The 143,556-nt window shown below is 42.8% G+C and overlaps 5 protein-coding genes and 1 long non-coding RNA gene across 15 annotated transcripts; 3 read left to right on the top strand and 3 right to left on the bottom strand.

Moving 5' to 3' along the window:
• Window positions 1–7,316: 7,316 nt before the first annotated feature.
• On the bottom strand, window positions 7,317–10,894 carry aar2 (AAR2 splicing factor). Of its 2 annotated transcripts, none has more exons than XM_070969600.1 (4): window positions 10,810–10,894; window positions 9,714–10,564; window positions 9,383–9,612; window positions 7,317–8,861 (listed from the first exon to the last, which is right to left on the bottom strand). In XM_070969600.1, the coding sequence occupies exons 2-4, from the start codon at window positions 10,480–10,482 to the stop codon at window positions 8,694–8,696; spliced, it is 1,167 nt and encodes a 388-aa protein (XP_070825701.1). In that variant the 5' UTR covers window positions 10,483–10,564; window positions 10,810–10,894; the 3' UTR covers window positions 7,317–8,693. The 2 variants fall into 2 exon arrangements, with proteins under 2 accessions (XP_070825701.1, XP_070825702.1); XM_070969601.1 differs by having other exon boundaries at window positions 10,763–10,885.
• A 402-nt stretch (window positions 10,895–11,296) lies between these two features.
• On the bottom strand, window positions 11,297–13,388 carry LOC139335566 (uncharacterized). Its single transcript, XR_011602425.1, has 5 exons — window positions 13,206–13,388; window positions 12,869–13,003; window positions 12,524–12,580; window positions 12,125–12,265; window positions 11,297–11,858 (listed from the first exon to the last, which is right to left on the bottom strand). It is a non-coding gene; the product is annotated as an uncharacterized lncRNA (long non-coding RNA).
• A 1,090-nt stretch (window positions 13,389–14,478) lies between these two features.
• prpf6 (PRP6 pre-mRNA processing factor 6 homolog (S. cerevisiae)) lies at window positions 14,479–25,399 on the bottom strand. The gene is made up of 21 exons (XM_070968725.1): window positions 25,170–25,399; window positions 24,495–24,657; window positions 24,211–24,329; window positions 23,984–24,062; window positions 23,391–23,567; window positions 23,097–23,225; window positions 22,888–22,982; window positions 22,644–22,800; window positions 22,288–22,450; window positions 20,407–20,525; window positions 20,083–20,301; window positions 18,989–19,111; window positions 18,738–18,859; window positions 18,396–18,534; window positions 18,154–18,273; window positions 17,065–17,241; window positions 16,795–16,928; window positions 16,507–16,598; window positions 16,299–16,413; window positions 16,004–16,130; window positions 14,479–15,629 (listed from the first exon to the last, which is right to left on the bottom strand). Exons 1-21 carry the CDS (start codon window positions 25,355–25,357, stop codon window positions 15,477–15,479), a joined length of 2,910 nt encoding a protein of 969 aa, XP_070824826.1. The 5' UTR covers window positions 25,358–25,399; the 3' UTR covers window positions 14,479–15,476.
• An 11,436-nt stretch (window positions 25,400–36,835) lies between these two features.
• On the top strand, window positions 36,836–84,080 carry samd10b (sterile alpha motif domain containing 10b). The gene is made up of 5 exons (XM_070968499.1): window positions 36,836–37,242; window positions 56,857–57,041; window positions 67,803–67,971; window positions 74,076–74,216; window positions 82,434–84,080. The coding sequence occupies exons 1-5, from the start codon at window positions 37,230–37,232 to the stop codon at window positions 82,454–82,456; spliced, it is 531 nt and encodes a 176-aa protein (XP_070824600.1). The 5' UTR covers window positions 36,836–37,229; the 3' UTR covers window positions 82,457–84,080.
• A 3,329-nt stretch (window positions 84,081–87,409) lies between these two features.
• znf512b (zinc finger protein 512B) lies at window positions 87,410–115,100 on the top strand. 6 transcript variants are annotated; one of them, XM_070967772.1, is made up of 18 exons: window positions 87,748–87,868; window positions 88,365–88,584; window positions 90,121–90,255; window positions 100,902–100,981; window positions 101,139–101,267; window positions 101,587–101,762; window positions 101,860–102,143; window positions 102,248–102,319; window positions 103,942–104,076; window positions 104,332–104,459; window positions 105,498–105,590; window positions 108,155–108,253; window positions 108,839–109,090; window positions 109,232–109,564; window positions 109,896–109,997; window positions 110,153–110,215; window positions 110,719–110,817; window positions 111,192–115,100. In XM_070967772.1, exons 3-18 carry the CDS (start codon window positions 90,123–90,125, stop codon window positions 111,531–111,533), a joined length of 2,520 nt encoding a protein of 839 aa, XP_070823873.1. In that variant the 5' UTR covers window positions 87,748–87,868; window positions 88,365–88,584; window positions 90,121–90,122; the 3' UTR covers window positions 111,534–115,100. The 6 variants fall into 6 exon arrangements, with proteins under 6 accessions (XP_070823874.1, XP_070823872.1, XP_070823873.1 ...); XM_070967774.1 differs by having other exon boundaries at window positions 87,807–87,868; window positions 108,941–109,090; XM_070967773.1 differs by having other exon boundaries at window positions 87,410–88,584; window positions 108,941–109,090.
• Window positions 115,101–115,848: 748 nt separating this feature from the next.
• On the top strand, window positions 115,849–133,995 carry uckl1b (uridine-cytidine kinase 1-like 1b). Of its 4 annotated transcripts, XM_070968068.1 has the most exons (16): window positions 115,908–115,963; window positions 118,913–118,982; window positions 121,984–122,177; window positions 123,468–123,574; window positions 124,990–125,160; window positions 125,528–125,599; window positions 126,751–126,940; window positions 127,157–127,218; window positions 129,712–129,731; window positions 130,435–130,533; window positions 130,661–130,754; window positions 131,248–131,310; window positions 131,464–131,586; window positions 131,886–131,993; window positions 132,078–132,234; window positions 132,353–133,995. In XM_070968068.1, exons 2-16 carry the CDS (start codon window positions 118,915–118,917, stop codon window positions 132,430–132,432), a joined length of 1,608 nt encoding a protein of 535 aa, XP_070824169.1. In that variant the 5' UTR covers window positions 115,908–115,963; window positions 118,913–118,914; the 3' UTR covers window positions 132,433–133,995. The 4 variants fall into 4 exon arrangements, with proteins under 4 accessions (XP_070824166.1, XP_070824167.1, XP_070824169.1 ...); XM_070968065.1 differs by lacking the exon at window positions 118,913–118,982 and having other exon boundaries at window positions 115,849–115,963; XM_070968066.1 differs by lacking the exons at window positions 118,913–118,982; window positions 129,712–129,731 and adding an exon at window positions 128,527–128,543 and having other exon boundaries at window positions 115,849–115,963.
• Window positions 133,996–143,556: the final 9,561 nt, after the last annotated feature.

The following is a 143,556-nucleotide window of genomic DNA, read 5'->3' as shown; positions in this document are numbered from 1 at the left end:
TCCTTGCTGGAGACTGGGGTCTCCCCCGGGCGTGTGAAATAATTGTGTGAAAAGCTGGACTCCAAATTGGTTGGGTGTGACGGCCACCGATTTGCCAATCATTCCATTGCTTTTATGGGAGTGACAGGGTTGCCAAAAGAAAAGAGGAGTGAAACACTGCCTTCAAATTAAACAAGATGAAAAAAGAAACAAATGCTTGCACACAAAGATAAAAGCAGTGGAAACAACCTGAAAAATAAAGCCTTTATTAAGAGAAAATGAGAGAAAGAGACTGTGCTGCAGTTGTTTCTATAAATCAGTGACTTGCCCGTTCTTTATTACCGTGCATGTTCTCCAAAACTCTCCAAGTGTAACAGATGTCGAAAGCTGTGTGACAATGTGTGTTTGTGTTTTATTCATTCACAACTGAAGGAGGAAAGAAACATGTTTTACAGAAGCAGAGACATCAGCTGATGAATCTCTGAGGCTTATTGTTTGTGTCATGTCACGTTATCCCTCATCTTTTCATAAAAGCCTGTAGATCGTTCCCGTTGCTATCAGTGGATGTGAGAGGCAGACATTTAAACATATGGATAAATCCCGTCTGCCTTTGAACATAAGAAGATAACCTGTCTCTCCTGTGAACAGTAAGCTGAATACCTCACAGAGACACTGATAGGACTGGTACCAGCATATGTTCAAATCGCAGTATGTAGAGAGTTAGGAACGTCTTTTTCTCTCTTTTCTTTTCTTTTCTTTTCTTTTCTTTTCTTTTCTTTTCTTTTCTTTTTACTATTTATTAACTATTTATTTGTTTACTAAATGAGGACGGTATAACCTTTTTTTGTCTCTTGTTTTTCATGTGGCAAAAAGATTGGAATGGGCCTGTGTAAATAAACGACAGCCACTGTGGCCACAAGTGACATTCAACTGGAAAATGGTAAAGCTAAAATATAGTTTAACAGTAGCACAAGGAGAGGTGAGCTATATAGTGGATAAAGTGACTCAGTATTTTCAGTCACACACCAAATGTTTGTGAACATTAGCCCCCATAAGCTACTGGTCATTCAAGACCAAGTAAGGTTGTAGCTGAAAACCCCCCTGAGTGTCCTGAATTGAGCTAAAGTATGTTTTACTGCTTATGAATTCAACTTTTTCATTTGAGGGAGGCAGAATGTGTTATTTTTTCTTTTCAAATTTACATAGTTTTATTTTGACTGTAATAAAAACATGACCATAACAGTAACTTAGGCGTGCCAACATGAGACGAGTATCAGCAAAGCCCAGGTTGGATGTGTGTGTGTACCCCACAGATTGTGGAGTGACAGCCTGCACCAATCTTCTGTATAAAAACACCCCTTTCCTTTCCCCTGTCTGACCATTAAATGCGACCAGATCGCCGCACGTGTTTCCGTCTCAGCGCAGGTCTTTGTTTGTCTACCTATGAATCTGGGCAGCTCTTGTGTTGGGGGTGCAGGAAGGGATGCAGACTGGACGCTGTGAGAGTAGAATATCATTAGCCATAAAGCAGATCTCAACTCTGCATCCCTGTACAGAAACTCAACATATGGCCTGGGCCGTCTTTACGGCAGAGCCAGCTGCATTTGACTGAGCAGGCTCCCAGATCAAATGTTTACTTTGGCCTGAACGTCTTCCCCTAAGAAACTACAAGAGCAAGACACCCCGATTCTGAACAGAGAGGTGGATACCCCTGTCAGGTTCTGACACCCCACCTGGCAAAACAGAGGAAATGGTTTTAGTGTGTGTCCCGATCACACATGCATATACACATACATACAAAATCGCCCAACACACAGCAAAGGCAATGTAATATGCACCCTGGGCTTCAGTGCTTAAATCAGCTGAAGACAGACCAGAACTGAGGCTGAAGATCTGGAGTGAGACATCATTGAACACTAATCTAATACTAATGTTTTTTTTCTATATAAAAACAGTATGTTAGCAAATGGATTGGCTAATATACTTTACAAAAAATATTTTGATTTTCTGAGCAAAATCATGTCCTGATGTTCACGTGTTCCATCCAGCCTTAAATTTTTATACTGTGATCTCCAGAATTGCTGGCATGTCCACAGTAGTAGTCCTCAGACTCCTCTTAGGACACACCAGTAGTTTGTGCAGGCCTTCTGTGGGCAGTTGGGGCCTGAATTTCATTAGCAAGTTGTGGTTCAGCAGTAATGCGTATATGGAGAGGGACCAGAGCATAAACATGGAGCTGCTCCAGGACCAGAGAGAGAGAATGAAGAGTGTTTGTGGAAACATCTGAATGATGCTCCGTCTTAGTTTTACTGCGGAGAGAGGGAGCTGTTTGCCAAAGTGTTTATAGTAGAAAAATGCTCTGTTGCAGCATCGTGCATCACGGCAGCAGAGTAGCTTCTGCAAGTTGTTAGGGATTTGGTTGGAGTGACTTAAGCCCCTTAATTATCTTTAAGCTGACATACCACATTTATACCACACCTAAGATGTTGCTGGATTGTTTCTGAAGCCAGAAGACTTTTTTTTAATCTAGATGATTTAATGCTTTCAGTTGTCTCTGTTTTGTTTTTGCTCCATGAACCCTATGCTTGAAACCTCTCCCATGTCAGCTTCATGACCCAACCTACTCATCAGAGACCCACTGAATTCTCAACTACAGCATATCTGTGTTTAACCATTAGGCCACATACCTCAGATCCAGGGCCATTATCTCTTCTTCGCAATTCCATTAACATCTTGGAAGACACTCAAACCGCTTTGGTCGTATCTGCATATGAGCTTTAGCCAGATTTCAAACTTACCGGCCAAACGTCCCATTCCTGGTGTTATCTAATGTCTTCCCATGCATGTGTTGCCAAGTGTTTGGCGTTGTATCAATCCTTGCGCTGTGTGCATCGCATGGCTGTGTTTATTGCCTGTGGTTTAACATCGATAGAAAAAAAATGACCTCCTGTGAGCCAAACACGTGGCCACCTGGCTCCAGCGAGCCTGCCCGCAACATGGATGCAGACACATATGCGCTCACACACACTGACAGAAGCCTGTCCTATTAGACAGACTTAATTGCAGTGGTGACAGCAGCAGGGTAAGACAGGAGACAGCTAGGGCTCAGATTGGGGACAATCAGCTGAGATGAGTCTGGGATCCTGGCCAGCAGCTCTGCAGGAGAGTTATAGCTGGAAAGAAGGTGGGAAAGACTTTAAAGAAAATGGTGATTAAGAGTTATTTACTTAATATCCCTAATAAACATACCCCAGTGAGAATTTCTTTTAGATCTGTGAATGATTAAGAGTGAATTTTGGGGAGCTGAGATTTCAGAGCAAACAGCACACAGACAGAACAGCAAACTAGGAAACGCTGACAACAGATCAGGCTCGACTCTCCCTGCTCTGCTTTTCTGGATGATTGTCCCATAACTCATCTTGAGCCTGGACGGGGGAAAGCAGAGGGCTGGAGGAAGTGGAATACGGTAGGAAAGAGAGGGATGGGAAAAAAGTACGCCAAGGCGACGGGAAGAGGAAGATTTACTGGTGTGTTAAAGAGATGCGAGAATAAAAACAGGGGAGGTGGGGATTTTTCTGAAGCTTTTTAAAAGCTCCCTGTGTCACAAAACAAATCCTGCACCTTTCAGAATGAGCTATGGCATGATTCATGAGGGAGGACAATACACACCTGCACTGAGAGAGGCAGGGGGGAGCTAAAAAGACATAACAAGAAAAACAGGAAAAGGTGACAATGAAGAGCTGAATGGAAAGTGGAATATCATCAAGCAGAGGGAGAGATTGGGTTTTTATCCATCGAGATCCACTAACTAGCCTTTTTCAGCGCTTTCAATCACATCTCACTGTCTTTATTGATGGGCGGAGTTTGAAAAATGAGTTTACTTGGATACTCAGGGATCCAATAACCAAAACCCAAAATACCAACAATCTGCTGACACCAAGCAAACTCCATTGGCCGATAAAGACATGTGGTTCCACAAAAAAAAAGTTCATAATTGCACCCTGAGTCAAGATTGTGAATGGTATGAAGGAACCCTCATGCTCACTGAAAACTGATTTCATCATGGTTTAAAGAGAAATGTGTCACTCAATAAGCTCAGAAAAAGAATTATTTCCTTGACCACTTTATACTTTCTGTGTCCATGTAAGATAAATGTACAGCATTCACAATAGAAAATCTATTGTACTAACTGCATAGGAAATAGATTTTAATACTATCTTTAGGAAATACCTCCTGGCATCATACATTACACCTGATTGGTCGAGGGCAAGGGAGGAAGCAGGTCGAGGGAGAATTTCATAGGGCGCAGACAAAGGAGATGTTTCTATATTTTAACATTAAAGGGAAAAAAAATCAAAGCAGACAAAAGCAGTGTGTGTGAGTGTGTGTGTTAGAGAGAGAGTAAAGCCTGAATAATACATCAGAAGTCTCTGAATTATTCACAAGGTGGAGGGTGTTAGTGCAGGCGGTGGAGGGTTAAGAGAAACGAGGCAAAGAGACAGCACAGAAAATTGACAGAGAGCAGAAAAAGGACGGAAGGAAACAGGAATGACTCGAATACCCAGTGGAAAACAGCGAGTGATGAATGTTTTCATCCTCCTCAGAGCGCCCTCTGAAAGGGCCAGTCTGCTCAGGGCTCCCCTGGTGCCCTTCCTCTCCATCCTGTAAGCATTCAGCGGGTTCCCCCCAGGGTGTGGGGCTACCAGGAGGGGTCTGCTTTCACCTCAAAACCCTCATACAAAGACACAAAACTGTGAAAGAAAAATAAGGGTAGGAAGAGAAAACGAGCAATGGCGAAAGGTTGTGTGTATTCGGGGGTGCAGCGGTATTCAAATCCTTTCTGCTGTGACAAGGTCTGCCAGAGTTCACGCTCTGAGTGCCACAGCCAAAGACAACACACACACACACACACACACACACACACACACACACTAAAAATGGAAGTCCGAGATCAGTCATCTGATGGGCAGGTGGGGGGGAGTGAAAGCTATCTGATGGACTGCGAACTGGGAATAAAGACCAGGAAAGGAGCTTTGCTGTGGTTTGTCTAAATTGTCCTTGATTCGAAATGACTCGTCCAACGTTTAGTTAATCTCTCAAGGATGATATAGAGCACAGGCGCAGACACTTTTATGAGCTCTGTGACAACAGCGAGACATGACAGCGGAGGTTATGTCTGTCTCTGTTGTGCTGCTGTGTCTGCGCTAATCACAGCATGTGCTTGTTTCACCTCTGCGACTTTGGTTAGTTAGCCTGGGACATTTACTGGCCAGCTGTCACGTCCTTAAGCTGTACATGATCACACAGACACTGACAGACACACATGCCTGCTGACCAGACCTCAAAGGTCCACCGCCTTGTTTTTAGCTCCTGCCTTTAATCACTTCAGCAGATCACTATAACAGAACATATTGTTCACACACTCACGCGCACACTCTCACTCTCTCCCCTGGTGTGTATGAAATTTCCAGGAGGGATTTTTAACTTTGTCCATCCCCACTTTTAGTACCCCCTCCCCGCCTTCCCACCATCCATATGTCTGGGCACCAGAGCTCCAAACGTGCACGCTCCCCACGCCGCGCACTCATACGCACGTCCTGGGAAAAGGTACACGTGCCTGCCTCACATTTGGGTCATGCGAGTCAGACATGTGAAGCCCCGCTGGTACCGCAGCAGAGAGGAGAATACGCAGCCTGGCCATGAACACACACACACACACACACACACACACACACACACACACACACACACACACACACACACACACACACACACACACACACACACACACACACACACACACACACACACACACACACACTCCTGGAGGCAGACACTGGAGGAAATCTCCAAGACGAAAAGGAAACCGATGTGTGTGGACAGGGAAGAGAATCTGCTCCTAACCTCTCAAGCCTATTTTGTTGAAGAGAACAATGATTCATCTGCTATCTGCTTTCACTTTTACACCTGAAAAGTGAGGGTTTGGACTCTTAATGTCACCACAACTAAAGCAAATGTTTGTAATTATACATTTGCCTTTGCAATCTGTACAAAAAAAGAGGTCAGAGAGGTCCTCTTCTGTACCAACGTCTTTCCCCACATGTAAGCTGTGGACACGGGTAATTACCAAACAGCCCACTTTTTGACAAGCTATTCATTATAATTATGCATCTTGCCATACATCAAAGCGACCTTAGAAAGAAACAGACTTCACTTCCATGGGTGAAAGACAGCAGGCAGAGAAATCTGTACGGAAAAAGGCATGAGAAACGAAAAGCTGTAATCAAAACTTCTGCAAAAATATAGCATTTGGAGAAATGTAGCGACACAGGGCGATGCAGCAGCAGCAGTTAGGAGGGGCAGAAGGTCTGGGTGCTGGCAGTCCTGTGCATCTCTCACTCCACTTTCCACTACGGCACAAAATAAAATCAATCTGATTTATCCTGGGGTCAATTAATAATTAAGTAATTCAATACACACATGATCAAACATGATTCGTTCAGTCGACAATTATTAATATTAAAGCAGAGTCAGCGCTCGGTCAAGAAGTCACGCTCACACACACACCCCAACATCCATCCTCCTTGCTGCCGTGAGGGGGGAGGAGAGCGGCTGGGAAAGAAACAGAGGGGCCTGTGTTTACACTGGCAGGGTGAGCAGCCCGTGAGCCCCGTGGAAATGGCCAGCTCACATCTAACGGAGAGAAAGCTCCACCATGACTGACAGGACCTGCTTGTCTTTGAGGTCCTTCACAATCAGCGTGGTCCGTATCCCAGAGTGCTTCGCTCCCCTGGGCGGCCTCACCAAACGAAACAAATAAGAGAGTTTAAAAAGGAAAATGGTTGCCATACCAGGACGAGGCAGGCGGGAGAGCGTTCACTGGGGGTGAAGGGGTGCGCAGAGAAGCCGGACACTTAATGAGTCGTCCGCTGACTTGCTGCACCCTGTAATTCCAGCACTAATGGAGGGGCTGAAATGCCAAAGACGTCCCTACAGTGTAATTTCTGGGCCTTGTCTTCATTGACAATGTACAGTATTTCATCCCCAGAGAGGAAAACGAATCTACAAATAATTGGCGTACATTTCCTTCCATGTTGTGCTGATATGTTTCCACCATGTGTTCCAAGCCATTTTCTCCATCTAATTGCATTCAAAAGGAAAGTAACAACCAGCGCAGGGCCCCAGTGGCCTCAGAGTGGACCACAAATACTGAACTGATCTTCTTTTAAGATGTGCATAAATTTTCAAAGAGAGACTTTTCATCATAAAGCCGAGCATTAACATTCATTTCACAATACCATCTGTCTTCTGGGAAGAGAATGGGTTTTATTTTTTTTGTATTGGCATTTGGACCTCCATCAGTAGACCCAGACTCTATTGATTCACATAACTGCATTAGATGGCTTTAGTCCTTTTCACAGCAGCTTTGTGGTTACAGATGGGTTCACGGACACGGGACATGTCAAAGCAGAGACGTCCAGCTGGAGAAGAAAAAAAGGTTCAGGCAGGGCAGAGGAGAAATTAACGAGTGAATGGATAGATGGATCAACCGCCTAAAGCAAGGCCTGTCCCATCCATCACTGTCACAGCAGGGACACATGCATACGCACACAGCTAATAAGTTGCATGTTCATTATGTTATCCAGTTGTTGTCTGTGCACCCCACGCTTATTCCTCCACCTGTTATTCTTCACAAATCAGCTTTGTTGAAATTAAGAGAAAGCTTATAGAGATGATTCCCACACAGACCGTCATGTTGTACCCACGGTCAACCAAGACTGGTTCTTCTCAGCTCTGAAATCAAGAGCTTTTCATTTGATGTGCATGCACATTTGGACATTTACAATGAGGATCCCTCGGAAGACCTCAAAGTTGTACATTAGCTTCACAAAAAGCCCATGAACGCCATCTAGTGGAGGAGAAAGAAACGACTCCAGACAGCCACTGACACATGCATTAACGTTCAATAGACGCATTGACAGGAGGCACTGCACGGCTGATTTATACCAGAAGTGTTGTTTTTATTACAGTGGAACTGGACGTAATAAATCATAGAAAAGTGAAAGGTTAAGAACATTTCTGAGGAAAACAGCTGAGGTCTTTATGTTTGACCAATTCACCATTACAAACGACTTCGTTATTTGCAAAGGGGATTTTTAATATATGAGGTACAGACCCGACAATCACACTTTCCCTCAATGAAATCCTGCGTAATTCTTACAAAATTAGGTGATATTAAGGTTGCACTTATTATCATACCCGTTAACTAATTGAGCAAAGTTTAAAATACTAGGGGGGTGATTTTGGTAATATGTGTGTGAATTTGGGGTCCTAAAACTTTCAGCAAGGCAAGACAACCTGCTTGCTGAGATTAGAGAAAACCACCACCAGAGGGCACTGCTGACATTTGGTTTCTGCAGCTCTACCTTGAATGAAAACAGGATTACTTGCAACATGTTTGCTTTCTTCATATCAAGGTACAAACTGTGTACTTACATAAGAAGATGTTGCACAGCCCATATGGAACAGTGTTGGAGAACTACTGGTGTTACTGAAGCTAAGAGTGTGTGTGGTCATTTAGAGGACTGCTGTGGCTGCAGTGGCTGTTTACATTTCCTCAAGTGTTCTTCAGAACTTTTGGATCTAGGCTTCACTGCCAGATGTTTTCAGTCCTCCTCCCCGCTTATGGAGTCCATTGAGTCCATAGTGCAGTCTCAGTCCACCGTAACACCTTCGGGCAGCTCCACCACCACAGGGGCGCAGTCGTCCAAGTCTGCATCAAAATCCCAGGAGAACTTCTTGGTCAGGTGAGCTTTGAACCTCTCCGCTCTCTTGCGCAGCATGCCGTCTACACCCGGACCGCTGGCAAACTGGAAAAAGTCCTGTGAGAAAATACATCAGAACAATGTAATTATTTGTAACTGAATACGTGAACATCCATGACAACAATAATAGCTCGATCCCTAGAGAAGCAGCACCTGCCCGTCCCTCATCCTTCACCACCTCCCCTGAAACTGTCTCAGCAAAGCTTCCCTGGCGCAGTGGTAGAGACTACAGTGCCCATAATGCAATGTGAGTAAATTCCAGGTAACCATATCATTTGCTACCTCCTGGGAACTCCTAACTGGGTCCAGGTCTCTCAAATCCTGGTGAAAATAAGATTACCTTCCAAAGTAAAGAAAGCTAATCCCAAAAAGTCGCTTGATAAATAAGAGCCCTGATCTTTGAAATACTAGATTGAGGTATGACAGTAAGTGCTAGAACATTATGAACTATATAAAAAATGCTGTCTGTGCATGCTGATAAAGCTTCCACTGACAGACGCTACACAGCTCTTTTTTCCTTTCATTTGTATCTACTTTAAGATCCCAGCATCGAAATGTATCTGAGGTCGTGCATCTACCTGCAGCGTGGAGGTGAGGAAGTTGTTCTGAGACACGATGTCGACAAAGAAGTCAGGCGGGATTTCTCCGAGCTGGTGGTACAGCACACCGATGAGCCCCAGGTAGAGCTCCTTACGTTTTCGTATCGTCTCCTCTGATCGACACAGAAGATTTAGGAGACACTTCCAGTGCTCAAAGCCCTCATATACGTTTCCAATGAGGAAACACACAAAGGCAAACTGCAGCTCACCTGAGAGGGGAGAGACGAAACTTAGGTAATTCTTTCATATATATATAAAATGTAATTGTGTGCTATTTAAATTATCTAATGTTAGTATATCTGACACATACCTAGCAGGTTGAGAGGCTGCAGCTTGTGGTGCTTCTCCAGCACAGTCTCCAGGGCATAGCTCAGGTCCAGGCTGCACTGGGTGATCTCGGCCGGCGTAGCCCCGGGAGGGTAGGTCTTCTTGGGGATTACAGAGAACCGCAATTCTGTCCCCTCCCTCAGCTTCATCTTGGGGAGCCTGTCGAGCCCCTCTTTCATGCTGTTACAGGCCGTGTCATTCCTCGGCTGGTCTGCTCTGTCTTTGGTGTGTCTGAACTGAATCTCGGGGATGACATCGCTGAAGGCACATATTCGACCCGAAAGAGGCTGTAAATTATTGGCCACCTCCTCACTCAGGCGGTCCGTGAGGGACACCCATTTCCTCATCACTTCGTACGGATAGGGCCCCAGGAAAGGATCCAGGTCTTGCAAGTTTGCCCTGATCCGGTTGATCTCCTCTTCGTTCTGGGAGGCTGAGAAGTCCAAATCTTCTATTTTGGGATCCCAGTTGGCCAACAGGATCTCTCTGGGTTTGAGACTGAGGAAGAGGCCTGTCTTCGGGCCAATTTCTCCCCCACAGCTGGACGGGTTGGCTGAGCAGTAGTGGAGGAAGTGCAGGCCTGGGGGGATCATCTTCACACCCTTGAACCGGGGACCAACCGTCCAACTCTTGCAGTCAATGCCCAGCTCTGTGCCTCGAGGAACACCCAGCAGCACGAGAAAAGCTCCCTCCTCAAACAGCCTCCGAGCGACATCTGGATCCATGTCTACCGCACTTCTGCTGCTGGCCATGTCAGCTCTGTCAAGGGCTACTTGACTTGAACTTACCGCTTCAAACACACCAGGCAACACGACAACTAAACTCCGCTTTCAGCTGTTAAAATGACAGTTTTTCATGTTCAGAACATTCATTGTGATTAACGCAAAACTGTAAACGTTACCTTTGACAGTTAACACGGTGATGTTGCTTTTTTTAACGTTTCGGATCGATACCATTAATTTGCTTCAGAAAAACTTAAGCGAAAAAATATAACGGAAATAAAACACTGAAATAAGACTGTTTTAAACGTACATTTGTGCAAAGGTGCCAGCAGTGATGCGAGTTTACCACAACGATACCTCGCGGGGCTGGTTGTTGATGTTTCCTAGCGTAAGGAAATCGTTCAGTCGAGGTCGTGCAACATATCTTCTGCTCCGTATGGAAACAGTGCCGCAGTAGAAGTGTTCCGCTGCCTCAGTAATAAGGGCTTTACCGAGGATGTCCACCGAGAGCACAGAGCTGGTGTTTACTTTGTGTGCGGCTGGCATGTCGCTCCAAAAGATGAACTTAATTATTATACTGGATAAATGCAAAATATAGTTGTCAAATTATCTTATTTCTTGAAAGCAGCAACCAGTGAAAAGTGTGACAAAGTCTTGTTCTATTAATTTGAACCAGTTCTTTATCTTTTATTATTATTTTACTTTCTTTTCGATGTGCATTATGTTAATGTAGATGCTTTTTAAAGGGTCTATTGTAGTTGATAATACACCTATACCATCATCATCACCATCAATAATAATAGTCATACTTATAATAGTAATAATAATCACAGTACCAAGACTTAATGCGAATAGAAATCAGACATTTTAAAAAGGTTGTTTGATTATATTGCATACACTCTAAAACACAACTGACAGAAGGACATTTCATGTGTACGATGACATATGGTTTACAAAGACAAACATGGTTGTTAGAAAGACCTTGGAAAATGTACTTGAATGCATTGTGGATATTTTAGCTTATCTGTGGTTACTATAAAACTATTCCATTAAACAAGGAGCGATGCTGACGTGTGAAGTCTGGTGTGGTTCTAGGACACAAAACACTGAGAACTTGACAGCAGTAAACATTCATGACAGTGCATTTGAAAAAAAGTCTAAATATAATCGGTCATTAGCCATACAGCATCTTCTGTGAACTGCCTGGAAATTCACCTGATGTCTGTCTGAGAAAGAAGAGGCTTACATGAACCAGGAAGACAAAACATTTTCTACTTTGAGAGCACAAAGACACTCTGAAGTTTCTGCCAACAAGTGATCAGTGCCTTGATAACTTTGATTAACCTGATCCTCTTTCTCTTCTTTCCTCGCACTTTCTGGACAGCTGAACAAGAGGCTTTCCTCCCCTGAAAGCATACAACCACAAGTATTGTTATGCAGCAAAATGTTGCTTTTTTTTGGCAGGGTCACATCATTAAGGATGTTTATTTATCCTTATATAGATCAGACTATCTGAAAACCATGTCCTCAACCCAACCTTAATTTGTTTCTTATTTTATGTATGAGATTTGTTAGAGGTGGTGGAGCAATTTGTGTTGCTGCTTGAAAATCACTAGATATATTCACTCAACAAAAATGCTAAAGCATAGCTCTCTACAGTCCTTCTCCTCACCAGATAATCAGGGCTACAGTTGTGAACAATGAGCTGCTCCATGCTCTCCAGTGGCTTTTCCAGGTCAGACTGTTGCTTGCCACTCCTCTGACATCGCGCCTGGTGCGTCATACCATAGATGGAAACCAGGATGCGACGTGCCTGCCATGAGACAGGATTTCAAACTGCTAAGAAAATGAATGTTGATGGCACTACACAACACATTTAGTTACACTTCATAATTCCCTCAGGGAGATTCTTCCTTTGCATTTCCCAAATCTTTAGTGTAAGGCAGCCACACGGGCAGATTACATGACAGATTCTTGTGAAAATATAACAGTATCAGGACAAATGAGGACAAACTGTTAGGAGCCATTATTACCCTGTCCATGGTGCTGAAAGTACTGTAGTGCCATTTACCTTTCCTGAGGGACAGGGGTCTCTCTCTTTGGGGGTATTAAATGGACCAGTCAAATTCTGCAGAACAATAACCAAATATGGATTTATTAAAGGGAATTAAAATCGTCTAACATTCAAAAGAGGAAAAAATAGCCATGTGCAATGTGGCAAGCACTGGAGAACTGCAGCCTGTCACAGAACACTGAAGCATTGCTCCCATATGTTTAATTAGAGCTGCAACTGACTGAATGAACGACCTGTTACATCGTGCCGGTTAATTGAGAGGATAAATCAATAAAATGGAACGTGTCTCTATAATAAAGTCACGCATAATCAATTAGAAACATCTGAAAAACGTTCTCATACCAGATTCTGCAGCTCAACGAAGACGACCTCTCTGTAGGAGCCCAGGATTTCCTTATAGTTGCATCTACGTTTACCACAGGAGCTGGCCAACAAGAGAACCACCAGGACACTACGGAGTAGAGCTCCGGTCAGACACTATGAAAGACAGAGGTTGTTATGTAAAGAGCGCACTCCAGGTCGACACAGACCGTGATCATTGTTCAGTTGGTGTGGACGCGCCGCGCGTTAAAGCATTGGTTAGTTTCCAGCCGTTTGCGCCACATGCCGTCTGCCACTGACTTTCTTTATCAGCTCATCTCTTGCGTAAATACGCACCAGATGCGAAAACCACACGTACCATTTATCATGTTCTGCTGCGGGATCCTCAGACGAGCAAGGCCATCTGTATCAGTGGCTGGGAGATCCACGGACCGACGTTCATCGCCTCCAAATGCTTTCCCCCCAGTATTGTCACACTTCCTCTGGCGGAGAAGTCAACGCGATGGCGGGGAGACTTCCGATTTGGTGCTCCGTGGTTTCTAACATCAGCAAAGGCACTGCTGCTCCAATTTCCTTCCCCGTCATGGATTGCTGACGATGATCTTACGATTTCACTAAACTCTAGTCCGATCAAGTCGAGGAAAACTTCTGCAATCAATCACTCGCCTTCATCCTTTCGGTTTTGTTGGGAAGACGTGATACGAAGGAGTGGTGTGAAGAGCGGGTGTCATTTGGTGAATGTTTATATTTCAAAGCGCCGTTTAGGTTTACTTTTTCAGAGTGGGTGGCTTCAGTGGGGATGGAATGACCAACAGAGAACCAGTGAATTAATGAAACGGTGCTTAATGGTTATGATGTTGGGAAAATGTGCATAATACTGTAATCTAAACGCATTTGAGCAAAAGAAAAGGGTAGAAAGTTACATAGAAATCCCCTGCAGGACAACCAAAACGCTGAGCGTGCATGGGATCTGCATGGGAGGATTAGTGTGGGTACAACTGTTGGACTGAAATGTCTGGGAAAACACATCTCACACAGAAAGTGGTTCATGATCTGACATTCAGTTCTCAACAAACCGTTTCATTGTACGACGTGTTTACCAGAAACTGTGAATGATGCAATTTACTGTGTTCTTTGTTTATTGGATGCCTGCAAAGAATTTAAACACATTTTGAGCGAAACTAAGTTAAAAAAAGCAGTTCATTAATACAACATGAGAAATCATGTCATTGCCCCTGACAAGGAGTTTATATACACTGCTAAACAGACACTGTCAAATCTGGACCTCTTTCAAGATAGACAAAGAAAATTTCTCAAAAATAAGATGAAGATGTTTTTTCTTTTTTTTACAATGATGATAATAACTGATCAGACAACAGAGAGAGTTCAGCCCAAACACACTATGAAGGTGGACTCAACATGTGTTTTGTACATTTCTTGGTTTCAGTGCTCGTTTTTAGTCGTCATTTTGCTTTTTCGTGTTTCGTTTTATTATTTTCACAACGGCTGCAGGGACTGAAATTAGAATCTTGACACCAATCAGCATGAAAATACTGTAAAAGAGAACCAAAATCAACAAATTTGTCCAAATTTAGTACAAAAGTGAAACAAAATAATGCCTTTCAGTTCCCTTTTATACGACACACTGACATCATTACTATTGCAGCCAATTATAAGAATTCACGTCATCTGTCGCATGGATACACAGAAGCACAAGCCGCTTACAGTGCATGTGCCTGAGTAGACAGCTTGTGCAGCAGTTTAACAAAACACTATGTGGGCCAACAGCAGAGACCTGTTAACACATGTATTCAACATGGGTCATCATGGCTGGGTTTACATAACAAATATGTCTGCCACCACCATGTTGGATGATGACATTAAAGCCAATTTACAGATTCGTGATCTGAATTAAACCAGCACTTCACTAGGATAGTTTTGCTTTAGTTCTTCAAACTCAAACAACTGTTGCCTGGGTGATTCACCAGGTGCAGCTTCATGGCAGTGTTGCAACCCTCATCTAACGTCTGAGCAAGTGTTTGTCAGAACGGAGACCAAAACACAGTGGAGGAAGGAAGGAAAATACAGTGAAATCCCAGAGGACGATCTGCAACAGTGTGCGAGCACACCTGGGAGAAAGTTTACCTCCCAGCATGACAAAGACTTCAAAAATAAAGCCACAGCTTCACAGCAGGAATGGCTTAAAGACAACAATACTAATGTCCTGGAGTGACCGAGTCAAAGTCCAGACCTCATTTTACAACTGCAGTTCACAGATATTCCCATTGCTACCTCACTGACATATGCACAAAAATCTCCTCCTGTTGCTACTACTTAATAACTTTAAGAGTGAAATCAGCGATTTGGAGTTTTGTATTGGTGCTTATTTTCAAATATGTGAAGATATGATTTCACTTTGACATCAATGCATCATTTTCTGTTGATAAGAACTGTCACACACTGTCGTTCAATTTTGTAAAACATGACATTGTAGAGCATGAAAAAAGGTACGTGTGAATACTTTGTATCTGCCACAGTTGAGCAAGTCCTGGTAGAGAACACGAGTTAGCATGTCCACAGCTGTTTCTTGCAGTCTTCCAGGTGTATTTAGTCCAAATTTCCCCCCACCTCAGAATGTATTTTTGATCTTCCTGGCTACCTCCGCTAGGATCTCTCCTGTCTTCTTCTGCCAGTTCAGGACGTGTTTGGACTCGGCACACCACAGCTCTCCATGGCGGGGCTCAGCGTTTTCACAGCGCTTTCTCACCTCTTCCTGCTGTTCCTGATGGATGCAGAACAGTGAGGTTACATACCCATAACACAATGCATGCACTGAAGAAGACAGACTGGAAAGAAAATGTGTTGCTCAAGGCTTATTTTTAGATGTACTCTGCCTAAACGGCTTTGTCTTTTGTCCATAATGGCCCTTAACGATGCACCATTTGTTTAATGGTAAATGATACAATGAGAGCATTAGATGTCCCCTACAGTCATAGCTGTTACTACTCTGATAAACCAAAGTTAGATTAAATGAACTTGCATCTGACTGCAGGAGGTACCCATCAAAAGTGAACCATATAAACTTGACAGGACTTAATCATCCCAATAAACCCCATTATACACAGATAAGGACAGATAACACAATAAGATCCTTACCTCTGTGCCGTGCTGCTGTTCAAACTTGTAGAAGAGAGCCCAAGCGTCTCCCAGGTCTGGCTCAATCTTTACTGTCCTTAAGAACCACTCTCTGGCTTTAGTGATCTTGCGCTCACTCCAGAACAACCTGAAATGTGTTGACAGCATTGCATTTGAAATGAATAATAATTCAAGTATCACGAAAAACTTCAGAGACAGAGAAAATTATAGTCAGTATGATTAATCTTTGCATTGAGAGCAGAGCTTATAACTGATATGGAGAGTAGAAAACAGTGGGAAAAAAATGCTGTCATACTTGGCTACAGCCAGCAAGACATGGGGATCATGTTCACACTTCTTCAAAGCATCAACACTTTTAGTCTTCCTCTGGGGCCTGGCCTCCAAAAACACTGCCTCAGCCCACAGGATACCTTGTAGGAAAGAAATGTGAACAGGGTAAGACAGAATTTGAGATTACAGACCCAACAATTTCCCCCAGCAGCAGGAATACAGTATATTCTCACCTGAATTGGGGCACTCTTGCAGGGCTTTGGCCATCAGCGTGTTGGAGATGTTCTTCAGTCCAGCCCGGAACTCCAGCCTGACCGACTCCAACCTGGTTAATGTGATAGCAAACACATCATTTTAAAAGTGACACATTTACACTTTTTTAATAAATGTGGTAAAACCACATTTAGGACTTGACTAGTTTTCAATGCTATATCTATACAGCTGAGACACGGTCATTTAAAGCTCTTCCTCAGAGAGTGTCCAATCACATTTTCTCTGATTATTGTTGGGTATTTTCTCACCATAGCTCAGGGCTCTGGGGGTTCTTGAGCCGCGCTTTCTCCAGGATTGCTCTAGCTCTGGTCAGCTGGCCCACTCTTTCTTCAAGGCGAGACATCAGCAACCACAGGGCCACGGAGTGGGGACACTTTTTCAACTACAGCAACAAACAAGTCATTGGCCACTTTTTAGAGTTATCAGGGAAACACATCAAAAACACATATGTCCAAGAAATGCAACTCCATTGGTCCTCTTGCCGCTGTGGTTAATGTCACACCCAAACAAAGCCTCACCCCTTGGCTGTAGGCTTCTCTGGCTTTATCCATGTTTTCACACTGCTCTTCTATCTGGCCTTTCATCATCCAAAGTTTTGGGAAGTCCTCGTAGTGTTTCAGGGCCTCTGTGCACAACTCCTGGGCAGCTTTTATGTTCCCCAACACCCACTCCAACTTCACTGACTTCATAAATACCTGTAGAGATTACAAAAACACCCACACATATTCACACTTCCAGCCAGAACATCTGTATGAACAGGAACCATGAACTCAAATTCCCCTGGGCTTGCCATATAATTGGCATATATTACTATTGTTGAAAAACAATTTGAAATGCGTGTCTTGCAACACCAATTTATGAAACGCTTTACCTGCTTTCAAATATCTCAAATACCAGGTTCCTAGGGCATAGCCTGCTGCTTCACTAACGCCATATAGTTGTCTTATCTGACAGAACAATCAGCCAACATCTTAGCAGGCTCTCTTATTCATATCTGTCAGCAAATACAATACAGACAACTGAAGGGAGGGTAGCCAGATCACCTGATAGAGTGATAGTTTAAGAGCACTCCTGACAGCATCTGTCAAACTAAGCACTGCTGACTGTTTTGAGGTGTAGAAACCTGGCAAGCCTGAACCTGAGAAAGACAGAATGTTTGTAGAAGACACCTCAAGTGCAATGCACTATTAACTTGCTATTAAAAACTAGTTAGAAATTGGAAAAGAAAAAAAGATGATCAAGCTGCCCCTAAACCACAGGTCAGAGCTCTATTCATATCAACATTTAACAATGACAAACAAGCTGTCTGTGCTGGTACACAGGGTCATGGAACGGCAATTAGAGAGTAAAAGGACAGGACAGTTCAAACACACAAGCAATCTTCCCCTGCGCAAATGAATAGCCAAAAAATGTGGGAAATGTGTGTTTATTCCATCAGTCTTTGTGGTTAACATCTCTTTTCTGTCTCTACCACAATCCACACACACACAGACACACACACACACACACACACACACACACACACACACACACACACACACACACACACACACACACACACACACACACACACACACACACACACACACACACACACACACACTCACCCTGGCTGTCGGGGCACTGCTGCGGGCCTTGGCCAGCAGTCGACGGGCTCTTTCATACTCATTATTCTCAGACTCCAGCTTGACAGCAGCCAGCCAGATTTCTTCACTGTTTGGATTAGCCTAGAGAGGAACATGAACATGAAGAGGAACACAGATAGAGTGTGAGACAGGACAGGGGAGAAAAGAGTTAGAAACAGGGATACTACACGAACAAGGCAAAGTTTGCATAACCTCATCATCACCTGGAAGGCCAGAGCGAGGATACTTCTGGCTGCAGGCACATCCTCAGCTAGCCACTTGGACTTGGCCCCCATCAGCCAAAGGACCTCTGCCTTGGGACAGTGAGCCACAGCCCTTTGGAGCAGGGCCTCTAAAGACTCCCTGAGAGATGCAATGAGGTGTGGAAGAGCAATGGACGGGACGAGCACAATGGCGGTTGATTAAGCAGATGGGAGGTAAAAGGAGAGAAAAACAGGATGTTTACGACAGACTCTTAAAGTGACCGATTAAAGCATTGGCAAATAAAGACGTGAAGTGAGGCATTTGAGTACTGTTTACTACGTTTAGAAACCAAATCTGGTTACCTGGTGCCATTATTTTTCTCAAAGTATGCAGCTCTAAGCCAGACGCTCTTTTTACTGGGGAACACCTGCAGAGCATGGGCATAGATGGCCCTGGCACACTCTAGCGCTCCGTGGGCCACACACTGAAAAATAACAAGCAAACACCTCAATTAAATTAAACGTTGACAGCAAATAAATATGTGAAAGACCCCTGTCAGGTTCTGGAGGAATTAATAAATAACCACATACATGCATACATATATGATACTCACACTATCTGCATCCTCCATCCAGGTGTGTTTGCGGTCCTCCTCCTCGATGCCGATCCCTATGACAGCCCTTATCACGGCCTGGCAGGTAGCCACACTGCCAGCTTTGTCACACTCCTCTGCATCCTACAGGGCAAGAATAAACATTTAGGAGGAAAGAGATTGTGGGAGGTACACTGAAGGGGAATGCAAGAGAGTTAAGGCATGAACTACTGACCCCAAAAGTATGGCAGTCAGTAAGTTCATTGGAATGATGGAGCCCTTTAAATGGGAATGAACAGAAACCTGAAACATAAAATCTTCTACCACTGAGACCACAAAGCCCTAAATGAAACTAGATTACTGATAGATGTTGAGTTTACACATAATCAGTAAGTTCTAAAAGGTCATGAGAGATGATTTTGGTGGGCAGAACAAAGGATCAACTCAGGGTCCCATTATAGACAAAAGGATTCTGCCAAGTCCATCATTTTAAAGTTCATCTGTTGTCGGTGTTAGGTTGAGCACAAGCCTAACACAAGAACCACATACTTTGCCAGAGGTAAAAAAAATCAGGCAGGAAAAAAAAGGCGGATTGCAGCGACGGCTTACGATTGCAAAAGAACTATGAAGTGCACTAAACAAAATGTCAGTCACAGTGCTGGCTTGTATTCTGTTGCACCCAGATGAAAGAGCAGAGACCAGCTTTGCCAAAGTATGCTGGCGTGATATCAAAGCTGCCAACCTCATGACGCAGTCTCTATTCCCTTGACACTGAAGTTTAAAGGCACAATTGTTCCTTGTTGGACCCTATAATGTAAAGTTTTGTTCAGATATGTAGTGTTTATGATCTAGATGAGAGATTAGAAACACCTCTCAATATAATGCAATCTAATCAAAACATGTTGTTACCTATAAAATATATGGCCTTTGCTGTTCAGAATAATGCTTCTGCCCCCTTTTACCTTGAAGAGTTCCTTAATATCATTCCCTGAAATTATATTAATGACTTACCACCTAAGGTAACACAATTATATATTCTGCAGAGGTAGTTTCCCTCGGCCATAAACAGCTGCAGGAAACGCTGCTCCCTCTCTCACAAAGCTGCAGGAACACACCTGTATCCACTGCTCTCTGTTGATCTCCACACCGTTGGCGCGCAGAGAAGTAATGGCTCTGTCAATGATCTTATCCACCATCTGAGTGTTACCATTGGCCTCCTCCAGCTTGGCAGCAGTGATCCAGATGTGGCGATCGGTGGGAATGTTCTCTCGAGCTTTGTTCAGGACACGACGGGCATTCTCGTAAGTCTCTAACCGGGCCAATGCCAGCCACAGCTAGAGGACAGACAGAGATAGTAAGATACAGGGGAAATTTCATAGGTTGCATTGCAGTGTGTGACATCCCGTTGGTCCAAAATGAATTAAATGACCTAAGCGTACCTCCACACTAGTGGGGCAACACTCCACAGCTCTGCTCAGCATGATCCTGGCATCCTCTGGCTCCTCCAGCTCAACGGCTGTCTTCCATAGTCGAACTGACTTGGACACGTTCTCCAGGGCTACATAAGGTAACAATTACAAGTGTTAAGACATTATATTGACAGCTTTCTTCTGTGTTTCTCAAGGCAAATAACTGTCCAAAGAAAGGAAAATCCTTGGATCTTGCTGTTAATCAACTGACAATTCCGGCACAATGGAAAAAGAAAAATACTGAAAATCCACCTAATTATATTTACACTGGCAACACATCATGTGCAGTGTCAAGAAAGGAAACGGAGACACTAGAGGTTTCAGTAAATACGCAATCAATAAAAACAAACAACCAATAGCATATCCTGCAATAGTAGTAAAGTTCAACAGCGTGTGTATGGGAAGGCAGAGTGTTGTGTAAGTAATTTAGAAAAGTAGAGCAGAGGCAACTGAACATGTAGAGGCAAAGAAAGCTCTTCCACAGAGGAAGCTCCCCATCCATCTCTGTCAATGGGGTATGTTGCTGGGAAATATTGGTGTGCGTGTATGTGCGTGTATGTGCGTGTGTGTGCGTGTGTGTGCGTGTGTGTGTGTGTGTGTGTGTGTGTGTGTGTGTGTGTGTGTGTGTGTGTGTGTGTGTGTGTGTGTGTGTGTTAGGACATTAACATGATGGTTCAAATAGGCCTTGACGAGAAGCCAGAACCACAGCTGCCAAATGTAACCTTTATGAAATCCTTTATGCAATCTTATGTGTGCAGGGAGTGAGTGGTTCTGTGCGGCTGCTTCTAAGAGACAATGGACAGATGGAGACTGGCTTTGAATTTCTGCCCAGTAGAAATTAGTGTCTTCCTTTTGGCAGGGAAATCGTGACGCATGTATGCACTGCTGAGAAGGCACATAAAACTCTTCTCGTACCAACATAAAAGAAACATGTCTCAAGCTGCAACGACTAATGGATTAAATCGACCATTGCGGTTTATGAAAATAGCTGTCAATAAATTTCATCATCTATTAGTGGGGTCTAGGTTATGATGCACTGTGAGAATATCTCCTAAGGTGGTGGGCATTACGCCAGGTAGTGCTGAGCATTGTGTAGCTCAGGTGATGAATTATGGGAAATGACACCATCTCCTTTGTCAGGTTTTAATACATAAACATAACGGACAGAAATGCCTTCTGTCTGCTTTCTCTGTTTCGTGGTGGATCAATCTGACCGGGCCCCTACTCAAGCTATTTTACAGTAAACACTTGATCAAACTAATGCTCCCTATAAAGCTTGATCCATCACAAACAGAAGAGAAGAGGATATTTCTGTCAGTTACTTTTGTAATTATTCTGTCGGTAGACGGAATACAGACGGTAATAGAGACACTGCAGTATACTGTAAGTTTTTTGAATATTTCATGTTATTCGTCAGAGACAGTCTAAAGTGAATCATTTATTTCTTCACTCGAATTCAATGGAAACTTGAGCAGTGCCTCATCAAATAGATATAAGTTACATTTCCTTTTTACTCTCAGTGCATGGCTGCATGCCCAATTTTCACTTATTCAATTTAATGTTTTTGTTGCAGTGGCCTGGTCTGTACTTGCCTTGCAAAGTTGTTTGAAAGAGTTTCTCAAATAAACAACAAAATTTGGCTGCAAAATAATAATCAAAGTAATAATCATTGATCAATGACTGAAATATTTGTTGTGTCCCTCAATGTGGCTTGTCAAAACATCAACTGTAGGTTTCAACCTCACAATATGTTTACACATACAGGAAAACAAGATAAAAGCATTACTTCAAGATGACGTTGTCATTTTTTTCCCATTTAGTGTTACAACTGATGTTATCTGGGAGCCTTACCTTTCCTGAGGACTCGTTTCTTGGCCCTCACGTCTGTCTCCAGCTCAGCAGCTCGGATGTAGATGCGGACGGACTGTGGCAGGTGGCGGACAGCCTGGGCTACCACGGCTTTGGCTGTGTCACCGGGCTGGAGCCTGGCTGCCTCTAGCCACACATCCTCACTCTGAAAAGAGACATGCTTCTATCAACTGTAGGGCAAACACCATTTTCCCCATTTCAACTAAGGTAGACAGTATTATGTCATTTAACATAACAGCTTAAGTGTATGACATCAACCAACAACAAATCAACAAACTTTACTCAAGCCGATGGTCCAGTTGAGCGAATGACACGTCCTAGTGTCCCTCGTCCTTTACCTTAACGCACATCTCAGTGCCTTTCATGATCAGGTTCCTGGCGACCTGCAGTTTGCCGGTCACCTCCTCCAGCCTGGCAGAGGCAATCCAGGCAGGTGGGTGATGAGGATTGGTCTCCCTCACTGATTTCAGTAGCAGACGAGCCTTTTTGATGTCACTGGACATGCAAAGCCAAAGATGTATAAGACACACTCATACAAGAAGATAATTAACATAAATACCCAACAGGCACTTGTGTCTCTACCTGATGTCTCCTCCATGCGTCGGGATCATGGAGTTGAGATCTGTCAGGTAACCCTTTGGATCCACAACTGTCTGTCCGCTCACTGAGTCAGACACCTGAAGATAAATAGAACGCAGAAACAGGTAAGAGAAAACAATTAATCCTGTGTATCAGAATGAAGACAGTGGAGTAGCAATGATAGAACAGGGTGAAGGATGATCATTACTTACCTGGCTGAGCCTCATATCCATGAGTGTGTTCCTGGCCTGACCGATTTTCCTCATGTCCAGCTCTCCTGTCCCTGGTGTCATCAGGCCAGGGGTCATGCTTCCTGGGTAAGGAGTGTTCAGACCTCCCAGCTAAAGAGAAGCATTTGTAAACTGCATTAACTGTACAGTTGCTCTTTTCCTGTGAGATATCCTGACTCCTGCTGGTGCAGACTGAAACTACACCATGTGTTTTTGGTGATGTATGTTTTGCTGTGGATGTCTGAGGTATGTGAATGTGTTTGTGTATATACCGACCCCTTGCAGAGGGTCAACAGTAGTGTGGTTCTCTCCAGTCTGCAGGTGTTTGGAAAAGAAGCTGTCGGGGACAGGGGTGAGTTTCTCATAGCGGGGATTTCTCTGGCGCTTGTTCCTGGCATCGCCCACCTCAGGGATGCTGAGCCACTCCTCCTCTGACACCTCTGCCAACTTCCTCTGTGAAGAGATAGAAAAGAGAGAATAAATAAGCATGCAAGAGAATTGTGAATCAACTTGGAGAGGCAGCATATGTTCACAGCACAAACTCATTTTAAGTGCTAAGATGCCCAGGTATGTTGAAAGTGTAAAGAAAATTGTGTTACTGTTGTCAGCATGCAGCTTTCCCCTCCCTTTTTTGATTCAGCAAAGAGATCTGTGGTTTCTTTGTAACAGACTTATGGCAGCATACTGTTGTTGTCTTGTGAAAACCTCTACATCCCAATTGCATTAGGTTGGGGAAATATGGATTTTGCACCAAATAGTGGCAGATATTTTATGTACAGGTGTAAGAGGAGGACAGTAGAAGATAAATCAATGTGATCACAGATGGAAAAGAAAGGCAATAGTTTGGCATGTCATGTGCAATTTTGTACCTTTAGATCTGAGAACTGCTGCTGGATTTTGGGCCGCTCCATACGGTATTTCTCGATTTCTTCCTTTTCTCTCAGCTCCCTGAAAATACACAGGAGAGCAGGCAAAATTACACTCACGTGCAGTATGAAGCACACAGGGTGTCAAACATGAATACACTGTGTAAAACTTGGGAGGGTGTGCTTGTTCTGTAAAACTGAGGTGGAAAAATAAGACTTTTTTTCGTAACCTTCTTTCTTTGCGTCTTTCATCCATCCTCTTATCCAGTGCTGCATATATAGCATCTGCTTCTTCATCATCCTTCTCATAGGGCCCACTGGAGAATAAGCTACCTGCGTATCCATTAAACTACAAGAAAACAAAGGCAGCATAATGTGTATAGCATAACTGAAGACATCTTATATCTTACAGGTAAATCATGTCCGGTCAACTTTAAATTTTGAGTGAATGAATTAAGCTCTTACAAACAAACAAACATCAAATAACAGCCAGACACAGTATAATCCTAGGCACCTCGTCATAGTTTGTGTCGTTCAGATCTTCATCGTCATCATCTTGGTTCTTTTTCATTTGGTCCCCAACCGTCCTCTTCCCTGGGGGTGCATGTCGGTCATCTACTGGATCGTTGGCATCACGAGCAGGACCAATATCAGATCGGGTGGTGAAACCAGTTGCACTAAAGAGGAGAAAGTCATTCAAATGTAAAACAAATCAACGCATGTAGACTTGTGATAAGCATGCACTAGGATGTTCGATGTATAACCAGCAGATGATGGTGAGTTGACAAGCTAATCTTGGCTTTCAGCAACGTTTTGAACATTCTTGTTGGTTGACTAATTAGTGGTAATTCATTTGCCTTGACCAGCGGAGGTTTTCACATAAAGCTCTATTTGCATCAAATTGTCAGCATGCAGCAAGTACGGTTAACAACTGGGATGCCTACAACTTTTTAGCTTAGCCTATTTGACAAATACAGACTATACCGAGCTAATCTTGGTTCACTTAACTAACTAGTTAATACGGGGTGTTACGGTGTCTTTTCCCTTGGGCTCAGTTCCCAGAATAAGGGTATTAGAACGCAGGATAGTTTGCTTAATCAACAACTTCATCTACAAGGTGTAGCTATCTTGCTAGCTACAGAGCTAACGTTGCTGGTAATTAGCATGATAGCTTGGTGTGCTAGCTTACCCTCTGCCCAGACCCGGAACGTAGCCCAGCGGAGCGGGCATCCCCAGAAACGGCTTCTTCTTTTTTCCCATCAGCGGAGAGGCGAGGGGCATTATCGGGGGCCCACCACCAGCCCCCGCCGCCCCAGTGCCTCCCGCATTTTGTTTAGAGACAATTTTCGGCGCTTGCTTTCCTCCACCGCTGGCCATCGTTGCAACGACGAGCAGACTCGCTACCGGATAAACAACAGTCGTACTTCCGTTACGGCAAACAGCGACCCGGTCCACTGCGACCCGTCGTTGATGTTTGTAGCAGCGCCCCTACAGGACAGGCGGACTTATGTTTTTTTTTTTCACTTCTCTTGAAATGTATTTTGAGTTCAAATGTTGATATGAATCATGTAACGTGGTCATGTTCCATCTCTGGCTCTGTGACTGTGTTGTGGGAGTGATTTCTTTAGAATATTTGTATATGTTTCATATTGATATATTGAATTCATAAATGCCACAGGAGGGCGCCACATCCTGAAAAATAATAGGCCCATTGAAACACTGCAATTAATCACATTCAAAGTAGGCCTGTGGGCTTTATAGATTACTATTCCTAAAAGTACTTTGCAGTGAGTTAATGTAATTCTTCATATTTTTAAAGTGTAATGCCTGAACTTCATCATATTTTTCACAATATGGAAGTAGCTTATTCCTAGAGAGTTCTTAGGTCAATCTTCATTTATGTTTGTGGATTTCTTTCTGTAATATTTATATTAATATTTATATATTTATTCTATTCCACTGTAATGTTCTCTATCTTAAGGACATTAATGCAAACTTCAAAGGCATATAAATAGGCCTGGTGTTTAGATTTTGCATTTTATTTCATTGCCTTGAGTGTCTTAAATGGTCGCGGTGACCCAAATCATGGCATGTATGACATAGCTGACATTTGTGTGAATAAAGAATCGGACCCTGAAGGTTGCCCTATTCAAATTAATTCGTTCCCACTCTTCATAATCTCAGGGCTTAACAGGGCTCCTGCATTTATAAAGATCAGTAGATGCTTCACAGTAAAGCCATTTTCATGGGATCCAAACTGAAGAAAATTCTGGTGCTCGGTAAAAGCAGTTAATAAAATACTGAAGTAGAATTCAGGGCATTTTCCTACACAGAATATTTAGATTTATAGAGCTGATTGAGCCATTCATTTCAAGTGATTTTAGAGTAATTCTGACAGACATGTTATGTGTTACGGAGTGATAACTTATCTTAGCAGCAAAAAATATTCATGTTTGGGAGTCTATATTTGAACATGAGAAAGGAGACTGCAATAAAGGTAATTACATTGTAACATGACATTTCTGGGTTTCATCCCTTGAGATGAAGTGAAGCCATACATCAATTAGTTTCAATCAGGTTTAACTTAACCCACAGTCTGATCCTCGGCCCATGCCTTTACATTTTTCTTCATTTACATCGCCTGGAGGGCAGACATTATTTCACCCATGGGAGGAGAATATTATGATGAAAATGGACTGTCAGACACATTAGAAAATATATAGCTCTCACAGCTGAGGGCCAATTTAAACATGAAGCTCAAGCCTTGATTTTATCTCTAACACACAGCCTCTTTTACTTTTACTCTGATTATTTCCATTATCGTTTCATTTTGGTTGAATGATTTTTGCGTTTATGTATAGAAACTGGCATAACGTGCAGCTTGAATTCACATCATAGGCTTTGTTCAATCAGGGCAAGACAGTTAACATCGCCGCAATCTGCATATCTGTGTGCTGATCATAGTGCTGACCCATGGCTGAGTGATCCAAGTCAGTCTCATTACAGATAAATAAATCATTAGTAATACTGGCCAGTATTAACAATGAGAGAGTCCCTCAGAGCCTGGTCCAACCATACATGTGGTCCCCTGCTTAATTTGCGCAGGAATGGGTCCATTTATCTCTGCTGTTGCTAATACATGAGTAGCAACTACAGTGTAAAACAGGAGTTCCACATTTCAGTATATTATATTTCAATAGCAAACGTGTGTTTTGATAAGTGTAGACACGTTCAGTGGGAATCCTCCACCACACAGATGCGCACACATTAAAATGTATCACTGTGGCGGCAGGGGCAGCAGGAGATGGATGATGTCTGCTTGATGGTCGTGAAGTCTGACAGAGAAGCCTACTGTAACTGTGCTCTTGCCAGAGTTCGTACTATTATCATTTCCTTTGATGTGCTGCCATAAAACGTTTGGCAATGCTTCCTGTAAATGCAGCTGTGAGCTGGAATGAGTGTAGAATGAAGATACTGTATGAAAAACATTTCTCCTTGTTCACCTGTATTATAGACAATCTGGTACCGTGACATAGAGGACTAAAAGGGACTGTTGTCAATGTCGAGGAGTTATTTATAATGTGTGACGCGTCTGATTTGCACTGAAATGACACTTTTTAGATATTTTTTTTTTTTCAAAATAAATACAGGAGATCTTGTTTTCTATTATGCTAAAGTCAAAAATCTAAAAAAAATTCTTGGTGTTAGAGTAAGCCTTGAGTGCGGTTTGTCTGCGAGCACAGCTGAAAGACAATTATTTAACGGCTAAGCCTATTTCTTTTTTAACAAAGACTAATCACTTCATTTGGAGAATTACACTTTGGATTAGGGAGATTCACAAAATAATATGCCTGATTTTTATGAATAATACTTTAATTTGTGATGTGGTGATAAACTGATGTGTGGGGAAATGTGTAATTGGTGAATTTGAATGTTCTATAAACAAGGCAAACTACAGCTGGGTTACTGTGTGTGTGATAGTGTGTGTATTTCCATGCTAGCAAAGAGTGATCTGCATGTTTATCCATTCATGTGTGTTCCAGTTTGCATGGATGCATGACTCCATGTAATCTGTTTATTCAGTGCATATGATACGAGATAGAGGACAGGACCACTGGACTATCTGTCCTATGTGTCACAGCAGATGTCCATAGTGTGATAACAAATGCAGACTGTAGTGAAGCTGCACGGATGCAGCGGAATATAGTAAGATACAAGAATTTAAAGCTGGAATATGGCAGCAAAGGTCCCATTTACGGCCCACTGAGCGAAAGCTGTTTGCAAGAAAGAACCACAGGAGGGGATGCGTCAAGATGACAGGTTAATTGATTCACTTTCATGCATCACACACCTACACACACAAAGAAACACAGACACATCATTCATATCGCCTGAGCTGCATTTTGAGTTAATTTTAGCTAATTATATTCAACAATGCAATGTTGGCAAAGAATAAAAAGCAAAATGGGACAGGGACATCATCATTTTTCACTATTACACACACACTAAACTCAATTACTCTGAGTTGAAAGCAGTCTACGTGCACAAAGCCTGACTTCGTACGTAGAAGGAAGTACTGAAAGGATTAATTTAATTTATTTAGAGCTGATTACTAACTGTGTGTTATTCTAAAACAAAGGGAAGTGTCCTTGGGAAAGGACAACAGTAAATTGCTATTAGGGCCTTCCTTTAGGAGTGGCCGACCAGAGTAGTTCTGGGCAACAGATGCTCAAATGGAATTTCATTGATCCGCTGAGCTTAGTCCGACAACAATGCTTTGAATGAGGACAGTCCGGTAATAAGTCTCAGGCAGGATCTGAGACACTCTACAAAGGAGAAAAAGGGGACAATCCTGGCAAGTGCATTGTGGGTCAACTGTATTGGAGATGATTCATCAGGATAATAATCTTAAGATGGAGAGGGTTTAACTTGAGTCTGAGGCAGAAGACTTGTACAGCAGAGACTTACAGACACGTGTAACGACAACATGATGATGAGGCACGGTGATGAGGAATGTTTGATGTGCTCTGCAGCTCCATAGCATGTCCTTTACTTTTCACTCGATGTCACAGCATCCCCCTGCTGCCATGTTACATTTCCCCTTACAAGGTGCGAGAGAAGACAGGAGAGCAAGTGGATGGTTTAGTCAGAGGTTTTCATATTTTTCACATTAGCAGTCTGACAGCCAGACGTGATCCAAAGTGGAGCTGATTTGTTTCCCCGATGGCTGAGGAGATAAATGAGATTATTGACTGCAGCTGTTCTCCTGACCTGCTGTTTGAGTGAGACTGGTATTTAGGTGGGTTATTTAGACACAGTGGATCAGACCAAGATGCATTCCCTGTTTTCTCTTTCCAGAGAGGAGAGGAGAGTACTCGCATGGATGGCAAAACACAGATTCATAAAGAGACAGAGACAAGAGACGGATATAAAACAAAGTACTCAGAAGTGTGAAGCTGAAATAAACCTGGATTCTCTCCAAACTGAATCTTCCCTGGAGACCCAACGCAAAGAGGTCTTTTATTTATTTATATGCAGATGAAGTGAATGTGGCACAGTCTTCTTGTCGTCTGTTTAATGCCAGATAATCTGTCTTTGTGTTGTCTTGATTCAGCTAAGGCACTCCGTACTGAGAGAATAATATTTTGATGAACTGTTCTGAAATCAGCCATCATCAGTGGCTGTGGATAACAGCTGAGATGCATTAAAACAAAAAGCTACGTTCCACCTGTGTTTTCTTTATGTATATTTATATCCTAAGCAGTAGTAGTAGTGTTACATAAATGGATGATATTTCTGTTGCACGTTTTTCAACAAGATTTATTAAAATGATTACTTTCACATAGAAAAAATGTAGTTTTACTGATTATTATTGTGTTCTTATTGTTTCAATCTGCACTGTTAAAGGGATCAAAAAGGATTCATTTGATATTATTGCAACAAAAGAAGAAACTGGGTGGCCAAGAAGAGAGTCCCATCTACATAAATCCAAACCTTATAAAGAGAAAATCCTTAGAAAAAGAAGGATAAATCACTCATAGTGAAGCAATCATGCTCAAAAGAAACCATCTCTGGCAAAAGACAAGAGTGACCACCAGAGTGAGTGGCACTGACTTTCAAAGATGAGACTCAAGATGAGAGTGGATGATGAGTGATGGTGCAAATCTTGTCTTTTTTCTCTTTGACTTGCAGGGTTTGCTATTTCCATTAGCTTGTGGTTTTTGCACAGTGTCTATGTCTTTAGGCTGGGCCAGCGCTTACTCCAAGCAAGCAATGAGTGCTTCACCAAAGGGGCTGATGAATACAAAAATCAGATTGACCACTTTACCTTTTTTTTCTCAGTCAGTGTAGAAAGAAGTTATTTGATTTAAAAGTCTGAACTGTTCATCCAGTCCAGCTTTGAGCTACATCCAAATGCAGAGATAGAGATGGGTTAAAATTAGAGCAATCTTTAATAAAGGAATGATTTTTCATGCGTCTTGTCTACTGGAGGAATGAAATGATATTTTTACAGAAGATATTTCCTCATTTGGTGTTTTGATGACGGTGGTGGAGAGCGATGGTCTAAAATCTCCCATAGCTGTTCAACTGTGATGAGTTGTAAAGAGTGCAAAGCCCATGGCACAAGATTCACATGATTTTTATACTCATCAATGTTCATACTGTGGATGGGGGCATTGTCATCCTGAAAGAGATCATTCTCATCAGCAGAGAAATGTTTCATCAGAGAATAAAGATAATCACTTGGAATAAATTTGTGTTGATTTGCAGTGACCTTTCCCTCCGTGGAGTGGACCCAATCCATGCCGAATCATTTTGAACCAAAATCAAAATCAACTGGGGGTTGAGAGCATGTTTGTGCAAGCCACAGACCATGACAGGATGTGAGTGCCTTCTTTCTATCACGCAGTACGCCGGCGTGGAAGCATCTGTATTTGTTTCTCTGTTCATTTATTCAGATTTTTACTTTGATATCTCTCCACTTGTATCGTATCTCTGTCACTCTTACTCTGTCTGTGCAAAGCATGCACACATAAACACACGTCTGGAGCATTTGGGTTTGTACCACAATATAAAAGGAATCAATGGCATTCAGCCACAGGCTCAGGATGACATTCTTCCTCGTTCAGTCAAGATGTTGTTTTACAGGGGAGGAAACAGGCAGGACATTAGGAAAATCGATAGATAGATAGATAGATAGATAGATAGATAGATAGATAGATAGATAGATAGATAGATAGATAGATAGATAGATAGATAGATAGATAGATAGATAGATAGATAGATAGATAGATAGATAGATAGATATGCTTGAACCAACATGCATTGTGTGTGTGTGTGTGTGTGTGTGTGTGTGTGTGTGTGTGTGTGTGTGTGTGTGTGCAGAGAGAGAGAGAGAGAATTTGTGTTTGTACCACAGTTGAGCTTCAGACACTGTCACACTGTGCATTTGCATAACAGTGAGGTCACCATCAGAGAGTGAGTGGAATGAGAATCACCTCCCTTTCCCATCCCTTCCTCCCTACACATACTGTATGCATACATGCACACGCACACACACACACACACACACACACACACACACACACACACACACACACACACAGGGCGCAGAGCAGGAGACAAGACCTGATGATCAGGGAGTGGCAAAGGGAATATATCTCTCAAATAGGCTCTGTCATCTTTTGCTCCACGCCCTGAATAAGTCCAGAGAGGGGACACTGCTTTTTCAAAGGAAACCTCTCTCCAATATGTGCAGAGAATTACAGAAAACTCCCCCAGGTCTCTGATTCGGAAAACAGCTCAGGGCCACAACTTAACACTATAAAGTGGAATCCTCTCTATCATCTGCGCTCATCTCTGTGGAGCAAATAGCTTCCTGTGGGAATTCATTAGATTGCTTTCACTTTCACCTGAAAGAGCCCTCTCTTTCACAGCAGATTAAGTACAGGCAGAAGAGAACGCTTATGTTCTATTGAAATCCAGCCTCTTTGAATCTTTTCTGTTTCTAAGCATTTAGATGCACCCAAGGTTGGGAGAGCAGTTGAGGAAAGACCAGAGTCTTTCCTCAACTGCTCTTTTCTTTCCATGTTTCTGTCCTATTTGGCACCATTATTTCTAACTGCCAGCTCAGGGACAGCCATTCACCATGACACCAGCTTTGGCAAGGCTGATGCCACACTCCAGTATCAATAGCTTCTCTATGTCTCTTGGGGAAGTGCTTGAGAGAGAGACAGAGAGGGAGAGAGAGAGCTCTTACACAAGCCCAAGACACTGCTTTTTATTGTATTATCAGCCACAATCTGGCTGTTTGCAGTGCAAACATACTGGATTTTTTTTTCTGTTACAGTTATAACCGTTTAAGTGGCGTGTGTTTGTGTGTGTTCATGCATTTTTCTATGCATGTATCACAGTGACAGAACAAAGGTCTCTTGGCACGAGGAGGACAGGCCATATGTGGTATTAACATTGACAATAAAAGTTTAATGGCGTCATCTGTTACTTCCAGGTTAGAATGTATAAGCCGTATGGAGAGACTATTACTCTTCCGCAGCTGCTTATCACCAAGACGCTTTAACCGAACTCTCAGTGGAAACACCTGACTACAGGGTAAAAAATGAAAACCTGCAGGGTAAAGAATGAATATAAACAGGAACATTTTTCTGTTCCCTTGAGCTTCTTTTCAGTCATGTTTATCTGTGCTGTGCCGCTGTACAAACATTTCTTTCCACAGGAGCTGCTTATGTTTTAGATGCTGCGTCTCTGCCACCTGACAACCAAAGGACCAGTGCACAGCAAGTCTTACCCCTTGATCTCTGCAGGTCCCGCTCTATTCATTATTCACTACGCTGACCGTCGTCTGAATTAAAGATACAAGCTTTAACTCACTTTTTTTACAAGACAAAATGTCCTTACAGGCACACAGTAGCACACTTCTAAATTAAGCAGAGTCTCTGAGAGTATAAAAGAGCACGTACGAGTGTGTGTGTTTGTGTGTCTCTCTGTGTGTGTGCATGTCTACGTCCATGGGTGCCTATTTCATTAAGGATAAGACAGCAGGCTAAAACATCAGGTAGAAATCTGTGTCAGTGAAAATGTGTCTTGTGTATGAAAGCTTGAGTGTGTTTGCTTTCACTCCCAGTCAGCATGTGTTCCAGTGAAGCCCGATGGACCAGCTAGTCCTTTGTTCCTCATCGTACACCCTTTGATGATCCACTGCCTGGCTTTGGGGAGGGCCCTCATCTTCCTACACTGACTGATGGACTGTCTTGAAGTCTTTTAGGGACATATCTTTCCTCTGTTCAAAAAAAGCGCCAGCGCCGAGCAGTAAGCATGCATCTGAATGCCAGCAGAATCAATTAGCTGGGTATGTTGTGAGATTACATTGACAAAGACGTGCTCACAACTTGCTCCCAAATTCTCTGCTTTGAAGTGAAGCTCGGCTGTTTGACGGGCAAATAGCAGCTGACGTGGGTGTCTACCAGGAGGACGGCTGTTTTCAGGCTTTTTGGCAAGCATCCAGTGGATCTCTTCCTTGTTTCTGTTTCTTGGTTCGTGCAAAGACCATGTGTTTGCATAGATGGCAGCCCACACATGCTCTTGACTTTCTCACTGATTCATTGAAGCCCAACACCTTAAAAAATAAGTTTCAATGCATGACTTTTGATTCCACATGGGACACAAACACCAGAAGTCCTGTGTTTATGTCAGGCATGTCCAAACTATTCCACAAAGGGCCATGTGGCTGCAGGTTTTTTCTCCAACCAATCAAGAGGAGGCAGTCTGACCAATCAGCTGTCTGAACACTCAGATCAACTGATGAAATGAGTCAAGTCTGGTGTGCTGCTGCTTGGTTGGAAAGAAAACCTTCAGCCACTCGGCCCTTTGTGGAACACTTTTGACGTGCCTGGTTTATGTGATCCATCCATCCATCCATCCATCCATCCATCCATCCATCCATCCATCCATCCATCCATCCATCCATCCATCCATCCATCCACCCCACATCTTCCATACTGTACGTGGACTTTCTTGCTCTTTATGCTACGTCGCCTGACGTGTTTTTTTCCCCGATGACATTCGCACCAACGGTGGCATGTGAAAGCATAATGCGGATGCTGTTATATCATGCGAAAAGCAACAGGTAAAATATTTAAGACACTGGCATGTTGGGCCATAAAGCCCAATCTGACATAACCTTTGTGACATCATCAGGGTTATCTCAGGTCAAGCTTGAGACATTTAAGCAGAGAACATTATGTACTGAGGGTTTGGAGTTTGGGTTTGGGTCGTCAGGGCCCCTGTCGACGACTGTCACCCATATCGCATAGCACCAGCCCCTTCTGATCCTTCCTGCGGGTGGTGGGCCTACGGTAAGGCGGGCCCACGTCGCTCCTTTGGGCTGCACCTGGCCAGGTCCCATGGGCAAAGACCCGGCCACCAGGCACTCGCCTGCAAGCCCCAACCCCAGGCCTGTCTCCAGGGTGGGGCCCCGGTGACGTCATCCCGGGTGGCGTACGCTTCCTTGATTTGCTCTTCATCATTGGGGGTTTTTGAACCGCTCTTAGCTTAGCTGAGCCAAAAGGCGAAGCTCTTGATTTACCGGTCAATCTACGTTCCTCACCTCACCTATGGTCATGAACTTTGGTTAATGACCAAAAGAACGAGGTCCCGGATACAAGCGGCTGAAATGAGTTTCCTCCGCAGGGTGCCAGGGTCCCTTAGAGATAGGGTGAGGAGCTCTGTCACCCGGGAGGAGCTCAGAGTAGAGTCGCTGCTCCTCCACATCGAGAGGAGTCAGCTGAGGTGGCTCGGGCATCTCTATCGGATGCCCCCTTGACGCCTCCCTAGGGAGGTGTTCCAGGCATGCCCCGAGGAAGACCCAGGACACGATGGGTGACTATGTCGCTCGGCTGGCCTGGGAACGCCTCGGGATCCCCCCGGAAGAGCTAGAGGAAGTGTCCCGGCAGAGGGAAGTTTGGGCGTCCCTGCTCAGACTGCTGCCCCCGCGACCCAGCCCCGGATGAAGCGGGAGAAGATGGATGGATGGATGGATGGATGGATGGATGGATGGATGGATGGATGGATGGATGGATGGATGGATGGATTTGGAGTTTGACAGATAAGGCACTAATAATAACTACCACCAGGCAGGAAAGGTCTAATGGAAGACATTTAGTTGTATTTTGGGAGTTATACAATAAATCCTCCAAATTGAAAGAGCCCTCTGAGATCTCTAAAATGACACTTTATTCTGATCTGATGCCTCGCTCAGCAGGACAATGTCATTTTATCTGTGTTTCATGATGTGACACAAGGTTTGGTTGTGTTTGGGCTCAAAAATGATGTGGTTAGGTTCAAGGAAAGATCGTGCTTTGGGTTAAAATGACTCCTTCGACTTCCTCCTTTTAGGACCCCCACTTGAATGTAAACATATGTTATTTTGGGCCACTTGCTGAAATGACTGATGCTGTTGTTCTTCTTGAGACGATCGTTTCAAATTGTAGGATACAGAGTTTTTGAAGCTTGTCTCTCTTTTTTTGTTTTCTTTGTCTCTTTCTTGTGAGACCCCCAACTTTATGGAGGTGCAATACAAAATTTGAGCAGAAAAATTAGAAACTTTTGGGTCAAGTAGTACAAGCTTAAAAAAATCAGCAGAACTCCTCTAACACTGAGTCTGACTGAAAGTAAACACAAAGAGCTGCAGAGCATAGCTGATCCATATTGTCAGCTTGCCGGCTGACTTATTTGCTGTATTCATGAATGTGTGCAGGTTTGTTTATGTTAGTCTGAGATGGGGGCTCACTTTTGATTTAGCTTGTTTGCATAGAGAAGTCATGGTGAATGCAAGACAAAGGCTTGTGTTGGCAAGTTTGCTACCTACAAAAATAAAATGACATAGTATACACAGAGCACTTTTCACAGTTCCCACTATACAATAAAGGGAGACCGCATGGAGGGTCCCCAGGGGACTACTTTCTGTGTTTTACTTTCAGCCAGGCTCAAAGGCATGTATTTCAGAAGATCTCTGTTACACTGACATTTTCTGGAAAACTTGGAGGCTTGTGCTCTTTGCCTGTTCTCACCACAGCCTGCAAACATAGAGGAGGATTACACCCAGTTCGACAAATGCAATCATTTAGTTTTGATCTTATATTTAGATTAGAATTCCCTTTTGATGACATTACTCTGCTATCAAACTTTGATTGTTTTTCAAGTGACTTTTGAATAAATCTTTACAATTCTTGACTTTTAACATTTCCTGGATTGTGTGATTTGATTCTGTACACAGCATTGGCTTACAGAGCATGTGTTTCATTGCGTCTGGCTTGGAAATGTGCAGCATTTCTGTTTGTAGCCATGCCCCCACAGGATGGACTTGACAGTTTATTCAATCACACACACCTTGATGACCCAACGATTTATTATTTATTTATTATTATTTATTTATTTATTTATTTATTTATTTATTTATTTATTTATTGTTTGGCTCAGCACCTGCATGAAATAAATGTGTGTGTGTGTGTGTGTCTGTGTGTGTGTGTGTGTGTGTGTGTGTGTGTGTGTGTGTGTGTGCAGGACAGAGTGTAATTTATGACAGCAGCTTTAATGTGAGGTGATGGTTGTTTGTGGTATTTTGTCAGCTCTGTGTCATTTCTCTAAATTTGTAATAAAAAATGTTTACTTTTCTGGAATAATAAGAAAAAAAGACTGCAGGTACAGCCTATATGGCTATAATGATAAAAATGGGGTGTGAGTGTGTGCCTGTTTGTGTGTGTGTGTGAGAGAGAGAGCGAGAGTAAGTGGGAGAGAGAGAGTAAGTGGGAGTGGGAGAGAGAGAGAGAGAGAGAGAGAGAGAGAGAGAGAGAGAGAGAGAGAGAGAGAGAGAGCAGTATGTCGTCTGTATCCAGTTAACAGCTGGTGTCGGGGCGTTATGACCTTTTGTCTCCCGGCCGCCGGTCAGGTACGGAGAGGGGGGCGGAGATTCACAAGGAGCCGCTTCATATCGGGCTAGTCCCGGCGTCCGGGACAACAAATGGCCGTGAACCGACAGAGAGGGAGAGTGTGATCCAGGTTTCTTCTTTCCCTCAGAGCGACTACAGTGAGAGCTGTCTCCATGCTCACATAGCAGGTTGGAGAGGGCAAGAGGCGCTCGTTATCCTCACCATCAGTCCATTTTATCCATCTGGCAGCAGAAGAATGGAAGAGTCCTGTTGACACCACGGAGAGATACACGCTGAGACCGACTATGGCTGTGGACGGTAAGAGCGCGCACTATTCCCATCACTATAATAAGCTCCACATATTCATAATGAGTTCACAGTGACCTGGCGGTACTTTGAGATTTTATGTCTCACATTAGACCTCAGCAGTATTCTCACAATCTTACCATGGGGACATGTGCGTTTTCTGAAATTTAATAATACTGCTTATGTAAAAAAAAAAAAAAAAAAAAATCGTATTACAAGATGAATTGTGGTTCAGCTAAAGCGTTACTCTAAGCTCTAGTAAGTGCAGCTGTATGGACACTGCATTTGTAATTTGCTTGATTTTGGATTGACCTGCTGGATCTTCATGATCCTGACCAGGATAAACTATCAAAGTTGTCTCAGACAGGATTACAGATGCTGTTAGGACACAGTTTATTTTCTGTCAGAGTGACTTCAATTTGGGATAATCCACTTTGAAACTTATGAATGCAGTCACAAAGCAGAGCTGAAAAGCTTTTACAGATAAGCGATTCAATGATGCAATGTTTGGGAATATTTTAATATTCATTGCAGTTCTTTGCTGTACTGGAACAAGAAGTTTTTGTGTTTGTAAGTGTTTGTCATGGTCTGTTTGCACTTGATATCATACTTGTGGGCCAGCACCTGCCTCACCTGGATAAATGACCAGCTCAGGAGCACAGCAGTGAGGCAGCAGTCTTTGTTCCTCACTCTTTTGTTTGACTTATAATGGAGACAAAATGCCGTTGAATGATTAGCCTCAGGACTTCACCAAGGAGAGTTTTTGTTTATTTTTCTTACAGTAATGTTAGAAAAAACATAACTTAACCATCATATAACCTTCAAACCTAGAGATGCTCAACTGAAAACAGAAAATTGAATTATTCCCATGTACAAATTGACTATGACAAAAAGTGGAAAATCTAGTTTCCACTTTAGTGTGTTTGTGTTCGGGCTGCAAGTACTGATTATTTACAGATTAATATGATGACTACCTTAAATGTCAGAAAAAAGTAAAAACTGCTGATCAAAATCCCGATCAAATCTCCAGATTGCTTACTTTGTCTGATCTGCAGTCCAAACCCCAAAGGTTTCATTAAATTCCAATATAAAACAGAAGAAAGCAGCAAATCGTCACCTACTAGAAGCTGGAAACAGAAACATGTTTTATAGTGTTTTGTGTGGAAAAATAAATGAAAGTATTTAGAATATCAGCATAGTTAGGAGAGAAATGTTAGAAATGAAAACATCTTTATTAGATGTGGTCACATTCATGCAGCCTCATCTTAAGAGAAATAGTACCCAGTTCTCCAGCTTCGGGGACAAAAGCTTGCAGTATTTTTGGATTGTTTGTGCTGCTGCTGTTGTTGTTGTTGTTGTTGTTGTTGTTGTTGTTGTTGTTGTTGTTGTTGTTGTTGTACAGCTCTCTCTTTCCTCCGCTAAGCTGGCTGGTGTTTCCTGCAGACTAACAAACTTAAGTGAAGCCTAATCAGAGTGTCTCTGAGCTTAAGGGCAGTAATGCGTGTGAGAGCATGTGTGTAGTGCCAAGTGTGTTTTCCATCTGTCCCATGTCTACTGAAGCAGGTTAGCTTTTCATTAGCATGGCTGCAGGTAGGACACTCAGATATGCATATATGCCGAGTGACACATTGGGCTATCTATAATTAATCCATAGTTTACTTTAGCATCATTAATTTAATCAGGGCCCGAGGCAGTGACGCCACCCTGACAGTGTGGTGTACCACTTACACTTTAGAGAGAGAGACTGTAGCGCTAATATACAAAGGCTTAACAGTCCTCATCCATAGATGCATGTGAGGGCACAGACTTATTAGAAATGTCAGACATTTCAAACTTTTCCAAATGTTTTACAGAACTAGATAAATGTTGACTGCTGCTGGGAAAGTAATCAAAAAAAAAAAAGAAAAAGAGACACACTCATCCTTCCTTCTATCATCAAAACGGAGAGACAGGAACATCAAACCTCTCCACATCGCACTGGGACATCCTGGACCCCAGTTTGTTTGGATGTTGTATGTGGGGTATGCACAGAATAATAGCTGAGCTGGTTGGAGATGTTCGCATTGATTCTCATTCGCCAGGAGGTTGCAGTTTCATTGTTAGGGGGGCCCACCATCTACAGGCCTGTAACACTATCAATTACAAGGGGTGATCTGCATTTTAAATGGTATAATAGACATTTTTTGTCTCATCTTCATGTAAATTGCTGAGAAAATTACATTTTCCCTCTTGCTGCCTGCCGCACAGTGAGTCATGCTATATAATTATGTTTCCTCCATGTTTGGCTATTCAGAGTGGATAAAATTCATCAGACGCTTGCTTAAATCGCCCAGGACATCTGGCTGTATTGTCATATCTGAGATAAGCAGCCATACAAATGATGCTACTGGGCCACTCTATTGTCCAGTGCACAACATCCAGGAGGGTTTTTTTTTCAGAGCAGGAAGAGAGAGAGCAGCATGGTCCGGCTTCTGTTCACATCAAGAATAGGCACGAGGGCATTCAAGTGTGCGTGTGTGTCCACTCCAAGAGGCAGGCCTGGCCAAGCTCAGCATGCAGGATATCCAAAGATTCGGGCTGGTGCAGAGAATTCCTGGGCGGTTTCCATCCATCCGTGTACTGCTAGACATATGTGCTCACCATCAACCTGACAGGCAAACAGGGAGACAAGCACACAGCTGGATCTGAATCCAAAAACAAGCTATTTATTTATCTCACCCCCTTGTCTCTCTGAGCGTGTGGGTGGATAGTCCGCTGTAGGAGTGTCGATGGTGTCTACATGATGGACATGTGCATAGGCAGGGGGCAAGCATGTGGAGAAATGTGGAAGATCATGTGTCCCAGTAAAAGACGATTCAATGGGATTTTGTTTCTTCTAAGAGTATGCTGAAATGACACAAAAATAAGAATCACAGATGCTTCCTCTAAGAAAGTATTAATGGATGAGAATATATGATGAACTTCTTGCATGTAGTCTTCTTCAAGATATCCTGCCTTCCTATTTAGAAATAATTACATCCTCAGTGTTAACCTAAGGATCTTTTTTGCTGTTAAGCCAAGAAAGTGCCAACCCGCTAGACTGTTGACCCTTTCCCCAAAACCCCCACAGCACACAAACGCACCCTTTCTTCATATCAGGCCACACAGTCACGTGCTCAGTCAACTGTGAAATAATTGCCCCTCTCCAGTGGGGTGCTCCTGCTATGCCACAGGATTCCAGTCTGTGTGCATGTGCATATGTTTTGGTCCGTGTGTGTGTTTATGTGTGTGTGTGTGAACATGCAGATGAAGAAGAAGAAGAAGGGGAGCCAGCGCCTCAGTGGGTGGGACGATGGGGGAGGCGGGGGTGTGGGTTGTTAGCTTTACACAGACAAATACACCCTTTGTTGTTTTTCTGGCATGTGTTACGTCGCCTGCTGGAGACCGCGTCCATTTGGTGCCATTGGTGTTGGAGCCAAATGTGTTTCTGGCCTCTGTCGTAAAGTAATACCGTGATAGTGTGTTAACCCTCTTGGTTGCAGCGACACAGTGGGATTATGTGGCGATCTTATGTGTGTATTTGCATGTGAGAGAGCATGCAAGCTGTTAACCTCTTTCCCCTGTCCATCATCATCCCCTACCTCCTCACAGCAGGAAGTGTGTCACTCAATATAATGCATGGGGAATCCTCTTGAACACACACGGACACACATCATCCTGTCATCCATCATCAGCTCTCTGATCCAGCTCAGCTCTGCAGCTGCACCTGGCCTGAGCTGGATTTTAGACTCGCAGAAAGAGGAGCAAAGACAAAACGGACTGAGGGAGAGGGGAGACAGACAGGGATGTGTTTGTATAATCTGGTGTCTGAAATTCTTTAGATGTCTTGACAAGAGCCTTGACTGGAAAAGTGCTCATAAATAGTTCCCTCGGTTGAGTGACATCTTGAAGGATTTGGTTTTGTATTACAACTTAGAAAGGAAAATTATGGGCTGGCATGACTGCACAAAGTTCAGTAGGTCAAAGCTGACAAAAGAAAATCAGTCTGCAAACTGTGATGGATAAAAATTTCACAATTTGTCTTTGTTTTCTTTTCCAAATATCTGGCTAAACTGAGACTTTTTTGCACCTTTTTATTCAGATACGATAAAGATGGTAGCCATACTACTGATAATGATGTGCAAAATGTGCAATGCAAATGTTTGCAAAAATGTGTGCCAAGGGTAAATGCAAATGTGCAAATGGGAAGTAAATAACAATAATTTAAGAGTAAAGCTAAAAATGCATAATATAGTAAAAAAAAAAAAAAAAGGAAAAAAAAGCACTGAACACCTATAACATTATCTCACTCGCGATGCATGGTGGTTGAAAACAAATTATATTGCCTTCTTTCATTCCACTCATTCTTGTCAAAGGAAAGCACAAGCATTATGCACAATGCAACTCCACTGCAACAGTTCGCCTGGACATTCATCTGTGCTATGCTGGTAGCGGCTAATGTAGCCTTGAGCCTCTAGCCACAGTCAGAGATCAGAAATGGGGTACAGAGGGCTGGTAAACCTACGTCTTTCTGACTTCACATCCGCAGATTTTTTTCCTCTTCAAATTTATAGTCTTCTGCCCCAACGACACTGCCTCAAGTGACGTCACTTGAGGAAGATGCAGCAGTACTCCCCGAGACCTGCAAACAGCCTTTGATGTGTAAAATTGGTGCAGTTCCCCTTTAAGGTTCTTGCCTTTTCTGATGCGTTTCCCAGATCACATCAATTAAATTGCAGAGCACATGGTAATTACTTTGGCCAAATGGAAATAATGAAAATAAGACCACAATTATAATAAACAGTAATTATCCTTAACGGAACCCATGTGGTAATGTGGTATCTCAGGACGAGGGCACTCGATAGTGCTCACAAGTAATACAATAATCAATTTCATTCAAAGTCAAATATCCATTAAAGAGCTGGTGAATATGGAGGACATATTCAGTAAGTTATTGATCTCATGGATTTGTCGCTGCGTCCTCTCAGACCGCCAACTGTTTTGACCTCTAAACCGGTGTGTATGGACAGAGGATGATTCAGTGGATAAACATTTACGCTCTGGTCCGACAGGCCTTTCTGAGATTGATGAAGTGGTAAAAGAGGAGCATCCGCTTCGGTATAAATCAGCAGTGGATTAACAGCACCAGAGTGTGGTAGATTTTGGATTCCGTTCTGAGGCGTCGCACTTCAACTGTCTCATCCAGTCTGCCCTCACTGCTAACCTTGCCATCCCTTTAATACCTCCAGAAATGACAAGGCTTCACCGTTCTGATCCACTGCCCTTGTCCCAGGTCCGACTCCCCCCCCCCCTTCCTCTCCCTGAATTAGAGTGCGCACAGGCCCATATCCAATTTCTCTCCTTTAATTAGCCTTCTGTGCAGGGAAAGGGATCAAGGGAGGAGAGCTGAAAGGGTGCACGGACGGATGAAAAAGAGAGATGTAATTTTTCTGAAGGATTGCACTAATTAGGTATAATTTCATACAGGGGTTGTATCCCTCATGTACCACACTGTTGTTACTTACTGACTTAATACACATTAACTCTTACTCCCTCTTCCTCTCGTTATGTTTCTCCCTCCTGCACATGCTCAATCAACTTAATCAGTGTGTTTGCGACTTTCAGATAAATTATTTGTGTACTGTTATTTTAGGCAATAATTGTGTTAGTGGAATCATAACCACTCAATTCACCATTCATGAATATTGTCTATTGTTGCTCCCCATCATTATCATCTGTCCTGGGAAAATGAGATGGCGCCAAACATGATAAGGCCGTGTTCCACTAATATCCTCACGTCCTCCGTCTCGTCCTTGGCCAGATGTCTTTCAGCCTGCAGTTTCAAGGAGAGCAGTCAACCTTTTCCCCCGCTCGCCATCCATCCCATTAGAGTCTGCTGAACAAACAGTCTAATTAAGTGTGGCCTCGTGTGATAGGGTAAGCTTGGAGCTTTTCACTCGTTGTTAATAGGTTGGCCTGCTCCTCTTACCAAGTGCCGGGGGTCAGTGGAGCCTGTGGTTCGGATTGCCCATTAAACCAAATGGCTAATGGCTGCAGCTAAGACATAACAAGGCAGACATCCTTGCGCACTCAGGAGCACAAGTCACGTTCATCCACTGCAAAAGCAATTACATTGCCACTTGCAATCTAGAAGCATGATCTGTGGATTTAGCTTCTATGCATATACAAAACTGTTTGTGTGTGTGACTTTGAAATTGAACATGTTTTAGACTCATTCTAGCATTGGTCATACCTCTTCCAAAAATAGAAATTAATTTTGCTTTCTGTCTTCCGCCCTTATCAGCTTTTTAGCCGTTCCGTTTCTCCCCGCTCCTCCCGCCTATATTTCACACGTTCTTAAAATCATCCTACCTCCATACGGCTCACCTCCTGCTGCATACTTCTTTGTGAACGTTCCACTGTCTCCCTCTCTCTCTCCTCTCCTCTCCTGCTGTGTCTCCTGATGTGTGTTGTAATAGTGTCCTGTGAATATACAGCTCTGACAGGGTCTATGGAGGCTGGCTGTCACAGTGCTGCTCAAATGGGCCCTCAATTTACCATGTCAATAGGCAGCCAAGTGTCAGTGTGTCAGCTCCACAGCTGAGTCGGGGAGAGAGAGAGTTGTTAAAATGTAGCTCAACTCTCTCTTTAACCTCTGGAATTAACATTCTCCCGAAACTGCTGCTTTTTTCACACATTTCCTGCATTTGTTGTCTATTTTTCTGGTTTCCTCTCAGCTGCACTTCATTCTCACGTCCATCTCATGCTCTTATTTTTTCTGCGACGTTACTCTCTCTCAGCTCTCTCTTGTATAGTATATCTCTATGGATTTACATTAAAAAAAAAAGCTCCCTAGTCCCACAATCCTTTGCATGCTCATTAAAAATGTGAGATTTTCACTTCACAGACTTTTCCCTTTCTCCCTCCCAAACTCACTGAGCCCAGGGGAAGCTCTGACTGAGCTATGCATGTAGCAGCCATATGGCGCTATCATGAAATGTCTCATGCCATGGCAAATATATATCGCAGAGATTTAGATCATGCTGAGACTATTTGGATATTTATGAGTAGTTTAATGTGACACGCGGGTTCCTGTTTGCATGCACATACAATCTGATTCTCTGCCTTTCAGCCACAAATGAGAACTGACTCTGATTTTCTTGATGTCACAGCCCCGAAAATGTCCTGGAGGCTGAGCAGAAGAGATCGCTTTTAGCCTAAATGTAACCCACTACCTCATGCTCCCCCCTCCTGACTTCCTATTAAATGATTCATTCTAAGAAAGATTTTGGGGCTAAGATGCCAGTCAGTCTCTTATACAACATCTACTGATCATATTTTACATATTTCCTAGCTTGGATCTCCAGACCCGTAACTTAAGCTAGAATTCTTCTTGATATCATTGTTTTCCCCTTTTCTTTTCTTTGGATTTGTGGATGCTTTAATCCTTAAATTTGGCCTTTAACTTCCTTTATCAAGTGTTGGGAAGATAGACTGTGACTCTGTGTGCTCTTTGTGTACAATAATGCTCTTTTTAGTGTCTGCACCCTTTTGACCTGATTTTGTTGAAATCCACTGAGACATGTGGCTGCGGTACCTTATCCGTAGATTAGGAGGGATTTGTCCCATATAAGTGGGAGATGGAGGCAGCGGGATGTGATTGCTTAAGTTCTGCATTGGTCACAAAGGCTGTAGGACTGAAAGACCTGAAAAGCTTGTAGTGATACATGTATATCCATGTACATTTTGACTCTGTACATGCACCTGGGGCACAGAAATAAACAGCCTGTCAGCATCTCAATATATTGCCCTAAAAGCAGCTATTTCTTCTCATTCCACTTCATGTAGTTTTATCTTGTCCTCCAGTCCTGTAAAGATGCTTTTATAGAACTTTGCCTCAGAAATAGTTGTTACATTGAGCTTGGAATGACAGACGTTAAAGTGGTAGCAAGTCCAAACTATTGTCGCGGGAGGCAGCCGAGGTTACAGGCCTGTCAGTCAGAGTTAGTGGGGGCGGGCTCTAAACTGTCATCCCAGCGTTTTGGTCTCGCCCTACATATCAGGTCACTGGTGCTCTGCAGGCTTTGGGCCTTGGCAGGAGCAAACACACGCACATACTTTTGCACACATAACTCAAGCTACATACATACATGCAGTCTGTGCACTCTGTGTACATGCGCACGCACAGCGGCACTTGCGGGCTGAGTCACTAACTGTGACACAGAGAAAGATTTTCAGCTAGCTGGGAATAAAAACTGACACAGCTCACGTATTGAGTATGCAAGAATCTCGACGTCGGGAATGAATGGAATGAAAAGCTTTTCAAAACGGATCCGCAGAGATGAGACAGATCTTTCGAAACTTTTTGAACTGGTTTAGAGGCCTCCGTAATTGGTGACAGCAAAGTGCAGTTACTGTACAGCAGGATATCAGGAAGGATGGGCTTGAGGTTCACCTAATTTGGCTGAAAGTGAAATAATTAAGGGTTGGATAATAAAGCCCTTCTCTCTTGTCTTCTCTCATCGAAAGTGAAAATGGCCCACAATCAGCCAGTGCATTAATATGAGCAGATGTAATGGCACAGACGTGTGTGTGTGTGTGTGTGTGTGTGTGTGTGTGTGTGTGTGTGTGTGTGTGTGTGTGTGTGTGTGTGTGTGTGTGTGTGTGAGACATAGAAAGAGAAAGACGGGGTTGCTCACGCATGTGCTATTAATGTCTCATTGTTAACATGATGTGTCTGTGGGATAATTGGAGTGTGTTTAAGTGTGTGTGTGTGTGTGTGTGTGTGTGTGTGTGTGTGTGTGTGTGTGTGTGTGTGTGTGTGTGTGTGTGTGTGTGTGTGTGTGTGTGAGACAGTCCGTACATGTGTGCAATTGTCTGTGACATCTGAGTAGCTGGGTGATAATAAGGACATGGTTCAGTGGAGTGGAAGAGAAAGTAGGAATGAGAGCTGGTTTGGCACCGCCGTGTTGGAACAGAACTGCTGAAATTGCCGCGGCACTCGCCATGAGAAGTGGCAATGTCAGCATTAACAAGCAAGTGCACGCACAGGTTGACATGGACGCACACACACTGAGGTTGATTAATTGATTGGTCTGTAAGAAGAGCCCAGAGCAGCCTCTACTTCACTGTGTTGTCTATGGAACATCTGGCGTCATTAGAAGTCAACATTAGGGGAGTTATCAATAGGGAGCTAATAGTGTTTGAAAACCTGACATTGATGGCCGCCGTGATGTATTTGCCACAGCAAATGGGTAAAGGAAGCCATTTCTAAATCACCTAATTACGTTGACTATTACTGTAACGAGTGTTTTCCAAGAGATTTACTGTTGTAGCTGTGGGTGTTTCAGTCACACTAATAAGTGTTAGGTGATGAAATTCACAGAGAAACAGAAAACATTTGACGCTGGCTCGATATGTAGAACAATATGAATGTTATTTGTGTGCATTGAATTGAATAATAAATAATTTCCATAATAAATTTATCTGTGACAGTTTTTTTTTTCCAATTAGTCAATCAGGCTTTTATTATAATTTTTAATATAGTACCAAAACAATTTTAACTGGCAGGTATTTTGCTGATTCTGCCAGAGGGAGTTAAAGAAACTTTAGTTTTTCTTGAACCAAAGTAGTGTCTGTTCACATGAGTATTAAAGGAATATTTCAACATTTTGGGAATACTCTTTGTTCACTTTCATACCACTCTCATGTCTGAAGGAAAAATATAAAGCTCCAGCCAGGGGATGGTTAGTTTAGCTTTGCATTAAGACTGGAAACAGAGGGAAAGCGATCGCCTGGCTCTGTCCAAAGATTTAAAAAATAATCCCACAAATTTGCAGGGCAAGTATCTCTAAAGCTCACTAATTAGCACATTATCTTCACCTGCTGGCTCTAAATTCACATTTAGTGCGCAGACATAAGAGTGGTGTCAATTTTCTCATAATTCCCCTCAAAGAAAGAAAGGGATTAACGGTATTTCCCAAAATGTTGAACTGTGCCTTTAAAGGGAAGTAAAGGTAGAGAAAACCATGAGGAAATCAGTAGAGAAGGCGTAAGAATAAGAGGAGATATGAAGACAGTGTGAAAGTGTTTAAAGTAAAGGATTAAGAGGGAAAGAGGATTAGAAAGCTTCCTTTGGGATCTTTCGGCCTGGACAAGAAGCTCCTGGTGGGACTTTATGTGTATTCATGTGTGTTTTTGTCTGCATGTGTGCATAAGGGCTACAAAGAGCTTTGATTTGCTTCCTGTTTCATCCCAAACTGCCCACTTTGTACCAGCTGCTGTCTGCTATGTTACCTGACAGCACAGCCTCAGGAAACCATGTGAGTGAGCAAGAACAAATGTGTGTGCAGAGGAGGGGTAATTGGCATGTCCATCTGACTGAAAGGCCCGAGCGAAGTGGCAGTGCAGGAGTGGAGCTGATAACATGGCAATTAAGCTGGGAGAGACAGACCCCCAATCAGCACAGCATGCTGCAGAGACCCGCGGAGACCCACAGAGACAGTGAGGGCTGCAGGGAGTGGATACAGACACAGGGAGAATGGGCGAGTGCCCCCAGGTGTGAGCTAATTTGTCTCGCTGTTAGACTGAAAACAAGGGAGCTCCTGAAGGGCTCGTACCAAACATGTCTGACTGTATTGCGCACACATACCATTCCCTCTCCCACCGAAGACACCTGCTGCTGCTGCTGCTGCTGCTGCTGCTGCTGCTGCTGCTGCTGCTGCTGCTGCTGCTGCTGCTGCTGAGAAAACCTTAGTTTTGTTGCATCTCTTTCAAAGTGCACACTTTAAAAGGAAGAAGAGTGCTGGCAAAGTTTCGGGTTTACATCTTCTGTTGCTTGTTGAAATAAGGAAATGGAGCAGAGTTGTTTTAAGTCGGTGTTGCAATGCTCCTCTCAGCTGTCTCAGTGGTATTGCCTAAGCCTTTCTGTGTGGCCCCCCGCCACAACCTTTGCATCTTCTACCCACCTTTCTTCTTTCTTTTTCTTCTCTCCCTCCCCTCCGGGAAGGATTAGAGGCAGCCTCCTGGATCACATCACATGGGAGCACAACAAACTTTCGAAACTTCAAACTGCTGAGAAATTTTTCATTTGGCTGACAGAAGCACCACCACCACCACCACCACCACCAATACCTCCAGCAGCGCAGCCGCCGCCATCGAGTTGCTGTTTCTAATCATTCATGCTGCATACGAATCTACAAACTTACTCCCTGTTTGCAATTTTCGCTCCCTCCCTGTCTATCTCAGCTTCCAATTCATTGGCACATTTCCCTTCTCTGTCCCCTGTGCTCTTCTCTCTCTCTCTCTCTCTGTTTACCTCTCAGCTTCTGTGGAGCATTAACTTTTATCTTTTTTTTCCACCAGCTCTCCGCCCATTCTATAAGCCTATTTCCTCCTCTTTTTCATCGCTCTTTATTTTCTTTTATCCCCTCATCCTGGTCTCTTTGTGTGCATGCAAGGATGGTGTAGAGCAGATTATCAACTAACTCTCACAACGGTCATTTATTCACTTCATTGTTTGCAAACCCCTCGGTGCTCAATAACCTTTGTGTTTGTTTGTGCAAGTGTGAGTGTGCATGTACTTTTTGTGCTATCGACTGGTTGTTATTTTTGACACGCTACATTGCTCAGACATTTCTTCTCTAATATGTCACAGAGGTCTATGAGCAATGATACACATGCGCAAGCAAAGCAGGTTACTTGTGCGATCGTCATGGTTTAAGGACACTCAATAAAGTATTGAGTGCTGAAACCCTCCACATCCCATCCTCTCACCAGGCCACAGCGTGAGAGCACCACATCGATTTACAGACCACATGTGACAATCGCAATGAACTGTAGTCCATTCTCATTACGGTAGTTGGATTGTGTGCGAAGTTGTGCACAGTCTCCATTCGGTGCACTACGGCAAGTTTAACCCCTGCAGATGGCGGCGATCTGCTCGTACGCTAAGATTTATATCCATGATCAGCAGACAGAGTGTGGTGGATCCCTGCCGGACGGCCTTGCAGGCTATCACTGAAGGTATTTCTGTTGTGAGCTCAAGGAACTAGCATGACGTGTTCTGCTTGTGTAAACTGCGTCTTTAATTCGAGTTCAGAAAAAAAGATAATGGCAAAAACCTGTTTGATTGCCTGAATCACTTTAGAGTTCATTAGCAGGCCATCTGGCTTAGAGCACTTGGTTTCAAATGATCACCTTAAATTGCACTTGAAATCAAAAGATTAGATTTTGCTTTTGAAACGCATGCAGACATTTTGTGATAACCTGCTAAATTACTTATTTCCTGCTGTTAATTCAGTGTGTGCCTTTATCAGGGCAGTGGATGGAAGATGGAAATGGAGTATTTCAGAGCTTTAATATTTTGTACCCAAACATCCGTTAATCCACTCAGACAGATCATTTTGCCACTCAGGGGAACAGCTGTAAACAAACACTGAATATTTAAAAAGCCAATCTTGTCTAAGCCGAGAAGTTGTGCGCTTCTGTTCATTTCATTCCCCCCATCATTCTGGAGTCTTTCCAGGAGAATACAGAGGAGGACGGTCCTCATGACAGACCAACTGTGAAGACATTTTAGATCACAGCGTGTATTGAGATTTGAAAGCTGAGGAATAATGTGTTATTTTTATGTGACAGCTCTAATGACTGTAATTCAACATACACGCATGAGCATAATGCTGACATTCTCTCAGTTTTACTGACACATGACGTCTTCAATTGTGAATCTGCAAATCAAAGAGTGAAACTTGGAACAGATGTTGAGTTTGATTGGTTAATTTCTTGCATTTGTCCTTTCATGGCACTCAACCAATCAAACCGGATACAATTTAGCCTAACCTGTGTAATGCTTGCTTGTGGATGCTAATGCCAGTGGGATTTAAAACTGTTTTAACATGCATAAAGTTGTGCTGACCTTTTAATGTAATTTTCCTATTTTGTGCTCTATCTCATCTGACGCCTCAATCCATTTGGGAGGTCCTACCAGCCTAATTTGGAAGCATTTGTCAAAGGTTCTCATGAGCTGTGCATGCTAACACATTCATCTTCCTGATTTTCTCACCAGTTATGCTGACTTGTTAAATAATAATTCAGCATCTCATGAACAAGATAATGCAAATGTATACAGATAGTATGTGCCCTTGACGATCTCTGGAAGTTGGTAGATCCACTGTGTTGATTATACTACAGATTCATTATGCAAGTGCAGCTGAGCTTGTGTTGCTCTTCCGTATGTGGATGGAGCACAGGGTCAAAAGGTCTAAATTACAACACATGAGTGCAGCAGTTTGGAAATATCAAATACTACCAAAAATGTAGAGGCTTCTTATTATGAACGATGCAGGAGTTTTGGTTACCCTACATGATTTCTGGTTTGAAGTCGGACATGTCGCATATATATTTCGTCTTGAATATTTAATGACATGCTTTTTTGGCCACTTGGGGGCAGCAGAAACAAGCTGTGAACCCATTGTTGACCTTTTTAAGTTGATATGACAAACTTGTTAGCAAGCGCTGAGTTAGCTCAACACTTAAGCATGAACACAGTTTGGTTTATGGCAACCTGAACTCTGTGGCTTTTACCCATTAGCTTCATCATCTGTAATGGGAAGTGAAAGGGACAATGTAAAGTCAGATGTTCCATTTAATTTCATTACATTGTTACATCATTTAGAATCTTTTTTTGGTTTTATCTACTGACTACAATGTAGCTTGAGTGGAGAATCAAGAACACCCTGGACAACTATCACACTACAAACACGAGACAACTGGTGCACATGTTAAGGCACTCAGTGATCTTTCCATTCTCCCACTTTGATCAAGCCTGATCACACCTCGCATCCTATTACTCGACCTCGTCCCTCTTCTCCTTCTCCACCCTCCTCCGCCTCCCTTCCACTCTGACATTCACCGAATTATCGATTGTCCCTGAGATCTAATCTGTCCTCCTTGTCATCATACGAGGGCTTGCTGTGAAGGAGAGACAACAACAGACAATCACATGATCTCATCTACTCATCATTTTTTTCTCCTCCTTCATTTCCTGAAGCAATTAATATTAATGTTCTGCTCTGAGGCCTAATTTTCCGTCTATTCTCTCCTCTGTGACTTGTCATCTTGGCCATTTTCCGCCTCTCCGTTCCTACATTTAACCCAGGCTTCATTCCATGCCAGACCCTTGTATCCGATCTCGTCGTCTGTGTCATCCTTCCTCTTCCTCCTCTTGTGTGAAACATGTAGTGAGTTCCTTTGAGCAGGAGTGGACATGACAGCCAGTGGCCTCGGGTGGAGGAGTTAGGTGGACTGTGTTTGTGTGCCTGCCTGTCTGTGTGTGTGTGTGCTTTAGCTTAAGTGATCTGTAATTGTATGTTCTCTGACACAGTGATGGATAATCAATAGTTCTGTCTGTCTCTGTGGAAGTGCAACAGGGGCCAGAGAGGAGAGTTAGAGAATAAAAGTCATCCTGTCCTCAATGTTAGACCTTCCAGCCTTTTTCTTTTCTTCATACCACTTCCCGAAGAGAGGAAGCCAAGGTCAAAGTGGTATTTCTCATGCCAGCCTTTGCGGTTCTCTGCTCTGTGCTTCCAGGGTGCAGATGAACCTCTACAGTTGCTCGCAGACTCTGAACAGAAACTCCACCTGCATTCCGAGCTACACTTTGCATTGTAAGCCATAATTGCCCTGCATTTTAAATCCAGCATTCAGCCTCCATCCACATGGCTGCATATACAGACCCTCTGCAGCTTTACTCTGATCCACTGGCATAGACGAAGGCGGACAGGGATTATACAGATGTGTGGATACGCGAGTCCTCATGCTGGCATCGTGAGTCACATTCACGTATGCATAAGCGTGCCGACAACGGCTAACACACAATCATACGCGCAGATTTAGTTGGCAGTTCCCTCGTTTGTGTCCTGATGAGAGTTGGTGTGTTGTTATCTTCCATCAGTCTGCATTGTGGATGTCCATTGTTTACTCCCATTCCCCTATCTGCGTGTTCCCGTGACGCTGATAGTTTGTGAGAGGTAAACCTCAGCCCCAGCCTCTGCGACAGTGTCTCATGTCAGAGCGGGTAATAGACTGCAATGCATCATGGGAAAAGCCCCTGGGGTTCTGGGTTTTATATTTATTTTTAAAGCTTCAACCTGAATTCTTCTCCCCCCCCTGCTCTTTCAAAATGGAGTAATTTCATGGCTCATTCCTGGGGTTAAGACCGGGTCTGATGGAGTGGAAGAGTTGTAAATAGCCCTTCGCTTTACACCCGAACTATAGGACCAGCAAATCTGGATCATTGGTAGATGCACTTGACATAGTGGGAGTTGGCAGCATTGGTCTGTTTGATGCTATATTTAGGACTTCAGGTTTAATGTGTTACACAGGCATGAAATCACTGCATGATGAAGTTTCACCCCTTTGCAGATTACAGAGGAATGAGGATGAGTGTGATTTTTTTTTTTCTCTCTCTCCTCTTTCATATAAAACTTGGACTGTAAATAGAAATTTTATCTTTGAGTTGAATGAGAGGTGCTCGGCGGGGAGGGAGTTGATGCCAATATCATGCTGCTGAAATGCACCATGGCACCCTCTCTGTGACGCCTGAAATAAAGTGGATTAGCCAGACCACTTGCCTCATCCTTCATGTGAGAGGCGAGCACACACGCGAGCGCCCTGAAGTTGATGCCAAGGTTATGCAAAAATCAAACTTCTACAAAAAGCCTACACAGCAAAATAGTCCACACGGAGTAATTTAGATGCTCGCTTTTAGAGTCAAATGAGTAATGTCCAGTGATGCCATGTTAATCTACTGGGGGATTTGGCTTGGAACGACCTTCCAGGGTGCCGTACCTAACAGCTTAATTACCTTTTCAAAAGGGAATACCTCTGAGATTTAGCAGCCACTCAGCACAGCAGATATGCTGCTCAGTCAAGAGGAGGTGATATGAGGTTACACTTCACTGGTCTGAGTCGTATTGACCTACCTACCCTCAGCACACACACACTGACACACACATAAACACCTGTCCGACACTTTGCCCTTGATTTTGGCACCTCTACCACCAACAGTTCCCGCTCTTTCCCTCCACCTCTTTTTTTTACCTCTGTATGAGGCTGAAGTTACAGATTCCTGAGCTGTTAAAATCGCACTACATATCTTCTTATTTCTTTTTTGTTCACTGACTGTAACTCAGAAGACTCATGCTTTTTCGCTTTTCACCCTGCCTCCCTCCACCCACCCTCCATCATCCCCCGTCTTCTCTCTCCCCTCCCTTGACTGGAGGTGATAAAAGTCGCCGGCAAGGACGGCGAGAGATAATACAACACCAGAGACAAATAAGATGGAGGAGATTTGGCTGTTGTGCAGGCTGATCAAATGCATGTTGAGACAGGCATGGAAAGGTGACAGATAACCCCTCCTACTAAGCGGTAAGGATAGTAATCATTTCAGAACGCAAAGGTGCATTTAAAGACATTGAGCTTTAATGCAGCTAAATCCTCCCATTCGGTGTCATTTAGAGCATATTGCATTTTCTTGGAGCTTTATGACTCTAAAAGCAACCAGCATATGCATTTGTTTCAATGTCATTTCAAAAGGGACGTCAGCAGGGAGGTGTGGATATTTAATCGCTTTTAGCTGATTCTAAATTCTCAGCCGTATCCAGTGCCAGGAGGTTAAGCCGACCGAGTCCATTGAAGCTTGCGAAATGAGCGCTTTGTCTTCGTTTTATGGCTGCCGGAGGTGGCAAGGTGGCAAAGATTGAGATATCAGTGGAACTTGGAAGTCATGATTCTGCATTTCTTCATCTTCACATAAATGTCTATAAAGTGTAGGGTGGTCTCTGTCTAATAATTGGAAAGCTCAGTCTTTAACAGCTTGTGAAATTAAGCTGTTTCGTGGTCTATTAACGTGTCTCCCTGCCTGCTCCCGGAGCTCTTTTGCCTCGCTACAGTTTGATCAGTTTATTGTCAGTTTGCATGGCTCTAGAGCTAATTTACAGCACCTCTCTCGTTCTCCTTGTCTGTCTTGCTCTCACTTTTGCACTTTCTCTTGTGTCTCTCTGTGAGATTGGCAGGTCTTTAGGGTTGCAAGGCGCTTAGCTTCCCACGTTCCTTCCTCCTGTCTCCTCCCCCTCAGTCTGACTGGCAGTAATTACATCAGGGCTGGGCTTGGTTTGTCCCGACGACCCCGAAGACCTGACAACCAGAAAGAGACAGAGAGAGAGCGAGAAAGAGACAGAGAGGGAGGAAGAGATTAAGGGAAACAAGACAGATCCTGCTGCATAAGAAGATACAGAAGCAGCAACATATAGAAACAGGGGAAGCGGGAAGGCAGGGTAAGAAGGCGGTATACGATGGGAGAAAGGCAGAAAAGGTTACACATCACTGATTCCTGACAGGCCTTTGTTTCATCTCCACCCTCTTTTTCATTCCTCCATCATGGCTGTGTGAACTCTGTATTCAGCACTGCTCACTTGAACAGACGCCTGGGTTGAGAAAAAATGTTTTTTTTACCCCCTCCCACTCCTCTCAAAGGCAACCAGGTGTTTTTCACACAAGCTGGCGTCAGTGGTCTGTTGTGCTCTTCTAAAACACGAATAGTCTGCCTTGTAGGGCTTTTCCATTGGCAATTTTGACTACTCAGTCAAACCATGCTGCATTGATTTGTGTTTCCATCACCTGTTTAAATGCACCGAATCAAGCTGGAGATGGACCATCTCTGGGGTCAAGTAGAAGCGTGCCCAGCTGCCTCCAGGCGGGCTGCAGTCATGTTCAAGGATGATTCAGCGCCATGTGTGAATAGCCTCCACTGCTATTGACAGACAGACTTCAATCCAGTTTCAGACAATACGTGGTAAATGTCAAGTGAACAGCCTGATAATCCACGATGATAAATTGCTGGCTACCAACAGTCGTTGCAATAGTAATAAGCACTAAAGATGGAGCTGCTATTGAATGTCTTCAGTTTGAGAGAAGTGCGTCATCAGTTAAAGACCTTCGGGCAGGTAGCCCTGTTCTAATGGAGATGTGAGTCCCTGCCTGGTGGAAGGACAGACATGGTTTTGATTATTTGAACAGCTATTTTTTTTAACAGCATATATCTTATACCATATCTTCACACCTACTCACCTCTCCTTTTCAGTAAGAAGCATGGGCAGACAGGGCCTGATTAAAGGGCCAAAAATCACCTAAAGGAAGCAACATAACAAAGAGACGAATTGATGAACACACTGGAAAAGACCTTACATAACTTTAGTACAACGTTCAAATGAATCTGTCTCTTTTTGTCACCAAGGAGGACGGAGGAAAAGAAATTAAGAAGTCATTTGTTGGAGATTAAACAAGGCTTTTCTCAAAGAATTTTCTGACATTGTTCTGTTGTAAAGAGACTTTTTTCAGATTTAAAAGTAATGGATGCAACATTCATTATGCCTCGTTCTACTTTTAGCTCTTTCATCAAAAATTCTATTTCCATCTCAATGACTGGGTTTACATGCACACGTGAAACAGGGGATTTGAGAGAGAAATGTAGTTCAGGTAGGAAATTGGAGACATTTTTACGCGCACTGCAACCTCGCAGCTTGTTAGTATAAGCAATGATTTCTACCCGAGCATACTTTTGAACCAATGCTGGCATATTCAGATTATATTAATGGTGTATGATGCTGCATCTTACAGAGTGTTTGTGGACTATAAAGACTCAAAGAGAGACCCTCTGCCTGCAACTGTAACTTATTCATTCTAGGTTCAGTTTTGGTTTGATGTTAAATTTAATTCTGTCGGCCGCAATGATGTACCATGAGTAATGATGTTTTCTTACATCCCTCCTCCACCACAGTCATACTTTGCTATGATGTTCCCTTCCACTGCCTCCTCTGCTGGGTCTGGCTTATGTGCAGTCCGATCCTCTTTTATCATTCACACTGCAGATAAATTAGTGCCCAGGTAAGGGGCACAATGGCTGTATTTGTCCCCTTCATAATAAACCACAGCTGACCCACACAGTGGCCTCTTTAACTTGACGTGAACTACAGAAGATGCCCTGTGGCTGTCACAGATCTGCACTCTGACCTTGCATTGACAACTTGTCCTGCTTAGCTGTCTCATAGCTAACTCTCAGTCCTGAGAGGAAAGGAGGGAAGGATAGAGAGGGAAGAGAAAGAATCAAATATTCATGATGTAGGATTTAAATAATCTAGGACTAATCTAGCAAGAGAGACACAATTCCAAAAATCATGCGCTGCTTCTGTGAATATGCACTCAGCATAATTGGAGATCACAGTGGAGTAGCACTGCTGCCCACCACCATCACCAAAACAGCCATCTGTTTGTAGCTGTATGAGAGTCAGTACACAAAGCATGTAATCTGGAGTGAACGTAGCCTGTTAAGCTCTTAGAGGATTATCAATTATTTATTTCGGAGGAGGGAGGGGGTTGTCTGTTTTTTTATTTTTATTTTTTGGTGTTCCTGTTGCTCAGTTAATAGACAATGCGTATGAAACCTTTTAAACAAAGGCAATACAAAGTGCTTATCAGTGTTCGTTCTGCTTGTCTCTTTCTGTTTCTCCTCCTCCTCCTCTTCCCTTTCCTCTATCTCTATCCTCTCAGCGGCGTCCAGCTTCAGCTTTTGCCGTGCCTCCCTGGAGCACACGGTGTCTGCTGAGGAGCTGAGCTACCAGCTGCCGCGTCGGGCCGGAGGCAGCAACCTGACCTGGCACGATGGCCGCGGCCAGAAGACAGCACACACACGCACCGTCAAACTGCTGCAGCAGCCCGGCACGGAAGGCATCCAGGTATAAAGACGTCCACACAAACCGACCAGAGGCCGTGGGGAGGAATGTTTTCACTGCATTTAAATAACTTTCAGATGTGTTTTTGCTTCCAAAATAAGTCACTCAGGCAAGAAGGGACGGCTCAGAATTGGGCAGGTTGGGGCAGAATGAACGTGGTAAGACAAAGAACGCATCTGAGGGCCAAAACACACTTCCACCATTGCTGAAATGCTTTGCCCATAATCTGTCACTGAATTTGGATTTTTCAAAAGGAATAAATTCCAGCCACTGGGCAATCTAGGCAGCTTAGGAAAAGAAAACACGCCTTATTTTTGTCACAATCTATTTTGAGAGTTTCCACTCTAACCGCGTTTTGCAGTAGCTTGGGGTCAGTTCAGCCAATTCCACATTCAGCTTGTGTTTTTAGTGGATTATTTTTGTCATTCTCAGGCATAATGTGCTGGTGGAATGCATATTTTGGGCTATGAGTGAAAGATTGCTTTCAGTATTTTTAGCTGTTAGTATTTTGTCTTTTATGTTATTTGTGATCAGCTTTCAAGATTTTTCTGTCACATGATGAAGATATATGATGATATATATGAAGACACATAACAACTTTCATACTACAAAAAAGCTGACAATCTTAAGCAAAGTGAAATTCAGTAAAGGCTGTCTGATCATCGGCTTCTAGATGAACTGTTAAAGGCTCCAGTCACATGCCTAATAAAAAGATATAATGAAATAAAAGTCTAATTAGTTTTATTCCATTTATTTTATTTCTGCACACTAAGATATAACAAGACTTTTTATAGACATTATAGAGACATCTCTGGCTCATTATCTCAAGTACAGCATTACTTATTTTATGTTTTAACATAAGTTCTAATTAATAGTACAGTTCACTTCTGTGTTAAATTACATCAGAGTGAAATATTTTCATGAAGTAATTTGAACTTTTTTTGAGTAGCTTAGTTGAGAAAACATTATTTCCCTTGAGGGGAGCTTTGCTGTAATTTAATATCGTCCAGTGTGAATTAACTGGTAGCTCAAAAAAGCAAAGTATTTTCAAAGCAGTCTCTCTAACTATATGAGAGAAAGAGTGGTGTGATGAAGCTGTCCTGACTTGGGTGGGGGAAAAGCCAGATCAGGCAGATAATCTGTTGTCATCAGAGAAGCAAGAGGCAGCATTAGTGCACCAGCAGCAGAGCTACATCTGTAGCTGTCAAATCTCTCTGGTAATAGGAATATAATTGTCTTATCCTGTACATGATGTTGGCTGGTCTCACCTGAGCGTCTGGTAGATAGCACCAGAGAGAAACTGGTTATGCAACAGAGGACTGGTACAAGAACTGTTACCTCGCTATTTGTGATGTAACGGTGCTTGTACAAAGGAGCACATACTGCATAGAAAATAGACTTTCAGAAATGCACAGATAATACTGTCTGTCCTATATGTCTAAAAATCTCATTTATTCTGCAGATGTTTGCTTTTCCCCAAAGCTCCGCAACAGATTTAACAGAGCTCACTGGCATGAACACTGGATATTGGTTGGGGAGAAATGGCTGCTTGGTGGCTCAATGTCTCAGCAGCATAATGTAAGCATAGCAGCCAGAGCATCATTTACTTCCACACATCGCTCTTGTACAAAATGGAATCCCATCTGTGCAGCACCAGAGAGGCAAAACAAAGAGGAAAATAATCTATTTTAAGGCATTCGCCTGTGTTTGACCTAAAACAGCCTATGACACAACAGCTTCCTTCCTGGCTCCTATTCCTCACATGAAAGAAAGCAGATAGCCCGGTGGAGGTCATTTGTTTAGTCTCCTCACTGCCTTTAAGAAAGTTGGCTCCTGTGAGCCTGTAAGATGTACATATGCACTGTAAGATTGTTCAATAATTCATAAAAGAGTGCCCCCTCAGCTATAAAAGCTATAAAAGGCTTAATAAAAGACGAGTGGGAAGCTGTTTCCATGTGATTACACAGAGACTGGATAATTAAACCTCCTCTATACCATGAGAAGTACGGCTTATCATTTCCTTGTGGCAACAAGCCTCTTAATGCATTATTCAACAACTGGGAGAGCGGTCCAGCTCTCTCTGATGTGTGTGTGTGTCTGCGCATTCACAAAAATTTTCAATGTCCGTTTGTGTATTTCAAAAACCTGTGTTCTCAGGCCTGCATGTGCGTGTGCATGTGTGCGTGTTGTATGGATTGGTGTTTGTGTATCCACTTCTCTCAGGAGTGATGATTAGATTATTCTCCATTACTCTGGCTCCCTCATTATAGCTGATGTGTGCACAGCCAGTTAAGTGAAACACAGCTCAGCTTCTGTATATGGGACCTGGGGAAACTTTCTTATATGTTTAATGAAGCTAATATAACACATTATGCTCTCCTATGCAAACTCCTGTGCGTGCATGCACACACACGCACAAACACATGCGCACACAAATATGTTGATTCAGACTAGACAGACAGACAGACAGACAAGAGATAGTAACAGCAGGGAGGTCATAAGCCTTAGATATATATTGGTGTTGCATGCGTGCACAAATCTTTCCCAGAGATTCCCTCAGCAGTAGTGACCAAATGTAGAGCCACATGAATGGATGCAGATGTTCCTATTCCCCTTGTACATGCAAATATATATAATTGTTTGCCCATTCACAATGTAATTTTCAGTGTTTATTGCTTGTTTTATTTGAAAGAAGAGAAGAAATACTGACAAGGTGGTTAATTTTTCAATTTTTCAATTTCTAGCCTTGAAAGAGTAACAAAACTGAATAAGGCTGATTTCTACAGCGGAGCCGACGAAATGATTTGTTAAAATACGCGTTATATACTCATTTGTGTTGTTTCATTGCTGCAGGTGGACCTGTATGCAGACCTATCTGCTAATAGGATTTTTCCAAATAATGACTCATTGTGTAGCTGGCGCACCCTCTGTGCCATCCCTGAATTGGCTGTTGTTTGGGTAGCCAGATGGGGTGAGGGGAGGGGTTTGTGGGTGGCTCATTTTGCTGTCTGACACACAGCTTGTGGGTGAACCTTCAGATGAGACTGGGGAATAGGTGGAATAACAGAGACACAATTTAGGAAGTTACAGCCGCCACTGTGCCTTCTCTCCTGACATCAGAACTAAGCCTTTTACAGGAAGTAAGGCCCTTATTCACTAATTTGCCATGCTGGGTGGGCGAATGAGAAAGACCAGCCTGTGATTATTTTTCCCTCCTCATTACAGAACACAGTGGCTGACCTTTTCAGCTGACACCAACACAAAGCAGTAAACTAACAGAGAAAAAACACACAAATATACACAAAGCCTTCAAACTATGACCACTCCTTAAAAAGAAATTAATAAGATACATTCTCCATTTTTATGGTGGTTTTATCCAGTTAAGCTCATTATTTTAGCCACTGTTTGGTTTAGTATATGGAATCCTCCATTAGTTACTGCTGTTGTAATCGCCCTGCTTGCCTTGCTTTGGTAATTGAAAAGTGCCACTAAACTAATGTCAGCTCCACCGAATGTGCACTATTTTGGTGACATCAACATAGTGTCGGTATGTTACTCTGTACATAAGTATATCATAATATCTTAGAGTATGGCTTATATTGTTATTGTGTTAACAAATGTTGAATTGTAACAAGTTAAGCTACTCACTGTTTCAGGACCTAATAGATTTTGCATTGTAGTCTACATTTATCTGCAATGTCAGTCCACCACTTTGGTCCAGACTGAAATATCTGAACAGCTATTGGATGGACTGAGATGAAACTTTGTACAGACACTCATGGTCCCAAGAGGATGAATCATACTGACTATGATGATCCCTGACTTTTCCTCTAGGGCCACCATGAGATTCACACTTGTGGTTTTAAGTAAAGTGTTTCAACAACTACTGGATGGATTGCCATGAAATTTGGTTCAGACAGTAATGATCCCCTCAGGATGAATTCTAATCATTTTGACGGTCGCCTGACATTTCATGTGTAGTTCATCAAAACTAATAGCACTCACCCTCTGCTGTCTTCTGTGTTTAGTGGTGATTAGAAATTATTAGCATGCTAACACAATAAACTAAGGCAGGTGGTAATCATTATATCTGCATATTAGCATTGTTATTATGATCATGTTAGTCTGCTGACATTTGCATTAGCTCAAAACACACAGGAAGTATTGCCTCACAGAGTCAGGAGAACAGCTGCACACTCTTAGTCATGTTGTTTGGCCTTTTTATTTAGGATCATCACCCAAGAAGATTACCTTTCATATTATCTTTTTAAGTCATTTTTTAATCGATTTCAAATTTAGCAAGTGTGGGCGGTGGAGCAGCTGTCACTGATATCAATAGAGCCATTGAAACGGTCCACACTGGAAAAAACAACAGCATTGTTCAAAACCTTAAAGCAACTTGACTGACAAAACCTCTTGTCATGCAGATAACGATTTTCCTCTCTCAGAAGGAAAGGCGAAAGTAGCATGATGCCACAAAACCTCTTCGGGAGGAGGTCGGGTGGGTGGTTTGGCGTACAAAGTGTCTAACTTTGACACCAGTAATTTGCATCCCAGGAACAGGCAGCACTGGCTTCTTGTTGGTTTTCCTGTAACCCTGACCATCTGTAGCTTTAACCTTAAAGTACAAGTGTTTGTTGGAAGGCAGTGACAAATTACATTTATTGTTGGAGAGACTTTTTGGAAGCATTACCTTTGTGGCTGCTAGTGTAGTGATGAGTGCAGTGGAGAGCAGAGGTTTGAAAGACACAGCAGAGAGAAAAATAAGAGAGCCGCTGGGCAGTGAGGCAGAAATGCTTCACCCTGTATTGTCCTTGTCCTGCCACTCAGTGATGTGTCGCACTGTCCGAGACACATGTTTGACTCATACTAAATAGAGAGATTTGTGAAAATCCCATCTGGCTCTTTGTCCTCCCACTGAGAGCCCGCTCGCATTCGCATGACTGCAAGACATTTACAAACTGAGAGTCCTGAGGACGACCAGAGGCAGAGTTGTGCGAAGCTAACGGAGGCTGACAGTTCGCACACCCACACACACACTCTCTTGCACGGGAACAGTCAGCAGGACACTCAGAAATGTTCACACATAAACATTTTCAGAATCACACTCAGACACACATATGCACAAGGCTAGACCGAGCAGTGGGAGACACAAAGGTGGTAAATGATGCAACAGAAGCTGCCAGGGACAAGGGGGAAGTTTCGGTGTCACTGAGAGGATAAGATGAAACGAGAAGTGGAGGGGAGAGAGGTGCAAAGGAGATTATGAAGGATCATGTGTCAGGATCTGTCAAAGTCTTTGGGATAGGGGGAGACAGATTGAAGATCTGATTCTATAATGACAGCAGAGCAAGCGATAGATCGGTACAGTAGATGGGGAGATAGAAAGAGAGAGTTGTTCGGTTAGACAGCAGAGCATGCAGAGAAGATAGAGGAGGAGTGTTTAGTATCCTGTGGAGAAATAAAGTGACAGCAAGAAAAGATGCAGAGCAGAGAGGAGATGGCAGGTGTGAGCTACAGCACATGGCGTGCAGATTAGGAAGACTGGACATAGGCTCACTCACTCAAATACACACACACATACACACATTTTTACTACTAATTGGTGTAGCATCATTGATCAATCTCAGGCAAGGTGTGAATGTGGAAAGACAGAGGCAGGCATCGGAAGAGAGGTGTTGTCGGTCACAAAGAGTGAATTTTAAGGATTCCCCACGCTCCCCTGACTTCTGCTAATCCCCGATTCAGACATGCTGTGAGACAGGGCACATACACATACTCACAAACACACACACACACACACACACACACACACACACACACACACACACACACACACACACACACACACACAGGCACTTTAATGGACAAAAAGTCGCTCAGTGCGCAGAAGTCGAGGTAGAGGAAAGATCGAAGGGAGGAAACGAGAAACAGAGGACAGGGAGGGACAAGGGAGTCAGGCAGGCGGAGGATAAAATTTATGAGGAGCAAGTGGGGGAGTCGGGGTAAGAGAGATGATAGAACAAAGTAAGCAGGGAAGGACAAATAAGCTGTTCGAGGTTGCAAACAGAATGATCAATAGAGAAGTGCACAGAAGATGTATGTGGAGTAGGAAGAAAGAAAGGATCTGAGGAAGCAGGAAGACAGGGAATGAGACAGAGCTGGAAGATTGATACCATATCTGCACACCAAATGTGAAGCTACAGCCAGCAGCCAATTAGCTTACATCTTAGCATAAGGAGCTAGAAACAGCGAATGTGGTTATGGCCACAAGGTACGAAAAACTCCTCTTACTAGCACCTTTAAAGCTCACTGTGTTATATCTTGTTTGTTTAATCCATGCAAAAACAGAAGTGTAAAAATGACAAGTTGTGGTTTACAGTGTCTTCCTGCAGTCTCCACTGCTTTCTTCATAGTAACATCATTTTTTTGGACAGATTAAACAAACGAGACACTACAACATGTTAATTAGTGAGCTTTCGAGGCTAGCTGTTTCCCCCGTTCCCAGTATTTACGCTAAGCCAAGCTAACTGGCTGCTGGCTGTAGCTTCATATTTACCACACAGACACAGACAAGAGTGTTATCCTCTCATCGAACTCTAAGCGAGAGAGTGAATTTAACCCAAAATGTAAACTTGAATGAAGCAAAGTCAGTTATTTTGATGCTAACCTTATATAAGGACCTGTTAAAGATGCTCAACTTTGGCTTTCTGCCCCAGCCATTTTGGTGCTGACTACAACATACGACTGCATATCCATTACCTTCCCCCTCTCTCTCTCCCTCCTCTCTGTCCTCCACCTCTCATTAGACTTTGGCTCTATATACAGCCTCCACTTTGCCTATGCCTCGCCTTTCCAGCAGCTCCATCTTCCCCCTCCTCTCTTGTACGTAATGAATGAGGGAGCTCCTCCCGGTGGACAGAAGTAGGTCTCAAGAGGAGTGGGGGAGGTTGGTAAAGGGTGAACGGGGATGGCAGAGAACTGGCCAGAGGAGATACAGTCTGATGGATGGCCGAAAAGCGGTGTAAGAAGAGCGAGAGAGTAAGGATGATGGGGAGCTATCATTCCATTTCCCTTCTGTCTGGCTTCTTGATGATGAAGGCCGTTACTCACTCAAAGAGTATTCCACTCCCCCGCACACAGTCCTCCCTTTGTTTTCGTCATTCTTTGTCTGTCTTTGTAGTTCATTCACTTTTTCACAGCATATACGGCAAAGCTGAAAGGCTGTCAACAAATGTGACTTCTAAAATATTCAATAATGAATCATTACAGCTTACGGTAACACTTTATATTAAGGTGCACATATTTGCTGTGAACTAGCTTCTTATTAGCATGCGTATTAGTAGCATATTGCCTAAGGGTTAGGGTTAGGTTATTAAGATCATAATTCATGTATAGTAACTTCCTTACGTAGTCTATCAATAAGCAGTAATTAGGAGGTGATGGAGGGAAAAACACTACTGGATTAGTAGTTGTAGAATATGGTCATACAGAATAAGGTTTTAATAAGTGACTAATGACTAAAATGACTAGTAAAGAGCCAATATCAGCCAAACTAATACGCATGCAAATAAGCAAGTAGTTAATAGTGAATATGTGTGCCTTAATATACATTGTTGCCCACTTACATGTAAAGATCTGAATCTGTTTTGCAGATTTGTTATGGCCACTAAATGGTGTCTCAGTGGATTTAAGGTAATTTATATCCTCTGTGATGATGTAATGCCATATATCTTAGGAGCTCTTAAAGATAACTGCACTATTTGTGTTCGGGTTGATTTATGTTTTAACATCACGGAGCCAGCAGCTCTTGTTCTCCTCTCCTAAGTGCAATATACATTGGCAGCATCACATGTGTCAACTGACACCTACAGCACGCACCAAACGTACCATACAGAAAATAGAGGTAGTCACGGTGGCAGTGAGTATTATAAATTGCATTTTTTTCTGGAGAGCTGAAGTGTGTCAGTGTTGAGGAAAAAGGACTGTGGTGTATGTTACTGTTATTATATATCTCCTGCTGAACCAGTCACATCATTTGGACAGAACTGTACTGATCATTCTTTGGTTACACAATCGTCTTCAATTCAATGTCAAGCACTTTCACAGTCCCTGCTTCACACTTCACCTAATATGTTTTCTGTTTAGAATATCTGCATTTCTTGTTAAATGACACAAATGACAAGCACATGACAAAAACTAAGGTGCCCTCACCTTAATCACTTACAAACCTATAAGCGTTTGAACATGTCTATTTCCACCCAAATGACTTTTTATGTCCTATGGTGCCATATTTTAGAGAAATAGTTTAGCATGTGGGCAAATATGCTTATTTCTGTATAGTAAATGTGATGCTAGCGGCCAGTTAGCTTAGCTTGGCATGAAGACTGGAAACAATGGGAAACAGCAAGCCTGGCTCCATCCACGACCAGCGAGGCTAGCAGTTTCCAGGTGTACCATCATATTTACTGTACAGACATCATTGTGGTATCAATCTCCTTATTTTTCTCCTGGTTAGGTCAATGAATGAATCAGTGAATCAAAATATTAGCAAAAATGCGATATGGCGATATTGGAATGGCAATTTTTTGATAAAGGTCAAATGTGTCACAATATACAAATTATATCTGAAGCACTGTGGTGCTACAGAGATGCACCAACCTACATATCATATTCTCCAGACCTAAGGGAATATGCTTGTTTGGTACAGACATTAGCAAGAATCACATTGTATAAACTGGTGACCAAAATGCCAAAAACTTTCCTGTTTGATCCTGAAAGTACAAGCAGGTCCTGTTGCCCTTGACTTGATGTAGACAAAGATCTGTTTGTCTCAATAAAGTTAACATACTTAATGATTGTCCAGGCATTTGCAGCCTCCACTCACTCCAATATTTACTCAACTATGCCAATATGAGGACTGGGGAGACGATACTGACTAAATCAGCAGGACGGCAGCTTCACAGTGGGAACACATTACGGCTATCCACAGACAAGGGAACATTTTGATCCTCTTTCGTCCGCACTCAGTCATCCACAAGAGAGAGCATTTCCACACCTCTCCCAACTCAATCACAATTAATGATGGGGTGTGAGCAGTAAATTTGGGGTATTAAAATGCCTTCAGCGCTCCATTGAGTCAGGGTAGAAGTATGTGTGTAATTAGGAAACAAGCAAACATGCTGGAGCCGAGAAATGGAGTTGTTTTCAATTAAGGCCAACAAAGCAGAACGCACTTAGCTGGTGGACCAGCCAAAACTTGATAGGGCTGATTGGTGCTTAAATTGACAGGAGGAGATCTCATTACAGCAACAGGCAAAGACGTAAATAGTCATAAACCTGTGTCTATCACAAATTGAGACGTGAAGGTGTTCTGGGAGCCGGTCCTTGTGTCATTAACAAGAAGCGGCAGGGAGAACATTGGATATTAAGCAACAAGATTGTGTGCAAGTTGCATTTGTGTGTATGACATTTCAGCATACATAATCCCATTAAACGCAGTCAGTTATGGAGTGGAACGTTTGGCAGCAGTTCTGTGTTTTTCTGTTGAAAATCAGCCAAAGCCTTTGTTGTGGAGTTGGCTCAGTCAGAGCATGAATGAATGGATTAGATATGAGAGTGAGTCCCATAAGACAGAGAGGGAGCTGAAGGGACAAGGAGTGGTTGTGCTTTTGGCCCATATGAACTGGTGGTGACTTTATTAATGTCTGTATTAATTCCCCGCACATAGCCATGACACACAAAGCAAAGCCTGCTGTCTGACAGCATTCGGGGTCGGAGGAAGGTGCGTGAAGAAGGAGACAGAGAGAGAAATAAAGATGTGTGTGCACATTGTTGAAAGATAAAGATGACAGAATCACACTAATGTAGCGCTGACTGCATAATGAAGGCGCCGCTGTCAGAAAAAATTACCTTTGGAAAAAGGCCATACCAGCCACAATACTGCACGACCCATGCTGGTAGAAATAATAAATGGAATGTAATTACCATATCAAGATATGCTGTTGACAGAAGGGTGAAGTGCCACATGTGTGAGGCAATATGGTGATGCAGTGGAAATAGCAGCTTTACATTCGTCTCTCTAAATGAGGGTTGAGAGGTGAAAAACTGGGTGCTCATTTTAATCAAAAGAACAATGTCTGTTAGCCCTGCAAGCTTTTAAACCTTATGTTCACTGTTAATTTGGGTTACATTTAAGCTCATTATGTGAATTTCGTTTGCTTCACACAAGGCAAGACTGTAACCTTTGTTAGTGGTTAAAAGCAAGGTACATTTTTGGTTTGTATACGAGATGAATGAGACAACACCGCAGGCTACGTGATACTGTGTACACCGTTAATAAGCTGCTTTACATGGCTTTATTTGCACTCTGCACATTTTCTGTGTGCTGCATGATTCACTAGACTACCAGAAGGGATTTTGTTGTGCTGTAGCATCATCCCAGTTAATTTCGCGTTAATGAGAAAATCCAGCATGTTGTATATTCAAGTGAGCTAGAGCAATTACAGGGCCATTATCTGAAAAAATAAATAAACAAATAAAAGCAATAAAAAAAAAGCAATCTTCGAACTTACATCATATAGTAACTTAGGAAATGAAAACAAAGTTGCACACATACACCCACATTTGCTGGCTCCCTCTTGCTATACTGTACCTGCACACACACACACACACACACACACACACACACACACACATACACACACACACACACACTACAGTGCATCAGTTGATATAGAGTTTTCTGCTTCTTGTGTGTTTCAGCTGCGTCCTGGAGAAGCCTTCACTGTGTATCACACCAGCCCTACTCTGTCCAGTCTGTCTAAACCTGTGGTGCTGTGGACTCAGCAGGACGTCTGCAAGTGGCTTAAGAAACACTGTCCTCACAACTACCTGACCTATGTAGAGGCCTTCTCCCATCACGCCATCACAGGTACTGTCCACAACACATGAAGATGCATGCACACAAAGCATGTTGTAGCATCATTTCTTACTGAATTCATCACTGATTTCATCGTTGCGACTCTTAATGGTGCAGAAATGAACTGCAGATGTTGCTTGACGTCGATATACTCAAACATTACTCACTGACCTCTTCTCCTTTTAATAAGGACAGCTGCGGTGCTTCTATAGGCTAAGACACTGCAAGCCAATACCATAAAAGGCTTACCAAATGTCACAGAAGTTTTATTTTTAGGTTTGTGGTTCCACAGCTTAGCTTTTTCAACTGGAAACAGGTTTACACCCAAATCTCTCCAAAGGAGATTTAAAAGGCATTCATGTGAGGTAACGAAAGGAGTGCAGCCTATTTTTGGAGAAGAAAGGGAAAGCTGCGGAAAAAATGGAAATGGTGGGTTATCGCGCTTTGAGTTCAAACAACACCCCCACCCACACGCACACACGTACACACATTTATTTGTTAGCGAGCCCACCCAAATGCATGCAAAAGCATATACACGCATAACACCGATAGACACACATGAGCAGGTGCATACAAATGTGTCCACAGACACTCACACAAACACACAAATACACATTTATTCACACGCATCCCCAGCCTTGACAGACCAGACGGTAGAACAGTTTTTTTTTGTTTTTTTTTCACTGTCTCTCAGAGAACAGATTGCTGTTCCTTGCCGAAGGGTCAGCCAACACTCACTTACATTTGCATGCACACAAACACACACACACACGCACACACACACACACACACACAAGCACATGCATACGCACTGGCTTCAGGGTTAACAGTGCTGCAGCCGTCATAGTTACAGCAGCTCTGATCTGATCATTTTTATTTATATATTCTCAAACAGACAGGAGACAAAGATAGGCTTGGATCCAGCTATCCTTACATGTTCGCTCCCTGGTGTCCAGCTGGATTCCATTTTGCCTGGGTTATTAGCTCCTGTGTTTTCTTGTGCAAACGATGGGCGAATATGTCTTTTTGTTGTCAGTGCATATGGTCTGAATCAAAGGATCATATCTCTAAATGGTTCTGCAATACAAATTCTCTGAGTTTTTGTGCACAGAAAGATGCTGGATCTCGCCAAGAGCGGAGAAATGGATTCTGTATCATCTTAGTTCAGTGACCCAAAGGTAATTGCACCTCTCTTGTTCTCTCAGCGAGGGCTCCATTACAACGGATCAGGCTGCCTGAGGAGATCGGTGCAGCTTCTCTTGTTTCTCCTGCTTTCTCACTAAATTCTTGCTATCATCTTTTGTTGTATTCACTTTATCACAACTGTTGTCGTTGTTCTGTCTGGTTATATTCATGATGTTGTTATAGTAGACAATATGACAATTTAGATGGGCGCTGGTCAAAAGCAGGAAATAGAGAGCCAGAATGTATGCAGTGTGATTATAATTCTGCTTCACCACAGAGTAATATATGTGCAATTTATGATTAATTGAGTCCTTTTTATCAGATTTTATTTCTTCTCCTAATTGACAAGCAAGCCTGATGGAGCATGGAGATAATAGTATCTGGTAGGTGTAGTAGTTTGTAATGGAAAGTGAACATTGTGAAACGGTTGCATTTCGGATATGGATAACAACCAAAACTACTAGGTTTGGTTTAAATTAGAATGATAAGTACTTTAGTTATGTACATCACTTACATACTTTAAGTTAGCTACATTACGACACTTACAGAAGAAATAAATCTTTACTGTTGGTTTCACATGGGACCTGAACCCAGATCCCGTGGGTGAAATTGATGCAACCATCTATCCACCCCTTCCTCCAAATGCAGATTTTCTCTCTCTTTATGCTAAATCGTTTGACGTGTCAGGAGTGAGAATGGGCTGTCTACAGGGGCACCTGATGCCTTAAAAAGGGACACCAAGGGATCCTGACCAAGCGTTCAAATGTGACAAGTTGTGAGTGAGAACCGGCTGCAGCACGACCTCCACCACTCCTGTAGAGTATAAGTAATGGGTCAGATTACAGCCAATATTGGCAGATTGAAAAGGTTTGATGCTTGGCTGTGAAAATTGTGTGTATGTGATTTAATGACAGAAGCCGTGTTTTTACCTGGTATCAATAATGTGATCTGTAACTCGATGAGTTCTCAGAATAATGATCACACGCCTTTCATTCACACCGGGTGGTTTTATTCAAGATGCATCTTTTTTGTTGTTGTCTACATTTTGCCTGCGCAGTGATAAGAAATTACAAATGTGGGTTAGGGTTAGGGTTAAATGTGCTGTAGGGCAGCAGGTTGGAAGACTTCAGCCGTCAGCTAGTCAATAAACTGTCACCTGCAAACTGTATAGATTGCATTTGCAGACTGAGATCTGATCAAAAAGCAGCGAGCTCGACCACCTTCAGAAGTGGCCGTGCTGACTGGATTGCATTCCAGCTGCAGCTGAATTTACACCTTGCAGTAATAATCTGTTTTCCTTATCAGTGTAATGTATCCTGAAGCAGGTCACAATTTATTCCAGGTGTGAATTGCGCATGAGGCAGGATGGAGCCATAGAAAGAACATGGAGAACAGTTCATGGAATATATACTGAAAGTGAAATAAAGTTAACGGTTAATGGCTATAGGGCTACATACATACTTACCTTGTTGTTACTTTATGTACAACATGAAAGAAATATAATACGGTGTCGGCCTTCAGGGACAGCCTGGACTGAATTGGACTGCTATCACAGGTTTAATCTAAAGGTTGTTCTTTCATGAGGAAGTCTTTACCTTCCTCCCTCCTGGATTGCTTTTCAGACAGCTTTAAGTGTCATTATTGTCCTAGCCAAGGCAGAACTGCGTCCCATTTGCCCACAGACATTGTTAATAAGCAATTTATTTTGAAGCCAAATTGAGAAAAGCGATCTCTGTTGAAACAGCTTTTGTTTTTGTGTCTCTTTTCTCCCTTTGACAGCACTGCTTTCCCTATCTGCAGGCAATTATTAGGAGCTGTATTAAGTCTGTCTGAGGGGAATTGATTTGAGCCCCATTCATCTGCTTTGTCTCATTTGTACACACACACACATGCACACAGACCAAGGGCAGTGGTTTTTCTAGGACGTACTGGTGCTGCTGTTGGCAAGCACACACGAGAGGGCTGTAGGGGAGATGGAGTGAAGAGGTTGATGAGCGTGTACATGGGGAAGTGTGTGTGTAAAAAGATTACTGAAACTGTGCACAAAATAAATGGAAAATTATTGTTGTTGTATCCCCAAGACGGTTGCACTCACACAAAATGGGTTGTTCTACTCTATGTGCTAGAAACAGAGAGCACCTGGACTCTGAGGAAAAGTAAATAATGTGCCTTTAAACCACATGTACACACACATACACATATCCATTAAACCATGATGAAAGCTAACTGGTCTTTCATGGTTTTGTCTCCCAGGGAGTGGAGACTTGCCCACAGTAGAGGTAGCTATTGTCTGTATTGTTCCAGCCCATCTGGTTGTATGGCAAGGTCTGGCTTGTCTAGCTCCAGTGAGAGCTGTATATCTTGTTTCAGAGAGTTGGGATGGGGAAAAAAAAAATTCAAATTAATATATTCCTACTTTCTTATAGGATGTTTGATAGTCTGTGTTGCATACAAACTACCAAACTTGACTTCAACAAATCTTTGTTTGGGTTCCCTCAATGTTGTGTCCCTGCAGACAAAGGTAAAAGTACATCTGTGCCATCCTGATAATCAAAATTTCACTTCTGCTTCAACACCACTTTTTTTTTATTTGTTTTGATCGAATTCAGTGCTGAATTTTCTAAACGTTCAATACCTTTATCAAAAGCTTTTTTTTCCAAGCTGAAATCCTATTTCAGTTTACCTCCAGAGTCTACATGCAGCTATGAGCACTGTGGAGGAGGAACATAAAAGACCGAAATGAAGATTGGAGTAGAAAGAGACGCAGATTGATTTGTGAGAGTGCAGATGAGGTCAGCAGATGAGTCTACGGAGTCACACATTTGAAAACATGGGGAGGCGCATAAACTGATGGGGGGAAAATGGGTTCCAGAGGTGGAATATGAAAGCGTTAAAGGGGCCAGTTTATATCAACAGAAGTGTTTGTCGAATGGTCGAAGAGTTTTGTAGATCCCAAACTTTAGGAGAATAATTAGAATTAAGGCGGCCTGCGTCTGACTGCCTTCCCAAAACCAGTAATCCCACTTTCACACATACTTCATGCAGCAGTTTTCATGTGTACAACACTGCGGAATGCCTTGCAGGAGAGACAGCTACTTCTTTGTGCCGTTATCCCCGTATTTATACGATTATCTTGCTTCTCTCCATGACACCCGGCTTTTCACTCCACCTTCAAGTGCTGTTGCTCAGACAGCTTTAGCCTCCGGATGTGGTCAGACGACATGCGCCGTATTTGTATCGGTCAGGGGATATGGGCAAAGGACTGATGCACTGCTATTACTTTACAGAATACCGGTGTTGCTGAGGTGAAGATGCTGAGAATACTATCGCTTGAGGCATGTTACATTGGTGTTTACAGATGGTTTTAGAGGCACTTAGCTCAGGCCTGAGTCCACTGAGGACCACAGCAGACCACCGCAGTCGATCTTCTATCTCTGCTAGACACGCAAATCTGTTCTCAGCCCTACGGCCAGTTTTGTGAAATATGACCACTGCCTCTCTATTAAGGATATTTATATTTCATGGGCTCAGAAAAGGGACAAAGGACTAATTCTCCTTTCATTCGCTAATTTTCTCGTCTTCTCTTTTGTTCTGCTCTGTTCTCTCCTTTCTTCGTTTCTCGTGCACTCTTCCGACAGACCTGCTTATTAGCTGCTGTGGATAAATAAAGGAACAAGAGACATGGTTTAATGATTGTGTCCCATTATCTACACTTTGAGTCTGTGTGTGTGTGTGTGTGTGTGTGTGTGTGTGTGTGTGCGTGCGTGCGTGCGTGCGTGCGTGCGTGCGTGCGTGCGTGCGTGCGTGTGCGAGAGTGTGTCTGGTAGAGAGAGACAGAAAGACCCTGATTACAATGAAGTAAACACGGTGATACTGCATATACATTTGGACATAGTTTGGAGGAGTTTTCCTCTGCAGTACATCCTTAATGCATAGATATTGTCCAGAAACAGAGAGAAAGATAGAGATACAGCAGAGGTACTGATGTCCACTGAAAGGAAATGGGAATGAATGGAATGAAATGGAGAGTGAGCTGCATGAGTAATGAGTCTAATTATGATTTGGGCATCGTACAGAGCTGCTGCAGGTATGATGGATTCCTCTTCTGTCTGCCTGTGAAGGACATAGCTCCCCTACTTATAGTAATCTGTGTGTGCATGGGTGTGTGTGGGGGGTGTGTATGTGCCTGTATTACCACACACACAAGTTTTTGATACTGCCTTTGTGTTTGTGTGAGTGCAACTTGGTTGTAAAAGCTGTTTACTGTGGGTAATGGCATGTTAAATGTGTGTGTCCCCAGGGTTAACTGCCAAACTCTCTAGTAAAACTCAGCCACAGGAAACAGCCAGCCTGAGCAGTCCTTCCCATGCCAGCCTCTTTACTGCTACAGACTGGAAGGCTGCAGTACATACGAAGAAATAAATAGTCGCAGATTGGATAGTGAATCTACGACATAAATGTGCACATTTGCACTGATAGTGTCGGCCCTTACACTCGTGCAAAATGGCCATTTAAAGTCTCATATCCCCATGAAATGCATGTGCTTAAAGTATGGGAGGAAATCCACATGCACAAAGGAGGAATGTGCAAACCCCTTAAAGAAGAGGTTGTATTGTGCCTGGAAATTATTTTCAATAACAACAGGGAGTTTAATCTATCTGGAATGCAACTGTGTCTGTATTTCAGATTGACACCCCAAGGTACATTTAATCCTGTATTCGTGTAGGCAGTAAATTGAAGGGAGTTTACCTACTGCTGTTTCACAGTTGGCTGTTCACAGAAAAAGTAACTCTTTCACCATCTGGTTGACTGAAAAGACAAATATACATGGGCTGAATGAAATTAATCAGCTCTATTGGTAGTAATAACTGTTTGGAAAAATGTTCTAAATGAGAAGAGAAACTTAATCCACGTGCTCCTCCTCCGGGCAGGACGGGCGTTGCTGCGTTTGAACGGGGAGAAGCTGGAGAGGATGGGAATCGTCCAGGAGACGCTGAGGCAGGAGGTCCTCCAACAAGTCCTCCAGCTGCAGGTCAGAGAAGAGGTCCGCAACTTGCAGCTCCTTAGTAGAAGTAAGTAACAAGATGTTGAGTGTGAACAACCATGTTTCTGTGCATTTCTGTGAGCAAATGTGTTTTTGTCAGAGCGGGAAGGATAAAGACACTGACAAACAGGTGGAGAGCAGTTGGGTTTGGCCAAATTGGAAGGAGGAAGTCTGAGGCACGCACGCCTGCTGTGACATACGTGGAGTTGGACATCGAAGGCCAATTGTTTGTGGCTGTGTGTGGCTTTATTGATGGCAGCTCTTGATTTGCTGCCCTGCCTCTGAATGATGGCTTCGGTAAACACTTTTATTATCCAGCCATCAATAAACTGCCTCAGTCTATCACAGCTGACCTGGATTCAGCAGTTTGATGTGGCTTCCTTCTTGCAAGCCTGTCTTGACTGTTGTTAGTGATTGTTGTAGGTGGTTGTTGAGTCATCAAAGTGAAATGTCCACACAATTTCCTTTCTCTAGAAGTGGATTTCAAATGTTCCCTGGAGATTGTTTACGTCTTCCAGTTTGCAATAAAATGTTCCCTGTTGGCACCTGGATAAATACGACACAGGTATTCATCAATCAGAAGAAAAGTCCACCAGATGTACTTATTGCAAATGCATGCATACATATATATTTAACTCTTTAGTGTTATTACACCCCAATGAAAGGCATTTCTTTCATGATTTGTAATCCGAGCCAAATGCACTGAGCATCTTGCAGCTTTTTCACTTTCATTTTCCTTAGATCATAACCTACACTCAGCTGCAGCAGCATCCTGGTTGAGCTCATATCTTGAATGAGTGGGAATCTGCAGCGTTTAAGTGGAACATGCTTGTTGCTTTAGTTGTTTCTAATGTGCTGTCTAGGAATTCAGTACTGAAACAAGGAGCAAAAAATGTCGAGCAGTTTTAACTGTTCCCCTCTGATTCATGTAGCACCCTGAAGAGAGGAAACGTTTCTGCAGAAATCCCCCAAAAAATAAATGCATAACCATTTGCTCTAAATGGTCCAATCTCCCCTGACATAAGTAGGTCTGACCAAAAAAGACTAATACGTTAGTTCAGGCAAAGCAATGAAGCTGCTTATGCCATCAACTGATCATTATGAGCTGATGGCGTAAGGGCTCTTACAATCACCAGCTACATTCAAACAAGTAAGTGAAGCGGTCTTTGCAATCTGACAAGCTCACACTGATGCTGTTTTTTTCCCCTGCATTCTCCTACTACAGTCTGCTTTGAGGTAAGTGCTTGACAGAAAAGATATAAATAACTCGAGATTTTATGCCCATTTTAATCTTTCCTTTGACCCACCTTTGGGACCTGATTGTGTTTTTGTAGACATCAACATCAACTGCGTATCTGAACCACAGATTTTGTGAGAGCTCCACACTCCCACAGCAATATGAAAAGTGTTTGCGAGCGAGGGAGACAGAAGGAGGTAGATGTGATCTAAAAGATAAGGAGACTGCAACTCTGGGATCTATAGAGACTAAGCAAGTCATATAAATGGGCTCCTGACTGTGAGATGGCATTTGGCAATATAATCAGCTTATGTGAAGTCACTGAATAGCACGGTATAAAATAGTTTAAACAAAGCATTTTCAAAAATTTCAGGAAAAAACAAAGCATAGGCACCACGAACCAAACAAGCCTTTCTCTGAGCTGGTGATGATACAATAGATCAGCCCAGCTAAGGAAGTAAACTGAATCTCTCTGGTTGAACTACAATGGTGGAAGAAGTACTCAGGTCTTTTAGTTGAATGTGTAAAAAATACTGTTATAAGTAAAAGTCATGCAAAAAGTCTGATTTAAGTAAAAGTACAAAGGTATTAACAGCAAAGTAGGTGGGACTTTTACATAGACATTCAAACCTTCGCCGTACGAGTTCACACATTCCCGGCACAATGGTGATGATGTGTTTTACATCAACCAGCAATGACTGGTTGGCCACAGCTGCAGACAGGAGCGACCGTAGTAGGCTACCACAACTAGGAATTGCCAGAAGGGGGAGACAACGGTTCCACACGGCAGGTTTAAAGTACCAACAGTAAAACTGCAGAATGGCCCATTTCAGAATAATATATATGATAGTACTGAATTATCATCATTGATGCATTAATGCGTTTATCACTTTAATATTGCAGCTGGTAAAGACGAGGTTCATTTTAATGACTTTATGCACTGCTCGATAGCTTGTATGTTATATTGATAATCTGCAAAATTAATTAGTAACTGAAATTATAGATTAAAAGCAATTGAGTAAAAAGTACAATATTTGCTTCAAATATACAAATACTTCAAAACTGTACTTGTCTACAGTACTTGAGTTAATGGATTTGGTTAGATCCCACCCTTGCAAGAGAGCGACAGGAAACATGTGATATGTGACAAAGGTACCTCGCAGGTCACAGTTGCATGTTCCTTTAACCAGTGGACGGCCAGAACACACAATTTATTGTCTCCTTTCTAATCATTTCAGCTCACTCCTCTTAGACAATTAGCGGAAATTGTTTTTTATGACATACATGTCAATCAAGACTGTTGAATTGAATTAAAATTAACGATGGAATGCAATGACTGGTAAGGAGAAAAAATTAAATTGCTGTTGGACACTTCTATTAATAGAGCAATGCAAATGTAATTTGCCAGTTCAGCAGGCTCTGACTCTAAGCTATAAGGGCAAGCTAATTTGGTGGCCTCATAAAACACCTGAGGTTCACAGGGTTGGAGGCTATTCGGAGGTGATGAAGGTAAGACCGGGTGGGAGGCGTCCGAAGGGGTGATAATGGGGGTTGTTTCAATGCTGGAAATGAAATGAGAAGTGTGATGAGATGGTGATAAGGTGTAGATGAGGCCAGGGGTGATGAAGGTCTGAGTGTGGAACATTAAAAAAAACAGTTGACCATAAAATGTCAATTCACACATCTCTGCATCTCATCTTTAATGAATGAGGTATATCCAAAAATAATGTTAAGTGTCAATGTCTCTTGGTAGATATCCATGGTGCCCAAAGGATAGCAATAACTTATGGATCGCCACTTAAATTTTGGATGGATATTCATGGTCCATAGTCCTGCTGACTTTGGTGATTCTCTCGCGCCACCATGTAGTTGGCGGTTTTGAGTGAAATCTCTCAACAGCTCTTAGATGGATTGCCATGAACTTTGGTTCAGACAATCATGCTCCTCACAGGCTGAATTTGTGACCGCTCACATTTATCTCCAAATACTGCAGCCTCACAGAGCTACTAGCACGGTTGCAGACTCGCACACCGATATGGGGAGGAGGGAGATGATGCTGATGTTTCGACTGGTAATTCGTAGGTGATGCATGTGGAGAAGCGTAGTGATGGTGGAATAGAAAGGATGAGGGCTGGAGGTGAGAGATAAAGAGCCGGACTTGACACGGAGTAGCTAATGCACCTGCTGGATTTGCTGTCACGCGCATCGTTAAGAAGCAGAGCACAGGCCGTTTTGGTTCACACTGTACTGCACTCAACCTAACGCACCCGTCCAGCTATTCTCCCTGAGTGATTCTCCCGATACATTTACAATTCTGGTGTGAGTTAGCAAAGCCTTGTGTCATACCGCCTGTCAGGTTTGATTTATCTCCAATGGATTTACCAAAAATTAAATATTGATCTCACAATAAATGTTGAAAAGAGGACGAAAACACAAATAAGCTCGAATGTGATGCGAGTTTGTCTCTGATCTGAGCCATGATAGCAAGATTTAACACGACCCTTACAAGGCTCTCGCATCACTCACATCAGCAGCTTCGTGAAGCTTCTCTTCTGTGATTCCTTAAACCTTTACAAGCACTAAGCGCTCTCTCTGTGTCCTCTCCAGCTCCTTTTGAAAATAAAACATGCGATGCAAAATTAAGAGGACAAATGATAGCAAAGAGAACCGAGACGCCTGAAAGGTTAGATTTAAAAATGGAGAGAGAAGAAAAGGAAGAAGAGGAAGCGATAGAGCCACAGAGGTGAAGGTGAGATGTTGAACAGATGGAGAGAAATACAGATCACGGAGATAAAGAAATGAGACGGGTAAAGAGGTTAATGAAGGAACATGGACAGTGAAAGAAAGCTCGGTCTGATAGCTTTTTTTATCCCCTGGCTGTGGGGCCCTACGTTCTGCTCCGTGGTAATCTGTCTGGAGCAGGCTCACTTGCTCAAAGCACTGTAATAGCATTTCACACTCAACATGGAATCACATTACTTCTGTTGCAAATTATTGTTGAAAATGTTGTTCTCCACACAATAACCAAGGCAAAAAATGAGTGCGAAGTCAAAAAAAAAAAAAAAAAAGCATGTCTGTGACTGAATGAGATAGTGATTTTTTTTTTGTTGTTGTTCGAGTCAACAGAAAATGTGAAGTGTATTTGTTGCTGATTTCCATGTTTCACTTTTGATGAGCAAATGGGATGATTTCAGGAAAGGGTTTTAACAACAGAATTTAATTTGTATTAAAAGGGCACCTCAGCGGTGTTACACATTAAGGTCAGCTTACTCATCATGTCAGGGACTACTCAGCCAGTCAAAACTGTTGTATAATGTCTTCCATGACTCTGGAGGCAGCTTTCTGAAGTCTGACGAGAACAACGTCCTCAGGGTTTCCTTGAATTAGGCTTGAGATTTAAAATAGTTGACAGAAAACATGCATTGAACACTGGAAGTGCAGAGATGGTAGCCTGAAGTCCATCAACTGCAGCAACTTTGACCATTTTTTTAAAACCTGTCTCACAAAACTCCCAAATTTAAGGATGCACAAAACTTCATTTCCATTCCCCTTTAACTTAAATGTGTTTTGTTCTCTGTAATAGCAGCTAAGTGACACTTTTCTTTGTTTTCTCAGTGAACATACATTTTATCACATCTCTTCTGAGAATGCTGTCTGCTGAATATTCCTCTCTGTCCTCTTCTTTTACCGCTGTCATAGAATACGTGAATGGAACCATGATTTTATGAATGTGGTGTTATTTTCAACACGCAGCACAGAATCTGACACTTTCAGACGCTTTGCGCGTTTGAAGAATGGGACGCAGCAGACAGCAAAGGAATAGAGTACTGCAAACATTGTGTAAGATGAGCACAAATGCTGAATTACAGGCTACTCAAGAAGAGCCTCAAACTGGAAACAAATGATCACAAACTGGACGTTTTTACATGTCTGTTGTGTAAAATGGCGAGCAAAGAGTAAAGTTTGGGCTGATTAAAAACAAATTTGATTAAGAAAAAAGCTTTAAGTCAAGCTGCTGTCAAAATGTTGTGAATGTCATCCCCCTTTTTTCATCCCTCATTGAGCATAGTGGAGTTTCGATATGCATTATCAGTGCTGGGAGTCATTTTAAAGTTTTCGAATTCATTCAAACTCCAACAAACTAAAAACTTTTTACATCCTTTTCCATCCTACAGAGGGTGTGAGCCTCAAAGCGTTTATTTTTGTGTTAGGATCGCTAGGGCAAAGTTTCAGGTCATGGTTGAATAACAAAACTTATTCAAATTTTAAAGTTGCTGCCAGTTGAAAAATAATGCAATGTGGAAATTCAAAGCAGAGCATCAAAGCTGAATGCAGTTGTACATACGCGGGCCCATCCTCCACTTCAACCTTCACTGCTGTCGTTTGCATTGCATTATTTCAGTCCGTTGTTCGTGTTTCCTCTTGCACATAACCCTTTCATGGGAAGGAAAGCTGTTCCCTTTTGTGCATGTATCTTGTGTTTGTATTTTTTAGACACTTCACTTACTGTATTTCACGTTTTCAGGAGGCAAGGCTGTGCTATTTACCAGTCAGTCAGTGAAAAGTAGGGATGATGTCTTCCACAGCCCAGAGCCACAGCTCTCTCAGGGTACTGTGAACCATGCAGGGGTTGTGCTAACATCTGCAAAGCTTTGGGAGGGAGGATTCAGATCAGAGCCCAGAGGGGGATCTGATCTCCTTCTTCTTCTTCTTAGCCTCTGGTTATTGGTATATCTTTATAATAAACTGTCAGTCCCTCCTTCCTTCTCAACGCATCAAATTTTCATCAAAGTCGGTCTCTGCCTTTGTGTGTAGCCATCTGCCATGTTTCAGACCCTCAGCGGTAATTAGCTGAAACTGGATGGCATTGAGAATAGCCCCAATGGCAAGCCTTGACCCCCTAGCCCGCCTCAGAAGATATGCGGTCTGCTGCCGTGGGAGACTGTCTTGCTAACCTTGTTCCTCTGAAACGCTCCTGTGATGTTGCCCGTCCTTGCGGAGCTTTACTCAGAGCTCCATGTGGCGTCTGCCAGCTGAACTGTAGCTCTGAATTAGAATATGAATGAAACTCTGAGCATGACAGACAGAGAAAAAGGAGGAACATGTCAGTTCTCCTCAGCGCAAATTTTGCCCGGTTGCTGTTCAAGGCCCTCTTCCCCTCTGCCTCTCCTCCTCTGCTGCACCTATAGGCTCTGACGACTCCATTGGGAGCTCATTTGAAAGGATTTCTATCAGAGAAGCGGTAGTCTCTGCGTTTGTACAAGCCTCAAGTCAAATCAGTTCCTCTCCATCCTTCTGTTTCTCTCTCTTTCTCTCTCCATCGTTTCCTGGTTCAGGTTCACTCCAGTGCCACATTACATCTGTCTGTGTCTAGAGACAGGTGGCCCGTCTTCCTCACCAACCGGGGTGAGGGGAGGTAGGGGGCTTAGGGCTGAAATGCCAGCAGTCTGGGAGAGGAAAGTCCGCCTTCCCACTGACACCGTGTGTCATTTCAGGACACAGCGAGGTGGCTAGTTGTCAGGGAAACCACCTGGTCACATCTGTTGTTTCCAGAGAGAGACAAAGAGGTAATGACATTGAGAAAAAAGGCTTGTTATTACCTGCTGATTAGCTTAATGACATCATTTTGTGCATCTATTGTAAAGCTTTTTTAAATTTAACTACAGGGTATATTGAAACAGCTCAGTAAAACAATGCTGTAGAGATATGAACACTAGGTTTTGTATATATTATAAATCGAGCTTCACACCTGCATTCGATTATTACACACCTCTATTTTGACGATGTTCTTCTTTTCTCTCTCTCTACCTGCATCGGCAACATCGCAGCACCCTTCGCGCACCACCACGGTCCTCTTACTTATTCAGTCAACCAGTGTTTCATGCTAAATTATTGGTTGTTACGGAGGTTGTTGCTCTGTGATTGAGTGCAGCATGTTACATGATGAGAGGCCAGCCACGTGGGTTACTTGATAATTCACTACAGTCTGGGGGAGTAAGGTGTCACATACAGATTCAGGAAGGTTATCAGCCCCATACTCGTGCTTTGAAAAGGCTTTTAGATGAGAGTGATGTGTTTCCAAGGCGAGATCATTTTAGCATGCAGGAGCAAACGCCGCATGGTGCATTAACAGAGACAGTCTTGCAAGCCTGATTCCAAAAAAGTTGGGACACTGTGGAAAGCATAAATACAACAGTGTGAACATTTGCTATTCGACTTTGATATATACTCAATTGAAAACTGTACAAGGGCAACACTTCACCTCATCAGCGTGTATGCTTTTTGTAAATCCATCCATCCATCCATTTTCTATACCGCGTATCCCTTTCGGGGTTGCGGGGGGTGCTGGAGCCTATCCCAGCCATCAACGGGCGAGAGGCACCCTGGGGTACAGAAGGTACACCCTGGACCGGTCGCCAGTCGATTGCATGGCACAAACAAACAACCATTCACGCACACACTCACACCTAGGGGCAATTTTACAGTCACCAATTAACCTAATGAGCATGTTTTTGGTCTGTGGGAGGAAGCCGGAGTACCCTGAGAGAACCCACGAATGCACAGGAAGAACATGTAAACCTCACGCAGAAAGGCCCGACCCGGCAACCTTGTTGCTGTGAGGCACGCGCACTACCTGCTGCGCCACCGTGCAGCCGCTTTTTGTAAATATATGCTAAATCTGAATTTGATGCAGCAGTACGTTTCAAAGAAGTTGGGACAGGAGCAACTAAAGACTGGGAAAGTTGTTGAATGCGCCCTGGAAAGGCTCAGTCATTCACAAGCGAGGATGGAGCGAGGTTCACCACTTTGTGAACACATGATTGTATAAAGGATACACAAGGATAGGGATCCTAACTTTTTTTGGAATCAGGATTATATAATGGGACATGATGCGAGAGTACTGTTTCTGCTCTTTAACCTCTGCTTTCTCTATCCATGCGAATCCTAATTATGTACCACTCCCCCCTCCTCTCTCCCTCCTCTCTCTCTCTCTCTCTCTCTCTGCAGCCTCCTTTGGAAACTTCTCTTAGCTCATCCCTGGATCCATTTGGCAGCCTTTTCCCTCATCCCCTGTCACAATACATCTCCAGGAGCCATGGAAGAGCTGCTGTCTTCAGATATGTGAGCGGAGAATCAACGAGTGAAAGGGGAGAGGACGAGCCTATAGACTACATGCCAGCCCGTCTGGAGGATTCTCATTCAACACGGCCAATCTGGTTTACAGACTCTGAAACAGAGACAAAGCCCAGCTCAAGACAGGGGAACCCACTGTAACATAGTGATAAGATGTAAGATTCACAACACTAGTGATGATGTAGGCCTCTCACTGGTATATGCTTGATCACAGCAAATCTCCTTTTGATTTCCTGCCTCATTCGGACTGATTGGGCAATTAAGACAGAACTGTGATGAATAACTGTGCTTGGGTTTATTTTTGACATACGCTCTACATGCGCACAGTATTTTCTCCCCCCTCTGGTGAAGGTCATCACATAAATAACTCTCTGGCACAGCTTCCCATCACCTTAAACTCTGAACCCAGTGATTGTGAAAACATGTGGCGTAAACACAGATTTACATGCAGCGCCGCTGTTTGAGCAGTGGATAGAGGAAGTCTCCAGTCGAGCGCGTTCACAAGAAATTACAGCTGGTTTTAAATACATTTTGACTAACACCAATACAATTTTTAACCAATTCCCCCGCCCCCACACTGCATTTTCATCTCTTTAATTTTGGACTTTTAAGTTTGGAGCATCGATAATAACACTTAAAGCCGAATGTCATTCCAACAATCAGTCATTTTGTATGTGACTGATCTGCAGTATGTCAGCAAGAAATTAGAAATATATATGTACGGTATGAGCGTTGTAGAATAACTGTAAAATCTGCGTATACTGTAACAGTATTAGTCTTTTATTATTGGAGTGGATCCTGAGGAGTTAATGTGATAATCACTGACCGCATATGCTTTATAAAGCAATAATTTAAATCATAAAGAGTGGAGAGGAGTAGCACTGTATGGGATACATATTAAGAAGTCTTTTTTTAATGAGCTGAGGTGCAAGTGTGAGTATATGCTACGGGAAATTTTTGTCACAGTGGCAGCATTTGCCAGCCTCGTAGCTTCAGTCCTTTGTGTGTGCTACTGTATACTGTACGTCATCGCTCACGCACAAATACTAAGAAAAAGGACACGCCTCTGTAGTATTCCACCCACTTACTGTCCCTGGTGTGACACTGTGATGTCAAATACTCAGATATCGAGACAGCGCGACAGCTACCCAGATGCAAGATTCCCAGCGTGACTGAAGCGAGCACCTTTGATGCCACTGGAGACAGCAGCAGACAGCTACGTATGATGGCGACGTTTCAGTCATGTAATTAAATAAATTACTTTGAACAATCAAAACCATCCTTCCACCTCTACTTTGAGAGGGAGTCTTTGGGTAATGGAAGTAAATGACTGTTAAAAGGGAGAAAACACGCTGTGTTATTTTTGGATTACCTGACGTACTGTAAATATTGACACTTTTGGTTTACTCTGTCAGATGATTGATGAAAAATGAAACATATTTATCTGCTTTACAGATATGAAGACATGTGGTATGGAAGGTGGTGAAAGTTGTCTTTTTAGAATAAACTAATTGAGATTGTCGGTCCTGCTGTTCACATTGCATTACTATAATGTGTTAATTGCCTCTTGAGATTTTAATATAGAGTCCAGTCAGCAGACACTGAAAAACATTTGATACAAAAGACATCAACTCAACAAAATACCCTGATTAGAAATAAGCATAAATTAATAAGGAACATTACAAAAAGCAACCAAAACAAATTAAGGCAGGTATCAAAAAACAGACGTCATTGCTCATTCATCTGAAGGTTTTTTTCTATATGGGGCGACATTTCAAGTTGTTAAAACATTTTTTTCCCCAAATGTATGACAGAAATCACTTCTTTGAAACAAGTTTTGAATTGTTGTTTTCCAGTCTTTGAGAATCAGTTTCTGGACAGGCAGTTTTCCCATCATCAAAGCTGATTGCACAGGAGAAGGGAGTGATGGAGTGTCCTCCGAGCAGCCACAAAAGCTTTTGTGTGGAAGGACAGTCGGATAACATCCACTGGAAAACATTAGACCAAAAGAAATCCAGCAACGGACAGTCGCGGGGTTCCGTCTTTAGCTGTGCATCTGTCTCAACGCTGACACGCTGAGGGATCAAATGTGTGTAATTAACCTGTGCCTGGCGTTTACAGAACATGTGAATTTGGAATAATGCAAATGTCCAAACCCAACCCCGACAACATCCTTCATTTCTTCTCCCCATTCTTCGGTGACCCACCCGGTGGAGGCGGAATCACCGAAAATACGATTCACAAAAGTAGAAATGAAACGTTTTGCTATAATGTGTTCACTGAGCGTGCAGAAACTCTACGAGATCGCCCTTTGCCCGTGTGGTGTTTTCTTTACACGTACACACATGCGCACCCACACACAGAAACCCAACTGCTTCCATTTACGTTGCACAAAAGTGATTCACCTCAGTGGCCCTCTCCTCAAATCCCAAAAGTGTCTCCAGATGTCCTTTTCTGGCCAAAACCAAGAAATGCTGCACAGCGTCTGTCTTTCTTTTTCTCTGTCTTGTTCCCTCTTATGTTCGTCCTTCTTTACTACCTTCCTTCTGCTGTTTGTCCCCTCCTTTGATTGCTCCTTTCTTATATTCATGATGTTAGCTTAAATAGTGCATGTTTATCTTCCCAGTATGAGAGAATACAGGCAGAAAATAGCATTTTAAAAAGAAAACACAGCTAATCTAACACTAAATGTCAAAATCTGAATTACAAGGATTGCACATGATATTTGGTACAAACTGAGTCAAACTTGCACCACTGCTCTGACCTGTCACTCAGGGTCCACAAGTTATGATTAAACTGAATGCAAAGCAGTGCTGGCTGTCTTAAGAGACACACATACTTTGTCTCTGTATATAGTTCACATACACACAAACACACACACACACAGGGATCCAATTACTGAGAGACATGAAGCATCTCACCAGTTGATAACAAGGCACATGTATGATAAACAGATTCAGTGAACAGTGGCCTTCCCAACCCTGAATAAATCGGTGGAGCAGATGGGTGGATGGTGCAGTTAATTGGTTGCTGTTTATTGTTAAGTGTCTTTTTTTGTGCGTTTTTTTGAAAGCTTGTCTTTCGTCATTATTCTCTAAAACACCCAAACGCTGAGAGTCTCCATCCAGCTTGTTTATCGTTATCTGCTTGTGGCTTTGATCAGCTGGATCTCAGTCCTCTGACAGCACTGAAATAGAATGAGAAACACACTGTCCTCGCTCATCAGCCTCTGCTGAGGAGCCCTTAAGCAGCTGCTCCAGTAGAGCTGCTCAGTGGCGTAAACAGCTGAAGACTAATTTTTCTGGCCAGCGCCCAAGTGCTAATATTCAGTATACCACTACAAAGCAAGTCAGTGTGGAAAAAGTGCATGCGTGCTCACTCAACTTTCACTTTAAAGGTCAAAAGATAAATAACACAATCAGCTGCTGGATGGACTCATCAAGAGCCTTTTAGGGCACGGACCACTCCACCTGGCCAGTTTTAAAAACCATTAAGTAGCCTTTTGCTCACTCAGCAGAGGAGGGGTGGGAACATAAATCACCGCCACGGTAAAAGGATTAATCACGGGTCAAACAAGGCCCCGCGTGAACTATTCATCAGCAGCCATTAAAGAGAGCAGGAGGAAGATTTAACTTTATCAATTGGACACACTGTGCAGGAGAACGGCAGCTGTCACCCAGCAGAGAGAGAAACACCCCACGGGCTCGGTGTGACGTGAAATCAGCCGGTCATCCCCTTAAGTCCGCTGAGACCATCAACACACATGACACTGGCATGAAAATCAACAACACGTTTAAAATAAGGACAAGGATGCTGCAGGGGCCCGAGTTTCCTCAAGAGCTGCTCCTACTGACGGGACAGGACTGCCCCCTAGTGGAGAATGAATGCAGACAAACGTCGAGCGGGCATTAAAAATGTAGAAATCTTTTGTTAATGGCTGTAATAAAATTAAACATTAACGTTTTAATATATGGTCTAATATTGTTGTTAAACATGAATCCGTGGGATGATGTATTTTTCTTAGATAATAAACCCAAGACAGCATAGCAGTCTGCAAAAAGATGGATTAGTAATTAAAAGGTCTTTCATCTTTCTGTCCTGACTATTCATTTTATGCATATCTGCATGGAAAAAGTATTTTATACTCTCGTCTGTGTAGCTGCTGGTGTCATTGTAAAAATCCCTTTGATTTAACTAACATCCATTCAACAAAATACATTTTAAGTTATTTAACCACGTGGTAACGTGGGCCGATACACGCCTCGGTAGAAACGTGAGGCTCTGCTGCCCTCTGCTGGAAGCGCTGCAAACACTTTTTACACACACATTACATCATGGTTTCGGATGATTTCCACTAATAGGAAATATTAGGTCATGATGACAGGCACCAATCAAAGACTAAGAGAGCCCCTCTGTTGTTTTACCGAAACTGAGCGAGATGGCAGTGATACCATGAATGATTCATTTAGTGAGCCGTGATACAAGAAGAAGACGTGGCTTCACACCACATGTTAAACATTCATTATCAGCAGACTTTAATGTGGGAAATGCCAGGGGTGTGCACGACGCCTGTAGTCAACTTGCAGCAATTAAAAATCCAATACTATATTGACTGTAGGCTTATGTAGCTGCTATTAACATGACTAGGATTAATAGCTTGTGCCTAAATATTGACCTTGAATTTTGGGATTGCAGGATAGATTAAAACATAAAAGCCTGGTTTTAAATGTACAAAGCTGAGCAAACTCATTAGCCCATTCATAGCTGGGAGGATCTTTTCGCTTTAAACTCAGTAGGTTTAGCGAAATTTGGGGCATTTTTGTAATTCCAGTGGTTTTTTGGAGACAGCTACTTGCAGTGGCTGACTAAAGCACCGGCCTACAGTAAGGCAATGACAAAGAATAGCCTGCCTTCACTGGACTATAATCATTTTCCCTGTCTGATTTGGTAAAGCTGCTATAGGCTGGAGGACGCGCGGGGAGATCATTTAGCAGCAACTACATTAAAATACTTGGCGAAGGCTGATTTAAGGAATTTAAGCCCTGACCCTTTTTTTTCGTCAGGAACGAGCGCCGTTACGTCGGAGGAGCAGCACGAGCCGGTATCGCAGCGAGCTGATGAGACAGAAAGCCCAATATTAATCTGCTCGATAGAGAAAATAATAACGCGAGAGTTTGCAAGTTGCTTCAAGACTGTAGTTGCAACTGTCAAAGGTGGAGTGGATACGCGCATGACCTAACACACATTACTGTAATACTGTACACGGCCGCCGAGATAATATCCGTATAAAAAACCGAAATAATCCCGAGGTAAGGAGCCGAGGAGTGTACCGAAACGGACCGAGATTTGGCGTTTCTGCTGATTTTCCTTCGCTTCGGTTTCTTTTACTCTAACCAACTGTCTCGCAGCCGTCGAAATTACTGCACTAAACATATTTTTGTGCCTCCCTTTAGCTCCAGCCAGCGCAAGGATTTTTTTTTTACTCCTCCTTCGTAATAAAGTCGCCATTTTGCTTCACTGCCTATATAAACCATCCCGTATTCTAATATTTTTCCTCAAGGAGTCGGCGACCTACCTATCTTTCCTGGCTATTTCTGCTATTTCTGGAGTGTTTAACGAGAAGACAGAGGTTGAAGAAGTGCCTCGTGGTGTACATATTAATGCAGGAAAGGAGGGGGGGCAAGGCAATTGGAAACTGGGAATAAGGTGAAAGTATCCAGGATTTCTTTTCATGTACAGACGAAATTGTAATTTCTCTTCTCCTGCCCTGCTCTTTTTTTTCTTCCACCTCGTCGTCGTCTGCAGAGTGGGGGGACCGGACGACGGTGACGACTGTCCGCTTCCTTTCAGGCCCCCCAACCCCAGTCTGACCGGTCCGAGACGCACAGCAGGTGTGATTGCCATGTAACATAACATTGGTGGAAAGACGCCCACTTAGGTGCCTGTCTCCTGACCCCCTCCTCCCTCACGTGGGTGACCCGGGGCCACCCGGCCCCTGGTGCTGGGTGACTGGCCGACAGTTCAGGTAGGTGTGGCCGACCAAGAGGAAGAAAGTGTTGCACTGGTTTTCTTTACCACAGAAATGGGCAACTCTGTAACCTTGTTGTAGCTGACACACGCACGCACACACACACACACACACACACACACACACACACACACACACATAAACAGCATGGCAGCGTGCCACGTGCGGAGCTAAAATACTTCTTTCCAGGTTGGTTCGTCAGCAGATTGTGTGAGGAGATGTGAGTGGGTGTCACCAGGTTTTGTTGTGTCTAGCTAAATGTATGGTAATGTAGGGCTGTCGTTTAGTTGTAGAATTAATCTTTACTGGGGAAAAAAAAAAAAAACACCAGCTGCAATGTTTGTTTGTTTTGTACGAAAGGCAGAGCAGAAGTAAAAAAAGTGCGATATCCTAAAGAACGTCATAGCAATGTCCAGGGTATAACACAGGAAGTAAAAATGCATTGTGGAGAAAAAGTATAGGGCACTATTGAAACTCAAATAGCATGCAGTTTCTTTTTAGGTGATTTACTGATCAGCAGTGTCTCTCTCTCTCTCTCCACATCTGTTTATTGCTAATATTAGTCAGATGCTGTAGTTGTTTTCACACATCATGCAGGAACAGGAAGGTGTCTCGGGTGCAATATTTCTGCAACTTGCATCGTGCGGCGAGCTCGCCGTGCCTTTTAAAGACAAAATTTGTGAACAACTTCTAACAGACCTGGAGCATGTTCTCGCTGTGATGGATGAGCCGTCGTCCGCTCAATGTAAAGTGAATAGCATGGCGTGTAAACAGACACCGAGTGACCCCCACTGGGTGACCCTTTGTGTGCTGTTGTAATTCATTAGGAGAGTGACACGAATGTGTGGTAAGAGAAAGCATGTAGGGCCGTAATCAGTCCCACTTAGCATAATTAGCGATTGTCAGCCTTCATCCATTAGACTGTCCCATGGTGATGGGCCCAAAACTGACATATAGGCTTACTAAAGGATGATGGTGGCATGGCTTTTATAATGGATTGGTGGGCTATGCTGTGTAATCTATCCAGCAGTCAACAAATAAGGATTAGTCCTTGCTGAAAGCAAAAAAATAAATAAAAAACTTCTGACCATGTGACCTGATGAAGGCACGCATCATGACTTTTCGTGATGAAGAGGGGAGGCTGAGCTGCTCAGGAAAGGAGCTTTGTGTCCCCGCCCTCTCTCGCTTTGACTCACCTTTTGTTTAATGGGCAGAGCATGGAGTTAGTGTGTAAGTGGGTGTATTGATTTTGAAATGAAACATGGAAGGTCACATCCTCATTACCACAGCAGATGATGTGTGTGCCTCCACTCAGATAACCTTCAGTCCAGTAGCAGCCATTGGCCGACACGAAGAAAGTGCACAGAGTAACGAGGAGACGGCATCATCACAAGCTATTGATGCAGTGGACATTGCTAATAATAATGTTTTGACAAGCAGTGGAACAGGATTAATGAGCAGCAGAAAGCATACGAATGTCGCCTGAAGCTATCTATATCTCCTGTGTTTGTACCCCCTCAACTACCATTGCAGGCATGGAGAGCCCAAGTGGCCCCAGGCTTGGGAAGCTGTCCTCGTCAGGGCTGCCAAGGGGCCGGACCCCCAAGCACGGACATCCCCAGGAGCCTGTCAGAACCATACCAGGCCCCGAAAACAACAACAAACACAGTGAGTGACGAGCTGCCACAGTTTGTTAAATGAACGCAGTGTGTGCCTTCAGATCTATGCAGTGTTTCTTCACACGCTGTTTAAAATGTGAGAACGGGGAGAGCTCGCGTTTGTGTGATCCAGGTTGGCTCCTGGACTGATTCCAGGGTGAATTCCACATGACGATGCGGCTTTAAGGGCATTATACTAACACATATGTGATGATTGGAGTCGTATGTTTGCACATTTGTCTCTACATCCAATTGACTTTCCATTGGCTGGACTTCTGTAATTCCATGCTAGCTGTTCAGATCTTCAACGCTGTTTGTCGAGGATTTGATCAACATGCCATACATATAACTGCCCCTGCTGCTTTTTGAATGGGTTATATTTTGCTAAGAATCAGTGGTCCCCCAGCCTCGGTGTAATTCTACCACTCTCGCCACAGAAGGGCCTGGAAACTACAACATTTTTCCTCCGACTGCCTTACAGTGAGAAAATCAAACAAACAAGTAGTGCCAAGCATTGACATGAGTGAAACCCCAAGCCATCTGGATGTAGATGGAAGATTTTGGAAAGAGAGAGCCGGACTGGGGAATTATGTTTCAATCCAATAACCAGCAGATCATCATGACTTTGTTAATGGAGTCAGGCAGACTTGGAAAACTGGGGCTGTTCTAATGTGACCCAGTTGTTTTGGTTGCTACAAAATAGCCTCTCATTCCCAGACACACACGGCACCCACACTACACTAGGTGCTTCAATTTGTTTTCTTTCCGTGTTAATATTCAGCCCCGTAGGCTGGATTTGCATGGCTGTGTGGGTGCGTGCACGTGGCCGTGCGTGTGCTCGCTGTGGACTGTACTACAAAGCTTGTTTTTGCGAGACGGAACAAAGAATGCGGGAAAGAGTGGGACAGTTTATTCTCACAAATTGGTGAAAGCAGTTTTTGAATTGTTATAATTTTCTGTCTTTATCTGCCTGATCTGATGGTGATTAGCACTGTAGTCTGGTCTCGGACTCCTCATCGTACGCAGGCTGCCGGCTTATGTGCTGTTTTTGCTCTTAAAGAATTTATTGCAGCAGAACACAGTGTATTTGAATGGCAGGTTTCTCCGCAGCCTCTAAGAGTTTTATGTTTTATCGATTTTTTTTTAGCCTTTATTACTCAATAAACAAGATGTGTTTATAAATCAATCAGGGCGAAGTTGGGAGGGAGTTTTGAGACTGAAGGCTAGAATTGAGAGAAACACGCTTGGCTTAGGTTCACTAATGAGTGCCCTCGATGATTGTGGGTGTGAGCGCCTGTGTACAGATAATGCAATCGCAGGTGGAGGTGGGTTGGTCCTGGTCTTCACGGGACTTTTTCTGGTAACTTTAGACTCTACTGATTCTGCTTGCCTCGTTTCATTTTCAACCGTTGATCTGCTCTGACTCTCGTTTAAGAAAAGCTCAAAAATACCAGAGCAGTAATTATATCAGTGTTTTTGATAATGCAAGTATGTGCTAAGGAGATTGTTTTTGTTAAGTCTGCTCTAAGGACGGCTTCCAGCACAATTTGATTGCACAAGATAAAAATCTACATTCCACTATGTTGTAGCTGAAAAATTGTCCTGTTTGGCTGGAAAGTTGCTCTTATCTGGAACATTACCAGGGGTTTCCCTCGCCATTAGAGTGGCTTAGTTGGTAACATTGCCAGTGGACTGAGTTTTATGTGATTATGGTGTTTGAAGATTCTCTAAGAACATCCAGAAATCTTAAGGGGAAGCACAAGGCTACTGGAAAACATGCAGAACCTAATGCAACAGTAGGAATTGATTTAGACACAAAGCAGAGTGAAAGAAACGCATGAGGAATTTTAGATTTTCATTTCAAAAAGCACTCGATCAGAGTGGCATTTGTATTCCCCAGCCATCGCACCGTAACTGGTGTGTGTTATGATTCACTCAGATGTAGTTCTGGCTAAAGCAAGACGGTATTCATTGGCTGTGATTGGACTTTCTGTAGCTCCTCTCTTTGCATCAGAATCCTTTACCCTTTCAAACAACGCTTACTTCCTTAGCGTACCCGTCAGCTTGAGCTCACGATGGCTAATGATGAGGAGAAATGCTACAGTGCTAATAATAATGAGCCTGGTGCTAGCTCGTCTGTCCCAGGGGGGCTGCAAGCCTCGTTTTGGGGAAACAAAGGCATCAATATCTAAGGCTCCCTGTGGAGTTTTTTTCAGTGCTCAGTCTATGTCCATTGCACACAGTGTGCTGTCCACATAACCAGATCCCACATTATCTGACCTCCTCTCGCTGGTCCCTTTTCATTTTTCGCTCCACGTCCATGGAAAGTTTGGACTGTTACACCTCACCGTATTATCATTTCTCATGTCGGGCGTCCTTGTCGGAAACTTTGCATGATGTAACAATGAAGAAATCCTGTCTGGCTGGCTTGTTTTTTTACTTGCGGTTTCCTGAAATCCCTCTATGCTTTCATACATGGAAACAAAGACTGCAAATTGGGGTTGTGTGCTTTCCTAGAGTGGTGTGGTTGAGCTGTCACCTTGCCACACCAGACAACTTGCAGGAAAGGATGTGGTCCTTGAGGGTGACTTGCTCTCTCTCTTTGTGTCTCGCTCTCTTTTTTCTTGCTCTCACTTTTTTTTCATATTAGCATCTTATTAGAGCTCTAGTTTTGTCATTTTTTCTGCAGCAGTGTCTGAGCTGTTAAACAGCGTACAGTGAAAGTATTTGGACAGAACCAATGCCGCTCTGCCAAATGCTTTAGGCAAGCCCTTTTAGAACTAACTAAAGCTATGGTGGGTAATACATTTAAGAAGCATTTTTTGTGATATTAGTTGAAATTCCTAAGCTGTTACAGACCTTTAATAAGCCTATCCAATCAGAATCAGAATCAGAATCAGAATCAGAATCAGAATTCCTTCCCCGAGGGGAAATTGTTTCCCCTTTCAATCATGTCATTCTGCCTGAATGTAATGATTGGATGGCCTATCTACCTACGTACCTACCTAGCTGCACACACGCTGTCCGTGCACCCAGTCTTCCACAATGCTAGGCAGATACATTGCTAAAGCTATAGCGAACTGGTCGCATAAGAAAGTACCGCCAAAATTTCCCAATGCTAACACGCTAGCTTGACAACTGTGAGCACTTTCTACATTTTGATAATGTTGGGTGTTTTTAAGACAGGAGGTTGTTGGATACAGTTGGCGTTGACAACAGTGAGCTGCGCTCCTCTCCCCAGTACTCTCTCGTGTACTTGTCCTTCGTGTTTGTGTGCTTTCGTGGAGGGGCTTTGGAGAGAGGCCTGAAGGGAGGGGGTGGGATTGTTTCGGTTGGATACTTTTAAAGTCTAGCTTAGTCTTGCTGATCTCTCATATGTTACCTACTCCACCTTTAATGCAAGCATAAATGAGTGTGTGTGTGTGTGTGTGTGTGTGTGTGTGTGTGTGTGTGTGTGTGTGTGTGTGTGTGTGTGTGTGTGTGTGTGTGTGTGTGTGTGTGTGTGTGTGTCTGTGAGTGAGTGTGTGAGTGTGTGTGTTCACTGAGAGTGGTGCAGTACCCTGTGTGATCCCAGGACACAGTCTTTCCATTGGGCACGCTGTGTGCATGGTGCTGTCTCTGTCAGTATGGAGGAGGTCTACACAGGTTTATATGGGTTTATATGATCGTGCTTATGTGTGAATGTGCCAGTTTGTGCTGTTTTTGTTTGTGTTTACATGTCAGTGTGTGCGAGCGTGCCTTCGTGTGGGCGAGCATGTGTGTTCACAAATGACAGTCCACCACTCTGACTGCGGGACCTTCATTTCAGGCCCACAGACACCATCTGCTGACCCTGCACATTTGCCTCAGCAGCAATCTCTCGCTCTTCCTCTCTATTGCTTTCTCACACTTCCTCTTGCTTTGTTGTGCCATTCTCTGCGCATAACTATCGTTCCTTTCCATTTCATCCTCAAACCCCTCATCTCTCCCTTGTCTCACTTATTAGGCAGTATTATCAGCAGCAGTGAATCACAAGGCCTCCAGTCTCACTATCACTGCCACCTTCCATTCCATCCCAGCAACCCTCTTCACTGTACTTCCACCCACTATCCCCACTTCCCATCCTCACTCTCCTCATGTCTCATATTTCTCATATTTTGTAGTCCTCGCCTGCTGAATCTTTGAGTCTCCCAATACCAAAAGATGAAATCAATAAAGGGCTATAGATCGGAGAATGTTTGTTTTGGGATGAAATTGAATTCTGGTGCCTGATGCTGCATCTCGTTTTGAGGAGAGTCCTTTGTCATCTTTGTCACACCTTTATTTGGCAGACTTGAGGATGGCAGATGAGAACGAGTAGAGGGAAATGGGAGAGAAGAGAGATTGAGTCGGTGAGTCACTGTCCATAAGGAGGGCACTGCAAACAGTCTGGAGCTAGCATTGTCTGTCTGGCTCACATATACTGTACTGTATACACTGTTGCATAAACACATGCCTTTTTTCATGGCTGCTGGTATATACACTGTGTGTATACCACAACACGGCTCAGTGCACAAATGGAAAATCCACCATGACGTATGTATGTTTTTCAAATTTTCCGGCCATTTAAATATGTTTTATTTGCTTTGCTTTAAATTCACCATCCCCCCAGGAATTCACTGGCCACATATGTGGACAGTCATCCGAAGCTGTTGTGATTGGATGTCACTAAACACGCTACTGGCCGTGGGCCAAAAGGGCATCAGGCAATAGATTAGGTTTCCAATAATATGAAGCATGGAAGGCTGTAAAATCAATGCAGGTCTGAGGAGGCTGTTGAGGTACCGTGAGTCACCAGATTATGTAGCAGGAATCTCAAGCCGGAGCTCTTTCCTTTCATTTGGCTGCTTTAAGTGTGGTTTAGTGGTGCTACTAAACTGACAGCCTACCGCAGGTCTGTGTGGTGATTCCCGGCCTCTACACAAAGTGATTCCCTGTATAGTAGTTCAGACCGCTGAGGGCAGTAAAAACTGTTTTCACTCAGGACACTCACGCTTCCGAGAGTGGCCACCAATTACCAGTTATTTAGTATGAAGATCTCCCTTTCCAAGTGTGTTTATCACTAATTCATAGAGCTACACAAACCTTGAACTACAGATAAATTAAGAGCGAATAGATAAAAGCCACTATATGGAGAATTACTATATTTATATTAAAGAGTACATTGTCACAATGCATGCTGAGATTATTCTTTATATATGTTGCAGCCCTCTGTTGCTCCTCCGGAGTTTTCTTACATTTTTTTCCCGCTAAATGTTGTTTTTGTGGAGTTTTTCCTCATCACAATGACGTGGATGAACACCTTATGTCGATACAGCCAGTCAAATCTTGCATAAAGCATTCCATCCGTTCCATTCCTAACCCCCTCAACGACAACCCGCATTAGCTTTCCCGCTTGTCTCCTTCTAATTACAATCATGAACACATGTCTTGCGCTGCACTTTAGCTTGTTCAACGAGCACCGAACAAACATTCACCGGGTAAAAGTGTGCTGTTAATGTCAGTTTGCTAATTAGCTGCTTAGCTGCAGCACATTAAACAGCATGTGAACATACTCACAAATGTCTGGTTAGGTGCTGGTGTGGTCTTTACTCTTCAATAGCACTAACAACACGCTGTTTCCCCATGACATGTCGGCTGCAGCGCAAGTTTCTTTACTCTGTATCTTGTTCCCTACAGTGTTACAGTGCCAGTCAGCCTGCCAGCTGCTCAAACACAGACGCTGATGTGCTCCTCCAGCCAGCTGAGACTAAAAGGAGCATCTCTGATATTCTCATCTTTTTGATAATACTAATAATGATGAAAACGATTAACAACACATCTAAAAACACATCAACATTGTATTTGACTACAAAAATGGATGACTAGATGTTATTTCAGTTGGACTTCAAAGGAGGAAATAGATCTGTGAAATAGATAGCATCTTATTCATTATATCCAGCCCAAAAGTTTAACCCTTTGTGTCATTATTATTGTGACAACCTTTATACCTCTGCTCCACTGCAATCCAGAGTCAAATAATATACTTTTTACTCCATTACATTTATTTTACAACTTTAGTTCCTCGTTACTTTGCAGTTTTACAGTAGTTTAACTGTATAAAATCAGTCTAAAACTTTATTGATCCTCAAGTGGAAATTCACAAGCTACACAGCCGATAAACTATATGAAGTAGTGAAACTACCTTTACCAGAGTGATGAACACATTAAAGCACCAATAACTATAAATCAATAATACAATATACATTATTCTGAAATATGTCAATAAGCATAATGATTTTTAAATTTTTTCTGTCAGTTTAAATATATTTTGATGTTAATACGTTTGTAGTTTTACTTAAGTAAATGCATGACTTTTACTTTCAGTGAAGAGTATTTCTACACTGCGGTATTGCTACTTAAGTACAAGACCTGAGTACTTCTTTCACCTCTGCTCACAGAACCACAGAACATCATAGAAAGTAACATGGTGCAAAAAGTCATTTTCTTCTTTACAATGATGTTTAAGTTGTTTTTGGTTTTTGTGCATGACTCCTTAAAACAGAGCCTCTTTACTTGGGCCTCCACTGTAACAGTGACTGATTTAATTTTACTATTAAAGTGAAATAGAAAAAGGCCTATTTTGTTCTTTGCAACAGCTTGGTTGCAAAGCAGCTGTTTGTGTGTGTGTCTCAAGAAGTGTATCTGTATAAGAGATTACTATAGATACACAGTTATTCAGAGAGAGAGAGAGAGAGAGAGAGAGAGAGAGAGAGAGAGAGAGAGAGAGAGAGAGAGAGAGAGAGAGAGAGAGAGAGAGAGAGAGAGAGAGAGAGAGAGAGAGAGAGAGAGAGAGAGGAAAAAACAAAGACAGAGAGTGAGAGCCAGACTCACTGAGAGAGTCTGGTTTTCTTTCAGTTAGTGTCTGGGTAGCAAGAGTGTTCTGGTGCTGCTCCACCTCTCCTCTTCCTCTTACTCACTGTCTGGAATCAGGCCTGACTGAGAGGGAAGTATGGGGACGTCTCCGAAGAGAGGTACGTTCATGATGGGAGGATTTGTACTCTGTGAGTGAGCCTGTGTGTGTGTGTCTGTGTGTGTGTGTGTGTGTGTGTGTGTGTGTGTGTGTGTGTGTGTGTCTGTGTGTGTGTGTGTGTGTGTATGTAGAGAGAGAGAGAGAGAGAGAGAGAGAGAGAGAGAGAGAGAGAGAGAGAGAGAGAGAGAGAGAGAGAGAGAGGGAGGAAATCAGAGTAAGAAAAAAGGAAGTAGTAAAAATGTGTGTGTGTGTGTGTGTGTGTGTGTGTGTGTGTGTGTGTGTGTGTGTGTGTGTGTGTGTGTGTGTGTGTGTGTGTGTGTGTGGCAAAGTGCTGCTAAACAGCATGTGTGAGTGAGAGTTGTGAGGAAACTAAAAGTGAAAACACACTGGATGAACTTCAAAGCAAAGATGGCAGTAAGGTCCAGCGGTTGCGTTCGCTGTAAACCAGCGTAGCTTCCACTCGAAGGAGATGGTTCCGCTCTGTCTGTGTGTTTACCCTGCAGTGTATCCAGGTGCAGCGCTGTCTCCATCTATTGTCTGTCGAGTTTGAGGAAGTAGCGATACTGAGTCTTATGTCTACGCGGTTGTGTCAGTGGTGTTTGTATCTGTGTGTGTTGTCTTTTCTAAACTACAGTGTGTCTAAACCCCACTGTGCAGACGCAGACAAAGGCTCCTGTGTGAGTGTTTGTCGAGGAAAACAAATGACTGGTCTGTGCGTGCGCCTGTGTGTGTATGTGTGTGTGTGTGTGTGTGTGTGTGTGGGTAATGTGTGCACCCTTGCACTCAGGGGGAGCAGTTGCAGGCGTAGCTAGGAGAACTCAGAGGTTATTTGAGATCATTAGGCAGCTGCCTGCACTCCTGGGTCCTGACTCTTCTCTTCTCCTTTCTCCTCTTGTCTTCTCTTCTCCTCTGTCAGGATTAAACAGCGTGGAGCAACAGTTGCAGACAGCTGGGAGCGAGTCATACTCTGACATTAGTCGAACAGCTGTTTTATCCCCGTGGCCTGTGCCTGAGAACCGGGGCTTTAGATTTGACACAATGGGCCTGCTTTGTTTCATACCAAGACAATGGTTGTGATTGCTGGAACATCTGAGCGCGTTACCCGTACTCAAAGCAAGCAAAGCAAAGTAAAAGCCACTGAACACATTGTGTTTGCATATTTCACCCCAGGAAAGACAAGTCTGCTGTTGTGTATTTCATTTTTACAGTATGTTTGCACCTGCGCTGCTTTGGCTTGTGTGTGCACAAGCCTATTTGCATTGTATCCTTCTACATGAGGTCCTGATTGTTCTGCTTGCTGGAAAGAGGCCTCTGATAGTGGTAACTAAGACAAGTGGATCTTATTCCCATAGCAACAAGAACATATCTTTTGCAAGAGCAGAATTCATTAATTATGCCTTTCTTTTACAAGACCTTTATTTTCTAAGACAGGAATTAGAATGCATGCTCAATTTCCTCCTCAGCACAAGAGCTGCACCACCGACTGCATCACCTCTCCAGCTGCTACCCAAACAGCTAATAGAGAAATGCTCTGTCGCCTGGAGAATATTAATACACTCATATCTATGCGCACACATCACACTCACACGCGCACTGGTAATGGTTTTGTGTACTTGTTTGCGTGTATCAGTGTGCGCTTTTATGCATGTGTTAACACCTTGTGTCACGAACTATTCTCACACAGCCAGCAGTGCTGTGCTACTTCTCATTCAATCTTATTCAGCCTCGCCATATTTTCTTTTCTACCTTATTATTGCGAGTCTGAAGTAAAAGATTACATGTAATCCGTCAGCCCATGTTTGTGTCTGTGCTTGAGTGAGAAACAAAAAGGAGACAAATGAGGTAGAAAAGGAAAGTTGATGCTGTGTAATAAAACACAGAGGGAAATGAGAAGGGGAGGTCATGGCAGGTTCAGCCTGGAGTGCGCTTTCACACACATCAACATCACTGACACAGAGAGATGTTTTTTGGGTTGAAGGCTATCCTTTTGCTGGCATGACCTGTTTTCCCGTGAGCAACGATGGCTGGAAGTCAATTCATTTATTTGATGAAAAATCCTCCAACCATCTCTGTAATCCTGCTCGGCACACGGACTGCTCTGATCCAGCTTGGGACCCGCCACAGATGGGGTGCACTGAGCATGCGCAATCCTGTCGCCGCTTGTCAATAAGTTTTGCAGGAGAAGGAAGCAGTTTGGCAGATGTAATGTCATGTTGCTCAGTGTGGGAAAGTTCGACACATTCAAAAGAAAGCCTGTGCAAGACCACTGCTGCATTCCACTTCACAACAAAGGGCTATCATCTCTGCTTCAAGCAGCTTCCCTGTGACACTTTCTAGATCTGATATGACTGAATAGGCTCGAGCGGCGCCCCCGTCTCCTGCTTGCCTCGTTTCTTCTGTCGCTATCCAGCCTCGCCAGATCAATGCAGGGGAGAGCACATGTAAAGATATATCATTCTGAGGAGCAGAGCACAGCCTCAGCTCCTACCTGCAGCACTGTCATTCAGTATTCTGCTTGGTCAGAGGAAGAAGTCATCTGCCTCTGCAATTCTCTCCTCTCTCCCTCAGCATCCTCTGCCCTCCTCTCCTCTCTGTCACCCCCCCCCCCCCTTCCCCACATCCATACACTCAACCTCAGCTCTCCCCATCTTCCCACCCTCTCTCAAGTAGCACCGTATGGAGGAAATAGAGTGCAGGGCTGATAGTGCAGAGGTCTAATTGTAGCGGAGAAGTGAGCAGTAATGAGCCAGCGCAGTGCCTGAAGTTCACACGGAGAAAGATGGGGAAGGGTGTGGGGAGGGAAAAGGGAGGGAAAGTGAGAAAGCTACACACAGGGTGAGAAAAGAGGCAAGCAGCAGAATGAGGGATGGAGGGTGGGAGCAAGAGAGAGCAGAGGGAGAGAGCTGAGGCAGTCGGTCTGCTGTGTGCTGTGTCAGAGGTTCACACAGGCGATAGCAATTTATAGCTGATCTGTTTGGCTCAACAGAAGGCCTTCACTGCCCTCTCTCTCACACACACACACACACACACACACACACACACACACACACACACACACACACAGTCAAGTTTCCTGCACTTCAGAGGACATTACATCGACTCATAACCATAACCACTACTCCTAACCCATAACCCAGCCTAAGCTTAAACCTTGAGTCTTGACTCTAAAATTTAAAGATTTATGTCAGGGGGACTTCATTTTGTCACTAAAAGGAAGGCAAGTCAGCAGATTTACATCGCCACAACAGTAATACACATCTACAGTACTCTCACTTCCTCTGTTTCTCACAGCTAGCATCTCACTAGCTGCATATTTTTGTTTTGGTCATATGTGTTCACGTCCATATTTAGTTTGAATATGTGAGCGGGTTCAGGCATTTTGGAGGTTTGAGAAAGTATTTAACTGAAGTTTGGTGCTTGTGAAGCTTTGTGAAATATCAAGAACATATGTGGTTTAAGTGCTAAGTCAAAGGCCAACTTGTCCTGCTTTAGATCAAGAACATAGCTTCCAGTTTTCTGGATGGTAACGTTACCCCTTGTAATTAAAATGTTCTGTTCTGTGAATGTGAAGCACTGGCAGAACTCTGCGCTAACTCAGAAATGGGTTTTCTCTCTCATTTTACCAGGTCCGGTGTGTGATGAGCCAGCAGAGGGGAAGAGGAAAGGTCGTCCAAAAGCAGAAGTGCAGGAACTGAGAAGCATCCCTGTGAGTATCTCTCTTTGAACTGAGTGGGTGTTTGAAGTGGGCTTCATTTTTTTCCCTGCACAGAGTAGGCAGCTCCCCATGAATATGCACAGTATACAGTACAGTATAGCGATAATCCTTGCTTGTATTGAACTCTCTCTTCCTCACCCCCGAGCAGGCCCATATGATAGTACAATGGAAGGAAGAGTTTAAGCGTCGCTCCAGGGTTAAGTGTCCGTGTTCAGGCTGCTGGTTAGAGTTTCCCAGCATCTATGGCGTCAAGTACCACTATCAACGCTGCCAGGGGGTGAGTCACTAACCTCTGTTTTTTCCTGCTGTGCGGCTATTTTACCACATGCTTCAGATTAGACGTTAACAGTTAAGATATTGGCCAAGAGGAATGGCCGTAGCAATCAGTGATTAGTTACCAGTAAAGTTTAAACTTTGAGAGAATTTATAATCCTCACCCCAAATTTCGTGATTATTACATGAGCTGTTGGGCTGTTTCAAGAACCTGTGATTAGCCAACTGAAGGCTTCCAGTTAAAGCTACCTACTGTCATTTTGTTTTGCGTAGAGAGGAAGCTCACTCTAAATCCCCTCTCCTCATGTCTGTGTTTGTATCAGGCCACCGTAGCTGAGAAGCTGAGTCACAGCTGTCCCTACTGTGAGGCAGTGTTTGCCACAAAGGTGCGCCTGCAGAAGCACAAGCTGTGGAACCACCCAGACAGGGTTAGTATGGAGCCCAAGGACGAGCAGCCTAAGCTTCAAAAGACCCCTGTCAAGTTCAACAGCAAGAAAAGGTGACTGGAATTTAGAGCTCACATTTCCACATAATGGTGTTAGTAACGTCATAATGCTGACAGCCCAAACGTGTCCTCCCTCGGTCTGCGAATTCAGGCCCATGGAGAACAGTCCCCCCTCTCCGGTGTTCTTCAAAGTGAAAAAGACCCACGAGGTGTCCACACCTTCTCAGAACGGGGAGCTGGCCCACCAGAAGAGTGAGAGGAAACCGCACAGCCACAGCCAGCATTCACAGCAGATTCACCAGTCGCAGCCAGTCCAGCCTCAGTTCCAGCAGTCGCAGTCCCAAAGCACGTCGTCCGATGCCGGCGGCAGTGAGAGTGAGGGGGGCAGCCTTCCCCCTCCTTTCCCTGATGAAGACCCAGAGCGAATGAGGCACAGTAAGATTACAGCGTATCTTTTGGAATGGACCACATACTGTCATTATATGCTGGTGCTGTATATGTTTGACCGTTACTTGCTCTGTGTTTTTCTCTTGAGCCAGGACGGAAGCAGAAAACGCCTAAGAAATTCACCGGAGAGCAGCCGTCAATATCTGGAACATTTGGATTGAAAGGTAAATACGAAAGACGCTGTTCTCTCACCTCTCCCTGTTATGGTGAGCAAACCACATTTTCTAATGAACCGTCGCCCATAACAATCAAACGCTAGTTTGGAGTCATGTCCTGTGGTTGCCATCTTAATGAGTGAATAAATGAAGTTGTGCAGAAGAGATTGTTACTATGTGCTGGCTGATTCATCCTTGATTACTGGCAATACAGCAGCCCAGAGGTTCCCTGTGATTCACTAAATAATGGAAACTACAGGCGGACATACGCTCTCCAGCCACTTTATTACGAGCATCTGTTCAACTGCTCGTTAATGCAAATATCTAATCAACCAATCACGATGCAGCAACTCAGGGCACCAAGGTACACAGAAGAGCATCTCTGAACGCAAAGCATGGCGGACCTTGAAGCAGACAGCAGCAGAGGACCAGATGACCTGCCTGCAACTCCTGTCAGCTAAGAACAGGAAACTGAGGCTACAATTAGTATAGACGTTTAGAAAAATATTGCCTGGTCTCATGAGTCTCGATTTCAGCAGAAATATTTTGCCGTGTATAACATGAAAGCATGGATCCATCCTGCCTTGTATCAACGGTTCAGGCTGGTGGCGGTGGTGTAATGGTCAGGGGGATATTTTCTTGGAACTTTATGTCTGTTTCTGCACTATAAATGTATTTTTATGTGGCAGCATTTATGTCCAAGACAGATTTCTCGAGGAACAAATGAAGTAATCTTGAAACGGCCCCCCACAGTCACCAGATCTCAATCTAATAGAGCACCTCTGGGATGTGGTGGACCGGGAGATTGGCATCATGGAAGTGCAGCCGACAAATCTGCAGCAACTGGATGATGCGTTCATGTTAATATGGACCCAAATCTGAGGAATGTTTCCAGCAACTTGTTGAATGTACATCACAAAGAATTGAGGCAGTTCTCAAAGCAAAAGGGGGTCCAACCCAGCACTGGCCTGGTGTGTCTAATAAAGTGGCCACAGAGTGTCTGCACCACAGCTTGAAGCGAGGAATGAGGCTTGTGGGTTGCACGCTCATTCAAAAGAACTCTTTTTCATCGTGTGATCGGCTCCGTGAGTGATTGTGAACGCTACCTACCGCTGCGGATCAGTGGTACTGGTCTTTTAATAGTGATAATGTGGCAACTGTTGAGGTGTTTCATATGCAGCTAAATGCATCAGTGACTCACACATCAGGCACACATCACACACAGCTTTTCCAGTCTCCCTCTCGTTCTGTCTCATTCATATGCTCAGTGACTCATACAGCATACACAGGGCTGTAAACTACTTACCGTCACTTATCAAACAATTCATCCACAGATTGCAGGACTCGCTGCTCTCTCTCTCTCTCTCTTTCTCTCTCTCTCTCTTGCTCTCTTTCAGTCAGCCTGTCACTGATTCAGAATAACTCTATAACGTCCTTTTCTCGTTTCTCTTTCTCTCTCTTGAGCGGTTTTCTTTTTTCACATTCAGTATCAGGTTTCCTTTTTTTAGTATTTCTCTTGTTCAGCAATGTCCTCTATCTGTCCCGCTTTGCTTATATCTCTCACTTTACCTTGAATATCTTCAATGGGTGTATTAATTACTACCATGACTGTGTGTATGTGTGTGTTGTAGGTATGACTAAGGTGGAGGAGAAGCTGAAGGCGGGCCGTGCGAAGAGACAAGAGGGGAGTGGGTTCAGCGAGGAGCCCCAGAGAAGATCCACTCCAAGTCAGTCCTCGAGGAAAGACCCAGCCACAACCAGCTCCGGTGAACACAGAGATCAATTTTTCTTTAAAATGAGTCTGAATGATGATTAGAAAATAGGTTAATTGACTAATTGTTAGAGCACTACTGTGATAGCCGTCAGGGATTACTTTACATCAGTGACTCACTCAGTACACATCATCAACTGTAAGACAAAGAAACAGGAATACTTAGTACACAAATGTTAAACCCATAAGGACACCGTGCCAGTCGTATTTGATAACTGACAGAGTGACGCCGCTTCCACATGTTTCTAAGGGGCTGTTCCTGACAGCCAATGGCAGCGAGCGATCTCAGAGCGAGGTGAAGTGGTGTGTCCCACCTGCTCCATCGTCACCAGGAAAACAATCCACGGCCTCAAGAAACACATGGAGATTTGCCAGAAGGTCAGTGGGTGACACAGCTGTCCGTCAGACTTGCTGTGAAGCTGAGACTGGTTAATATCATTCCACCGTGAATGCCTCAGTACAAGCTTGTTTTCACTGCCTCTGGAGGAGGCTGCCTGTCGTCAATATTAAACTACCGTGTAATGCCAGTTTACATATTGACAAAACTTTTGTGAACCGCAAATATTATCAAACTTTTTTCCCCATCTTAGTATGAAATAAAGATCTCTCAACCCAGAGCTGTAATTTCCACATTTGATTATAACTCTCAGTGCAGCGTTATTAGATAGGTCTCCCTGAGGACTCCATCGTGCGGAGTCTAGGGAGCCTTTACAGTAATGTTATTGATCAGGCAGTATCTCAGTACAGTAATCTCAACCAGTTTTCTCATGTAATATCCTTTACTCATCTGCTCTGATATGAAAGCTAATATCAGTTGAAATGAATCAGGGGGGCGGACTCTGCACACGTCTGTGGTTTGTTTGAATTGCACTCAATTGTGGTCTGTAGCGATAAAGAAGATGGAGGGTGAAGGACGGAAGATGTAAATCCAACTACATTATATAGAGCTTTATCCTAAGAACAAACCGGCTGGAGTGGTGCAGCAGCCTCTAGGCCCTCAGAGAGTGTGTTCCTACAGCCATTTTAATGTCTCTTTGGCCCAATGGCCCGTGTGACTCTATTAAAGTGACAGTCTGCCGTTAAGCAATGACTGAATCACCACATTACCACTGGGTCACTCACCATCAAAACACCTCTGTCCCCGAATCAATACTGAAGCGAGGAGAGAAACCTACGAAAAGGAACACGGTGTGTTAAATTGGCTTTTCTGGCTGATATGTCCAGTTGCTTGATATGTCATTTGTCCTTTATGTTGACCAAAATTGCACACTAATAACAAACTCTATTAGGTTACTGATGAAAGGTTGCTATATTGATAGAGCCAATAAAGTGTATAGCCAGCAATAGCGGGTTAGTTGTCAGTTTCCTTTCATAGAAATGTTATTTGATCCTCTGTTTGGCCTTCGACCCCTGCAGCTCCAGGACGCCCTGAAGTGCCAGCAGTGCCACAAACAGTTCAGGTCCAAGGCCGGCCTCAACTACCACACTATGGCTGAACACACCACCAAGGTACATCACACACACGTACACATGTGAGCTAGTAATTCCCAAAGTTTGCTTTTAAACAGTGGTTCTCTGGCTTTCTTATTGATCAATCTTTGTCCCCTAATCCATCACCCAGTAATCCAGATGAGATGCTTGGGGGGCTCAGAGAGCTTATGTTTCACCACTGTCACACTGACCCACTGAACAGGGTAGTTAGTTACTGGACACCACACCAAAGCAGTGCATTCATTCAGGAGCAGGTCAGACTTGGGAGCCTATGTATGGACATCCACCGTATGCTGCTGCTGGCACCAGCTGTCTCTGCGTTTGATGAGAGGCATCCTGCATGTACATATCTGCACATGTAGGTATGCATACAGAGTCGAGAAATATTTCCCTTGAGCCATGCTACATTTCATCTTTTGCATAATCATTGTCAGCTGCAATGCCCTTCTCTAAAAAATGTGATCTTGATGTTTGTAAACGATCATACGCTTGAACTGCCGACTGGTATTCTTGTCCTTGAAGTGCTCACATTTCTGTCTGCAGCTGTCTTAACTCTGGCAGCAGAGAGCTTCATTAAGATATTATCATGACACTCCTGCATTAGAGCAATGGTACTGCTATGAAGTTTGCTGAATAATTCAACACTGCCTGTTTCAAAAAGTACCATGAAAGATTAATGAACGTACGTGCATCAAACCTTGCAGCGTGTTGTGTGTGTTTTTTTTTCTTTCCGGGAGCACGCTTTCCAATAGTATATGATATATGTGCACATGCATGTATATGTGTGTGAGGGCCTGTCAGTTTAATAGTGATGATAGATGACTGTGCCATCTGTGGCAGCCAAGTTAAACTGTTTGATACTGTCATTTGTCTTCAGTCTGGACCTGTTGTGCCCTGACCTACTGGCAGCATTCCAGTCCAGCAGAGCAAAAGGCAACAGCTATGTGTGTGTGTGTGTGTGTGTGTGTGTGTGTGTGTGTGTGTGTGCGCGTGTGTGTGTTAACATTTAGATGCTCAAGTGTTTCATCTGCAACATGTCTTTCAGATGAGATGATTAAAACTTTTGTGACAGGCTAAAATCATTGTCTTAATTCTGTGTTAGTTTGTTGGCATCTGTGATTGCGCTCTAGACTCAAGTAGCTGCTGATCAAAGACGCTGTTTGTCATTTCCAGGTGTTGTGCTCATTTTTCTGTTTTCCATCAACACCAGAAGGATGTAGCACGTTACTCAAAATCCACAGACATACCCTTTGCTCCGTAGCAGTCTGCTTTTCTACTGTATATCCAGTTAAGTTTTTCTCAATCATGTCATGTATTGCCGTTTATGATATGTGTTAAGTGTGTTTGGGGTTTTGAGCAAATGGATTGAGGACGGTTTATATGTATCTATTGTTAATTCAGCGTCATTGAAAGGTATGAAGACAGTTTTCAGTTTTTGTGCTCTGTGTCTTTTTGTGGCCACGGTGCACAGCAAGTGCTGACCAGCTTGGTCATCTGAGGACATTTTCACAGAGATGCTGTTTCTGTAAATGCACTGAGATATTGCGTTTTCCATTGTTCCAGTCACTTGGTAGTACAGTAACTTTATATGGGCATGGAAAATGTGTTCATATACTGGAAACTGCAACAATTATTTTACTGATTCATTTAGCTCACTTAGCTCTGTCCATGTTTCTGGCTGTATTACCATTTGTTGAATCTCTTATTCATTTTTCATGAATCATTTCTACTCAAAGCATTTTGTTCTTCTTTTCTTGTGAGGAGAGCTGCGAAATTTGATTTGATTTTTTTAAATGATATGAAAAAAAAACAAAACGGCGGGACTAGTGTGTTGTCAGTGCGGTCATGTGACACAGCCCCAATGCAGTGTGGGGAAAACAGGACAGAAGGACAGGGGTCACCCACTGAGTTTGACCTTGATGTTGCTGTTGCTACTGTGATACTGCCGCCTATTCTCTCACTCTCTTTCTCCTGTGCTTGCTCTTTTGCTCCCCCTCTGTCTCTGATAGAGGCATTAAGAAAACATGCCGATGTTGTTTCATGCCCCCCCCCCCCCCCCCCCCCCCCAGTGTAAATCAGTGGCTGAGCCGGTGTCTGTTCTCTTGCCTGGAGGCTTGAGCATGATTTACTTGAAGCAGTGAAGTGTCTCATTTCCTACATACAGCACCTTCACAGAAAGCTATGGTCGTGTCTCAGTCATCTCACTTCTTTCTTGTGTGTTAACACATGAGAAAACTCATGAAGTTCGCTCCACTGGGATCCCTCATTGAGTCCAGACTCTCCGGTCCCTTGCGCGCCTCCTCTTTCTCCTCCCTGGCAGCCCTGCCATCTGTTGTTCTGGTCTTGGCTGGGGTTTGGCACCAGCCCACAGTTGAGTGAAAACACGGGTTTGACAGTTGTCATAAACATGCCTTGAGTAACAGCCTCACCATGAAACCATTTAATGATCCTGGCACAGTGTGAACACCCGAGATGGAAAACACATTTTCATCACCATTTTTTTTTTTTTTTCTAAGTCAGGAGGGAGAGGGAAGTGTCGTGGTGGCGCACGCTTACGCGACGTTTTGTTTGTTCCCCCTCAGCCCTCGGGGAGCGAAGGCCAGACGGGCGACAAGCACAAGGAGAGAGAAAGGCTGCGCCGAGTGCTCAAACAGATGGGACGAATCAAATGTCCTAGTGAGGTATGCACTCCCTCTTTCTTCCTGTGTCCCTTTCTCTTTTCCTTTCTCTTATTCTTTACTACCCTTGCTTTCTCGTGTCCTTCATTTCCATTTGTCTGACTTTTCTGTCTTCCATGTCACATTTTCCTCTCTACTCATCTGCCAGTTTCGATTTTGTTTCTCCCTCTTCCTCAGGCTCCTCTTTTTGTGTCTGCCTCCTTTTACCTCTCTCCCTCCTTTTTTCCTTTATGCCTTGTTCTTGACATGTTGCCCAAAACCACATCAACACTCTGCTTCCCATTACTCACACTAGAGTGCAGAAGGCAGAGAGAGGAAGAGAGAGAGCTGCAAAAAATAGACTCTCTACTGTGACATGTCCTCACACTGAAAAATGAGCAGTTTCCTCCTGTTTCCTCTGTCTTTTTAACATTAGCCGCAAACTATTAACCAATTGCAGTAATATTGTTCCATTAAACCTACACTTCGTTCCACTTACTCAATTTCCTGCTTAATGTGTTTTCATTCTGTCTCATTTCTGTCACATGCGTCTGTCTGTCTCACACGATCACACAAACATTATGTGTGCAAATACACCCACATATATAGGGCTGTACAGCCCACTTTTCCAGCCTGATGGGCTACCAGTACCACCAGAAACGTTGTGGAAGAGAGTTCTCTGACGATGAGAGGCCTGTGTTTCTGTGTCAGCACTGTGGAAAAACTTACCGCTCCAAGGCTGGCAGAGACTACCATGTGCGCACTGAACACCCCTCGATAATCACCACCACCATGACAGCCACCACCAACAACAGCAAGGACAATATCACTGACACAAACAACAACACCGGCAAAGAGAGGGTAAGATCATCTTGGAGGACAGTAGTTATGATAGCAGACAGACCTTTCTCTCTTTCCCTTTGTTTAAGTAGATATCACTGTAATAAGTAGCCAAAGTTTCCCCACATTTCCACTAAAAGAAGTGTCATGCTGCTCCACCAGGTGGTCTCTGAGGAATCTCCATCAGTAGGCAAGAAGGAGCAAAGCCAGTCTGAGAAGAAAGATTGGCAGGAGAAAGCACCATCCGGGCCTAAGGAGAAGGAAAGAGAAGCCAGGGACAAGGACCGGGAAAAGGAGAGGGAGCGAGACAAAGACAAAACAGCACAGAAAGAAAGCCAAGGGGATGACTTTGAACGGACCCCCAGCGGCAGAGTGAGGCGCCGGTCGGCTCAGGTTGCGGTGTTCCACCTGCAGGAGATAGCAGAGGATGAGCTGGCCAAAGACTGGGGCACCAAGCGCCGCATCAAGGATGACCTGGTGCCTGATAGCAAGAGGGTGAGGACAGAGCCAGGATACACACATGATTCCTTGAAGACACGTAGACATTACAGACGGAAACACAAGCATGCTCACCTCACACACAGGCACGGGCACGGACATAAGTAGACACCACCACCTAAAGGACTACCAGCACTCACTCACACAGAGCAGCACAAACAGGATTACACGCTGACATGCATCAAAACCGACATTTACAGGAAAAGGCTCCACACAAACACCAGGTGTAAGTGGTAAAAAGTGATAAATATGCCCCTCAGTCTCTTTTTTACACACATACTTTAAAATTGTAACAGGAATACTGATATACATGTCCTCTCTTGTATAGTTAAACTACACCCGTCCTGGCCTCCCCAACTTCAGCCCAGAGCTACTAGAGACCTGGAAAAACCAAGTGAAGGAGAAGGGCTTCATCTGCTGCACCAATGAAGTAAGGAACACTTGTTTAATGTCTCACCATATATAGAAATGACTCTCCATATTTGAACTAAACATTGATTCTGGGATTGTCTCAATATCGAGCTCTAGGTTTATAACAATAAGGTTATTGATTTCAAAGGAATCTTTATCTCTCTCTTGTCGCAGAACTGTGAAGCTGTCTATTCCAGCGTGTCAGGCCTTAAGGCCCACCTCGCCAACTGCAGCCAGGTAGGAACGCTCACCTGCAGCACAGCCAGCGACCTGATTACTTTTGTCTCTGTAGACACTGTAGTGACACACACACACATGGAATTCCCACAGAATTTTAACCCAGATTCGTGCTTCAGTTCATAGTCGGGTCAGGATTGCTCTTATCATGACCTCTGTTTCTATTTAACCAGTGTGCTGTGTGTGCGCTTTGTAACCGGCTTGTATCACTGAAAGAGAAAACAGTGCAGTACAATACAGCAATAAACATGAACAGCAACCTGATTTGACAAAAATCATAAAGTTGAGAAATAGCTTACACGTGACAGCAATGCAACCTGAAAGGTTTGAGAAAATTAGCGCACATTTTAATTTCTAACTTCTGGTAATAATGTGGTTAATAAGAGGTGATGTGGTGTTCACGGAAATGGCTGCAGCATCACCAGGCATGTATTGCTGTCGAGACTGTTTTGCGCTGAATAACATGTGTATATACACTGTGTGTATGTGTGCGTGTGTTGCAGAGTGGTGGAGAACTGGGCAAGTACACTTGTCTGATCTGTCAGAAGGAGTTTAGCTCAGAGAGCGGTGTGAAGTACCACATCAGCAAGACACACTCACAGGTGGGTCAGTTTTACTTAAACTACACTTTCATAGGCAGCATTTCCATTTCTGTTACATACAGTAAGAACCAGTTGCAGAAGGAGGTACACTGATTGAGCGATAGCACGGTGTTAACTTGTGGGGAAACAAGATGCCTATGTTGTGCAAACAAGTGCTTAACTTGTGGGAACAACTAAAGCTCAGTAAAGAAGAAAAATAACAACTCTGCCCCACAATAGAACAGCTTGCTCCTAGAAGGTTAACATCTTAAATAATCACCATCTTCTTTGACTTTGCAGGCTCCATACTACAGTATTTAGATGTGCCTGTTTGCCCTGATAATGCTGTTCCTTCTTCAGAGACTGATCACTAACAGTCTGTTTCATTGCCTCAGAACTGGTTTCGAGCAGCAGCCAGTCAAGTGGTCTCCAGTAGCAAGAGTAAAGTGCCAGAGAACAATGGGATCAAAGCCGAGGTGAGGAACGGTGCCACCACTGGTAAGAAGAGGGGCCGCAAGCCCAAAGAGCGCCCACCTGTCGTTGCACACCTCCAAACAAAAACTGAAGCATCTATCACCACTCAAAACTCAACCCCCGCCGTGAGCCCTTCCTCGGGCCCACAGTCCCCCACCCTGATCCCCGACCCAACGGACAGTGCTAATTCAGGCCTAAACAGACAGCCCACGGCCTCCGCCGCCAGACGAAGCAAACCCAAGAGGCTGTCGCTGTCAGAGTAGCTCTGCTTTTGTCGACCCAGGAGCCAGAGAGGATGATTACTGTAAATGTTATGCCAGGAAGCTAAAAGACCTTTCTAACTACACGAGGACTTGGCACTGAGAAGAAAGTCAAATCAACCATTAGGAAGTAACGCATTTAGTACAGACTTCAAATCTTGGTTTTGAAACCCCAGAGTTCCTGTGTCTACTGTTATAAACAATACTAATGTGACAGTAGTGTTTTATTTATCCATTCCACTTTTGTCTCCTTTTTAAGGCACACATTTCAGTTTCTGTACTCACAGCAGGGGTGTCAGTAGTAATCCAAGAGAAAATCCTGACTTCTACATGGATAGCGTTTTCTAAACAGAGGTAGTATTCCAAACAAACGCAGAGCAATTCTCTCGACAAGATTCATGTCGTGTTGGAGAGGTTTTAAAAAGGATAATCTATTAGCATGGTGAAGTCATTTAATGATAGCTAGTGTTTTCACATTTTTTCACAGATATACTGTACTGTGTACATAAACAATATCTATATCTATATATCTATATACTCAAAGCAATGATGCCATCTGTCATTTTCAAGCCTGACACGTCCAATTGGATCATGAGCAATCAGAATTTTTGCAGTGTGTGCTGTAGTGCAATGTCGTTCTGAACTTGATTTTTTAAATTTCTTTCTTTTCTGTTTGTTTTTTTACTTTTCATGTTTCGAGTAAGCAGATGTTGTATAAGCTAAAATGTTGGTCAGTTGTTAATCATATTCCACTCTGTTTTTCCGACAGCTTTGTGGCTCATCATTTCAGTGACTTTTTTTTTTTCTTTTATCTGAATCACATGAGGATGAAAGGTGTCTGCTTGGACAACTGTAATTAAGTGTCAAAAGATTATTTCCACAGTTCTTTTACACTGAAGTTAATAAGCAGAACACCCCGAAAAAAGTGATCGTTTGAGATTTCCATCTGTAAGGTATAAGTTAGTTATGATAACACTTGATATGGCATTGTTTAATTGATTTTAAACAAAAGGAAACTTGAAGCATTCTGTCTAAAATAGGACTTGTAAAGCTAAATGATGGACAGAAGGGTGAATTTTGTGTGAAGCTTGTTGCACCATTGCAGCACAATCAAATGATGTGACACCATTTTAAAGGAGGCCATATTTTGGCTACTGCTTTAGCTTGAATCAAAGAGCTGAGGAGAGAATTAAAAAAAAGAACTATCTTTTATAGAGAGGTTGAGGAAAATAATCTTTTATTAAACAGAAAAATTGCAAATGAAGATTCACATGTAATGATGTATATGAATTAACTCCTGGATGCTCAAAGTTATTGCCTTGCACTTTAACCCTTAACCCTTCTCGCTCCCCTCTTGTATTTTTGCACTCCAGGGGTGTTCAACCTAACCTAGTGGCTGTCAGGCAACAGCAGCTGGAATATTTTACTCTGAAAGGAAAAATGAAACTAGAGAAAAACTAAATTTGTCTTTACATTGGTAATGAGCAGCATGGTTAACTCTTTCTAGATAGTATCTGCAATCCAACACGACCGTATAATTATGACTCACCACATAAAGCCATAACTGGTCTTGTTGAATTTTAAGGCTGCTCTAATGTTAGTTTAGCTTCAGATGAAATAATAATAATAATAATCCAATATTATTAAATGACTTTTCAAATCTAAAATGTGTGCAATCAGAGAATATTTTCACTTTAACGTGTTTAAAGTAGATACTTGAATCCACAGTTATATTAACGATTTGAGCAAATGAAAACTCCATAAATATTTGATTTATATTTGCAGTCTATGTCCATAAAATAATGACTAGCTTGCTTAAAAAAGACAGATCATAAATCTATTTTATATTCTCTTGTGTGTGTTACCTAGATAGCAATGTGATAGCTTTGGATAAAGTTGTGATGTGAGGATATTCTGGTGAGATCATAAGGGTGCTTTACTTGCCACTCTACCTTAAGGACCTGATACATCAGTAAGTCCACTAATCCATCCTGCCATTTCCTCCTTACTGGCAAGACCTCCGAATTTTGCACCAACAAAAGTCAATGTCATCGTCAAAATCGAGCACTGATGTCAGCAGAACATTTCCAAGAAGCGTTGAATTTGAAGTTTATGTGTCCCAGGTGGTGTCGTCTCTACACCGTGACCTTTTATATTGTAAAGCAAAGATTTGAGCTGAATTCCTCCATCGTTAATCAGCTGATGGAGTCCATTCAGGTGGGGATGATTATGCAAGCGTCCGTCTCTGTTAGCGAGATGGACCTTTATCTTCTATCCAGGATAAACTGACACAGAGGAGAAGTTAGACAAGCACTGATTGGCCCTCGGACCCTTTCGATGTGAGTTGTCCGGGCCTTGTGTGTGTGTGTGTACAAAACAGTTAGCACCTTTGTAATGACTGGATGTCAGAAATGGTAACACTTTTCGTTGAGTGTTATGCTGTGGCACAGAATCAGTTCATCAGCTGCTTGTTACTCGTTTCATTAATAACGTCACATTGACCGTGTTTACCTGACAAGCTTTGGTGTTGCAATATGATAGTTAGGCACTGCTTTTAACAGTGGGTATTTTATATTTTATCACACCCTTTACTATCTGTCTTCCTATGATGTGGAAAACACATATCTATCCCGCAGTGTGAGCTAACTGCAACATGTCTAGAGAGTACAGCAATACACCATATTTAGCTGGTTTTGTTGGCTTGCTGATATTTTGATATTGACGTGTCTTCTCAAAATTGTATGGCTTTTTTCACTCCCCTTTTATTTGTTTGCTTTGAAAGTGCTTTTTACATACTACGAAATCTAAAAAAAAAAAAAAAAAAAAACTAAAAAAAAAAGGTTGAAAAAATTTGTAGACCACAAAGAACATTGTAGGCCAATGTGTCGGCATACACTGTTATTTTATCCATTTTGATGATGCACATAAATTGAGCTTTTTCAGTACACAATGACAAACACATTGAAAGAGTCCTTTATTATTACCTATTCAATATGGGACAACAAGGCATATGTATGTGTGTTTGTTTCTGTATTTAGTGCACTTAATATACCATGAAATAGGCTTGAAATAGGAGTGTTGTTGGAGCTTTCTAGTTACCCTGACTGTGTGTGGTGTGACTTTTGTACCTGGGGAAACAGCAGGCTCAAGCGTCTTCCCTTTGTCAGCAATGTTATTTCCAAAACCAAGGTTAACCCTTAGAAAACCCCTTAGACAGCCTGAAAATTTTACCTTTTTATTTGGACAACAGTGGTTCGTTTTGTATGCTACCTACTTCAAAAGCAGGAAATGGTATCCGCCTCTGTTGTCGGGGCCATTGTGATGAAACTGTCGAGAGTTTTAAGAGATGATGTTGTAGCTCATAACTGGTTATGATATATAGGAAACAGGTGAAATGAGACTAATGATGTATTAAAGATTTCCCTATCTGAAATGAAGCTGTATAGAACCTAACATAGGAGGCATCAACACCTCCTTTGAGTCTGAACTGTTACAATTTTTCTCCCAAACTTGTTGTATTACCTGTGCATTAGTATCCCTCAACTAATTAATAAAAGTTTGTTGACTAAATTGTGTTAACTGTGTCAACTTTTAAGTAAGTTTTGATACTTGTGTTGCTAAAATAAGTATGCAAGTTTTGACTTGTCAAACACAGGTGTACCTAATATATTTAATAGATAACAGATTAATAATGGCAGAATTACTTTGTGCCAGGTTTAGGGGTTGTGTTTTGCACCTCCTGACACACACCTTAATGGAAGAGGTGCCATCGTTGATTAAACAACACCTGTGATCTTCCTGCTATGACAAGGCAAAATGTCCAATGTGAAAAATGCTTATTGCTAAAATGTAATAATAACAAATAATAATTTGGCTTGCATAACAGCAGCAGAATCTCTCTCAGTGTTAACAGTCTGAGGTAAGTTACTATGGCTGCAACTGAATTTTCATTATGTGTATTGTATCATAAAGTCAGAAATTGTCTTTTAATTATGCTAAATGTTTGTAATTATGACATATAACCAAATCGCATAAAATGTAACAAAATCATATGTGTATGTACGTAATAGGATAACATATATACATTATATAAATCAGCATTCAGAATTAAAGTCTCACACGTGGCCTGTTGCACCTCTCGCACTGCCAGCTTTACGAAAGGCCCTGTATGATCATGATACTGTACACGCTGTTGGACGTTGATAGTGTTAACGGAACAGAAGCATTCTGGGGCTTGAAGTCCATCTCGGGACGATACAGGCGTAGCCTTACGCTGGTGAAGGACGATACGCCTACGAGTCCCATGATGCCTCAGCGCTGAGTGCGCTCGCCCAAGAACTGATTGTCAATAGAATAGCAATGTCTGCCGTTAGCAGGGAAGAAAGGCTCGCAAAGATGGAGAACGACGAGAAAACTTCCTCTGTACCGAACAGGTAAATTTTGGGGGCTATTCCGAAGCCATTGGAATCACATAGCGATTTTTTGGGCGACTTTTCGAAACATTTTCGCTGACAGTTTGGCTCAGCATCTTAACGCAAACACGACCTGTCACACTGTATGCCTTATGGGTACAGTCGTTGCACCTTATACATAAGTGACATGTCCCTGTAATGGCAATCAGGAAGTCACGGTGTAACTGTTAGTTAATAACAGATGCCATCGAAACTCGGTCTACTTTTAGTTCGTCGGTTTGTCCTCTCTTTCACTTATAGCAGTGGACACTTTACACGAGGTGCCCCCTCTAACACAACTTCATTGTCATCTACTCCAACCATGAAAACACAACGGGATAATTGAAAACACTTAACGTCACCACGTGTATGCTAACGTAGCGTGTATCGGGTGTAGCTAGAGAGAACAGATAAGCCTGAATAAAGCAGGAAGACAGCTCACATAGGAGAAGCATGGCGTTTTCTGGTGGCACGGCGACCTCAGTAAATGGCTAATTTCTGAACACATTCCCTCCTCTCAGGGGGAAATAGTTGGTCAGACATGTCGCTTAAGGTAGCTAATAGTACAAGTGAATATACATACAGATATCATGCTGTCACATTGACCCAGTTTGTCAGGTTCCCGAAACCACCCACATTAATACCAGCCTACAACTTGGTACCCTGTTGAGCCACAAGAGGGCGGTACTGCATTGATCTATCCACTGAGGGTTCTTTCCTGTTTAGTAGACTCTCTAAACCGGAACCACAAGCATTACAGTTATACTCACATGGTTACATTTAACATGGCAAAACTTTGTTTACAGTAATATAGCTGGGGGAAAAAAAAACAAAACAAAACTCAAAGATATTTAGTGAGTAGCTGCGATTAAATGCACAAGTTTGAAAGTGATGTGAAATTGGCACAAATTTGTAAGCACAACTTTCAGGTGAATAAACTGTCATTTGACACAAAACCACCACAAACTATCGCCTCAGAAATCACCAGATGAATCAACACCTTCCTGATACACTACAGAAATCAGACAGCATAAGCTTTGCAGAGATTATATTTAACTGCACTGTTAAGGTAATAATTTACACCTTATTGAACAAGTTATTTTGTCCACCCTATGTATAGATAGCTGCTTACATAACTCTGTCCTATTTTCTAAAATAGATAAGCATTTGGAGTTTGGGTCATGTGACTTTTAAGACTTTCAGTTACTTTAATGACTAAATTATTAAAGTTTAAATGGGTCATAAGAGACAAGTGGATTTGTTCTACATTATATGCTGTGTCTGACAAATAGTCAACATTTCTCTCTCTCTGCACTTGCAATATTAGTAAGTTTTACTACAGCTGGGACTGTGACCCTTCTGTGCGTCTCTGTAGCCATAGTGAGATAGCTGAATGTTTGGCATAGCAACCAGTTCAGGCATCTTGTTTCGATGTGGCTTTCTTGCTTTGCAGCTGTCTTCTGACTGCAGTTTAAAGCAACAGCAGCAGTCCCAAAACTACATTGAAGATCAGAGAAAACACTGTATTCCCTTGTGTCTCTCCCCTGTGGCTTTAACAAGGAAGTAAACTGAAATGAGGTCTTGTCAAGTCCAAACTCCAAATATTTGGAAATGCTTTAAATGTTGGTTTAAATCCTATCTAGTAGCTTCTCTAAGCAGTGTGGTTCTGATGCTGTGGCCTGGAAAACAATTAGTCTGTCTCCTCTGATCTCTGAGAATAATGATCTGTTTGTCTGCATAACAAGACAGACATGGCCTGGGAAGACTGTTGGTGTGTGTGTGTGTGTGTGTGTGTGTGTGTGTGTGTGTGTGTGTGTGTGTGTGTGTGTGTGTGTGTTTAGGTGTAGTATGTGTGCATTGCCAAGGGCTATTCCTCAGACTGTCAGCTGACAGAGCAGGAGAGGTAGCGTTGGGTTTCATCATGCTGTTTATTCCCCACTCTTAACTGTGAGGGGGCGTTGCTGTGTGTGTGTGTGTGTGTGTGTGTGTGTGTGTGTGTGTGTGTGTGTGTGTGCGTGCGTGCGTGCGTGCGTGCGTGCGTGCGTGTGTGTTTGTTTGCCGCCTTGCTGACGTCTCCAGACTCCGGTGAAAGGCACATAGAGACATGGCGAGTCCCTGCAGGGGAAAAAGCACATTGCCTCCCCTCTGCCCTTAGCCTGTCTTGTATTCTCTCTCTCCCCTCTCCATTTCTCCCACTCTTCACCTCCCAAACAGAGCCTGGAGCGTCTCTGTTATACATTCGCTCAACTGTGTCAACATCAGAGGAGAATAATGGCTCACTGTTTTCTATTCCTTCCCTTTTTTTTCTGCCCCCCCTCCGTTTTGTTTCCTGGTGTCTCTGTCGCTCTCTTCTGGTCCCTCTTTCACCTCCAGCCACATATTGCGACACTGACTGTCAAAGACAGATGACCCAAGCTTGGCATGTGTGTGTTTGTGAGTGTGTGTGTGTGTGTGCCAGGAGTGGGAAGGTCTGGCTCTAACCTGATGCTATTAATATCACCTAATGAACATAATCTGGAGGGTAGGTTATCCTCTTACATTTGTTGGCCGGACCAGCGAGGGGAGGAGTGGAGAGCGAGTGAAAGAGGAGGGAAAAGCTGTGCTGTAGTTTCACACTGAGTGCACTCTCTCTACCAAGCTGCAGTGCCTTCTCTCTCCCTCTGTTGCTCCACTGAATGGACGAAACAGAAAGCTAAAAAGATGCTTAAAGTTTCGTTTCTCATCTAAGCTGATACCCCTCGATATCTCCCAACCTCTCTCTCTCTTTCTGTTTCTCTCTCTGGATGGGTTGTACCAGAGGGCAGGGCTGTTAAGTGCTTTATTGTCCTTCAGTGTAAATGTATACCTAGTATACCTGTTGACAGTAATATAGGTCTAAAACACAACTAGTGGAGTACACACAGTGGAAAACTCCCTTGTATTTTTCTCCAGTTATGAACTCGCTACCGGCTTACTCAGGAGCTAGAATATCTGGCTGTTGGACTCTAAGATCTGATGGCAGGTAAGTGCATTATATTTATTTATATACTTTTTTTTCGTCTTTTCATTCTAGTATTCTCAGGTGTACTAAACAAGTAAGTGTTTTCCCATCAGCACTGTAAGAGAAAAAAAGTGTGTAAAGTGCTCTCTTTTCCAAATGTGGACAGACGGGATAGACCACTATAGAATGCCTATAGGTGTCTGAGCGTATAGCGGTTAGGCTTTTGTTAACATGGTTTGGGAAAGTTTGCATCTGTCACTTAGTGACATGAATTTGGGTGTAATTTTTTGTGTAATAGTCTGTTTAATGACTCAACACAAATTGTAATGGAAAAGTGTAGAGCTGGTTAAGTTTTGTTTTAGGTGTGAGGAGTTTTGTCCGATGCAATGACAGTAGAATACTGTTTATTTGGATGAACGGTTCAATTGCTTTTCATTTTTCAGAAATATGTCATCATATATATCTGTATATATATTGATTTAAGCTGTATGCCGCACTCATAACACAAACTGAACTGAGAAGTTGTAGATTTAAAGTCGGCTTTTGTTAAATTAATACCATTGTGGATTTGTGTTGTCTTTGATTCATATTTATAAAGAGCTCCCACAAAGTCAAGAGTCTTGGGTTTATTAAGGAGGGCAAAAGAAAGAACATATAGTGTCAGCTATGACCCTTTGACTTATTTACCGCTCAGATGGTCCCCCATGTCTGCTCAGGCAGTCTGCTCTCAGGTACCGTGCACTGTTACCTCTTGACAACCCTTTTCTTTTCACAAAGTTGTCATTCATAGATGAGTGCGTGTAATGTTTAGCAGCACTATAACTGTAACCACTGAACAAGGGTATGATTCAGCCCAGTCAGCTGGGCTAATCTTTTATAGCACCCTGGTTTGGTTTTAACTGATAACCCAGGCGCAGTGTGCTATGCCTCATGCGTGGTCTGTGTGTTCCTCTCAGTTTTTAGCCCACTCCCTGCCTCCATCCAGGCTCAGGTGCCCTTGGTGCGATAAGATAAATCTTTGCTCGCTCTTGTTTGCTTCCCCTTCTGACCTCTTGACACTCCACCTGGATGGGTGTGTGGCCTGTATAAAGATGTGGAAGCTGAGAGTTGACTGAATAACAGAGAAATAGACAGAAGAACATCTAGGACTGCTCTCTTATATGGCCTACTGTAGTTATGGCTTATGGATTTTTACAGTCCTCGCTGCATGAAGTGTGGATGTCTCCGATACTGCAGTAAGTGTTGTTAGCAACTGTAACCTGGTTAGACTTAAGACTTTAGACTTCAGACTCAAAGAAACGTGTTTGTAAAACAGCTAATGCTGCATTTGTTTTCTTGCTACTTGGTGATACGTCTTGTGCTATTTCTTATTGACATCAGGGAATTGAAAATAGCTGCTTCACTGACTATGCCCAAGTAGTTTTTCTTGAGGCTGTAATATTTTGTTTAGATAATGCACCACATGACTTATTCATACTAAACTGTAATGACAGTTATGAAGACAGTTTTTCAGGGGAAGTAGAGTTACTGAGCAATGGGTTAGACCAGTTCTTTGTACTGTTGTTCTCTGCTCTGAATCTTAATTAGTCACAAACATTAACTGAATGTTAATGCTCATTCTTCTCCACATTCCTCTTGTCATGTCAGAAAATTAAACTCCTCCTCTCTGAGTGAAGCAGTTAGTGTCTATATTGCAAGATGCTATGGCAAAAGTTGCAAAGTCATTGCAAAAGTCTGTAGATGCAGTTATTTAGTGTTGAAATACAGGATGCTTGCACTATGTAACATAAATTTTGTCATCAGTGTTGTTATTGAGTTGCGCAGACGAAGTGGTTGACCAACGTGTTTTGCTTGTTTGAATAGTTCATGCTCGTTCACCAGCTCCCACAAGAGTCTCAAACCTGTTTGGAATGAGTTTGTTGTCATTTGTTTATGAGGACCTTTTCATGTTGTTATCTATGGTAACACATTAGTCCTGTGGTATTAGTTATTGGTTACTCCCTCGGCAGTCGACATAGTTGAGACAGCGTTTTCCCACCCAGGTAATATACTGTACAATGAACTTTGATACCAGCAGCATACTTTCGACTGGACTAAGCTCACCTGTTGAACAGGTGTAATGTAAAAACTAAACATTAACTAGGGCTCAACAATATATATAAATATATTATTTTTTCCTTTAAAGACAGATTTGGCTTTCACATTTTGTGACACTTTTCACATATTGTGATTGCGATATTTTCAAAGAAAAAAAATCCAAAAGTGATTAGGATGTGATTTTTGCTGGGGTCTGTACCAAACCAGCATGCTCCTTTATGTCTGGAGAATCTGATTTTTAGGCCGGGGCATTGCTGTTACACCACAATGCTTCATTTATTATGTATGTTGTGACGCATTTTACCTTTTTCAAAAAATTGCGGCTTGAGCGATTTGGATATTGAACATGTCCATATTGTAATTCGTCTTTTTTCCTGTCAGTTAACTGGGTCACTGTTATTTTAAGTCCATCCCACTGTTACACACTCAAGCTGACATTTGTCGGTGTGTGTCTGTTTGTTGCTGTGTGTGTTGCAATCATGCATCACACACTTGGAGACAATGAAGGAGCTTTTAATTAAAGACGATGCTGTAGATTATATTTGTGTCTTATTGTCATGACTATCTTGTTCTTGCCATGCCTTATTGCCTGTTTAACACAGACTGTCACCACTGTCCAGATACAACTCTTGACACAAGCGCACTAATGAGCAGTGGTACTATGGTGTTGTGCTGTCTTTCACTGTGCAGTTTATTAAGTTAAATGAAATCCACCGAGACCAAAAGCTGTTTAATTACATATCACTTGATAAGATGGACTTGTTCATAATGATGGTGCTTTTGCTTATGCTTGGGAAAAGAACAACAACCAACAAACAAGAAATTGCTCCTTTTTAAAGGTGTACAGATTTGTGTGCAAGACCAGTAATTTGTCCAGTTCTAGAAAATGATTTGCAAACTCAACACTGTGTTTGTTGCTTTCCAGTGGAGGTGGTGAGGGATCACTGGACCGGCTTCTCCCCGCAGTAAGCACAGGCCTTTCACCCAGAAAAAGGACCACCAGCCAGTGCAAGTCTGAGCCTCCTCTCCTACGCACCTCCAAACGAACCATCTACACTGCCGGCCGCCCACCCTGGTATAACGAGCATGGAACACAGTCCAAAGAGGCCTTCGTCATTGGTACGACACTCACAGAAATGGATTTCACGGTGGAGCAACACTGGTGTTTTATTCCTTCTATGTCTTTGTTTCATTCAGAGTAAATTCTCCTAAAACTTTGCGTTCTCATATATCAGAATCCTTATACAGTCCTTTAATACAGTCTTTTTAAGAGTGAGTTCTTGATGCTGAAGGATAAAGCAGCCCTAGACTAAATCAAGAACTGAATATTAAGTCTAACTCTGAAGAATTGACCACCTTACTATTCCAGTTTTGAGCGTGTAGGTGTTTCGGACACCTGCATTGTGTTGGACACAAAGTTAACAGATACTCCGTACAAGCAGATAAGAAGTGTGTTCTGCAGAAAGAAGCAGTCACCGCATTTATTGCTAATGGGTATTGACAGGCTCATTCAGTGTCGCTATTGACATTTTAAATGTGTTAGATGTGGCTCTGCTTTGTTGCTCTAGAGGTATTATACATATAGCAGGACAGTGTTTTGAGCAAAGGAATTGAATTTCTGTAAATACCTTCAGATGTTAATGGGGATTTTTACCTTAAAGGGACAGGTCACCTCAAAATCCCAAGCTTTTTTTTTTTCTTTTACCTGTAGTGCTTTCTGTCAGCCTAGCTACCTCCACCAGCTGCATCACTGTGAAGTGTACGTCTACTCACGGACAAGAGACTTGTGCTTGTGACAGCACAGGTTGTAAACATTAATGGTGTCCTCCTTGGCTGAGATGTAGCATTCAGCAGCAGTATCGGTTTGCTATAAACTAATCTCCACAAGTGAGCAGTGTCAGACTAGTGTTAGGGGTGTAGATGCACACTTCCGTCTGTGTAGTGATAGCATTGATGGGGATCGTTCAATAGGAAGAAAATAGTCCCTACATGAAGCTGCTCATGAAAATGTACTGTATAGCTGCTTTGAACACCACAAGCCATGTAATTCCATTATATTTCTGAGAAGGCAGACATCTCCACTGCCAGTATCGCCAGACCTCAGCAACGCACACCAAAACAATCTAGATGGATAAATAACATCACAGGTTAGAGGAAACAAAATGTGGTTTTGATTTTGAGGTAAATTGTCCCTTTAAAGAACCTTACAAACCTTAGAGAAAGCCCGGTTCCTTGTTTCTGCCTGCCTCTGACATGCAAATGATAGCCTGAAGCAACCTCAACACGCAGTGTGTCCTGTCAAGCTAGCACTAGTATTGTACACTCCCAGTAAGCAAAGGAATTTTAAAATTACGCTTGTGCCATTGAACATGTATGCAAGCGTTATGCAATGTCTTCCTGGTCTTACAGGCTTGTGTGGCGGCAGCGCTTCAGGAAAGACAACTGTGGCCAGGAAAATAATTGAAGCTCTAGATGTGCCGTGGGTTGTGCTGCTGTCTATGGACTCTTTTTACAAGGTGGGCATATGTGTGAAGTATGTTTGCTATGTATTGATGGTGTGTGTGTGTCCAGTTGCATGCAACCATGCACCTGTTTATAAATACTGTAATGTCAAGATACTGGATGCCTATTACTTAAAAAATAGGTTTACCTGAACTTTGACCCCCTTTATACCTTGCAGTAGAATGCGTCTCATATTCAGATTGTATCTGAGATCCATTCACTCTGTCCAGTTTCTCCTCCTCCTCCTTCTTCTTATTCTTCTTAGGTGCATTTACATCTGTAAATCCAATCACCCAAAATGCATTTTAATGAAAGGTGTAAAGGGGGTCATGTTTGTGCATGTCCTTAAATCAATCCAAGTGTTTCTAGATAAAATCTTTACATCACATGAGTCCAAGAAGTCACTTCCTCCCTTCATTTATGTCCTACAGTATATGGCTGCTAACCCCCGAGTGGCCTGAAGGAAGGGTTGGAAAGAGTGAGACTGAGTGCAGAAGACAGAGTGAAAGAGAGAAAATAGGATTGCCTTTGGATCCCAGAAGGAAAATTAGGATAAGAGGAGTGACGGGAGAGAAAGGAAACGGAAAGGATAAAATATTAGGAGGCGGATGAGTCAAAGGAGAAGTACAGTGGTGAGCGAATTGGGGAGGGAAAATGAGTGGTGGAGAGCAATCAAGCAAGAGCCATCATTCTTGCCCCTCTATACCTCCACCCACTCTCTGGTTATGTAATCCAGTCACAATCTGACAACAGCGGTTCAGACTGTGCAGAGTGGGAGGGATTTACCACTGGCCAGTGGGACTGTAGCCTTCACCACACTGCAGTACCAGAGGTCGGCATCCAGAACATTTTGTTGAGTATTTGTATCCTTTAATTTATATCTCCTGTTCTTCTGTTGGGGTTTCCTCATGTTTGCACACAGCCCCCAGAAAGCCTGTAACACTGGTTTATCATATTAAGTGTGTAATCAGTTCATTTGAGAAGGGGGTGTCGCTGTTCTGAAACTGCCAAATACCAGATCTAGGATTTTAATGCTCAACCACCCTAAGGGCGCACACACACATACACACACACACACACACACACACACACACACACACACCTCCTGGTACAGACGTCACAGTGGCGCATGATGTTCTCCTAAATTTAGGTCCCCTAACTTCAACTGCTCTTGAACAGCAATTTGTGTCCAAGTGTTTTTGCACAAGCTTAAATGAATTATGTGCCAAAGCAGTATTTCATCCTTTGTTTTATTACGATGCATTTACATGAAATTGTTTTATCAGTCGTTATTCTTAATAAGCAAAGAGAGCCAGGACTGAGACATACACGTGCTTTGCTCGGCTAACCATTTTTCATTGTGCTTGGAAAGCATCGTGACGGTGGCAAGTTAACTGTAAAGTCATTCCAACGTTGTTGTGATCCTCAGGTCCTGTCCTCAGAACAGCAGACTCTGGCAGCCAGTAATGACTATAACTTTGACCACCCTGATGCCTTTGACTTTGATTTGCTGACACACACCCTGCGCAAGCTCAAACAGGGCAAGAGCGTGAAAATCCCTGTGTATGACTTTACAACTCATGGGAGGCAGAAGGAGTGGGTAAGCATGAACACGCACGCACACACGGCAATGCACTTTGTAAGTTAATGAGTGGCATGTCAGAGTTGCTGAATATAATCTCAGTTTCTCGATTACCTAAGAGGGTTTTAATCTCCGTCACTAGAGGTTTAGAGTCACATTGCAAATCTGCTACTCCAGATGGTCACTGACAAACCATTACTGTGATTTCTGTCTTCTTGTTTTTATACTTTAATGTCCATTAACTACAGTTACACATTCTCTCATCAGCGGTCACATTCTCATCATGATGATTGTTGCAAAATGCATATTCGTCTACTTTCTCTACATCCATTTACTGAGTATGTACATTGTCCTGTAATAATACATGCACGTGTGTCCACCACAGAAAACCGTATATGGAGCGAGTGTTATCATCTTCGAGGGAATCATGGCCTTCACAGATAAAAAGCTCTTGCAGGTAGGGCAAGGTTATCGTCCTCTAACATGTTCAGCTGGCCTGTGGAAGGTGCTGGAGTCAGCCTTATATTTATCTGTGCATGTGGTCAGACATGCTTTTCTGTGCATATGTGGGAGGGGGCTTTTTCCCCCCAGTTTTATACACTTACGCCCGTCTGTGTTGTGTATGCAGAATGTTATCAAGCATTCTAAATGCACAGTTTTCCATTTAAATGTAAGCAAATTCAAAATTCAAACCGCAGGATTGGAACGATAAATCGGCCGATGTCACAGATATACTGATATCTGCATGTATGTTGCCAAATGCCAGAGATACTGTATGTTTAAAGTGAATATGAAACTGCATCACGTACTTTGTCCAACAGCACACACTGACAGGTTTATTTTTCAGCTGTAAATGACACTTTTTTAATGGTTGTATCTCCTATCATTATGCCTGCCTGTTACTGGGAAACTGATTGGCAGATATTTTAATACACACAGTAATACAGACAGGTTAATGTTTCCAATTGCTGTTAAAGGTCTGTTGATATGAGATATAATTATAAGCACTGGAGAAAAGAGTTTTTTCAATAATTATGAGTTGAAAATGCTTATTTTTCATTTACCAGTTGTTCAATATAAATATGAATATGTCTGCAACTTCTGTGCTAAAAAAAACAAAAAAACATTGGCCCTTTAATCTTGCTTTCAGGACAGAAGTAGGTCAAGCACGTACTTCTTGTAATGAGTTGCCAGCTGACAGAAATAAACAGAATAAATTATAAAGGTTAATTAAGAGCCACCACACACTTGAAGCCCCATTGTGATCTTTCATTTTAAAAGAAAACAGCGTTTCAACAGCTAAATTGTCCTTGTCGGGGGGAATTTTTGCATTAATTCAAATCAAACTCATTTCAAGATACATTTTTCTGTGTAGAAAAAGGGATTTTGCAAGCTCAGCAAACTTCAACTTTAAAAAGTCTTGACATAAATTATATATCATAACACATCTGTAAGCAAAACTGTGCTCCCAGAGTTTGACCGTAAAACACTACGAAGAAGCTAGAAATAGGATCCAGAAGGTGTATTTAGCTCGTCATTTTCTTTGTGGGAATGTGTGCTATAAAACTCAGCCTAACATTTTCTCTCTGATTCATGTTCTCCTGTCAGTTGCTGGACATGAAGATTTTTGTGGACACAGACTCTGACATCCGGCTGGTGCGTCGGTTGCGGAGGGATATTACAGAGAGGGGCAGAGACATTGAAGGTGTCATCAAGCAGTACAACAAGTTTGTCAAGCCAGCATTTGAGCAGTACATTGAACCCACCATGCGCCTGGCAGATATTGTGGTTCCTCGTGGTGCGTATACAGGTTCAGTATTACATAAGGGTTACTATGATAGTAGTAATATAAAAAGGAGAAAACTCAATGAACAGTGCAACTAAGGAAGTAATATACTCAAGTATGTTTCCTTTGGAATTTAGTCAAATGTTCATTTTATTGCTGATTAAGTTCTATGTTTGCAAACTCCTTCTGATTCCATGGCTCTTTGTTTTGTGTTTGTCGTGCCGTCAGGTGGTGGCAACATGGTGGCCATTGATTTGATCGTGCAGCATGTCCACAGTCAGCTGGAGGAGGTAAGAGAGGTCACACTTAAAGGCCTACCTACATACTTGCACGCACACACCGGCACACAGCATGTGTCATGCAGGTTTATATCACAAGTGCATGTGAATGCACAGAAGGGAATTATGACCCTGCATTCATCCTCCCTGGTGGTATTTTTTTTATGGCTTGGTTTCTGATTAAAAACATCTTGCTGTGAGTTTAGTCGGTGGGTGATTTGCTGGGTGTAGTTGAAAGCAGCCCTTTTTTGTCAGTAATTACAAGTTCTGTCACTCCCTCTAGTGGACAGAAAAGACATTGCACATATTTTCAGGGAGGCTGAATGTGCACGATTGCTCCAGGCTTGTTCAGGAAGTTAGAACAGAAAAGTGAGACTGAAATATATTATTTTGCTAAGTATTGTGAAAAGCACTCATTAACCGTAGTCCAGAATAATCCTCAATTGTAATTGTGTTTGTTTTAGGAAAAACTATTGCAATTTTGAACAGAATGCTAATGTTTTCTCAGTTTCTTTTTACTTATTTGATGCAACTCTTATGCCTTCACTCTTGCTGTCTGTGTGTTATTGTGGTTTAAAATTTGCAAATTAGTACTTAATGACCCCTGATCACAGTTACAGTCCTAATGATAAGAACACAGAATAAATACTTGACAGTCATCATCTGATAAGAGTCTGAATCTGGAGCCAAATATTGTATTTTCACTTTTAGGACAAAGAAAGATGTTTGCCAAATATGTAGTTGTAGTAGTAGTAGTAAATATTCTAAAATGTGTTAAGAATGTGAGTATGGCCCTTTAAATACGCACTCAGGACAGAAGTTGGTGAATGGTATACGTGTTGTAATGACGAGCTGGCTGAAAAAAATCAACAGGAAAAAAGATGAAACAAGAGTCTGCAGACATTTGTAGCTCCACGCTGATCATTTATTTTGGAGGAAAAGTGTTTTAAAAGTTTTCAGGTGAATTGATGACATCACATTTCTTATTGTGCATCACTTAAATCCTGATACATAATTATGCGCCATTAATTGCACGGCCGTAATAGAAATCCCGTCTCCATATTTCATTCTGCTTGCTCTTCACAAGAAGCCCTGCAACAGTGAACCGAGTGTTGTTGCTGTTTTGACTTTTGGATCTGTTGTGCAACATGCACTGATTGTCACCAGAGGCATTTTTGCTCAGGGGGAGCACTTTGTGCCACAGTACAGTTTGCCTTGTTCCCTCCCTGCTATACACACACACATTTACACACATGCTGCTGATGGACTGCTCTCTCACTCTCTCTCCACCACCACCCCAAATCCCTCCATGGCTCACAGCGCGAGCTCAGCGTCAGGTAGAGTGGCCTTTATCCTGTCTATCTTTCTCTCCTCACCATCTGTCCAGTTCCCCGACTGCTCCAGCTCCTTACTGGGAGAGAGAGGAACATAAGCCAGCAAAACCAACCTCTACCTTCCACTGATCTGCTGGCTGCATGGCACATCACCAGGCGGCACTGTTGTATCTCTAGAGCAGATATACCTAATTAGTCATCAGTAACAAGCCTGTGCCAAAAATATTGTAAAGACTTCGTCCACACCAGCATTGAATGAATATAAAAACTGCATGAAAGCTGCTGACACCATTGGGCAGTCGAACTAAGATCAGAAGTTTGGATTTGGTGTGGTGCAGCCAGCATTTAATGCAAAGATGTTGGTTTTCCTTCTCTCTACGTACTAGAGAAATGACAACTCACACTCTTCCTGCCTTCTGTGTCTAAAAATACACCAATGAGTCAAGTCACTGACCCCTCCTTTCAGCGACAACATGAAGAAGAGAGTGACTATAACAGAAAGCGAGAGAGAGGAAGCTCTTGCTACAGCTATTGTTGACTATCATATACCTCAGCCACAGAGAAAGTTTCCAATACCCTACTACAAAGCACTGAGTTTTTCCATTGAATGTCGGCCACAGCATCTGAGACAGAGAGAGAGGAAGTGAGGTTGGTGTCTGTCTTTAGACACAGGATGTGCTGGGGCCTGTGAGCTGAAATACCAACCTTTACTGTTCTACATGGTGAAAGAGTGACAGCCACACGATAGCTTGCGCACCTCCCACGCGAACACACAGTGGATGCATGTGCATAGACATCAGAATCTGTTTAAAAACTTTTGTCTGTTTTGCCCAAGCATCTGCAAAGATCTTTGAAAGCACGGCCCGTTACTGCATTTCTTCTCTGAATCATGATGCACGTACAAATTGAGAACATGTAGACTATTATTTGACTTAAAACATCAGCCTACCTTGGTGGTGAGCGTTATTTTCGAGACATTTGACATTTTCAAGCCTCCGCTGTCACACTTCTCACTGTGTGCGATCGTCCCTTCATCCCTTCATCCACCTGATGTTGTGTCTCTTCTCATTTTTTCCTCCTCTTGTCTGTTTTTTTTTTTCTTTTTTTGTCTTTCTGTGTCCCCTTCTGTTGTCATTGGTGTTGTTGTTTCGTCAAAAAACTCTCCCCATAGAGGAAACTTCGCTGGGATATGTGAGCAGATTTGCTATGATTTCTCTTTTCTTTGCATCTGGCTAATGTGTTTCTCAGTGACATCGTGGATACTGTAGTGTCAACATGACTGCATCACTGAGTAACAGTGTGTCTGTTCCTCTATAGAGCCCAGGGTAGACCTAGGCTAACTAGATATTCAAACCTAATATTTATGTGTGGAGTCCCAGGGAATTATTACACGTAGTAGAGACCTATCATGGAAAATAATCATCATGCATTTATGTATATTACACAGTGAATTTTTCTTTTATTTCAAATCCATATGTATTATGTTAGTAATTTTTAAACGGATCAGTTGACCTGTCTAACTTCTTTTCCATCATCATGGTCTCTGTGCTGTTGTAATTTTCCACTAAAACACTCAACACAGGCACTGTGTGCTTTGCAATTTTGTGCATCTGCCTTTTCCCAAGTAATCCTGCTACAGTGGTTACACACTACCAATATCAACTTTCCTCTAACTACTATTGAAAAATGATTTCTGTTGTATCTTGATTTTTGCATGTGCTTACATGTCTGTGTGTGTGTGTGTGTGTTTGTTTTCTGGATGTGCACACATTATGTATCGTACAAATGCGTGCAAAATGTTTATGTGTATTGAGTTCATGTGTCCATCTTCCCTCTTTCCACTTCTCTCACCCTGCACCAATCCCCATTCTCCTATTTGTTTCCGTGGTTACAGGGCAGCCCTGGCTTCTGCACACCAGGCCCAGCCCCTCCCCCAGACCCTCAGCGTTCTAGAGAGCACGCCCCAGGTCAGGGGCATGCACACCATCATCAGGTAAACGCTGAGAAACAGGATTTGTTACATGAACAGCTACATGTGTTTCCATTAAATAAGGAGTGTGCAGCGCACAGCAGCTAACGGCGTTATAAATCTTGTATGGTTCCTAATCACCCACATGTAGAAACAAGGAAACCAGCCGCGATGAGTTCATCTTCTACTCCAAGAGGTTGATGCGTCTGCTGATCGAGCGAGCGCTCTCCTTCCTCCCCTCACAGGTGCCAAACACTGACAGACACTGTTAATTAATTCATAGCACTGCATGAAGGTTCTGTAATCCTTTGTATTAAGTAGGACTCTGAACCATTAGATACCTGGGCGGAGATGGAGACATGTGTAGGAGAAATGAAGTGTTAGATAACTGATGGATAGGCAAAGAGCTGACAAGACACAGCGACAGAGTGAGACACAGTACATAACGTGGCCTTGAAATGTGGGAAGAGTATTAAAAGATGAAGATTAATGGAAAAAGAATAAGTGTGTGTATTTGCGATAAAGAGAATCAGATAGACGCACGCATGAGCATGGAAACTTGTCTAGTCACCACAATGGAAAGTTTCCATACCTTAACTGTAAGATACACAAACACACACGTGACTGAGAGTTTGAAATTCAATGTAGCTGGTCACAAACTATTTTTCATGACTCCTAAAGCTCACTATAGCAATCAGCACTGTGCTCATACTGTTCTGATTTTTAATGTTATCTCAGGTCCACACAGTCCAGACCCCCCAGGGAGAGGATTATGAAGGCAGAACTTTCCACGGGAAGAGGGTGAGTGAACTCCATTTACATCCTGCCGTCTTCTCAACTTTCTTATTTTATTTTATTTTTTATCTTAAAGAGCATTCAGAAGAGTTTTGTCTCGACCCAGACTGATGCAGCTAACCTCTGTTTAATTCATCTATGTTGTTTGTTTTTCTTCAGATCACAGGCGTGTCTATCCTTCGAGCCGGGGAGACCATGGAGCCGGCTCTGAGGGCCGTCTGCAAAGACGTCCGCATCGGAAAGATCCTCATCCAGACCAACCAGGACACAGGAGAACCAGAGGTGCACATTTAAATCCTGATTTATGAGCTGTAGAATTTGTGTTTTTGCTATAATTGTCCTACAATTACCTTCAATGTCCTAAATTTGGCAACATCGTGCATATTCACATAACATTATTCATCTCACAGTGAGTTTCTTGTAGTTTGGCACTTCTTGCTCATCTACATGTGCTTTCCAGGAAATTCTCGGTTCTCAATTTCTGCACACTGCCACCCATGATACAGGATGCTACAGGATGGTACTGGTCATGTAGGCTAGGTGTTGGCATTAACCCACATCCTGTCTCTAAACGTTTTCAGCTTCATTACCTGCGTCTGCCAAAAGACATCAGTGAAGATCACGTGATTCTGATGGACTGCACTGTGTCGACGGGAGCTGCAGCCATGATGGCTGTTCGAGTCCTGCTGGTGGGTGCGCCTAATTGTTCACAAGTCTAGGTTGCCTGCCATGGAGTGCTTTCCTCATGTAGCCTATTTTCTTGGCTTTTTCAGGACCATGATGTTCAGGAGGACAAGATCCTGCTGGTGTCTTTGCTCATGGCTGAAATGGGAGTCCACTCAGTGGCCTATGCATTCCCACAGGTCAAGATCATCACCACAGCTGTCGACAAGAAGGTCAACGATCTGTTCCACATCATACCTGGCATAGGTGAGTCACAGAAAAAAGGGAGTCATATTGATTATTTTGCCCTGTATTTACTCTTTGTACACATGACGTGCTTCATCTAAACATGATGTTTTAACTAACCTGTTTTTTGTCACCGTAGGAAACTTCGGGGATCGATACTTTGGAACAGACGCACCGCCTGACTGGAGCGACGAAGAGATGGATGAGCCCAGTTACTGATGACATGATTGTTCTTGGATTATGTAATTCAATGGAGTGCACTGATCAGTTGGGCTGTTCCCCTCGGAGGACAATGTGAGGACATGCTTTGCCTCTGTTTGGGTGTAACGCGCATCCTTCAAGGGCCAAACAAGGTGTCCTGAAAAATAAACCGAGAGCAGGGCAACACATTATTAATGTACAGTCACCTTGTTGAAACTTTAAATTATTATTTTGTCTCATGTAAATGCTGTTGTGGAAAGATGTGTTATAAAGTCTGAAGTATTTTTATATATACAGTAGGGGACTACTGTAAGTCCAAATGTCTTATTTCAGTATTTAAATTGTGTAAATCTCTCTATTGAAATTTGCAGGCATGTTGTTTTGAAAGGATAAATCTCGCCTTAAAGCCGTGAGCTGTGGACGACACAACTGAATGTTGAATTAGCACGTGCAGTGAAAGAAAAAAATCATTATTAAGGTTATTTTTGACGACATACCTTCCTCTTCAACTTTCACAAAAGTTAAATCAGAACATGAACTCGTGCTGCTCAACTTCTATCGCCATGAGCACTTTCTGAAGGACCATTCAATCGGAAAATGTGTAGGTGTATCTGTCTTTTTTTTTAGCTCTCTGGTTCACCCTTCTCCTTCTCTGTGGATGCTGACCTAACCAGTTGAAACGAGCGTTGAGAACCGTTTCATTATACAGCTAAAAGTATGCACTTGTTGTGTGTATTTATGCTGCATGTCCTTCATTTACATATTTGGATATGGATGGACCTGACCAGTCAGCAGGCAAGTCATATATCTTTTTGCTGCTGTGAAAATGGGTCATCTGCATTTAACAAACGCAGATTAAGTGTTTGTTTCAGTCTCACAGGTCCTGATTTATGCTTCTGTTTTTCATGCAGGATATGGGATTGTTTTTTTTAAAGGGCTGTTGAGTTGAGGATTCAGAAAAACTGTGGTGTTCACAAAGTCATGCCAGTGCCTGATCTTTTTACTTGATATCAGTACTGAAGTGAAATGTTTGTAGTTGATGCCTATTTAATATTGCCTTGTTTTTTGAAGAAAAATGTTGACAGTTTGCCAGATGTTTGGGTCACACTCCATAATATCCATCCATATGGTTGTTTGAATGGAGACAAGGAAGGAGTGTTGAATGCAAAGTTCATCTTTATATCATTACGTCCTCTGTTCACATTAGTATGATGTTCTCCTCTGCAAGTTCACAAAACCATGATACAGATTTCAGTGGATAATTAGTAAAAAAAAAAAAAAATGCTTTTATTGTGGTGTACATTCAACAACATTAAAGGATGTAATGAGACGTTTTGAAAATGTAAGCGTGCAAACTAGTCACATTTGCTACAAGTACTGTTACTATTGTTGGCTCACCATTACTTTTCCATTCACTCACCTGCAACTGTACAGTGTGTCTATTACTGCTGAATACAACTGTCAGTGAGTCATTCTGTTCTGAAAATCCATCGATTGTGTTTGCAGCCTCACTGTTTGACTGTTTACCACCTCTGCTGCATGTTTTTTATATAATTTAATAAAAGTGCAATAGAGCTTTTACACTGCTCCCAGTGCATTATTTCATATATGTCAAATGTGAATTTTGGAACCATTAAAACACATAACGGACAAAAGGTAACATTTAAATCATCTGCATGTTTTAATCAAACATTTCAAGACAGAAACATTACCTCTTTGAACATGAACAGGAAGGATATTGTGGTTGTCCTCATCTCATGGAAAGGAACCTTGATATCTTCCATCACTTTCCATAATTATCACTCTGACAGCTGTCAAGACGCCAGCCACGGCAAAGTATGATTGACACAAATTTGATGAGGCTGATGGACAATTACAAACGGGCAGCCTATTAGGCAGATATTGACCCACAAGAGGCATCTTTTTTCTGAGCGAGGAGGTGTGAGAAGGACAGGCAAAAGACACGCAAGAGCTGAAGATATTAGGAAGGTCAGAAGCGGCATTTTCATTCCTGTGCTGCGCTGGTTCATCCGCTGTTAAATATGCAGCTGTCATAGATCTTTCTGTAACGTTTTTTAACAATTTCATTTGTTAAATCGGCTGCTTGTTTATCTGCTATTCAAGTCACAGCATTTTTTTTTACACGCACACAATTTAGTGAGATCTTCCACTGAATGATGACATTTACCTAAAAGGTGTACTTAAATTCAGCTCAGATGTTTTTTTCATGACACACTGGTCCTTTGAATGGAGATGTCAGTGGAAAGTTTACCACCAGCACTGACAAACAGGAAGGTAGTGCGTCTGTGTGTGAGAGTTGCATCCCCATTGGTAGTACAGAGCACGATGAGGTCACAGCTTATAAGACGGCAGGAGTGGCCTTTTTTAACTCAGCGACCTGTGTTTCTTTTTCATCCTCATGTCACGAGCTTTGCTCCAGGTTGCTCTGCTCTCTTCCTGTGCGCCTTCTTTTGGGCCTCGACTTTAACGCGATGAAGACTGCTTCCCCGTCAGTCTGGACTGGGTCTGAGGAGTCAGAGGGTCTGCCGTGTGGGTAAGAAGTACTTTGACAAACTTGCCACAATCCTCCACTCCACTGTTGTGATGATTGCTGCGACATGAAAGAGAGGAAACGTGGACAGAAACTATGCATTTATGGTTATTTGTCAGGTTAATGTGCTCTCTGGCAGAGAGTGTGTCCAGATTGTAAATGTGAAGAGATGGCGTGAGTAGACCAACACAATACAGTGGCTTAATGCAGATAGTGAGGATGAATAATTCAGACAGTGAAGTATTTCTGAATCATGTGAAGAGGGTTTGGATTAGTCGGTTGAAGAGGGCAAAGCATTGTCTTTCCCTTTCTCTCCCTCCTTCTCCTTTCATGCTCTCTTTCTGCTCCCCAGTGCTCTCCATCTGCACAGTTTATCATGACAGGAACATCTCTAAGAGACTGGACTGTCCTCATAAAGTCGGGCCGGGGTGATTTAGATGTTTTTAGTGTGACATGCAGTTTGTGCATTAGGCTCCGTCGGCTGAGTGTTTAATTGCTCTCTGAGTGGTTTCAGTGCAGGTTAGCTAACAACAGAGAGCCAGCCACGGTGTTAACCTTCTTGTATCGCGCACAGAGTTTTCTGAATGAGAACGTTTGCACAAACACGAGCCAGATGTGTTGTTGAAACGCATTTAATTGTGGCTATTGGAGTATGTCATTAGATTAAAACCTCCATTTTAGTGAAATGAGATATTACATTTATACAATGGGAGCAGCATCTGCACCCTCCTATAAACACAGAGACCTACTGAGGCTTTATTTTTTTTACAAGAGTAAGTGAAATTATACAATGACTGAATGAAAATGACTTTAATTCTCTAAAGTACTTTGTTTTTTTAAATTTTTTTAAGTATACTTTTTCGGTGTAATTCAAATATTGTTTCTGGCGCCAAATTCCAAACAAATGTAAAGACGCACGTAGCACACAATCTAAATTATTATACATTGTGGATGCTAAATTATTTTACTTCATACTTTTATTTGTTTGACAGCAAAAACAAAATAGTGCCTTTTTGGTCACAAATATCAAAAACCTGCAGCACAGCTCATCTGAGCAGCAGCTTATTTTAAAGATACAGCCTTCGGATGATGTGATTAACAAAGTTGGTGACCAGCATAGTGTGACCAGCAGTATTATCTCATTATACATATGTATTCCATATGGCTTTAATGTGGACTTTTGTGCATCTGAAATTTTTATTTACTAAAAAAACACCCACAGCCACCAGCAAATCTCTCAGAGAAGCATATTTCCAGATGTGCAAATGTATCTGGACCATAATTACTGTAAATTAGACCTATTTTCTCTGTATTTTATCAGGTGATTTTGCTTTTGTCGAAGTAGGGGCCATGCTCAGCGTGGACACTGTGCACTGCGGCGGCTCATGGAGCAGCCTGAACAGCACGCCAAGCTCTGTCGTAACTTTTGAGTGGTTCTTTCTAGGACTGTCCAACCTGAGAATGGTGATTTCAGGCTCAATCTCAGGTTCGTCAGCCCATGAAACGCTAACTCACCTCAGCCGATCGCGAGGACGAACACCAAAAAGCTGTAAAACCTGCATGGACTGTGCTGGAATATGTTTTAATATTCAGAAAGAAAGGTTTTGAATTATGTGCTTATCAGATACATCACTAGTATCATTTTACTCCCCATATTTCACCAGTTGTAAATTATGAATATTTCCTTTTATGGCTGAAACTCCCCTGACTTTATTGCCAAAATATACACATCTGGTAGTATCTGACGCCTCTCTTATGTATTGAATCAAGCTGAATGTTGTCCTTCCTTTATTCCACTTATTATAAATGGCAGTGTTCAAAATAAGTGACCTGTGACAGCGTCTCTCCTCCTCACACATAAGTCTGCTGTTTTAATGATGTGACAGAAAGAGCAACAGTTGCCTCCAACAAAAACTGCCTATTTACCAGTAGAGGGAGCAATGCACACACTTACCAGAGTGCACAGGGTGCTGCTGCCTGTGTAAATTACTTTGATAATGTTAATTTAAACCTTAAAGCTAAATCGGCTGAATCACCCATTCAGTGGTTCCGTCTCTGCGTCTTCGAGAACGGCTGCTTCACTCCTAAAAATGATGGAGAATAGACTCGCTGAAGGTTGCTTCACATGCTGCTTTCTCGTTGTAACAATTGGAAAACACCTGGCAACGCTGAAAATGTGATATTATTTCAAACCACTCAGACAAAGTGTTATTTTTGGTGGTGATGGATGAACCAACGCGAAGACTGTTGTTTGATCTCATGCAAGTATAAAGCTGTTAACCAGCGCTGGTGTTCTTATGTGACGTCTGCAGACGGCATTTCCCTTAATAATCACTCTGTTTCAGACTAGAAATGATGCTGCATGTCCGAGAAATTACAAGGTGTAGGAGAAGATACTGTGTTCACACACTCAGGGATTCTAAATTAGGTATATTCATATTTGCATACTCTGTACACAATCTGAGCTATTTCATACTGCTTTTCTTACTTATTTTCCAACAATTTGAACAAATTTTGTGGAACTTTTAAGAGAAATGACAGAAATAGTGTTTTGAATGTGTGCCTACAGTGCGCGCCTTTATGTGATCCGGTTTCAAGAAACACATTTTACTGTGGATTATATAGTAATACAAATTTTATTTTTATTTACTGACTCTTTTTGCATGAAACAGAACTTAGTATTAATGGTATAAAATCAGGGAAAGGTGAAATTTATAATAAAATAAAACAAGAATTATTCGCACATGTGGATACTCGCATGGAAAGAACTGTTTAAGAGATATAGCTTATTCTTTATCGTAAAATGATCCACAGACTATACTTTTCAGACGCGGCATAGATTTTTGCAGCATCTCTTATCTTTTACAGATGTAACACGTTAGTTTTCTCTTATTCTCTGAAAGACTTTTCGGGTCGCTCAGCTTGTCTGTCTTTTCTGAAGTATCTTAAGTTCTCTGAAAATCACTTTTACGCGGAAATTGAATATAATTGGGGAGTCTGTGGGCATTCAACTCCAGGAAGGGGTTCAAAAAATTACTTGATTTCTGGTGAGATCTGTACAGCGGCATGTGCAAACCCATTTGGGGGACAGAATGTGATTTCTTTTTACATTCTGACCTCTCACTGAGAGTAATTCAATCTGAAAATCACAGGTATAAAATGACTCGCGAAATGAAATGGAAGAAGCTTGAAACATCCAATCAGATCTTTCCAAAGTTGTTTTAAATTTAGCATGATATTTTCCATTTCTATTTTCCACTAACTATCCCTGCAAATGTTTCCATACGAAACACAAAAGGTGCCGTTTCCTCAGTAACAAAAGTATATTCAGACATGAGAAAATCATGCAGTTAATGATGCAAAAAAGGCGATTAAAATAGATGGAACCTCTTGATACACTTTGGCATCTGTGACATCATTTTTTTGTTTCTGTTTTGTTTCAACAAAGTCGCGACAGAAGCAACTAAAGACTGGGAAAGTTGTGGAATGCTCCCAAAACACGTGTTTGGAACAGGTAATCAGGCATCAAGTGAGGGCGGAGCGAGGTTCACCACTTACAAATGATATTACTACATGAGCTCAGGAGCACTTCCTAAAATCACTGCCGGTAAAACACAGTTTGTTTGTAAAATTGCATTCTGTTTTTATTTGTGCAGCGTCCCAGCTTTTTTGGAATCGGGGATGTCGAAATGAGGCATGTCGTGATTTTTTAGAGAGGGTGTAAATATTGATGTGGTCTTAAAACCTAACTGGATGCAAGCTGATGCAGAATTGTTCAGCATGTGCTTGTGGTTTTATTGTGTGCTATAAATGTTCTTTATTGGTTATGTTGGTCTACATTGGTTTTCAGGCATTGTACGATCTTGTAGGTGTTTGTTAGCAAATCTCCTTCATAAAGCCTGAAAAGGGTCTAGAGAGGTAGCAGGTGCGCCCTGTCACAACCCTGCCAATGCTAAAACATACAGACAATGGAGTGTTGCAATCTTTCTTATTTTTGTTTCTCTACGCTCACAACCTCACTGTGTCTTTAGTGTTATTTGAGGTAATCGAATCAGGGCGGCTTTGTTACTATTAAACATATTCACATCAGCTTCCTGTTGCCCATGAAAAGCCATTTTACAAACACTCTTTCAGAGGAAAATGGTCGTGTCGAATATGGTCCAGAGGAGTGTGTGACCCCGGTGACCTTCCTTTCATCAGGGTTAAAGGTCAGATTGGGATCCAACTCTCAATGGAGAGATTAAACCCTGTCACCACGGAAACATTATTTGCAACCAAGATGACCAGGGTCACATGGGTGAACACTGGCTATTATAAAATATTACACACTGACTTTAATCTTATGGGTGGAGAAAGGAGCATGTTTGTCATCTGATTCATGTTTTACTGTTTATCTCTATTCATGATAAAAGCTTGAATTATTGCAATGATTACAGCAGTAGGAGTGTTTGCGTGTGACTTTTCACGCTCGCTCTCCTGGCTTTAACCTTTGTTGCCCCACAGCGCTGTGTTTGTGAGTCAGCCGAGCGGGGTTGAAGCGTTTGAGGCACGTCGCCTGGGGTCAGCTGGCCGGGAATGAATGAGCTGAATGAACATGTGCGTGGACTGAAAAGCCAGGTCATGGTGGCCAAATGTGAGCCAAGGCGGCTGGCACACAGCGCAGTCTGAGGCTCGGTGAGGAAGTTCAGGTCAGCGCGGGTCACGAAATTAAAGGAAAGGTGTTTGAATTCATGTGTACATGTGGAGACTTAAATTTCAGTCTATTTCTGTCAAATTGCTGTCTGTTTAGGAGTAAAACACACGATAAGATAAACTGTTGTTGCTTCAAGAGCTGCTATTGTAACATACTCATTTTGGAAAAATTTAATCATTTAAAGAAATATGTCAATGGTTTTGTACATCTCAGCCAATTCCTGCAAAGGTTACACATTTAAACTTTGCTGTTTAATTTATTTCTATTTAAATTTCATTTGACTGGATCATGCCATTCAACATATGCAGCTAGCTTAGCTATTGCTATTTTCAACTATTGGCCCTCGGTGTGGTTTTACATGTACACATGTACACATGTATATATATATATATATATTTCAGCATCATAATCCCCACAATACACTACAGCTATGGAAATACAATAAAATGCACATATCACGATGCGCCAACATACATACATCCTACACCAGTAGGGGTACACCAGTTTGAGGGTACAACTAGCTCAAAAGCTCCGGTTTGCTTTGAGCCAGCACTTAACCTTTATCGTGAAAGATTTTATATCTGGAATTAATTTGATCTGAGTTGCTAATGTGTTCCAGAGTTGACAGCCCTTTATGCAGAGAGACTATCGTCCAAATTTAGATCTAAGAAGTAATATTTTACAGTTGCCATTCACATTTTGAAAGATTTTTTCTTTACCCTACAGGCACCGTTGCTTTTGCCACAACATAAAAATCAATAACTAGAAACATTAAAACTCCCTGAGAAAAATAAAAAAAAAAGCATTTCATCACCTTTAATTCTATGTCATTGTTATGTTTCTGTTGTGTGCAGGGTGGCGAGGGACAGCTACTTTGGTAATGGCTGTGCATGTGAGCATGCGAGCAAGTGGCCATGCGTGATCCTGTGTGTGTGTGTGTGAGTGTGTGTGTGTGTGTGTGTGTGTGTGTGTGTGTGTGTGTGTGTGTGTGTGTGTGTGTGTGTGTGTGTGTGTGTGTGTGTGTGTGTGTGACTGAGTGAGAGGGTTTAAAGGTGTGGTGGGAGCTGTGAGCTGAGGTCAGTTAGTTCCAGCCCCGAGGAGAGCGCCGCCACGGCCTTGGAACAGTGTGGGGGTGGTTCACTTCCCCTTTCCCTGCCTCACGGCTTCCTGTGAGCGCTTTAACCGTTAACCACACCCTCCTCCCCTGGCCTACACCCCCTCACACCACCACACACACACCAAGCCCTAGAAAACAATCTGCTCATACACCAACTCTCCCCTCTTTCTCCTTTATTCCCTGGCCAACCAACACACGCATACACTTCAACAATAGTCCTCTTCCTTCATGCAGTAGTAGTACTAGTCACACCTCACTCTGCACTGACAGCCATCTTGCTGTTTCTCTCTGCTGCACCACGCCTGACCCCCCTGCAAGCTAATTACGAAGATAAGTTAAAATCAGTGTACGTCGGCATGTTTGTACATGAACTGTGGCTTTACGGGTAAGTTTGCACTTCGTGACAATCCTCAGTTTCATCACATCGTGTGCATTAATGGAAAGGCATCCTAAAGATCCCGTCTCTGCTTAGCAACAGCTGAGTCACCACTGAAAGATGTCGGTGAGCAGATTTCCCAACATTCTCCGTTATCAGAAGAGATGAAATGATCTTTTTCATGTGTGTGATGGAATAAGAAGAATAAAACAACAAAAACAAAGCACAGAAAGGGCCACGTCTCACTGTCCCATCTATCACGCCTACAGCACCAGCATTCCTGCTATACTCTGATCAGACATTATGCTGCAGAAGAGGAGAATTCTGAACGAGATCTTCTGTGTCAGTGTGTATGCGAGTGGGCGTATATAAGCCTGTGGTCTGTGGAGGGACAGTGGAGTTGTGTTGAAGAGTCTGTGTGGGGAGGTATGTGTGTACATCGTGAGTGTGTGTGTGTACGCATAGTGGTAGTGGTGTTTTGGGGGTGGGGGGTGGGGGGTGGGGGGTGGAGGTCCACTCCTCCAAAGGGAGTGCTGTTCCCGTAGGGGAGAGGAGGAGTGGGGTGGAGTGCACGGAGTGAGTGTATGTGGGGGAGTGAGTGTGGGGGCAGCTAGGCCATCTGGACTGTGAGGAGGCTGAAGAAAGGGAGTGTGTATGTGTGTGTGCGTGTGTCTGTGTGTGTGTGTGTGTGTGTGAGACAGAGAGAGAGAGAAGAGATGGAACGAGGGAGGGAGAGTCAAAATTGAGGGTGTGGGAGAAAAGGATGGAGGTACGAGGAGAGGCAGGAATGTTGTTTGTGGTCATTACGCTAAACATTTTTACACTAATGCTCACCGTGCTGCAAAACGTATTGATTTGACTTGACAGAGCCACGAGTGAGGATCAGCTAAAGAAAGACGTTCAGTCAGTCTTCTCGACAGTATGTTTCTATTCTATTCTGAAGAATACTTTGTGTAGCCTTAGCCCTCCAAAGCCGTCCGTTTGCTCTCATAACATACAGATATGGAACACGTGTACTACATCGTGTCCACGGACTCACAAGAGCCGAGTAAAATTCGAGCATAACTGAAATGATCTTAATTCATTATTCATAAGCACAGACAGGAGAGTCTTGGTTATGTTGCATACTTGCCTGAAGGTGTTAGGACATGACTGTGTGGTTAGTCATTTTGTTTGTGTTTTGACAGAACTGAATCGCACATTGAATAATGTCTAATGTTTCTATCTGACTGCGTAAGGTTATGTGTATGTATTGTGATATTTATGTCAATAAACTAACCAATAAATTACTGTAACTTGTGCATGAATTATTTCATATACAGACTTTATATTCCGTACAATAGGTGATGAAAGCTGTCTTCACTTCTTAAAGATAGACACAAAAGCTCCAGTGATTTTATTACATCAGGATTTCTAGATTTTTATTTTGACAAGAGACACATCATAAAGACTCAGATGGCGCTGTAATTCACATTCCACACAACCATAAAGGTCCACAATGATGGATTTTTTTTGCTAATTTGTATGAAGTGAAAAACAGTAATATGGCATCTTTTTGTGTCAGCACCATATGTGCAACTCAGCCTAGGAGCACTGAGTTCGATAGTTCTATTATAAATGAGCAAGACTGGTCAAAAAACATAGTTGCCATCAATCAAACAACTTTGCAAAGGGTGGGGCCTGGCAGGAAGTCACACATAACTCACTGACCACTTACTGAATCAACGTAAATCTTGTTCGATGTCCTCAGTGCACATTTGGGAATAGGTCTACCAATACATTTTGTGAACAGACTGTGGAAGCAAGTGTATACCAAAATCTGAAGTTCTAGTGCCTAGAAATTAGAAATGATGGACAAAAGTACACACAAAAAAAATATCATCCCAATCAGCCTTATGCCTATAATTAACAGCCAAAAACCAGAACTTGACATTTGAAAGCCTTTGACTTTGCTCACCTTTGTGAACCCACGAGTCATCGCTTGCAGCTATATTTCATTTAGCCATTACAACCAAGTTTATAGTAAGGGGCCTGAGCTAAACGACTGGTATGATGTAGTACAAGATCATTTTATCAACAGGGAAAAAGAATATAAGTATATAAGTCATAATATATAAGACAGAGATCTATATAAGTAATTAGAAAACCCATAAATAGCCCAATCTAAGTACGTTCATTTTTATCTCCAATATACTGTATGTATGTCATTGCCATGAGCAGCTCCTTGTCTTTGGTGTGCATCACTTTGACATTAAAATGAATCCTTCCTACACCAGATCTGAACCTTGTTCTTGTCCCAGTTCCACACCAACAATGGATTTCTTTTTAACATTGTGAGGTATTGTTGGGTATTTTGGAACATTTTGTCTCTTTTCTGATGCATTTGCCAGAAGCAGATTAAAAAG

This window comes from Chaetodon trifascialis, chromosome 8 (genome assembly GCF_039877785.1).
Source record: "Chaetodon trifascialis isolate fChaTrf1 chromosome 8, fChaTrf1.hap1, whole genome shotgun sequence".
Classification (NCBI taxonomy): Eukaryota; Metazoa; Chordata; class Actinopteri; order Chaetodontiformes; family Chaetodontidae; genus Chaetodon; species Chaetodon trifascialis.
Note: the sequence above shows the minus strand (reverse complement) of the source record. Positions and strands in the feature narration are given on the sequence as shown.

What these genes read in the sequence shown, in the direction of transcription:
- prpf6 (XM_070968725.1), bottom strand. Translation starts at nt 25,357, where the DNA reads ATGGCCAGCGGTGGAGGAAAGCAAGCGCCGAAAATTGTCTCTAAACAA. An exon ending in GAAACGAGTCCTCAGGAAAG is followed by an intron (nt 20,526 to 22,287) that starts GTAAGGCTCCCA and finishes TACCTTATGTAG; the next exon opens with CCCTGGAGAACGTGTCCAAG. An exon ending in GTCTTGCTGGCTGTAGCCAA is followed by an intron (nt 16,131 to 16,298) that starts GTATGACAGCAT and finishes AACACATTTCAG; the next exon opens with GTTGTTCTGGAGTGAGCGCA.
- uckl1b (XM_070968065.1), top strand. Translation starts at nt 115,890, where the DNA reads ATGTCTGCCGTTAGCAGGGAAGAAAGGCTCGCAAAGATGGAGAACGAC. An exon ending in ACTTCCTCTGTACCGAACAG is followed by an intron (nt 115,964 to 121,983) that starts GTAAATTTTGGG and finishes GTTGCTTTCCAG; the next exon opens with TGGAGGTGGTGAGGGATCAC. An exon ending in AGGACACAGGAGAACCAGAG is followed by an intron (nt 131,587 to 131,885) that starts GTGCACATTTAA and finishes AAACGTTTTCAG; the next exon opens with CTTCATTACCTGCGTCTGCC.
- aar2 (XM_070969600.1), bottom strand. Translation starts at nt 10,482, where the DNA reads ATGGCCAGCAGCAGAAGTGCGGTAGACATGGATCCAGATGTCGCTCGG. An exon ending in GCAGCCTCTCAACCTGCTAG is followed by an intron (nt 9,613 to 9,713) that starts GTATGTGTCAGA and finishes CTCCCCTCTCAG; the next exon opens with GTGAGCTGCAGTTTGCCTTT. An exon ending in TCCTCACCTCCACGCTGCAG is followed by an intron (nt 8,862 to 9,382) that starts GTAGATGCACGA and finishes ATTTTCTCACAG; the next exon opens with GACTTTTTCCAGTTTGCCAG.
- znf512b (XM_070967771.1), top strand. Translation starts at nt 90,123, where the DNA reads ATGGAGAGCCCAAGTGGCCCCAGGCTTGGGAAGCTGTCCTCGTCAGGG. An exon ending in ACTATCAACGCTGCCAGGGG is followed by an intron (nt 101,268 to 101,586) that starts GTGAGTCACTAA and finishes TGTTTGTATCAG; the next exon opens with GCCACCGTAGCTGAGAAGCT. An exon ending in TGGCTGAACACACCACCAAG is followed by an intron (nt 105,591 to 108,154) that starts GTACATCACACA and finishes GTTCCCCCTCAG; the next exon opens with CCCTCGGGGAGCGAAGGCCA.
- samd10b (XM_070968499.1), top strand. An exon ending in CCGGCACGGAAGGCATCCAG is followed by an intron (nt 57,042 to 67,802) that starts GTATAAAGACGT and finishes TGTGTGTTTCAG; the next exon opens with CTGCGTCCTGGAGAAGCCTT. An exon ending in CTTGCAGCTCCTTAGTAGAA is followed by an intron (nt 74,217 to 82,433) that starts GTAAGTAACAAG and finishes CTCTCTCTGCAG; the next exon opens with CCTCCTTTGGAAACTTCTCT.